This window comes from Lepidochelys kempii, chromosome 1, assembly GCF_965140285.1.
Source record: "Lepidochelys kempii isolate rLepKem1 chromosome 1, rLepKem1.hap1, whole genome shotgun sequence".
In the NCBI taxonomy this organism is placed as follows: domain Eukaryota; kingdom Metazoa; phylum Chordata; order Testudines; family Cheloniidae; genus Lepidochelys; species Lepidochelys kempii.
The window spans coordinates 21,129,627-21,273,805 of record NC_136380.1 but is presented as its reverse complement, the minus strand read 5'-3'; the positions used below and the strand labels follow the sequence as shown (position 1 = coordinate 21,273,805).

General features: G+C 44.5%; 2 protein-coding genes across 7 annotated transcripts; one reads left to right on the top strand and one right to left on the bottom strand.

Annotated features, from left to right (window-relative positions):
• Positions 1–69,716: 69,716 nt before the first annotated feature.
• CCDC90B (coiled-coil domain containing 90B) lies at positions 69,717–98,578 on the top strand. 6 transcript variants are annotated; one of them, XR_012157916.2, is made up of 10 exons: positions 69,875–70,010; positions 74,837–74,956; positions 77,534–77,640; positions 80,159–80,260; positions 85,115–85,156; positions 85,239–85,310; positions 85,396–85,449; positions 87,172–87,286; positions 88,663–88,810; positions 95,687–98,578. XR_012157916.2 is itself a non-coding variant. In XM_073335963.2 (10 exons), the coding sequence occupies exons 2-10, from the start codon at positions 71,135–71,137 to the stop codon at positions 88,716–88,718; spliced, it is 690 nt and encodes a 229-aa protein (XP_073192064.1). In that variant the 5' UTR covers positions 69,926–70,010; positions 71,075–71,134; the 3' UTR covers positions 88,719–93,349. The 6 variants fall into 6 exon arrangements, 5 of the variants coding, with proteins under 5 accessions (XP_073192054.2, XP_073192101.2, XP_073192090.2 ...); XM_073335963.2 differs by lacking the exon at positions 95,687–98,578 and adding an exon at positions 71,075–71,156 and having other exon boundaries at positions 69,926–70,010; positions 88,663–93,349; XM_073335953.2 differs by lacking the exon at positions 95,687–98,578 and having other exon boundaries at positions 69,717–70,010; positions 77,534–77,637; positions 88,663–93,349.
• A 1,315-nt stretch (positions 98,579–99,893) lies between these two features.
• On the bottom strand, positions 99,894–129,804 carry ANKRD42 (ankyrin repeat domain 42). Its single transcript, XM_073317121.2, has 12 exons — positions 129,716–129,804; positions 126,328–126,491; positions 124,407–124,514; positions 123,276–123,395; positions 122,418–122,553; positions 119,312–119,512; positions 118,180–118,305; positions 114,143–114,248; positions 113,220–113,389; positions 110,237–110,363; positions 104,378–104,540; positions 99,894–100,261 (listed from the first exon to the last, which is right to left on the bottom strand). The coding sequence occupies exons 1-12, from the start codon at positions 129,753–129,755 to the stop codon at positions 100,166–100,168; spliced, it is 1,557 nt and encodes a 518-aa protein (XP_073173222.1). The 5' UTR covers positions 129,756–129,804; the 3' UTR covers positions 99,894–100,165.
• Between the last annotated feature and the right edge of the window lie 14,375 nt (positions 129,805–144,179).

Sequence of the window (144,179 nt, the reverse complement as noted above, 5' to 3'; positions counted from 1 at the left end):
CCTAATCCCCTGCCTTGATCATTAGACCAATCTCCATCTCAAGCTAAGCACAACTTATTCTAAGCATTTTAATTTATTCATCTGGGTCAATGTAGTTTCCAATCAAACTTTGAGAGGAATATAAATATCCAATTTGTTTTAATATGTTTAACAAATAGCTTGTAGTTCGTCATCAACCTGCACTCTTTCAGAGAATGTAGGCTTCACTGGAGATATACAGTTATTTCTGTGAGGCACAAATGACCTTGAGTCGCCAGTTATGTTTATTGCAAGAATTTATTCTTTATTCTCTCCTATGCCTTATTATCCTTTAAGATTCAAATCAGGTGCCATCTACTTGATAAATACTTCATACTTCTCTATGCTCAACCCTTTTAATAATCTTCTTCAATCAGTCAGTCAATCAACCAGCATTTGTAAGGTGCTTTCTATATACACCACATATCAAAGTGCAGTACAATAAAAACATAAGCAAGAGACAAATCAGTGACAGATGAAATGAACCAGGGTAGCATTCTGCCATAATGAGGCACATACAAAATACAGAAACAATGCAAATTTGATTGAAAAGAAAGGGATCTGAAATATAATAAACGCATGAACAGAAGCATCAACAGCAGTATCACCCAGCAAACTCTTCTTGACCGAGCATTTTTAGTTATTGGGTAAAGTGAGGTTATCAAATGGCTCTGAAACATCTTGAAAATGTACAATAGTCTTACTGACCACCAGAAGCCTCACAGATAAGGAGAAGAACTTTAAAAATGTAGTCCACAGCTCCAGAGTCATCAATGTGTGCTAAAAAAAAAGATAGCCAAATTCTGTGCTAGCATTAATGACTGCTTCTTGGAGCAGCTAGTCCTGGATCCCACAAAGAAAGAGGCAATTCTTGATAGAGCATGGGATCTGGTCCAAGAGGTGAATATAGCTGAACCGCTAAGTAATAGTGACCATACTGTACTTAAATTTAACATCCTTATAGGGGAAGAATACCAAAGAAGCCCACCTCAGTAGCATTTAACTTCAAAAAGGGGAACTACAAAAAATGAAGTAGCTAGTTAAACAGAAATTAAAAGGAACACTCACAAGAGTGAAATTCCCACAAGCTGCATGGAAACTATTTAAAAGCACATAATAGAGCCTCCAAGTAAACCCCAAATTTAAAAAAAAACAAAACAGTAAGAGGACCAAAAAAAATGCCACTGTAGCTTAACAACAAAGTCCTACTGAGGAAAATAGAAAGGAACTTAAATTCTGGCAAGTCAAATGTAAAAGTATAATTAGGCCAAAAAATCAAGAATTTGAAGAGCACCTAGCAAAAGACAAAAAAATGAATTCTGTGCATTGGTCTTCACTGCAGAGGATGTGAGGGAGAGTCCCACCCCTGAGTCATTCTTTTTAGGTGACAAAACTGAGGAACTGTCACAGACTGAGGTGTCAGTAGAGGAGGTTTTGGAACAATTTAACAAATTAAATAATAAGAAGTCACCAGGACTAGATGGTATTCATCCAAGAGATCTGAAGGAACTCATATATGAAATTGCAGAACTACTGACTGTGGTATGTGACCTATCACTTATATCAGTATTTGTACCAGCTGCCTGGAGGATAGCTAATGTAAAACCAATTTTTTAAAAAGGCTCCAGAGGCAATCCTGGCAATTATAGACCAGTAAGCCTAACTTCAGCACCAGGCAAACTGGTTGAAACTATAGTAAAGAACAGAATTATTAGATGCACAGATGATCCTGATATGTTGTGGAACAGTCAACATAGATTTTGCACAGGGAAATCATGCCTCACCAATTTATTAGAATTCTTTGAGGGTGTCGACAAGCATGTGAACAAGGGTGATCCAGCTGATATAGTGTACTTGGATGTTCAGCCTTTGACAAGACAAACTAAAGGTTTTTAAGCAACGTAACCAATCATGGGATAAGAAGATAGGTCCTCTTATGGATCAGTAACTGGTTAAAAGTTAAGAAAAAAAGGTCCATTTTCACAATGGAAAGAGGTAAATAGGGAGGTCTCCCAGGGATCTACAATAGGATCAGTGTTTATATTTATATTTATAAATGGAAAAAGAGGTAAAGAGCAAGGTGGCAAAGCTTGCAGCTGATACAAAATTACTCAAGATAGTTAAGTCCAAAGCAGACTGCAAAGAGTTACAAGGGATCTCACAAAATTGGGTGACTGGGCAACAAAATGGCAGATGAAATTCAATGTTGATAAGTGTAAAGTAATGCACATTGGAAAACATAATCATACAAAATGATGGGGTCTAAATTAACTGTTACCACTCAAGAAAGAGAACGTGGAGTCGTTGTGGATAGTTCTCTGAAAACATCCACTCAATGTGCAGTAGCAGTAAAAAAAACGAACAGAATGTTAGAAGAGAAAATATCATAATGCCACTATATAAATACACAGCATGTCCACATCTTGACTACTTCATGCAGTTCCGGTTGCTCCATCTCAAAAAATATATATTAGAATTGGAAAAATTACAGGGAAGGGCAACAAAAATTATTAGGGGTATGAAACAACTTCCATATGAGGAGCGATTAAAAAGAATGGGACTTTTCAGATTAGAAAAGAAATGACTAAGGGGGACTATGATACAGGTCTTTAAAATCATGAATGTTATGGTGAAAGTGAATAAGGAAGTGTTATTTACCCCTTCACATAACACAAGAACCAGGGATCATCCAATGAAATTAATAGGCAGCAGGTTTAAAACAAACATACGGAAGTACTTCTTCACACACCACAAAGTCAATCTGTGGAACTCATTGCCAGGGGATGTTCTGAAGACCAAAAGTATAACTGACTTCAAAAAAGAATTACATAAGTTCACGGAGGATAGAGCCATCAATGGCTATTATTACAAGATGGTCAGGGACGCAACCCTGTGCTCTGGGTGTCCATAAACTTCTGACTGCCAGAAGTTAGGACTGGACAATGGGGGATGGGTCACTCAATAATTGCCTTGTTCTGTCAGAAGAAAGGATACTGGGCCAGATGAACCACTGGTCTGACCCAGAATGGCCATTCTTATGTTCTGATATTTAGCCCACTTTAAATGGTCACTTTTCTTTGCAGGTGAACTGCAAAGAAAAACAAAAATTGTTTCACCTTAGAGACTAACAAATTTATTTGAGCATAAGCTTTCATGAGCTACATGCATCCGATGAAGTGACACGTGATGTAGCTCATGACAGCTTATGCTCAAATAAATTTGTTCGTCTCTAACGTGCCACAAGTACTCCTTTTCTTTTTGTGAATACAGACTAACACAGCTGCTACTCTGAAACCTGTCAAAAATTGTTTGTGACCTTTCCTGCTCCATTAGGATGCATTAACATGGCCTCACCTTTCCTACATTTGGGGGAGTTTTTTGATTGTTTACATTTGTGACTATCTTGTCTTGACTTCTCTTTCTTATGGAAGACTTTGACATGGGAGTGGGATTATGATATCAGAAGAGGATAAAACCCAAGTTGCAGCTTTTTCACCTCTCCAAATGATGGGGGAGGGGACTCTAAATCCTACTCAGCTTCTCAAGGGTGAGAAACATCAGTGGAGACACCTAGCCCAACTCCCAGTGGGGAAATGTTGAAGAAACCAGACAATTCCTCTTCCAGGATGTTCAGGGCAAACAATCATAGAATCATAGAATATCAGGGTTGGAAGGGACCCCAAAAGGTCATCTAGTCCAACCCCCTGCTCGAAGCAGGACCAATTCCCAGTTAAATCATCCCAGCCAGGGCTTTGTCAAGCCTGACCTTAAAAACCTCTAAGGAAGGAGATTCTACCACCTCCCTAGGTAACGCATTCCAGTGTTTCACCACCCTCTTAGTGAAAAAGTTTTTCCTAATATCCAATCTAAACCTCCCCCACTGCAACTTGAGACCATTACTCCTCGTTCTGTCATCTGCTACCATTGAGAACAGTCTAGAGCCATCCTCTTTGGAACCCCCTTTCAGGTCGTTGAAAGCAGCTATCAAATCCCCCCTCATTCTTCTCTTCTGCAGGCTAAACAATCCCAGCTCCCTCAGCCTCTCCTCATAACTCATGTGTTCCAGTCCCCTAATCATTTTTGTTGCCCTTCGCTGGACTCTCTCCAATTTATCCACATCCTTCTTGAAGTGTGGGGCCCAAAACTGGACACAGTACTCCAGATGAGGCCTCACCAATGTCGAATAGAGGGGAACGATCACGTCCCTCGATCTGCTCGCTATGCCCCTACTTATACATCCCAAAATGCCATTGGCCTTCTTGGCAACAAGGGCACACTGCTGACTCATATCCCGCCTCTCGTCCACTGTCACCCCTAGGTCCTTTTCTGCAGAACTGCTGCCTAGCCATTCGGTCCCTAGTCTGTAGCTGTGCATTGGGTTCTTCCGTCGTAAGTGCAGGACCCTGCACTTATCCTTACTGAACCTCATCAGATTTCTTTTGGCCCAATCCTCCAATTTGTCTAGGTCCTTCTGTATCCTATCCCTCCCCTCCAGCGTATATACCACTCCTCCCAGTTTAGTATCATCCGCAAATTTGCTGAGAGTGCAATCCACACCATCCTCCAGATAATTTATGAAGATATTGAACAAAACCGGCCCCAGGACCGACCCTTGGGGCACTCCACTTGATACCGGCTGCCAACTAGACATGGAGCCATTGATCACTACCCGTTGAGCCCGACAATCTAGCCAGCTTTCTACCCACCTTATAGTGCATTCATCCAGCCCATACTTCCTTAACTTGCTGACAAGAATACTGTGGGAGACCGTGTCAAAAGCTTTGCTAAAGTCTAGAAACAATACATCCACTGCTTTCCCTTCATCCACAGAACCAGTAATCTCATCATAAAAGGCGATTAGATTAGTCAGGCATGACCTTCCCTTGGTGAATCCATGCTGGCTGTTCCTGATCACTTTCCTCTCATGCAAGTGCTTCAGGATTGATTCTTTGAGGACCTGCTCCATGATTTTTCCAGGGACTGAGGTGAGGCTGACTGGCCTGTAGTTCCCAGGATCCTCCTTCTTCCCTTTTTTAAAGATTTTTAAAGATTCAACTTATTGAAGAGTGCTTAGCGCTGGGCCTTGCAACAGGGTCAGTTCCTCTCACCCACAGTCAGGTCACACAGCCAAGTCTCTGTTCTTTCACTCACTCTTTTGCATGCTGGTGACATGTTTACAGTTTAGTTCAGTTTAGTTGGTGATTTTACTGCCTTGGTCCACTGGCCAAAGAAAAAGCCCTTTCCTTCCAGGTTACAAAAATCCCAGAGGGGCCCAAACAAATTCTTTCCACCAAGTTTTCCTGGGTTTATAGAACATCATGAACATTCATAAAGGGCTCCGTCTTTCCAGATCAGTAGGTTCTCAAAGTCTCTAAATCTTCCCCTGAGGCTCAGTTTCCCTATAGGTTCCTTTTCACCTGGTAAATCTCCTCTTACTCCAGAGAAGCTCCGTAAGCAGCTGCCATACAGGCATCTACAACCAAACCATGTACCCACCTTTCCAGGGCCTTTTATTGAGAGACAGATGAAGGCATATCTATACATTCTTGAATGTGAGAACACGGGGTCTGAACTTTTTTAGAACCAGACAACAGTCCAATGGAAAGATTCAAAGTGGAGCATAACATGGCTAGACTGGAAAGGGGAAATGGGAGAAATATGGAGGACAGAAAGGAGACTGCAGTTATCAAAGCCTGAGAAAAATAAAAGTATGTACTAGTGTCTTAGAAATTGAACAAAGTTTAGTTTAGAGATGTTCTCAAACATACTTTACTTTATTTTTATCATGTTGTAGGGTATCCTGAACACTTCAGAAGATCATGATCAATCTGACTGATTGGGTTAACCATCTGGGTGCTCTACAGATAATACTATCACTGAATAGGACCGACCTATTATCTCTGTAATGGCAAGTATCAGATAAATATTTCTTGTCAATCAGGAGATTTTGTTGTGGTGTTAAAGTAATGTCAGAGACTGTTTCGCCAGGTGTTCAACAATCACAACATCAGAGCACATACTAAACTGTTAGTTTACAAAGCGGTGGTAATCCCATCTCTCCTCTACAGCTATGAGATTTGGATGACCTATAAAAAACACCTGAAAAACCTGGAACGTCAGCACCAGCACTTTCTTCAGAAGATCCTCAGCATAAAGTGGGAGGATCGTTGCACTAATGTCAGTGTCCTCACAGAGGCCGACATCTTCAGTGTTGAGGCCCTGATTATCCAGCACCAGCTGAGGTGGATCAGGCACTGTGTGCACATGCCTGATGTACGCTTACCAAAATTGCTGTACGCCCAACTCACCAAAGGAGAAAGGAAACGAGGATGCCAAAAGAAACTCACCCTCAGGATAAACATCAAGAGATGTGGTATCAACACCACACCCAGGGAGACAACAGCCCAGGATAGGGATAACTGGTGAAGACTGTCAGAGAGGGAAAGTCCACTTTTGAGAAAAATCATCTTGCCCTGGTCACAGAAAAACACCAGAAAAGAAAGGAAAAACAACTGTTATGCAGCAATCGCAGCTCAACCCTGTCTTCCAACACGACCTGCAACATCTGCCTGTGGCTCAAGAATCAGACTCTTCAATCACCAAAGGACCCATGAAAAATAAAGCCTGTGAAAGAGATCATCCTCAACCTTAAGAGATTGATGACAACAACCAGTGCCAAATACAGAGGTAACATAACCTCTTTACTCCCACTTGATATTTCCCCTGTTTATACGTCCAAGGATCACATTATTCCTTTTAGCCACAACATTGCCCTGGGAGCTCATGTTCAGCTGATTATACATCATAACCCCAGAGTCTTTTTCAAAGTCACTGCTTCCCAGGATAGAGTCCCCCATCATGTAAGTATGGCTTATGTCCCTTGTTCCTAGATGAATGATTTTACATATGGCCATTGCTGATCTCTGTGTGTATATAAAGTCTGCTGCAGTTTCCACGGTATGCATCCGATGAAGTGAGCTGTAGCTCACGAAAGCTCATGCTCAAATACATTGGTTAGTCTCTAAGGTGCCACAAGTACTCCTTTTCTTTTTGCTAGGGATATAGATATTCAGCCCTCTCTGTAAAGGCCTGTACTCTAAGAATTTAGGTGTATTCTTATCACTTAGCTAGTTCTAGAGGTATAAAATGTAACCCTTCTGCCCGTCAGAGTTGGCAGCAACAAGGGCCGGGTTCAATATCTAGGGGTTCCATTCCAATAACACAATGCAAACCGGCTCGAGCCCCCACCCAGTGACCTGGGACAAATATATACCACCCCCGCTGGGCGCCTCCAAGAGGCAATACTTCCCCTCTCGCAAGCACAGAGTCTGAGTGTAGCAAAAGTCTTTTAATAACAGAGAGAAACAATGTGGCATTATGTTGGGGAAACACCACCAACCGGATTCATAACACAACCCATGAGCAAAAACAACCCCACCCCAGGCAAATTGGGGCATGCCCTTTTCCCTTTGGTTCTTGAGTCCAGCAACCCCAAAAGTCCAATGCCCCAAAAGTCTCTGTCCCTGGTCAGGGCAGCCCCAGAGTTCGAAAGTTTATCGGCGGAGCTTTACCTCCCAACCTGGGTGGAAATGGGACGGGGGTAAGAGGCACCTTACGTGATCTGAAGCTGACCGCCCCATAGCTCCATAGCGGCGCTCCGCTCCGCTCCGCCAGCCGCCCCACAAAACTCCTTCGCGCAGCTGCACTCCGCTCCACCAGCCGCCCCACGAACTCCTTCGCTCAGCTGCGCTCCGCTCCGCCAGCCGCCCCACGAACTCCTTCGCTCAGCTGCGCTCCGCTCCGCCAGCCGCCCCACGAACTCCTTCACTCAGCTCCACGGCCCACAAGCAGCTCCTGCCATCCACACACTGCTCCGCGTCGAACTGCTTCACCAGCCGTCCCGCAAACTGCTCCACAATATATCTTCAGGCTCCCCCACTACTTAACACAACACTCAGTGATTTCAGCTCTTAGGTGAATTCAGCTTATAGTAGGGGAGCCCCAGTGCTGGTGCACTGTCAGCCCAAAGTGAGCTCAGCAGCCTATAACTAGACTTCTAATGAAATCAAAATTAGCTCTGATATTCCACAGTGGAGAGAGGAGGAAGTGCAATCAGCATGTAAGGCCCTCACCAAGGGGCCCATGCCACCAAGTATTAATACTTGTCCCCAGCCTCTCTCCCTTCACACAGTTTTGGAACCCATGACCCTTGCCTAGCGAGTGCTACTTAGATGATGGTGAATCCCTCCATCGTAACAAAAGGCCACGTACAGTTCCAAGCACAGTTCCCATAATCAGGGTAATAACAATTTATTCTTCCTGCCCCAATAACAGAGACACTGGGGATCCCACAGCAGCCAAAGTGACCATTTGGGCAGCTATGGTCTCATTCTAGGCGGGGTGGGTGTGCCTATGCAAATGAGATCGGCCCCTGAAGTTCTTTTCCACAACTTGCCACACCTCACCACCAGATGTCAGGGTGGAGCTCATCCTGACACTGCTTACAAAAAGAAAGAATCAAAATCACTGTCTGCTGGTGTAAGGGCCTTCTCTTACTGTGACAGTCTGAGGCCCTGTTCTTAGGCTAAGGCCTTTGGTTAAACAGCAGAGGCAGCCATAAGCTGGGAAGCGACAGGTCACATCCTCACATTCCAAACTAGTCACATTGAAATAAGGTGCTATTGGGCTGTTAGGAATACAGTCCTGTCCTGATAATGCCTATCGCCTCCAGAGACAGGGAAGTGCCTAGAAAATGTACAAGGAAATTTAGTTTGATAGCATCCTAGTCTGGCAAGAACTCACTTATCAATAGCTGGGATGTGAAATCCTAATTTCTGTGTTTGTTCTATCACTGTAGTCCCTATTTCCCCATTGTTTGTCTGTATAATCTCTGTCTGGTTCTGTGATTGTTTCTGTCTGCTGTATAATTAATTTTCCTGGGTGTAAACTAATTAAGGTGGTGGGATATAATTGGTTAAATAATCATGTTACAATATGTGAGGATTGGTTAGTTAAATTTCAGTAAAATGATTGGTTAAGGTATAGCTAAGCAGAACTCAAGTTTTACTATATAGTCTGCAGTCAATCAGGAAGTAAGGGGGGGAATGGGAACAGGGAATGAGGGTGGGGAAATTGGAATCATGTTTTGCTAAGGGGGGGAATGGGAACAGGGCCACAGGTGTAAGGCTCTGTGGTGTCAGAGCTGGGAAGGGGGACACTAAGGAAGGAAACTGGAATCATGTTTGCTGGAAGTTCACCCCAATAAACATCACATTGTTTGCACCTTTGGACTTTGGGCATTGTTGCTCTCTGTTCATGAAAGAAGGACCAGGGAAGTAAGTGGGTGAAGGAATAAGCCCCCTAACAGCCATATTAAAACACATATTGTTTGCTGGCGCTTACCAAGGTGATCCAGATCTCTCTGTATCAGTATTATAATATTAGAAGCTGTTATTTACATTACAGTAACTCCTAGGGGTTCAGATACTACAGTGATGGGTGGCAACATAAAATCCTAAGATAAAGAGGCTCTAACTATGTGACTAGGGAGTCAGCATGGTGCTAGCTGCTGTACAAACACATAGTAAGGCAGTCTATGGCACAAAGAACTTACAATCTAAATAGACAAGACAATGGATGGGTGGAAGGAAGTATCATTATCCACATTTTTCAGTTGGGAGCTGAGGCGCAGAAATTGAGTGACTTGTCTAAAGTCACACAAGAAATCTGTGGGTAGATCTGGGAATTGAACCAAGAGTTCCTGTGCCCCCTTAACCACAAGACCACTCTTCCTTTCAATTGTGAGTAAACTCCCTAATCCTGGTAATGATTTTCTGAAGCACAATCTTGCAGCAACTGGCAACTATGGCAGATTATTATTTTTGGAGTCTGCTTCCGTAAGCATCCCGGTGGCCTTTACAAGTGGTGCCTATCATGTAGAACACACTAAGAGATATTGGGTTCTTTGTCTCTTGCCGTCTCTGAGTGGAAATAAGAAAAGGAAGTGCAGTAACCAAAGCATTCCTTTTATCTCAGGATTTTTTGTTTCACAGTGGTCTTGTTCATTTCACTAATCAATTTCTTCTTCTTCACACTCCAGCACAGAAGGAAATGAGGTAAGAGAGACAGAAGGAGAACTCTGAAAATAGTGAGTTCTTACTTCTCCTCACACTCTGAGGTTGTATGTGTTTTTATGCCCTACCTGTGTTTAACCAGCAGGTGCTCTCAGTCAGGAAAGAGCCTCAGAGAAGAACCAAAAGAAATTGAGAACCTCCTGTGTTCAGCCTTCCCCTCCCTCTGGGCTACAGGCTGCTGTGATGTATTCTTATTACAAGATTACTTTGAAGGAGGAGAGGGAAGCTTTGAGAATAAAGCCACCTGCAACTGAGCTATGGAGTCAATATCCCATACCTGCTGGGCTGTATGAGAAAATCAATGGGATCTGGTAGAACACTTAATCAACTTAGAAAAAAGAATATAGTTGCACCGTCCCCTCTTAGAGAAAAGGAAGGGTGGATCAAGATGAGTCATTCCCACCCTGCGTAGCAAAGAGCTGAGGTTGGGCAGACCAAGGGAGCGATATTACATTGGTAAGCAACTGGACATAATGTACATGTACATTGCCCACTAGTGGATGGCTTAAAGAATATAAAAGCTAAAATAGTGTGAGGCTCCCTGCCTGTATCAATAGCTGTGAGGTACCTCGCTACCACCTACCCTTACAGTGAGCAAGCTTTGTCTGTGCCTGCCAGGCTCCCCAACTCCACTGGCCATAGGCATCACTGGCCATAGGCACCTGAGCTTCACCGTTACTTTACAAATTAGCGATATGTACACGCCAATCTCAAGTCAACCACCCAGCTCCCTGGAGTGTCTAGCCCCTGATCCACTAGATACTTGCATTATTCACTGATCCGATGCTTCCAAAGAAACAGTGCCCCCCAGCTTACCAGTTCCACCTCCAATCACTGCTCTGCTTAGCACACAGCACTTAGATATGTTGATAGTGAAATCAAGTACAAGTTTGTTTAACAAAGCACAGAGATTCAAATGATAGCAAGTAGAAGTATTAGAAACAAATGGTTACATATAAACTAAAATCCGAACATGCATTCTAGAGTCTAGACTTAATTAACAAGACACTCACATGGCTGATAAAGTGTTGCTCACTCGTGCTTTACAGCCAGGCTGGCTGTGACCCTCTTTTCATGATACAACCACACCATCAGTTTAACTCCTCGGTGAAGGATCCTGTGTGTTTCTTTGCATTCCCTCATATAACAGACTAATCCTTTGATCTTTATCATAATCAGAACATCCCCCTGCTGCCTGTTATTTTCCTGTAGGTTTTCTCTCTTGCAGATTTTGCAATCTTTTGACTGGTATCTGGCTTAGTATGTAAATAGGCATTCACTGTAAGACATGCCATACACACATGGCCAGACAAAGGGATAAGCATCTTTTTCCTCCTGCCTGAAAGGAACAAGTCTGAAATATGTCACCTCCTGCTGACCAGCCTTAATTCCCAGATCTTAAGAACACAAATTTTTGTATAGATACATAATACCTTAAATATTATCCATACATACCTTTCACAATGATTATGACAACCAGTGGGTTGTTGGTTCTCAGTAGAGAGCTCACATGCCACCCTTCAATGAACTATTCTTCATGTATCTGACCCGGGGATCCTGGTAAAACCCTGTGCCCTCTGCCAACTGGCACTAAGAGGTCCCAGTATCACACTGTTGACAACTAAGGGGCAGTCTTCCTTTAAGTCAAGTAGTAGAAATTGTGTTGTATTTTGGAGCAAAAATGCTAGGTTCTGTCTCCTTTCCTGTGTGCTAACATGGGCAAATATGAACTAACTAATCCTCATCTTGCACCTTAGAGGATGGTAAGTATTACTTCACATTATGCTGTAAATGGGGGGTGTTTTAGACACAGAGAGGGTAAATGTCCTGCCTTAGGCCACAAAGTAAATCAGAATCAAGGGCCAAGATTAGCGCTTGAGAGTTCCTGATCCTGTGCTCATTCATTCAACTATGCTGGAGCTGATACGTGATACGTGATACTGACTGATACGTGATATGTGCACATGCAATCATGGACTGGAAGAATGGTCTTGTGGGTACAACACAGTAATAAGCATTGGGAAAAGTGGGTTCTCTTCCCAGTTTTGCCATGGACTTCCTGGGTGACCTTGGAACTCTCTGTGACTCTATTTTCAAAATAGGGATAATCTTGTGCCCAGATGCTTCCATAATGAATGCACCAGAAAAGCACTCCTAGTATTGAACCCTTCCTTACTCAGCAGGTGTGTTGAGGCTTAATGGAGTAACATCTACTTGGTAAGCAGTTTGGGAAACTTGGCTGGAAGGTGCTGTGTATATTTGTGTGAAGTGTTAAGATTAGTGCATGTACACTAGAGAGAGACCACTCGATGCTGCCGGCAGTGAATGAGAGCAGAAATGTTTAAACAAACAAACAAACAAACACAACAGTTTGCCCAAAGCTACAGACTGATATGAGGTCTGTGTTAGGAATTGCCTGTACCAAGAGTCCAGCAGGTGGGGCTGACTGTAAAACAGGCTGGATTACACGCCGGTACGCCACAGTAAGTGTAAACAATTCCCGGCCACAGGAAGGGATGTGTGGTCAGCAGAGAGATTGGCTTTTAATAAAATGTTAAGAAGGTAAAGAAATCCATCTATTTAACTAGATCTCCAAAATCAGAGACAGGGACTCTGAGTATTCTATCCTGCTCAGTATTGTGCTCAAATGGTAGAGAATATCAAAAAGCAAATTGATTTACTAGCTAGGAGATTAATGGGTGGAGGCCATGGATAATGGGCAGGGAGTTGATCAGACAAGGGGAAAAAACTGCATTACTGGAGGAATTCTCTCTGCTGCAGAAGAGAGTAAGAAAGACAGACCTTCAAGCTATTATTCCATCTGTTAAGTACATTTTCTCCCGTATCAAGATATGTGAAGGAGGTAGAGTTCAGCCATGGGCACATTCTGAGAGCTGCAGATCCATCATTAGGGGATGGATTTAAAAATCATCCCATAAGTTTACATAACTGAGGATGGAATTTAGGACAAACAGGAGTATGTAGAGTTTAATCTTAGGTTAATTATATTTATTCAATTAGGACCCAAAAGTGTGGTAGGTGCTTCATAGTTTTTACTCTTTAACTCTTACCTGTTTTTAAATTTCTACTCTTGACCTGTTTCTATTCCTGGTGGCTTTATTTATAACCATTTGGGTCTTTTTAACTCTTGGCTGTCTTTCTTTGTGTGTAGAGATATATTTGATATATATTTTTACAGAAGAAAACTCATTTACCTGCAAATATTATGACAGGATAATAAAAAGTACATTGCCACCCACTTACTGGTAAGGAATGCTACATTCAACACAGAATAATAATTTCCATTTATAGAGCCCACTGCATGGGAAAATCTCAAATGTTTTACAGACATTAATGAATTAAGCCTTGTACCTTTCCTGAAAAGTATGTAAGTCTTATCTCCATTTCAAAGATGGGGAAGTTAAGGCACAGGCAGGTTAAAATGACTGTATAAGGACATGCAATGAGTGGGCAGCAGAGCCAAGCAGAGAACATAGGAGTCTTGATTCCCCTGCTGTAGTAATTAGACATACTTCTTCACAGAATTATGTGTCTAGCAGACTTCTGTCATCTCTTCTGAAGAGAGTGTTACATAGTGAGTAAAGAAAGGGAAATGGTAGTCAAGGCTCCATCTGTAAAACAGGACTAATATTTACCTTCCATACACATGTATTGTGAAATTAGTTCATTAATGTTTGTTTTGAATTCCTCAGATGAAACCTTTATAAATGAGCAAACTAATGTTGTCATTTAAACAACAAAGGGATTTAACTGGCATTGTTGTGTCTGTAAATTGTATAAAGGATAGCAGAATCTATCACAAGCATGTGTCTGGATGTTTCTAGTTGCTAAGCTCCAGTGGTTTGTGACTCCTGTAATAAATAGACTGCGTGGCAGGGACAGGGAGACAGAAAAATCAAGGAGAAATACATTGGATTTTTCTTTTGTACTCATGTCTCTCTCAGGGGCTTAAAATCCAGTGCGGCTCCTACTGATGTCAATAGCAGTTTTGCCAATTTTCTCCAGTGGAAAGAGGACCCTTAAGAATGTGATCCTCTCCTTTGCAGTAGATGAAGATTGAAATTGACCAGGCTATTTCGCAAGAGAAGGGGGAAGTATCTGGATTTTTACTTTATTACTGGCGCGTTGAGATTAATGGAGGTGAATCTACTTCTGCGATTGGTGAACTTGACCTGTTTTACCTGGCAAGAGAGGTCTGAGAGCATGTGTCTCTGCTTTCTATGGTATTCAATTATTCAATAGATTGTCTTACAATATAGGTTAGGGAAATATTACCAGGGCTCCCTGGGTTTCAGAGTTCTAGTCAGGGCCGGCTCTACCATTTTTGCCGCCCCAAGCAGCACACCGAATTGCCGCCACCACAAGCGGCTGAAGAGATAGAAGCTGCCACCGATTTGCTGCCGCGGGTGGCTGAAGAGAGAGGCTGCCACTGAATTTCCGCCACCGCGGAAACGCCCTACCGGCACACGGACTGCCGCCCCTTGCAGACTGCCGCCCCAAGCACCTGCTTGGAACGCTGGTGTCTGGAGCCGGCCCTGGTTCTAGTTCCTCGTCGGCAAATCAAAACAGGAACCGACAGACTTTGGCTGAAATGTAAAGCATCATGTGTTAGGCAGTATGGGCCTAATTTAAAGTCTACATGGAACCAGAAACAGTGGGGGAGATTTTTAATGCCGTAAAGGGCAGTTAGGCACCCAACTCCCATTGACTTTCATGGCAATTGAAAAGTGCCTTTTGAAAATCTTCCCCAGTAAGTTGTTATACCTTCCCTCTCTGGAAGAACTCCTTTTTAGGTGCAGGGATTGGTTAGGCATCTTCTTCTGTTGGTCAGATATATGAATAAATTGAATGAACTAGAAGTAAACTCTAGAGTAAACCTGATGAATGCTTTTAATTGCTCGTTGATGACCCTTTGTGCTTCCCTGTTTGACACTGGCATATCCTGCTGCAGTTTTGCATTTCTGAGTTTCAGCAGAATCCAGATTTTCCTTTTCCCCCAATGGGGATAATATTTTGTTTTAAAAAGTCTCAGGCGGGGTGTTATCAATAGTCGGTAGGTTAACACTTCCATTCACCTCTCTGTGTTGTTCTCTGGAACTAGCCAGCTCATATGCAACCTCTTCTGCAGCCGTCTAGAAGGAGGCAGAGAGTGGGTGTGGCCAGAGCACACTGAACGCTGTGGAAGTATAACATTGTATAAGTATAACATTGTATAAGGGGACATGCTGGATACATTGTATATGAGAGGGCATGCCAAAACATGTTACAAAGTATCTGAGGGAGCACAGGTAGGGACAGTTAGCTTTTGAATGGAGAAGCAATTAAGATAGAGCCAGCACGTTTAACAAGCAGGCATCAGAATGGAAGGTGTGAAGGGCAATTAGTTAACTGGAAGCTGTTAAAGGAGATTGTTAAGGGTGGCAGGTAATTGAAGATACGTGACTGATCTCAGGGATCTCGAAGGGTGGTGACTAAAATCTTTTTCTTCTTTTGTCTGTAACTTCTCTGTAACTTGTTCTCCAGCAAGCTGTATAAATTAAGAGACACAAGCCCCACTCGGGGGGCTCACTTCTAAATGTATTAGCAGAGCAGCTTTGCTAATAAAACAGAGCGGTCTGATAAATTGTGAGTCTGAGTCAAACTTTGACAACTATAACTATTTATTCCCAGCTGGTGGATAGTTCCATTACCAGGTTTCAGAGTAGCAGCTGTGTTAGTCTGTATCCGCAAAAAGAACAGGAGTACTTGTGGCACCTTAGAGACTAACCAATTTATTAGAGCATAAGCTTTCGTGGGCTACAGCTAACTTCATCAGATGCATAGAATGGAACATATAGTAAGAAGAGATATATATACATACAGATAAGTTGGAAGTTGCCATACAAACTGTGAGAGGCTAATTAGTTAAGATGAGCTCATCAACCTCATCCTAGACCAATCCAAACAAGCAGTCCATTTTCTGGACACTACTGTGATAATAAGCGATGGTCACATAAACACAACCCTATACCGGAAACCTACTGACCGCTATACTTACCAACATGCCTCCAGCTTCCATCCAGGACACACCACACGATCCATTGTCTACAGCCAAGCTCTAAGATACAACCACATTTGCTCCAATCCCTCCAACAGAGACAAACACCTACAAGATCTCTATCAAGCATTCTTAAAACTACAATCAGAGGTGAAAGTAAGCCGGTACGTCCCGGTACGGCATACCGGCAAGAGCCACTGCACTGTACTGGGGCAGCCCAGCTTCCCCAGGGGGTGATTTAAAGGGCCTGGGGCTCCCAGCAGTGGCTGGAGCCCCAGGATCTTTAAATTGCCTCCAGAGCCCCACTGCTGGAGCCCTAGGGTAGCGGCTGCAGGGCTTCGGCAGCTATTTAAAGGGCCTGGGGCTCCCCTGCTTCTACCGCCCGGGCCCTTTAAATGCCACTGGAGCCCCGCTGCCACTACTCCAGGGCTCCGGCGGCTATGTAAAGGACTGGGGCGGTAGAAGCAGGGGAGCTGCGGGCCCTTTAAATAGCCCCCGGAGCCCTGGGATAGCGGGGGCTCCAGGGGCTATTTAAAGGGCCGGGGCTCCAGCTGCCTCTGCCACCCTGGTCCTTTAAATAGCCGCTGGAGCCCCGCCACTTCCCCAGGGCTCCGACGGCTATTTAAAGGGCCAGGGCAGTAGAAGAGGGGAGCCCCGGGCCCTTTAAATAGCCCCCAGAGCCCCGGGCTGCTGCTGCTACCTCGGTGGGGGGGACAATTACCTTACAGGATAGGCTGGGGCTGGCTCTGACCCCCCCTCAACCCCACCCCTTCCGCCCTAGGCCCCGGCCCTTCCGAGGGCCAGAGCTGGCCCCAGAGTACCGGTAAATCACTCGACTTACTTTCACCCCTGACTAAAATACCCACCTGCTGAAGGGAAAAAACATATTGACAGAGCCAGAAGAGTACCCAGAAGTCACCTACTACAGGACAGGCCCAACAAAGAAAATAACAGAACGCCACTAGCCGTCACCTTCAGCCCCCAACTAAAATCTCTCCAGCGCATCATCAAAGATTTACAACCTATCCTGAAAAATGATCCCTCACTCTCACAGATCTTAGGAGACAGACCAGTCCTCGCTTACAGACAGCCCCTCAACCTGAAGCAAATACTCTCCAGCAACCACACACCACACAACAAAAACACTAACGCAGGAACCTATCCTTGCAACAAAGCCCAATGCCAACTCTGTCCACATATTTATTCAAGTGACACCATCATAGGACCTAATCACATTAGCCATGCCATCAGGGGCTCGTTCACCTGCACATCTACCAATGTGATATATGCCATCATGTGCCAGCAGTGCCCCTCTGCCATGTACATTGGCCAACCCGGACAGTCTCTACACAAAAGAATAAATGGACACAAATCTGACATCAGGAATCCTAACATTCAAAAACCGGTAGGAGAACACTTCAACCTCTGTGGCCACTCAGTAAAAGATTTAAGGGTGGCAACTTTGCAACAGAAAAGCTTCAAAAACAGACTCCAGCGAGAAACTGCTGAGCTTGAATTAATATGCAAACTAGATCCCATTAACTTGGGTTTGAATAGAGACTGGGAGAGGCTGGGTCATTACACATATTGAATCTATTTCCCTAAGTTAAGTATCCTCACACCTTCTTGTCAACTGTCTAAATGAGCCATCTTAATTATCACTACAAAAGTTTTTTCTCTTGCTGATAATAGCTCATCTTAACTAATTAGTCTCTTACAGTTTGTATGGCAACTTCCAACTTATCTGTATGTATATTTATATATATCTTCTTACTTTTTGTTCCATTCTATGCATCCGATGAAGTGGGCTGTAGCCCACGAAAGCTTATGCTCTAATAAATTTGTTAGTTCCATTACCAACCAGCTGATGACAGGGGCCTGTTGGCACAGAATGCCCTCAGAATTGGGGAACTGTAGCAGTCTAATAGCCCCCTTCTCTGCTGCACTGAATCAGTCTCCAGGTCTTATGACTCAAAGAAAATCTTCAGATGTAAACCAAAGCAGTGCTACCTGCCTGACAATTGGAAACAATAGCATTGTGAAGTGTGAATTGTCCCTATTCCTTACTCATGTCAGTCAAATTACACATATGCTTAAGCATGTGCAAGATCAGGATCTTAGACTTAAACTGTTTGAAGCAGGGACTGTCTTCCTGTGTTTCTACAGCACCCTAGCACAATGGGGCTCCAGTCCTGATGGGGTCCCTTGGGTGCTACTGTCATACAAATAACTCTTCTGTATTGTGAGATTTGTATGATCAACATGTTACCACAATATATTGCTTTGTATTTCTATTCTCTATGCTTTGAATGCATTAGATTTGGGATAAGGCTTAAGAGTGCTTTAGGGACTTATTCTTGTTGTTCGTACAGTGAAATACAATTGCAGATTTCATGTAACTGTTTGACAGCACAGATTTAGTTTGAACAGTGATATGTTCAATTAATTTTTAAAGCAGCTACTCATAGAACTTGCCTGTAAACTAGCTGTTTAGCTTAGTAGGATAAATAGTGACAGGGTTGTTTTTTCCAATTAACCCAAGAGTATCATAACAATTATGTATGAATATTTGCTGTTGTATTCCATTTCCTCTGATGTTTGAACCATTTCTCTCTTTTTCATTTTGGATCCCTGCAGGTGACTCTCGCAAAGTCCTTCTGCACCAAATAATGAATTGAGGACTGGCCTGGGAGTCAGACCTGTGTTCTTTTCCAAGCTCCGCTATGGAGCTGCTGTGTGTTCTTAGGCAAGTCACTTCACCTCTCTATACGTCAATTTCTCCTCCCAGCCTTGTCTCTTTGGCTCCTAAGCTCTTTGGGGCAGAGACAGTCTCTCACCAGGCCCATGTAGAGTGCTGAATGCAACAGGCTGCCACTGTTGATTAGAAACTGTAGGTGCTACTGTAATGTAAATAAAACCTACAAAGACTGTCCCATGTATAATATTTGGTTCCCAATTTGCATAATGCAGTTTCTATTATAGTAACTCTCTTTGTATGCAGCTTAGCTGTTGAACATTACTATCCACTGATCATTTCAGAGTAAGAAACATTTTTTAAAAAAAATAAAGGAGTGAGGGAAAATTATGGAAAATGCAGCAAGGTGTCCTAATTAGCTGTAATGTCTTTCAGATGCCTGAGAAGTAACAAATGATGGAAAGAATATTGCTGGGTAAATTAGCAACTGCTCAATACAGCTCACACTATCCTACTCCAAGGGAGCTTACCTAACAGGGACACGCTCAGTGTAGAAAAAAATATAAAAGGGCTGATTTTTCTCTCACTCAGGTCAGTTTTACATTGATGTCCCTCCATTGACTTCATTGCAGTTACTCCGTATTTCTCTGGTACAAGTGAGATCAGAATCTAGCCCAGGGTTATGTAAATTATAAAGAGAATGTCACCTCATGAACCCAACACATTATTTTGAGTAGATTGCTAATGCACAGATAAAAGGGTAAAGGGAATGAGGCTACAGATGCTTATTAGCAGGTGCTGCCTCTCTTGCATTCACTGCCATTAGTACAGTAAATGTTACTGAAACTAAACATTGTGAAGGTTAAAATTTCTCTCTTTGAAAAATTATAACCATGACCAAAATCAGACTTTTACTGACTTTCACCTATCCTATGCTGCTAATAAAATAATAATGTGCTTGCATTATAGCAACTTTCAGGCCAAAAAATTCCTTAACTATTAGCTTTGGGGAAATATGCCACACACACTCCTGCAGTGCAGTCATCTCCATGGTATAGGGCAATTACCAGACAATAGGCTGAGCAAAAAAGCTAAAAAAAAAAAGGATATATTTTGGCCAAAGACATTTTGGCAAACTCCATACTCTTATGAAAACTGTCGTGCAATCTCTAAAGACCTTACAGAGCAGATAAGATCTCCATTTGTAAGGTCTTGTCCAAAAGTAAACTGCACATAACTCAGTTTAAGTACTTCAGAAAGCTGCAGAGCTCAGATTAGGGTTGCCAGTTGTCTGGTTTTCGACAGGAACACCCGGCCAAAAAGGGATCCTGGCAGCTCTGGTCAGCACTGCTGACAGGGCCATTGAATGTCTGGTTGATGGCGCCACGCAGTAGGACTGGCAGGCTCCTTGCTAGCCTCTGCACCGCGCAGCTCCCAGGAAGCAGCCAGCATGTCCTGTTCCTAGATTTAGGGGCAGTCAGGGGGCTCTGCGTGCTGCCCCTGCACCGTGCCCGCAGGTGCAGCTTCCATTGACCAGGGCAGGGCAGGGGACGAATTAGCATGACTCGTGAGCACTCAGCAGGTACTGTTCAGGAGTCGTGGTGTGCACCTTTCCTGCTGCTGCCAGCCCTCTTCTCCTCCTCACACTCCTGGGCTTAAACTGCAGCGCGTGCCCCTGCAGCGACCCACGGTCTGACGCCCCATCGCCAGCATCCAGGAGTTCGAGGTATGTATCCCCATCTCTGAGTGCTGGGAAATGGGGCTGCTGGAGGGGAGGGAGGAGAATGAGATCGCCCCTCTCGGAACCCTGTGGCCTGTTGGGACTCCTGCACTGCCTCCCCCGTAGGGCCCTGAGAAAGTGTATGAAAAAGTGTCTCTGTGTAGGCAAGTGTGTGCATGCAAGCATTGTATAAGTTTGTGTGCAAGTGTGTAAGGGAGGTGTGTGTAATGCCGCATGTGTGTATACCTATGTGAATAAAATTTGCAGCCTAACTCTTTGACTTTTATTCCTTTTGCTGGCTTGTGCACACAAAAATTGATGAAATAAAATATGTGTGTATTCATTTCATAACAAATTTTTAAAAGAGAAGGAAACTCTAAAAGAAATGTATTATTTCTTAAAAAGTGAATGTTGTTGACTAGTAATTGCAGAAGAGCCAATGTATCGTACATTTCTCCCCACGCTACATTATGATTTCATTAAGAGTTCATAATGAACTCTTTCCTGCAGACTCTCTCTTTTTATGTGTATGTCCAGCACCTACCACCCTGGAGCCCTGATCTTAGTTGGGGCCTCTAGGCACTAAACAACAATTGTAATAATAAATAATGCGGAAGTATATGTGTTAGTGCGTGCTAGATGTGTATACATGAATACACGTGTGTATCTGCATGTAGGTGTGGGAGTCAGTTTCTACAGATTTATTTATATAGGTATCTGGACAGGTGTGCATTTCTGTGGTTGTGCTCTATGGATATGTATTTGGGCTTCAGGAGTTGGCCTTTAATGGATCCATTGCAGCTATAATAATGTGTGGTCCTAATTCCACATATAAAATTACAATATAGGCATTTATGAAATAAAAATATATTTATTGGTCTATCATTTCCACAACTTACCACCATTGACAAATGTGAACTGTAGTCCACTTTCTCATCGATGGAACACAATTGGTGCACTAATGTTGCATTATGCAAAACATTTATCTGGATGATGTGACATGAACAGATCAGGTTTTATACTTGTCAAGAACAATTTTTGACAAGTCATTAAGAAAATAGAGTTAAGGGTGGAGCAGCTTCTTAGTTTCCCTTTTGGATTACCCATTATCCCCTGAGAAAGTAAAATAGATCCTCAGTTTCTGTTTTACAAGTTATACTCTTACTAGCTGTCGTACTCCCCTGCATTTGAAGCTTAAATTCACTTTGACCTATTCACCCTTTTATCATTCATTCATTTTGGAGAGCAACACCAGCATGTAGGAGTGTATGTATATGGCATTGATGAAACAAATACTGGAATACTGTATCAGTTTCTGGTGTCTACATTTTAAATAGGATGTTGAAAAATTGGAGGGTATAGAATAAAGCCACAAAGATAATTTGAGGACTAGAGAAAATGCTTTACCATGAGAGGCTAAAAGAGCTCAATATGTTTAGTTTATCAAAAAGAAGACTGAGAGGGGACCTGAGTACGGTGTAGAAGTATCTTCATGGGGCAATAATATCAGATACTATAGGGCTCCTTAATTTAGCAGAGAAAGGCATAACAAATGTCTGGAAGCTGAAGCCAGAAAAAAATTCAAATTAGAAATAAGGCACACATTTTTATCAGCGAGAGTGATTAACAATTGGAACAAATTACCATGGGAAGTGGGAAGTTTCAATTGCCACTCTCATTAAAACTGTTTTTGTTTTATATTGTTTGTATCTTCTTTACACTTCAGAAGAAGTTTAAAAAGTTTAAGTGTACAGTCGTGTTTAAAATCTCTCCCTGGTGAGGTGAAGGGTATCTGAATCACACATTCCATCTCCCACACTCAAACTGTTGCAGCTCCTGGCCTTCTCCTGGTGCCTGTTTGGGCCTTGCAGTGAAAATGAGTAAGTGAGCCAGGGTTGAGGAGAGCAAGCGACGGAGGGAGGGGGGATGGAGTGAGCAGGGGAAGGGGCGAAGAAGGGGTGGGGCAAGGGTGTTTGGCCTTCTGGAATTAGGAAGTTGGTAACCCGAGCTCAGATGATGCTGCCAGGATAGGCTCTAGATCAGTGTTTTTCAAAGTTTGGATTGCGACCCAGTACTGGGTCGTGGCATGTAGGGCACTGGGTCGCCTTGCTCAGCACCCAAAGACCCTAGTGGCTCTGGTCAGCACCACTGACCAGGACACTAAAAGTCCCATCAGCAGTGCTGCCCAGCTAAGTCAGGCTAGTGCCTACCTGTTCTGACATCGCGCTGTGCCCCAGAAGCAGCCAGCAGCGGGTCCGGCTTCTAGGCCGGGGGGCCACTGGGCTCTGTGCACTGCCCCCACCCCGAGCAGCTCCGCACTTTGGTTCCGAGCCAATGGGAGCTGGGGGGACAGCGCCTGTGCTTGAGGGCCATTCAGAGCCACTTCCGTGCCTCCGCCTAGGAGCCGAACCTGCTGCTGGACGCTTTTGGGGCGCAGCACGGGCCATGGTGTCAGGACAGGTGGGAAGCCTGCCTTAACCCCCGGCTGTGCCGCTGACTGGGAACCAGCAGCATCCCAACCCTGCAGCACAATCCCCTGCCCCAGCCCTGAGCCTCCCTCCTAACCTGGAACCCCTTCCTGCACACCAAACCCCTCATCCGTGGCCCCACCCCAGAACTTGCACCCCCAGCCCAAAGCCCAACCCCCTCCCACATCCCAACTCCCTGCCCCAGCCCTGAGGCCCCCCCAACCCAGAGTCCCTCCTGCACCCCATACCCCTCATCCCCTGCCCCAGCCCAGAGCCCTGATCCCCTCCCACACCCCAACCCCCTGCCCCAGCCCAGAGCCCCCTCCCACACCCTGAACCCTCATTCCCAGCCCCACCCTGCAGCCCTCACCCCAAGCTTCTGCCCCAGCCCTGAGTCCCTCTCACACTCCAAACCCCTCATCCCCAGCTCAGTTGGGTCACAGGCATCAACAATTTTCTTCAACTGGGTCCCCGGAAAAAAGTTTGAAAACCACTGCTCTCGGTTATCATTCATTTGGGAAGCATTGCAAAAGGGAAACATGGTGATGAATTTGGAGTAAATGAGCCAGATTGTAGCAGGTACTGATCTGTATTGGGAGCAGTCTGGGTGGTTCTGCCCCAGGAGGATCATTGGCAAGGATTGTGCACAATCAATCTTGGCGCCTCCCAGCACAGATCTAGGGAGTTTGGGGGGCACAGCCTGGCCTACCCAGACATGCCTACCTCTCTTCCCACAGACCACCTCAAGGGCATGCAGTGCAGGTGCTTTCTCTTTGAGTTTGAGGAATTGAAGTGTTCCCAGCCCTGGCCTAGAGGGTGAAGTGACATTTCTTGTGCCCACCTCAACTGCATGCAACTACCTGGGAAAATCTGGCTCAGAGTATTAAAAATCCTAAAACTGTATAGAAATGCATCAATCGGTGAGTCAGAACCAGGTGTTATGTGATATTTGTCATGCACCTTTGACCCCACATCTGCTCATTAATCATCTCCCCTGGGATTTGACAAACTTCTGAGCAGCTCCAGACAGCTGCCATTGATCTACTGCTATACTGGCCCAAAGAGGAGGACAGGCAGTAGTCAGTCCTGGGCCAGTGACAGATTTAAGGTTTGATATTACATGTCCCCACGAGCCTGGAAAAATTATATTCCTGGCACCGGAATGGGAGATTCCCAAGAGGGGAAGCAGCATTTCCGATCCTAAAACTGTGACATTATTCTGGATGGAAGATCTAATTTAGGTTTATTTTTTACAGGTTTCTAAAATGTGCTAGTTATAATTTCTTACAGTCGGACTCATGGCAGTTAAGGCACCTAGCTTTACAGGCAGAGCGATATGAGAAATCCGACCCATAAAACTCTTAGAAGCGTTCTATAACAGTTCTTCTGTTAAATGCATGGCATATACAGAATACAGGCTTGTATAGGAAAAAGGCTTTATTGGCATGTGTTTGGGGCACCCTGCATCTTTCCATCCTAGCTTCACCGCTCAAGTAATGCAACCATTCCTAAGAAGAGCCTGTACAACGGTTTTACCATGGACACTTTCATGCATTCTCTCTTTAGTAGGAATAATGGGGGTGATTCACCTCTCACTTACACTAGGGAGTAACTCCTCCGGCATCAGTGGAGTTACACAAGGGTAAAATTAGTTTGAGATGAGCAATGGGCCCCAAAAGTGCTTTTTTTCAGCTGAGGTTAACTGAAATTGCATGAGAAGGAGAATTCCAGTTCCCTGAAAATTTCACCCACAGAAAGGCTCTGGAACAGGGTATCAGGGTATACTCATTAGACCATGAAAGCAAATGAAGTGTTGCATGGAAGGTTGTTGCATAAGACAAACTTGCCGAGGGCTAACTGCAATTTATGGTTCTGATATTTGTAGACGCTCAAACCACTACACTATTTACTTGCATTGTTCATTTAAACAAGCACACACAGCAGGGTAGTTCCTGGATCCAAATTCAATATCTTTTTTTAAATGTATCTTGACTGATGAAGTATGAGCTGTCATAGACCAAGCATTGCCATCAAAGCTGGAAAATGTGTATTGGTTGACACATGAGCTGCCACAAAGAGCCTAAAAGGGAAAATAATTAAGTGTCACAACATGGCCTAACATTGAAATGTGATGTGTCTCTTTTTTATTGTCTCAGAAACAGAATAAGTCTGGAAGACGGCCTGAGTGGCAATGAAGTTAAATAGGGATAGACCTTCATGAGTGTAGAGGGAAAACAGCTGATGAATTTGATTCCCAAGAACAGGAAAGAAGTCTAAAAAAAATGCTTTTTAGTCACTTTGGCCCTCTCTAGGGGGTCTTCTCCAGGCACGGCTGTTGATCAAGAAGCAAGTCAAATTACCCTCTTGAAGGTGCAGCTGTACATACCCCCTTCGGCTGTGATCTTATCATAGCTCATAAGCTAAGCAAGGTCAGACCATAGTGCCTAGTCAGCAACTGGGTGGAAGATCAAAGGAAAGCCAGGGTTTCTTGGAAGCAGTGCTGATTAAGGAGTGGCTCTGTTTCCTCAGAGTTGGTAATGCCCCAGCACAGCGTTGGGGGGTGCTGTACTTTATGGAAATGCCTTGTGTAAAACTGCAGTCTTGATCCCCAGTTATTGAAGTGTTGGATCATATTAAAGAAGTTCTGTATTAAAATCACAAATGAGTTTGATTCCCCATAGTTTCAATTCCAGGGTATTACTAATGAAGAGGTCTCTTGGTTTTTGGTGCTGTTTCTCTCCCTCTATGTGTGAAACTTGCAAGCTGCTAATTGTGTTAGTACATTCTAAGACAGAGTCTGTTCTCAAAGCAATTCACAGCGAGAGAGACTCAGAGCAATACTCTAACAACAGAAACAGCACCCAGAGACTCCCCACCCTTTTGTTGTATTAACAATTGTGATTAAAATAGAGATAGAGGGTGTATGTGGATGGATGCTTGGTGTGGATAATAACTGAATGATCAGGGAGGTGCCAGCCTAAGAATCCAGTGTCCATCGGCTGAAGAAGGCGTCAAGTGGAAGTAACCAGAGGACCCCCGGAGGGCAGACTGGAATTCAGCCAACAGCCTCAAGAATGGGAGAACCAAAGAACAAGATAACATCTAGCAGCAGGGAGCTGTCAGGAATGTGCTATCTGCTGATTGATTCAGCAACAGCATGATGAAGCAATTCCCATAGAAATTCCTATAAAAATAGACTCTAAAAAGTGAGAACTTTGGGGTCTGATTCTGCAAACCAACTTCCAGGAGCATCAGATGAGCATCTGACAAAGCCTTGCTCCCTCCTCATGTCCAGGCCACCTGGCCAGTGGCTTGGCATGAGCAACTCTAAGGCTGGTAACTATGATAACTACCTTGCAGAACCTGTGTGTGTGTGTTTGTATGAATGAATGTGTTAATAAATATGAGATTGAATGGAATGTTATAGCTATAACTAACTGCTTACTATGATTCTTTCTGTATTCACAATAAATGTGGTATTTTGCCTTTTTCCCTTTAATAAGATCCTGCTGGTTTTTATTTTATTGGTATAACAGAAATTCCCATGGCATTCTCTGCCAGGACAGTTTACAGATTAGCCTCCTTCCAATATGGGTAGTTATACAGAGCCTATCTAAACCCAACCTTGCGCCTTAGTTAGATGGGGTGTCTGTCTCTGATTTCCCACCCTCTAATCTCCAGTGGCAGTCTTCCAACACCTCTCCCTCCTATTCATCACTGATTCGGTGAGCTTCAGTCCATGAAGTGCTCTGCTTTCTCCTTTCCTCCTTGACTTCACTCCACTTTCAACTCCAGAGCCTTCACCTTCAGCATTACACTTGACCCTTTTTTCCTCTCTCACACCACTCCATCTCTCCCTCTACCTCCAGCCTTGGCTTGCCTGCTGCATTCAGTGCCTCCATTCCTGCATCCATGCTACTGCGTGCTTCCTCCCTCCCAGAGCCACACTCATCACTCCCCACAAAACAGGTCTCTGTGATCCCTGCCTCCAGTACTGTCTTCTACCTCAAATTAATCTCAGGTTCCTGGACCCATATCATGTGCAGGCAGTCTGCCTCCGAACTCAATTGCATCTGTAGTGCAGGCATTATGGGGTGTCCCAAATGACAGAACAGAATGCCGGTCACCGTGCCCACCACGCCACCAGTGCCAGTCCATGGCTCAAGGGTGACCTTCCTCAGTTCACACCCACCCCTCACTCAAGGGAGTCTTAAACTCCACACAGGCTTTCATGAGTCCAGTGACAACAGCCCTCCTTAGGGTCTAGCTTATTAACTTAAAGTTTAAAACTAAACACACATGTCTTCCCTCCAGCTGGGCACAGCTCAAACGTCCTTGGCCTGACAAGAGCCCTTCCTGCCTGAGCAGGTCACTCCCAGGCCTTCCGCACTGGGGCAGGAAGTCTCAAGCTGCTCCCTGCAGGAAACTTTTTCAGTCTCCCTGACTTCCTGAGCATTCCCTCTGCGCTGTAGCTTCCTGCTGCTCTCTAGAGCACCCTCAGCTCCACCACACCCAGCAGTTTCTACTAATTAACCTCAGACCCCATCCTAGGTGCTGCAGGCCAGGCTAATTGGATGGGGCTGGCCAGCTCTAGGCCAGGCTACCCCATCACAATACCTCAGACTTCATTGCACTTGCACAGTTTAATTAGGAGATCAGCAGGTGAAGGAGCCTTGCTGTGGCTTAGCTCACAGACCCCTGTGAGACACAGAGATGCACCAAGGAGCACTGACGAGGGCCAGTGGAGAGAAGCAAAGAGAGGAAATTAGAAGGGTGGCTACACGTTGCGTAACAAATGCCAAGTGACGGTATGAATAGATGGCAGTGCAGGAAGCCCTATATCTGTGTTGGCCAAATTAAGCCATTTGGACAGGGCTTTTATGTGCATAACTTACTGCATAAAGAGACTGTCCATCTTGTACACAGACTGCTTGGCTACATTTGCCAGAACTGATTGGGGGTTACAGGTCAGGAGCCTTCCTGGTTCCCATCAAGCTGGTGCCACACGACTGCACGCATCACCGCTGAAACAGAAAAAGAGTGATGTGCTCCTTCATGTAAAGCTCCTTGCCTGGTGCTAGATGACAGCACATCTTTGATGTGCTCATCTTCTCTGACTCCTTGTTGATAGCTGAAGAATCATGATGTTGAAAACATCTTCGTAAATCTTATAGTCGGTTATTAGGCAACCCAAACCTGTGCCATGTTGGGCTGAATGTTTTCAGTCACACAGGCTAGCTGGAGGAAAGCTTACCTAAAGGCACTGAGTCAAATTCAACCGTGGCCTAAGTGGGTCCAACTCCATTGGAATCACACAAGGCCAGATTTTTGAAAGGTATTTGGATACACAAAGATGCAGATGTGTGTCTACTGGGATTTCCAGAAGCACCTAAGATGGAAGTAAGCAGGCTTTTCAAGAGCACCTATGTGCTGGTCTTCATTTTAAGGCACATAAATACCTTAAAAATCTGGCTGATATTTACCCCCCATTCATTCTACTCTTTCTTGTTTTTCATGTAACATTTTAAGATGGCAGATGCTATGTGGAATTTGTTCTTATGTTTTTGTTTTGTTTTGCCGACAGTCCAGCCTCAAACCCTATCAGAAGAGAACCTCTGGACAGAGTCCCTCAGGCCCGGTTGTTGAACTTGCATTCCTTGTATAGCCACAACCCACTGTCTATCAGCTCAGGGTGACCAACTTTCTGCAGGCTATATCATAACACAATTCATATGACCCTTCATAGATACAGAGTTATATTAACAAACTATTATCTGTTATACAATCAGAACACAAACTGCAAATAATGCAACACTTAGTATGGAAGAATGAGTAAGCAAATTATAACTTTTGAAAATAAACTTTGGCAAGAGCAGCTAGACTTTCTCTGATAGCAGGAAACTCTTTAGCTAGGTGGCTTACACCAGGAGCAGAAGGACTGCATTTCATGGCTCTGCATCTACAGTTGAGCAGCACTTTCTGAAGGGTGATTCCACAGTGAGATGTGCCTTTCACTGGGGTTCCCTCACAGCCTTCCTTCCTTCATTTTTAAAAAGAACATTAAAAGTCCTGGTGCACGCACTGTCCCAATACGAATGGACCAAACTGTCCACTGGAGTGACTTCAGATTCACATGTGTAACTGAGAAGAATTTGGGACCTTTGCTAGCACTCTCAGCAGGAAAGCCGAAGACTGAATGGGTGTGGAGAATATCATCTCACTCTGTAAAAACAGCCTCTTTAGCTCCAGGGGGTTAAGCTTGTACCATTGTTCATGCTGTACTTCTCCTGTAGCGGTGGCATTCAGAGAGATAGCACAAAGCCTATACATCTCTTATGTCCTCAAAATAATGTTTTAAATGCGTTGTGCTGTCCCGGGATGAATGGTCAGGCCTGTCACTCTGGCACCATTGACCAGCACTAAATTCACACACAAAGGGGCCGGATGGTGCTTGACATCCAGCGTTTTCCACTCAAGAGACTTTTTCAAGAAGAAAGTAAAGGCTCAGTACATCTTAACCGGTATGAATAGTCTGGCTCCAATGACGCTGTCAGCTGAGTAAGGACAGCAGGATTGGGTCCCCCTCCTGTCACCTTAAGAGAAGATTTGTAATTTTTCCATCTTTTTCCTGTTCATTGAAAAGCTGCCATTTTCATTTCTTCCAGCCTAGTGGCTTCTGCGTTTTCACTGCAGAAATGCTACAGGATGTAAAATAACAGCCCAGGGAGAGAAGCAGGAGGAATCGAGTCTGGATCGTAATTGAATGTTTCAGAAACAATTGCCACAACCTGCGTGTTCTCAAAGGAGGAATTTCTGCTTCATGCCATGGACTCACTCATGTTTCAGTAGCCGAGCGAGTTACCTGGGGTGAGGTCTAGAAATACGGGATCAAAATCCAGTTTAAAATTCCTTTTTATTAAATCTCTGAAATGAAGTTTCTACCAGTAATTCTTCTGCGAGTAAGTGAAAGTGGGGATCTCACCCTAGACATACATGTGCCTTGTACATGAGAATGGATTCTTTTGAATGGCAGCGCCCACTGAGGTTGTGCCCATGCCCCATGCCTCCTCATGCACCCATGTCAGGGCAGAAAGCATGGAGGAGCCATCATTCTCCCTCAGTTCCCTCTTACGGCTCATGGCCATGAGGCAGAACTCAGCAAATGTCCAACCTGCTACTTTAAAACTGTTTTTTCACAACTTTGTGTCTATCATCTTCACACTCCCTTCACACTGTGTGTTCCAACCATCACGCCTCCTTTGCAATCTCTTCATCGCAGCTTCACTTCTCACCTGCCCCTCCTACACTCTCCTCCCCTGCCCTGTCCTCCTCATCCCCTTCCTTTTCTTTCCGTTTAGCTGATACCCTCCCCAGTGAGCCCTCCCTCCCAAAATATAAACGGTGGAACTAACATGACATGGCTGCCTGTGTGCTGTACCTCTCCTCCCCCCATTGCCCAAAAATGTCCAATATTTTTGGATAGTGGGGAAGGACAATACTTTGTCCTTAGGAATGCCTTTTGTAGACTTTGATTTTTCCTGCACTGCTAAAACCACCAGGGACCCTGGGGTTGGTTGGGCATAGAAGTGATCAGAGCACTTTGGGAGTACCTGTATCTCTTCTCCAGTCATTTAGAAGTGGGAGAAAGAGTGGCCCGGGTTTGCCATAGTCCTTTGGCCAGTTCCAGGCTCCCTTCGTTAATAGAGAGGGTGATGCTAGCTGGCATCGTGGCACTCAACATGCCAAAAAGTTTGACTTCTCTTGTCTAAATGTAGTCTCAGTATCCAGGGTCTCTGCAATATGGGAAAGCTTAAAAAAGCTTTAAAGTCGTTGAACACTGGTGTGGGGGCCGGTGTCACTGCCTCATCTGGCAATAAGGACAACTCTTTGGGTGGAGATGGGAGTAAGGTTACTGTAGTCTCTCTGTTGTTTCTTGCTCATGCCTCCCATGTCTGCTTCTAGTGTGGACAACCTGGCTAATGATGCCACAGGGGAAAAGGTTCTCCTTTTCTTTCTGGACACATATGAGGAGGATCTGCTCCTGGACATGTGAGATGACAGTCCCCAATAAGGCCAATATGGCCAAAATAACATGCCACATGGGTACTGGCTTGGTTGGCACTGACCATCCCAGTGCAACTCATGCCCCATCTGGGACAGAGCTCTGACTAAGGGCTCCCCATGGACTAAGGGCTCCATCATGGATACTGGTACCAAAGTTAGTGCCAAGGCTCTTGTTCTTTGTGCTGTTCCTGATCTGATTGAGAACTCAGAGCTCCGTCCTTTAAGGAGTGAGGTATCATGTCTTCCTTCTGTGACTTTTCTTCCTGGTTTGAAGCCCTACTCGGGATTCGTCTGGATCTGTGATTGAACATCACCCTTATGTACAGGCACAGGTGCTGGCTTTACCGCCTGGAGTATCTGTGCTGGGCTAGCTTGGACAAATATCGGATCTGTCGGTGCCAAGGCTGTTGGTGCTGTGGTTTTCCGCGCTGAAGACTTTTCCAATGCTGACATGGTCAGTGTTGAAATCACCTGTGCTGGTTCTGCTGGTGCTCTGTTAGTCTTCTTTCCATTTCCCAATCCCAGGGTATGATGTGTACTTGAGGCAGTGCTGACTAGAGCTGGCTTATCCAGCCTCACTCTGGTAGAGAGACTGTCACCTCAGGGTCCAAAGTGACTGGCATGGACTGTTCTAGCAGGTATAGCTTGAACTGAGTGCCTCTGGTTTTGCAGGGCAAGGAAGAAAAGAGCTTGTACACAGAGCATGTCTGGGATGAGGGTCTTCCCTCCACTAGGAGAAGAGGGATTGGTTATGTCTGTCCTTGACAGGGATGAGCCTGTCCCAAGATGGGCAGGATTTGAAACCAGAGGCTTTGAAGTCTGCCATTATTATTTGTATGATAATAGCACCTATGCACCAGTCATGGACCAGGAACACACTGCACCAGGTGCTCTACAAATACAGAGAAAAAAGATATTCCCTGCCCCCAAAATTACATGGGAACACAGAGATGCCCCAGCAGAGGTAGAGAACTCATCCTACCGCTTTCAGAGTAACAGCCGTGTTAGTCTGTATTCGCAAAAAGAAAAGGAGGACTTGTGGCACCTTAGAGACTAACCAATTTATTTGAGCATAAGCTTTTGTAGCTATAGCTCACTTCATCGGATGCATACTATGGAAAGTGTAGAAGATCTTTTTATACACACAAAGCATGAAAAAATACCTCCCCCCACCCCACTCTCCTGCTGGTAATAGCTTATCTAAAGTGATCACTCTAAAGGAAGATGATGTCTGTCTATATCTGTACCAGTTTTTTCATGCAGTTGATAGATTTCCACTCCATACGGCTGAGGCTGACAGCCAGACTATCCATAAAGAAAGAAGCCCAGGTCCAACTCACATCATCACAGAACTGAGATTGTGGAAGGTGTTCAGCTGCACCTGTATTCCTCTCTTTCAGCCTTCCTGGTATCTCCAGGTTGAACAGGTCCCTGCTTTCACTGTGTTATTCCCAGAAAAAGACAGTCTGCCTAAGCACAATTCTTTTCACTTCTCCTCAGAGACTAATAACAGTGTATTTGCCTACAGTTATAAGTTACAACACAGTTCTTTCTAAACACGCATATTTTATTCTTAAGGTGAAAGCACTACAGAGAAAAATTATTAAAAACAATAAAGAACCTACATGCCTGCTAATAACCTTACCAACGATCACCCCCTCATTCCACCAAGGACTCTGGCAGGAGTATTTCTTTAGCCTCCACCAAGGGGTTTTCAAGTTCATCATACCCCTTTGCTCTGAACAAGAACAGCTCATGACTCTGTGAGTCACTCATTTAATGCTAAAGGAGCACTCAAGGAAGACACAGCCATTGCAAAGAAGCTCAACGAATTCTTTGCACCAGTCTTCACTGCAGAGCATGTGAAGGAGATTCCCACACTTGAGCTATCTTTTTTAGTGACAGATCATCCCCTGGTTCTTGTCACACAGACAGAAAGCAGAAGACCAGAAGTCTGAAGTGCAGACAATGTCATGTTTATTGAGGTTAGTTCTAAGCAAACATATTCATAGCTCTACATGCCAGCAGAGTCTGTTTCCCAGTGTTTCATTCCCAACTCTGACACCGCAGAGCATATACCCCATGTCCCCTTTCCCAGCTCTGACACCGCAGAACCTTGCCTGTGTCCCCGTTCCCCATTCCCATTTCCCTATTCCCCATTCCCCCCTCCTCCTCTTAGCAGGCCCAAATATACCTGCAGTGCATGCCCCTAGTCACACCACCTACAACTTATCATGTTCCATTTTGGAGGGTCATGAGTTGGGATCTTTGTCTCATGTCTTTTGTATCCCATGGGAGGGGTAAGGAGTGAGGCTGTGTTCTGGGCAAGGCCAGGCTTTTCTTTGGCTGTTAGTGCTTCTTATGCCTCCCCCCAAACCCCCTTGCCCCTCCTAACTGGTTTCTTGACCATGGCTTAAGAAAAGTTCTATCTCAGTCTGACAAACAAGCCTATATACTAACACTGTCCCAGATGGAGGTGTCAGTCGAGGAGGTTTTGGAATAAATTGATAAAATAAACAATAATTCCCCAGGACCAGATGGTATTCACCCAAGAGTTCTGAAAGAACACGAATATGAAATTACAGAACTACTAACTGTGGTATGTAACCTACCACTTAAAACAACCTCTGTACCAGGTGACTGGAGGATAGATAATGTAACTGATTTTTTTAAAAGGTTCCAGATGTGATCCTGACAATTACAGACCAGTAAGCCTAACTTCAGTACCAGGCAAATTGGTTCTAAGTTAGCTGTTATAGCTCAAGAAAGGGATCTTGGAGTCATTGTGGATAGTTCTCTGAAAACATCTTCTCAATGTGCAGCATTGGTCAAAAAAGTGACCAGAATGTTCGAAACCATTAGGAAAGGGATAGAAGATAAGACAGAAGATATCATAACACTACTATATAAGTCCATGGTTCACCCACACCTTGAATACTGTGTGCAGTTCTGGTCACCCCATCTCAGAAAAAGACATTAGAATTGGGAAAGGTACAGAAAGAGACAACAAAAATTATTGGGCTATGGAACAGCTTCCAAACGAAGAGAGAAGCTCTGGCCAACATAGAGCTGTCTACACTGGTGCTTGGGACTGTATAACTTTACGTTGTTCAGGGGTGTGGATTATTCACACCCCAGGAGTGAAATAAATTATACCAAAGTAATTTGTAATGTAGACATAGCTTTGGATTCCCTATGCTCCCAAGACTGCCAAGTGCATTCCAACCTGAATTGTAAACTGATGACACACAAAGGCCCTGATCCTGCAAACACATGTGCTTGACTTCAATGGGACTATGCACATGAATGTAAAGTTAAGCACATGTGTGTTTGCAGGTTGGAGCCAATCCAGATCCCCATGAAATCAACTGTTGTCTTTCCACTGACTTCAGAGTTGGACAAGACCCTGAAGGTACTGCTGTAGTGAAGTACTGCAACATCCCCAACTCCCTGTTTAGAAAGTTATAAAAATTAAAGTGAACCTATTGATTGTTCATCACAAAAAAAATTAGTTCTATTTACCATGAGTTCAGTATTTGATGTGACCAGGATCTCCTTGGCTGTTGGCCAGTCAAAATGTAATCATGCCCAAGTGAGTCATAGAACAACTTCTGCATATCTTGCAAACAAGCAAGCTATAAGGAATGTTTGTCAAAATAGCTAATATTCACAAAAAAATTAGTTAAATTCATAAGTACAAGTTTTCACAGTGGAAACATAATTCTGAGAGTTACATGCATCTGATCTGAGAACAAGCATACCACATGACCTACATGTCCAGTCAAACCAATTTGAAATCCAACAGTCTCAGTGAACTGTTTGAAAACAATTTACAGAGCAAAATCTATTCTCTAAAATTATGCAGCAAATGATTTTAACTAAGGTATAAATTTTGAGAAAATTGCAACCAATTGACAAATAAAAGTTGTAAAATCCATTGCGTAAATTACTCATTATGAATTGCTTGCCCAGCACCTGTGGCTACCCCAGTGATGGATAAAGCAGTTCTAGTGAATAAATATGGGCTCCTGCGCCATGAATAAAGCTCCTAGGCTCTATGATAGTACAAATAAATAATTTGTGAAGGACTTTGGGGGGGAATTGTAAGATATTTGTATCTTAAATTCTTTAAAAATGTCTTGAAAGCACAAGTTTCATACAAAGGACAGATCAGGGATGCCTCGAGACAGCTTTGGTTTTTATTACACTCTGATGTGCTATTAAACCTCATTAATGTAACTCTTCTTGTGCTGGCAGCAATGAGCGCGATACTGGTAAGAGCCCCTGAGGTCTGAGATACAGATGAGCAACATTGTTTTTCAGTGAGATCAGCTTCTTAAGCTAACAGCTCACAAAACAAAGTGAAGGAACTCTGCCAGCGACAGCCTGGAAGCCAGATTAGCAGAGAATGTGCTTGCAGCAATGACATAGTCCTTTCTGTACCTAAACCCCATGGTGGATGGGTGGAGGTCTATATGTACTGTTCAAGACATAACACATGCTGGGACACCAGATCTTTGTTTGTTTTAAATCATTTTAATTTTGTTTCCTTTAAAAATATGACAGAGCAAATTCCCAGGTAATGTAATCTTTTAAATATATCATTACAATGCAATGAATAATGCAAACTTTAAAAGAGAACCTACCTCAAAGTACAGTTCTGCTCTAAATAAATGACCCATGGCTTCCATGTCTGTTGCTGAATGATTCTATATTAAATTTGCCCACTTAGAAAAAAAATGTTTTACTTGTAAACTGCGAGCATTGCAACGTCAGACTGGGATCGGGAAGTCAAACTGTGTGGATTTCGTTTGTTTTTTTTCATTCATCCATCATCACCAGTAATAAAGATTCTGCAAATGGAACTTAGTTAACTCATCTGTTGATGATAAACAAGCCAGAATAGAATGCAGTTCACTTTCTTGTAGCTGGATGAATGCTGCAGTGCTAACAGGGGTTAAAACGTATGTGCTTCCTTCACTTATTTAAAACAGAGCACGGAGAGGGTTGAGTGTCTGGTTTTTACATAAATCACTTTTTTTATCACAGCTTCACTTTAAAGAACAATAAACAATGTTAATTATTGAATAAGCTGCTGTCTAAATAACTCTGCATTTTAAGAAAAAATGTGGATACATTATGTATGCCTGAGGAATACATAAACTAATTCCCTTCTTCTATTTAGCTAGAGCTTAGAGAGATTTTTCAAAGGCATAACTGGCAGTTAGGTGCCTCCCATTGATTCTCAATGGGAATTAGTACCTAACTGCCATTGGTGACTTTGGAACCTCTCCCTTAATCCTGTAAAACACCTTACCTCGCCTATTTTACAGCCACCTGGCTAGTTGGTGCTATTGGTCCTGTTTTAACTCCCATTTGTGAAAAGGAGTGCTTGATTCAGCATGAACCTAAGATAGGGTCAAAGAGGGGATGTGACCCTGTTTTTGTTGTATTTGCCTTGACCTTTAGAAGGTGCCTTTACCCAATAATGGACTTAGACTGCATCCACCAGAAGTTGGAGTCTCAGGGTTGAGTTAACGTAAGAATCACCTTGTAACTCCTGTAGATTCTTTCCGAAGCTGAGTGAGTTCTTTCAGGCCTTGGCGTCATCAAAACTTGTTCTGGATGACTCCAGTGCCCATGCTGGCCAACTGTCCTTGTAAAAACCATTCGTGTCCTCCATGAGATCCTCTTGGGTGGCTTCTGGCTCAGCTCATATCAGAGGGCACATGTTTGATTTTACCCATGGAATGAGAGTGTAATCCATATGTGTGAAAATAACATGTTTGTCAAGGTCAGATCATCCTTACCGCCACTCTGAACGAAGGCCTATCCTCACTGCGGTGGGTGTGGAGGACCTGGAACAGTCTGCCCTAGAAGACTCCTGAGCCCCACTGGGTTCCAGGCATCTCTGAGGATTTTCTTACTCTTCCATTGACTCACCGCTGATATTTGAGTGGAAAGTCGTGATGACTTGGCAGCCACAGACAATGGCAAGTGGGAATTTAGCTGATGTAGCGGGCTTGGAGCAGCTATAAAACCTTTCATCACTCACTCCCAGCAGATCTGTTCTGCACATTGGTCTGTGCACAAGTTATAGGATTTTACTCCAAAACCCCTATTGGGCTGGACCTTGGACGGCTGAGCTGGGCTCAACCAGCTCTGGGATGTGTGCATAAAGTTAGCTGTCAACTACCTTTACATGCACCCCCATCCTATGTCCAGCTGGCCAATGAACCATTCTCTGGCATAACTATAGCAGCCATATGGCTGCTCTAATTTACAGGGGCTGCCACAGCCCCAATTTAAAGGGCCATTCTGACAAATGGGATTATGGAGGCCAAGCCCCTTTTCTCCTGTACATGCCCTATTGCTGGGGAGAAGATGGTACAGAAGAAGCGATGATTGCCCTATGCAGTCTGAGGATTTCCCTACACAGGGAGAACGCTCAGGAGGCTGGATTTGACTGCTTTGTGTTACTGGAGTGTCCCAGAGCAGAGGCCAAAATCTGACCCACTGTCTTCAATAAGAATTTAGTGCAAAGAATGATTGCAGGGTCAGGACCAGTTTCCCTCAAGTTCTTGCACACCCAAAACTCCCATTGACTTCATTGGAAACTTTCAGCACACAGCCATGAAAGCTCAGACCCCATGCTAGTGGAAATGAGCTTGCTAGTGTTCCGTGATACCATTATTTACTGTGTTCGTGAAAATGCAAAAGACATTGTTAGTTTTCTTTCTGTGGCAAGATGCTCAATTCAGACTCCATTTCCGTGAATGTAAAATAATGGGCAATAACTTTCAATGAGTATCCTTACTGCAAAACTAAAGTCAGAACTATATTAGAATTAGCCTCAGTCCTCTCTTTTCTCAAACCTGAACATTTCTACACTATGGTAAAATTTTGTTCCCAATTGATCCGTTCTGATTTCTATATATTGATAGAATCAATTAGCAGAAACTTTCTTTTAAAATCATGGAAATATTTCTGTGTATAGAAGGTGTCACAGTTATTCTGCCAACCTTCCAACCACTCCTTTAATAAGTCAAATAGAGGAACTAACTTGATGCACTCCGTGCAAAACAAGCCACCTGATAATGAAGTGCACAGATGCTACGCTGATCTCTATAAGCGCACAGATAGGTGGATCCTTGTATTCCTCCCTCCCATCTCCCATGCCTGATGCTATTGTGCCAAGTCTTAGACAACTGAAGCCTTGGTCACGCAATTGGAACTGTGTGGGCAGGCCACTGCATGTGGACTAAGTCCCACTGATGGCAATGGGGGTCTATACAGGAGCAAGGGTCCACCCAGATCCAGTTGCAGAGCTCAGGCCCTTGATTGTAAGCTCCTTGTGGCAGAGCCAACAGCTCAGATCCTTGGCTAAATCAGTGTGGCACCACTGCAGTCAGTGAAAGATTGGGGGGAGGGATAGCTCAGTGGTTTGAGCATTGGCCTGCTAAACCCAGGGTTGGGAGTTCAATCCTTGAGGGGCCATTTAGGGATCTGGGGCAAAAATTGGGAATTGGTCCTGCTTTGAGCAGGGGGTTGGACTAGATGACCTCCTAAGGTCCCTTCCAACCCTGATATTCTATGATTCTATGATCCCAGCTGAGGAGCTGGCCCTGACCACATATCTATGGTGCTATGTACTATGTTCAATATAAGAGCCTAATTAATGCCCATTTATGCTACTCTGGCAGAATAGAGGGGGCAGAAGCAAACCCTAGAGAATGTGCCCTACACCAGGCCCTCCCTGGCAGGTGTGGAGCTGGTTTAAAGACTCTTTGCTAGCCCTGCCCCCAGTTCCTGGTGTTAGCAGGTAGATTGGGGGCATGGTTGGAGTGCACTGCCCTATGGTCATTCTGTGCTTCCCTGGGCCCACAGGAGTCAATGGGAAGCACAATATAAGTTAGAGCAGTCCCAAGCTCCCTCTAATTTACACCAGAATCATACAGGTCCCTGCATGACCCCAGAATATAAGAAGCAAAAGATGTCTTAAAGCCGTCTTTGCCCTCCACCTCCATCCCTACCCCACACCCAGGAGTAGAGTGATGGAGAATCATGCCCAACAGTGATAAATACTGTAATGTCTTGTACGTACACACACAGATTGCTTCTCTCCCTAACACTATATGTTGTTGTTTGTTTCAAAATGGCTTAATGAGTTGGCAATATCCATTTAAATTCCCCCCAAGCGAGAAAGTTAATTTGTGCAGCATCTGTAGCTTTCTTCCATGTGCATCTATATTAAGATATAAATTTAACAGTATTTACAAGTGTGTGTAGAAATACTAATAAGTACAGTATTTGCTGTTAAATTCATGCCTTAATACATATGCACCAGGGAACAAGTAATGGTTGTGTAAGCCAGAATGTGATGTTATGATTGCCAATTTTAATGTAAGAATTCCAGTTATGGTTCACTGAGCAACTGTAATTTGTCCCCTTTGTGCACATGTATTGACATTATTTTAATAGTACTGTACTTTTCAGTGTACATATACTGTTAAGTTTATGTCTTAATACATGCACAGGGGGACAAGTTACAGTTGCTGGGTGAATCATAACAAAACTTGCATTAGAATTCACAATATAACACTGTATTAACAGTGAACTTGGGGGGAGGTGTGACATATCAGGATACAATTCAGACCGTGGGGAGCTGTGTCACCCCTGCCTGCAGCCTTACAATGCTTTGTTGAAGTAGCTCCCACTTGGGCCGTTCACAAACAGCCTTTCACCATGCAAGCCACACCCTGAGTCCTTGTATGTAACTGCAGCCTGCCACTCACACTTGGGTTACACTCCGTTTCTCATCAGCCTGGGTTATACTGCAAGGGTGATCCCAACACACCCCCAGTCTCAGCTTTACCCCCAGAAATGTATGTCTTGTACTGCCTAGCCCACTCCTGGACAGTACAAAATATTTTAAGTCCATTATTTCTTAAAGGGACTAGTATGCCACTTTATTATCTCAGGTTTCAGAGTAGCAGCCGTGTTAGTCTGTATCCGCAAAAAGAACAGGAGTACTTGTGGCACCTTAGAGACTAACAAATTTATTAGAGCATAAGCTTTTGTGGGCTACAGCCCACTTCATCGGATGCATAGATAGATAGATAGATAGATAGATAGATAGATAGATAGATAGATAGATAGATAGATAGATAGATAGATAGATAGATAGATAGATAGATAGATAAGTTGGAAGTTACCATACAAACTGCGAGAGGCTAATTTGTTAAGATGAGCTATTATCAGCAAGAGAAAAAAACTTTTGTAGTGATAATCAAGATGGCCCATTTAGACAGTTGACAAGAAGGTGTGAAGATACTTAACTTAAGGAAATAGATTCAATATGTGTAATGACCCAGCCACTCCCAGTCTCTCTTCAAACCCAAGTTAATGGTATCTAGTTTGCATATTAATTCAAGCTCAGCAGTTTCTTGTTGGAGTCTGTTTTTGAAGCTTTTCTATAGGCCATTATCCTATGATCCCACTGAGGATTACCAAAAGAAACTACACCATCTGCTCAAGAAACATCCTGAAAAAGCACAGGAATAGATCTGTGCAGACACATGCCTAGAACCCCGACCAGGTGTATTCTATCTGCTACACAAGATCCATAAACCTGGGAATTCTGGACCCCCCATCATCTCAGGCATTGGCACCTGACAGCAGGATTGTCTGGCTATGTGGACTCTCTCCTCAGGCCCTATGCTACCAGCACTTCCAGCTATCTTCGAGACACGACTGACTTCCTGAGGAAACTACAATCCATCGGTGATCTTCCTGAAAACACCCTCCTGGCCACTATAGATGTAGAAGCCCTCTACACCAACATTCCACACAAAGATGGACTACAAGCCGTCAGGAACAGTATCCCCAATAATGTCACGGCAAACCTGGTGGCTGACCTTTGTGACTTTGTCCTCACCCACAACTATTTCACATTTGGGGACAATGTATACCTTCAAGTCAGCGGCACTGCTATGGGTACCTGCATGGCCCCACAGTATGCCAACATTTTTATGGCTGACTTAGAACAACACTTCCTTAGCTCTCGTCCCCTAACACCGCTACTCTACTTACGCTACATTGATGACATCTTCATCATCTGGACCCATGGAAAAGAAGCCCTTGAGGAATTCCACCAGGATTTCAACAATTTCCATCCCACCATCAACCTCAGCCTAGACCAATCCACACAAGCGGTCCATTTCTTGGACACTACTGTGCTAATAAGCGATGGTCACATAAACACAACCCTATACTGGGAACCTACTGAGCCCCTGTATAGCCCCCCCTTGCCCTGAGGACCTTCCCCTCTCCATGGCCCCAACCCGTTCCTCTTCTTCCCCCTAGGCCCCACCCCCTGACCAGACCAGAAGCTGGAGCTGGGCCATGGTAACAGCCAAACAGGGACCCTGGGCTGCTCTGTGGAGCCCCAGACCATCCACCTGCCCTGAGTGGGGGGCCAGGGGACCCAAAAGCAGCCCCCAGCCTGTGTTCCCACCCTCTGGGGCATGCTGCCCAGCGCAAAAGAAGGGCCTGGAGCCCCCACAGTGGCCCAAGCTCCCTGGGCAGCTCTTATCATGGCCTGTCTCCAGCTTCTGTCCTGGCCAGGGGGCAGGGCCTCAGGGAAGAGGAGGAGCAGTGGGCAGGACCACAGAGGAGGCAGAGCCTCAGGGGAAGAGGAGTAACGGCAGAGGAGGGGCAGAGCCTTGTGGCCCCCCATTTCTATTGAGGTTCTGGCGCTCCTGGGGCTTATGCTGTGGTTTTGCTCTTTAATATCTAGCCCTGCTCACAGCTTTGTTGTGCAGGAACACATTTTATATGAAGCAGCCTAGACAGTGTATGTTGTATCAGTGTCTCTCTACCCTCATTTCTCTCTCCGAAAAGGAAACAAACCCACACCTTGGACCAGATCTTTGGCCCACACAGCCCAACTGCAGGGCTCAGGTGCAAACATAATATAAAGCTTTCCTTTGCACTTCTACAATCCAGGCCCCCTGGCAAAATTTACAGCAGCTTGAAGGCTCCTCTGAATTACACCATCCAATGGCTCCACGAAACTGAAGTGGCACTCAGAGTATTTCTGGGAGGTAAGGAAGCCCCGACATGGTCCCTAGACTTCAGCCAAGCCCCCAATGCAGCAGGAAGGGATGTGGCATAACAAGTGTTAAACTGACTACGTCACCTACAATGGGGTGAGCCTCTCAAGGCCAGATGTGCTGGTTCTATAGTCAGGACCAGCCAGCATTGTGGTGAAAAACAGCTACATCCTGCTGAAGCATCAGCTTCATGAGTCCAAATCTTCCTGACTGCTCAGGAGCTGTGACAGGATCCAGAAACAAAGTCCCAGGGCCTGGTTCTCCCTTGCTGTGCACCTTTTGTGCAGCTATTTACACCCGTGCGAAATGAAAGTGGAAAAACTATCATCAGTGGGAGTGAGTTGGGAATTCTGATTTGGTAGAATTTTACGTCCGCTTAGCACTGGTGCAGGGCATTTTCTAATGCTGTCTATATGTCTCACTGGCTACACATGGAGAAGTTAGTTCAACTATTTTTGGACTGGCTTCCTCACTTATTGACTTGTGGGCATGCAAAATGCATTTGTTCCCAGATTATAGTGCTGGAAGAAAGATGTAGCACTTGGCCTTGCCGCACTGCATGATCTTAATTTTTTACATTTCAGGAGCTGAACATTGTCATGCCATAAATTATCTTGTCAGTTGTGATACTAACCACCACTGAGCTCATTCATTATGCATGGCCCCCCCCCTTTGGATTTAGCATGGAAAACCTGCAGATTGAATTGCAAAGTCTGTGGAAATGGGATGAATAGCACGCACAAGCACATCTTAATGGAAGTGCAACTAAACTGGCTGGTTTCCGACTGCTTAAGTTAGCTGGCCTAAAACTTCTGGCATTACAATATCTGCCTTAACGGCAGTAAGTGTAACGTAACAGAAAAGGAGGACTTGTGGCTAACAGATTTATTTTTCCACTGAATGCATCCGATGAAGTGAGCTGTAGCTCACGAAAGCTTATGCTCAAATAAATTGGTTAGTCTCTAAGGTGCCACAAGTCCTCCTGTTCCTTTTGCGGATACAGACTAACACGGCTGCTATTCTGAAACCTGTAGCATAACAGTATCTCAAGTAAGTGTAGTTCATTGCATTGCTTGTACATGTCATTGAGCTCTGTTACTATTCAAAGGGAAACTCCGTTTCTTTAGGCCTCAAATGTAGCTGCTTCTTTATTTTATTTTATTTTTGTTACATTTTTTAGTGTTTTACAAAACCTATTAGAAAATTTTTTCTTTTTTTTTCTTTTTTAATTTCATTGAAAACTTTACTTTTCCGAATTCTAAATTCCCTTTACAGTGTTGCAAACCCAGCATTTGGACTCCTGTAGCTTAGCTGCATATTCGAGTGAAGCCTCGTGATAATTTTCCACCCCTTCTAGTTATCCCCTGCTGCAGAAATCTCTTTGCTGAATGAACACCTTTTTTCTCCAATTCCAGATGTGGTGTGCTGAAGCCACCACTTTTTGATACTTTTTGATACCTTTGATACTTTTTGATGCCTTGTGCAACAGAACCCAGTGAATGGCTCATATGTTTCAATACCTCACTCAAGTTCTCTACAGAGAAAGTCATCTCTTCTAATCTCTCTGTAACTGAAACTAAATTCAGCAATTAAGAAAGCCCTTGTGTTAATCACAAACAAAGATGACAAATTTCACAGGTCAGTTGTGATGAAAATATAATTTCATAGGCTTTTCACAACTGACTAGAAAAGCCAGATGGACAATTTTGCTGATTATTCCTGGTAGAAGCGAGTGGGGAAGAACCAAATTGGATGCAAAGGGGAGCCCAGTCAATAGTGAGAACTGCCCCACTTTTGTTAGTTAGGTTATTACTTTTTTTTTCTATGAATTTTAGTGCTGGTGGAAGATACTGGCCTGACAGTTCTAGAGCCCCAAATCCTCTGCTTATCCTGAGAACAGGGACAGCAGCTGTGCTAAGGAGCTCCTTCACCAAGGAGCCCCAGACTTTACAGATGTAGAGGAGTGAGAAAGTACTTTATTTTCCACAGCAGAACAGTTCAGACTCGCTGCCTCACCCTGTTGTTCACCAAATATCTTTCCTCCCTTCATTCACCTTAGAATATCCATCAGCTGCAAAGCCTTTCAGTGCTGACCTCACCAGTGCCCAGGACACTGGGCCCAGTGGCCTCCCTCATACCCTCTCTTCATGCTGGGAACAGCAACAACTGCTAGGAAGACCTTGGATGGGGTGGACTTTGGAGAGCTCTTTGCCCAAAGTAGCCAGCACCAGCTGCAGCTAAGAGCTCAGGGGATATGTCAGGGCCTTCCAGCGCCTCTCACCCTCAAGCTCCAAAGGGAGCCTCCTCACATGGGGAGCAGCAGCTGAAGGGAGCTTGTACTGCATAGACTTTAGAAAGCCCTAGCCCCTCACATCTCCTTCCCTAAGCCAGCCTCCCTCTCTCTGTTGATTGCACTCCTCCTCTTCTTTCATTCCCCCTTCTACCTCCCGCCACTTCAGTTTGTGCCCACACCCTTTTCCCACTCCTCCTTTTACTCCCACAATCCCTTCCCTTCCTGCCATTCCTCTCCCCAACTTCAGCTCCAAGTGCCACCAACAAAATACACAGATTCATAAATTACATAATGTAGAAGGAACTTGTGCCAGTCAACAGCCCACCCCAACCCCAACCATTCTGCTTCTATGTTGCATTCCTTTCCTCCCGCCTGTAGCCTGTTTGGGGCAGGATCTGTGTCTTCCTCTGTGTTTGAACAGCACCCGTTGGGGCACTTCCACAAAGTGTGACATTAATTAATAATTATGATAAGCTGGGTGACAGATATAGCAATTTCCGGCAATATCCTGGACAAGCCTTATTGAATTAAGTTTATATATCACTGTGAGCCACGCATTTTATGTAATCCCGTGGGTGAGGGGACTACAGGCTTCAAAGCACTAAGAACAGTGGGTAGCGGTTAGGCAAATTCACTCAGGTTGTAACACCTCCAAAGAGGTACCACACCTGGAGAGAAGCTCACGTACACTGATTCAAACTGGATCCTCTAGGGACCAACAAAGAAAGGGCTTTTGGTTAAATAGCCTGAGTTAAAACTGACTCGGGGCCTTCTCTCAGATCTACCCAAATGCTAATGCTAATAAGCTTACCAGTGGCCTCTCAGATCCACCCAAACGGACGAAGGAGAGCACCATAATCCTTAGGGACCAGAGCCAGAGTTCTTGTGGAGATGGAAGGTGCGGGGGGTCAGCTGGTAAGCTTTTTTAGCATCCATATTGGTTCTTTTATTGTTTTTAATGTGTTTTCTCTGTAATCTGTTTACATTAAGAATAAATGTGCTTGCTTGGAATGAGCTGTGTGTGCAGTTACAACTGTCCACAGCCTCTGAGGAGAAAGCAAAGAACAGAATCAGGCCTGCTCAGGGAGTCTGGTCTGCTGGGAATTCACAGTGTAGTCAGGGAACTGTGCGGCCTGTAAATACCCAAGTCAGGAGGGAGAGAGACACAAATCTCCACCCAAGACAGGTGATAGCTGGAGAGCCAGAAGCCTAAGGGTGAGGCCCCTGCTGGACCATGGAGGGGTAATACAGGTGAATTTCCCTCCACTGTGACAATCTGCTTAGATACAGTGATGAAAACGTCACAAATACATGGGCCTGGAGACTTGAATGTCCTCTGGTGATAATTCAGTGGCGAGCCCATCCCTGGTGGTCATGCCATTTAAACCAGTGGAGTTGCATCAGGAAGGAATTGGCACTTTGTGTTTGAACTTTGTCTCATTTAGGGCCCTATCTTGCACCACTGAAGTCAATGGGAGTTTTGGATGGGGTCTCTATGCACTTCTGAAACAAATAATGAATGGTTCTGGATGAAAAGTGGCACATGTCACTCCCTTCCCTATTAGCAGACGTGCCACTTGTGCATAGACCCCATTGCATGCAAAACCAGAATGAAACTAACTGACAGCTTTTAATTCATTAAATAAGAGTTTATTGTTCTGTATTTAGCATTGTGTCAAACTAACTCCTTTCCTTTACCTGGTGGTTTTTTTTAAAGCTTTTATTCCCAGTTTTAGATCTCATTGTAAATTAACTGATCCCAGCTCGCATTTGATATTCATGACACAGATAAATGACAAATGTCTCCTAAAACAGGATCAGTAGAAACCTCTGTGAATCACATTAATCTGCAAGGGCTCTTTATTTCCCAGAGCAAATAAAAAATGGCAATTGTACGTGATCTGCAAATTGGAGAATGAAAACGCTGTTATCTTTAGAATAATATGCTAGCTGCCCCCACCAGTCAGGGTGAGGGACTTGCAGCAGCTTACTCACTTTGGACTTCTTTATTGCAGTGCCTGGATCCCAAAATGATCAGTACTGTAGAAAAACCTGAGGCATAGACAGGAGCAGAGGAATTGCCCTACTGGATCCGACCAGTGGGATCTCTACTCTGGTATGCTGTCTCCAACAGTGGACACTACATAACGCTTCAGAGGAAAGTTCAAGAAACCCTACAGAGGACAGCTATGGAGAAGAACAGAAGAAATTTCTTCCAAATTTAATATGTACCAAGACATTCCCCAGTACTCTAGTCTTGTGAGATCTGCCAGTGCACCAGGTAGCCAAGTCACTGACTAGTTCTCACAGTTACTATATACCCAACTATCTATGGTTCTTAGGATCCAGTCCTCTATCACTACAGCTTATGTCTCAGAACCATGACCCCCTCTCCTGGAGTGACCTTCTCGGTGTCTCAAGAGTGACTAGTCTCCTCTACCTCTGTTGGAAGGTGGCTTTTATCTAAGGAAGATTGTCCTCTGCCCTGCTCCCACCCCCATTCGAGCTGGGTTGCCTCCTATCAGCTTTCTTAAATATGAGGATTGGACCTACCAGTTCCCAGGTGGGCCTGCTCCACAGTGTCTGCTATATGCTGTTTCTGCTCCACCAGTTCAGCAACTCTGGCCTCAGGATGCTGCATTTGGGCTCTGAGGGCCATGAGTGGCTTGCACCAGGTACATACATACATACATACATGCATTAACTGACCACCCGCCAAGTAGTCGGAAAGCTTTAGATAGTAGCTCAGGGCTCCAAAGGTGAAGGCACCTCAGTGATGTGTAAGAGTACAGCTCTCTGTCCCACTCTGGTGGCTGGGACCACCTAGAGATTATGACTGCTATTTGCTGTGAGCTATCAAAGTTGGGTCTCTTAGCTCCAGGCAGGAGGAGGTCATGCTTTTGCATCCACAGGTCATAACCAGTCAGTTAAAACCCCCTCGCCAAAACTTAGCTTCTAACTGAAAGATATAACCCAGTAACATCATAAAAGCCCCAGTAAAACTACAGAGATGAAAGACTAGTAAAAGATTAATTAGGACTGGGAACTACCTAGTTTATGGCTGGAGTAGATACCTGGTGGAACCCCTGAGAGAGGGCAGTGAGAGCAGCCTCCCCTCCTGGCTCTGGAAGGAATTGCCCACCGAGTTTTGTACTCCGGTTTATTGATCTCCTACAAGAGGGGCATGAGTATTGACTTTCCTTTGCTCTGCTATTTTTTCATGTAACCCTTCTAAAACTTAAAACACTCTTGTTACAATCAAGCTTGGCTCTGCAGTGTAAATGCATTGTTCAAACATCAGCAAAACGTTTCTGCCACAGGCAGCTTAGGAAATGTTTTTATGGCATAGCAACTTAGAATTACCGCACAGGCAGGCTCCTGAGCTGAGCTGTTTAACCTACTCTTTACCTGCAAAGCTGGAACTAACATATCTGGCCTCCAGTTGCTATAAATTGAAACTGCTCTGGGTCCATTTGTCATGCACCATCTCCTACAGTGGATTTACTGCTGTGCCATACTCAGAGAGTAGCTGATTTTAGTTTATTTTAAGTTGGAAACACAGTTTGGAATGCATTTCCTGAGCAAGCCATGGGGAAACATAATTTATGAGCCAAGTTGGCCATGAAGGGTCAGTTATTTAAAAACAATGATCTGCCCATACTAAAAGAGACTGTGAAGTTTGGCTGTAGGGCCGCGTTAGGAAGCTCATCACATCTATTTAACTGCATTGCTCTTCTCTCTCATACAGCTGCCCTCTTGCTCCTATGATTAGATTTACGGTTGATCTGTCTGCAGACCAGGCTCTGGTTATTCCATCAGGTCCCTTGTTTATTTCAGATGTCTGGCTTTTTGGAAACATCAGTGATGGAGCCCTGATGTGTCTCTGAGTATTTGTATAAAAGCTCCCAGGAACCAGCTGGACACAACAGTGATTCTGGCTGGGGAAATGGAAGACATCCACAAAAATAACAGGACTAGGAAGAAAAAAAATAAGGGAAGGAGGAGGCTAAAATTGAATCAAATATCATGATCAGAGTCAGAGGGATAAAATCTCTCCTATCCCAAGCACATCTCCATGCCAGGAAAGGATAGGGTCACTGTCTCCAAAGAGTCAAAAGCGTTATAGGGCCTGTTGATATAAATATTATTGGATAACCTCACCCCGATGTACACACATGCAACTCCACTGAAGCAAATGGAGGAAGACTGGTCTTGCCTTTAAGGCACTGGTCTGGGATTCAGGAGATCTGGGTTCAGTTAACATCTTTGTCAATCTTCCCATTTGACCTTGGATAAATCAGTTAATCTTTCTGTGCCTCTGTTCCCCATCTGTAAAATGAAGATGATCAGACAGAGATGGAATGGGGCGGGAGAAGTATTGTCTGTTAGAATCACCAGGGCAGAAACTGTTTCTTACTTTGTGTTTGTACAGCACCTAGCACATTAGGGCCTGAATCTTGGTGTAATTTAAGTAATAACATCTGAATTTGGCCAGGGGTGTCTATTTGACTTTTTTTAAAAAGTTCCTGAAAATACTGCAAAACTAAATCTCATTGGTGAGTATATTTGAGGAAGCCATATGAATTGCTGTAAACAAAGCTTCTGTGTCTTCCAGAAGGCAGAACCTGGCTATAAAGCTCTTGTGTTGGACATGCAAGTGTCCTACTTTTTACTGTAAATATAGTTAAAATATAGGTCATTTTCTGCAAGGGATGCAGGTCCTCATTTACACACCGGGTGATCCTACCTCTGAGTAAAGAGTTCTACGGAAAAAAATATGAGACTATTGGAATATATTCAAGTGGCTCCAACCAGTTATTTATTGGAAGATGGAGATCACCCCAGGCTTGCAAAAAAGAGATGAAATTTTACCTGCCCATGTTCAGAATCTACTCACCAACCTTTTACCATAATGATGACGATGAGTCAGGAGACCTGAGTTCCATTCCTGGCTCTGCCATTGACCTGTGGTGTGACCTTTAACAAGTCACTACATTTCTCTGTGCCTCTGTTTCCCCACTCACTCTTTGTCTTGCCCATTTAGAATATAAACTCTTCAGGGCCAGGTCTGTCTCTAAATGTAGTGTCTATCACAGTAAGGATTCTGATTAAGGCTGGGGCTTCTAGGTGCTATGGTAATACAGATAAATAATAGTAGTGGGCTAGCTCTATATTAATACATTGGTTGTGCAGTTGTATTTATTGCCAAAGGACAAGATCAACAGCAACAAACAATGTGTCAGAATCATTTGAAGAAAGTATTGCCTTCTTTCCCCATCACAGGGGCTCCTATGCAGACTAAAAACAGATAAACAAAGGACAATGAGATTCTCTATATTCAAAGAATATCTCAGTCTCTTCTGGGGGAAGAAATAGGTTTGCCTGTAATTCTACAGGGATTTAAACCCAGTGACTTGTAAAGCCATCAGCTGTGATCTACTTTAGTGACTTCTGCAAACTTCACTCCGTCCTCTATTCTGAGTCATAGTCGTTCAGTTTAGACTTTTCAATATGAACAACCCAGCCTGCTTCCCAGAAGGATGCTTTAGGAGTGCAATCTTGTAATGCTGTTTGGTACTTTTAGTTAGTGTTCTTCACCCAAGCAAGGCTGGCTGTCAGGAGTAATTAAAAGTTAGAGATGGAAAAAAACCTATAAAATAATTTAATCCACCCCCTTATCAATGCCCAGCTTTTTCCTACAGTGTATTTTTTAATTCTCTGTCCTGAGGGAGCTTCCATGACTTTTCTTGTCAGGTTCTTTGAGTCTTCCAAGAAACTTCTTATTAAGACCTTACTTTAATTTTATCTCATTACTACTAGCACCATGAGTTATGCCCTCTCTATTCCTCTTTGCCGAAGTACTAGGACCAAGAGCTTCTTCAAAACAGGTAAACTTAAAGTCCCAACTTTGCGGGAATTTTACCATGGCTAGATGATGCATACTCTTGGGGTTGGTTTTCCCACAAATGCTGGTTTACCTATGTCAGCTAATGGGACTAATGAGGCTTAGCTATGTAGATTCCCTAGCACAGAGCATTTACAGTCGTGGTAAAGTCAAACAAAATTGCTTCTTTGGAAATTGCCTAGGTACGCCAGCAATTCCCAATGGACTTCTTAAGTTCCAAGATACAATTTTTGTCAAAAGCAAGGGGGTGAGGGTGGGGAGGGATCACAATATAAATAGTATTTCAGGATCCTTCTTTCTGAAGCCTTTGTTCAATACTCTGTATAAGATTTGTCTCTGGTCTGCTACAGAAGCACAAGTTGGCCTTGTACACGTACACATACACACACAACACCTGTGTTAAAAGAAAATTATTCAGGGTGCAAAGTCAAGCACTCAAAAGTTAGAAAGTGCCAGAATTAAGGTTGCCTGTGTCCAGCCCGAATGGCCCCTAGTCCCAATTTCCCTCCTCAGGGTCCTTGTCCAATCTCAGTATTGTCATCTCCACCTACCCCTAGCTCCTTGTCCCTGCCTTTTTGCCCAGCCAGTCCCAGATTTCCCCCTGCACCTCAGCTCTTCGTCAGATCTCTCTTCCTTCTCCCCTCACTTTCAATCTCCCACCCCATTCATTATTAGTCCCGATCTCCTTGGCCAACCAGTCCTAGTCTCCCTGTGGCTGTTCATCCAATCTCAGTCTCCCCCATCAACTGGATCCCAGTCCCCTTCCCTGTCCCCTGGCTCCCCATCTCTGCACCGGTTCCCAGCCTCTCCTACGCATCCCAACTCCCACTCCCAGTTCCCCTCTCCCCTTGCCAACCTCCCATCCCATTTTCCGCATACACACACCCCAACTTCCTTGTCCCAATCCCTTCCCATGCCTCCCTTTGCTCTCCACCCAGGTTCACCTCTTCTCCTGTCTTCATTGAATCAGGCAGCTTCCTACTGTCTGTGCCCAGCAGGGAAGTCACTGTTGTTCTGGGCTACTGCAGACCTCGCTGGCTCTGGGGACCTGAACTGAGAGATATTGCAGGGAAAGTCTTCCTCAGCCAGGGCGTGGAGCATGCCAACTTTTGCTGATGAAGTCTAAGAAGGGTCTCAACTGGGGTTCAAGGGGGTTCGCGAGCCCAGGGGGTTCGCGAGCCCTTTCAAGGGGGCCCCGGGGCCCTGCAGCTGAAGCTCTGATCCCCGGTGCCTCCTGCGGCCAGTGGTAAGTGAAAGTCTGTCTGTCCACCTGGGAGATATATTGTGAGATTTAACAAAATGAGGGCCAAATTTTCTGCTGGTATAAAATGGTCACAACTGGATTGATTTCAGTGGAGTTTTTTTCATTTACATCAACTGAGAATTTGACCCTAAACTGTAAAGCATTTTGAGATCCTCAGATTTTTCAACAAATAAATCAAATACTGCTTTGTTATACTAGTGAAAATCCACTGAAATCAGTGGAATTGCTCCCCATTTACCAGTGTGAATGAGAACAGAATTTGCCTCTCTCTCTCTCTGTGTATTTTTGTGATGAAATCAACTTCTGGGTTATAGCGATGTAGTTACCAGTTTAGTAAGATGTGAACTGAAGGTCAGTTTCAGGTTCCTTATTTTGGAATTTTACACCCTTGCATATTTAATTAACTTTTGTGTAAGATGACAGAAATGTTCCACGTAAATTTCTGTACCTGACACAGAGGAGAACAATGACCTCTTTTAGCTCTGTTATGCAACGACACATATGACTTGCTACTGTCATTGCTGAAAGACTGTGGCATCTTGCAACAGGCATTAGCGGATCTAGCCATCAAGGCATTGATGAGAAGACAAATCTCCTTACAAGCAAATGCTCCAGAGCGTAGTTAATAGCCCAGTGGGTTGCAGGACATACAACTGTGATGAGCATCTAGACCTGAGCAGCGGCTATAAAGATATGCCTCCCTGACATCTAACCACTCCATAGTGCAGTACCCCAGCATGTTGATGTCTGCTCCAAATTGGGTTTGAAACAAAGGCGTTACCTTTTTGAAGTTTGCCTTTTAAATTTTAAAGGACCTCAGTGGCATTTGCATGAACTCGTAAAGAAATACTTTCTCTGCATTTCCAAGCTCATAAATACTTGACCGGTATGAGAAGAGCTCTTAATCCTGTTATAATCTATTCAAGCAACGATCTGGGAAAATAATGGCATGCAAGCTGTTCCCATGATACACAGCACTGTAGTGTAGGTGGATGCTGTCTGCGCCTGCATTAAAATGCATCAGGGTTTATGTATTCCAGGAGAGTTTAGAAGCAGTGTGAGTGCAGCGCGTATTGAACTGAAGGCAAAGTATTTTGGACTTTATTAGCATTTACTAGTGACTTCTGGAGCCCTTGAAAACGACTTCCCCTGGAAACACTGGGAGCTGGGAACTATTTCCATGATGACTTGTAAACAAGGTCAGAGTGCGCTATATAACTGACTTTTATATGCTCATTTATGAAGTGATGCCAGATTCTCCTCTCGTCCTTGCTCCTTCGAGAGCCTGGCTAGGCAGGGGCTGCAATGTGCTGTGAAAGCCTGCCAAAAGTGCTAATGTCGGGATGCAGAGTGAGGGCAACGGCTGGTCACTGGGGAACAGATGGGGATTGATTCAGAGAGACAGGAAGGAGTACAGATGTGTAATTCTGCCAGAACATATGCCATCACATTGTGCAGCTCAAACAGGGAGTGTTCTTTTCACAACTAGTTTTCCTCCTCATAATTTTGTCACCTTCAACCAGACTGTGATGGGGTATACAAACCCCATGCTGGGCCTGGAGGAGTTAAAAGGCAATACTGGCCCAGGTAGGTCCGTCACTCTGGACCTGCCAAGCATGTTCTAACTGGAGGAGCAGGTTAAAAGGAGCTCAGAAGCCCAGGTAAAGGGTGGTGGACAGGCTGCAGGAAAGAAGAATCCTTCTCTGAGGCTAGGTCTATACTTCCTTTGGTATAACTGTGTTGCTCAGGGGTGTGAAAAATCCACACCCCTGAATGATGTAGTTATACCTAACCTAACCTTGCTGTGACCAGACAGCAAGTGTGAAAAAACAGGACAGTGGGTGGGGGTTAATAGGCGCCTACATATACACAAAGCCCCAAATATCAGGACTGTCCCTATAAAATCAGGACATCTGATCACCCTAATCTGACACTCCACCCCACCCTTGTAGATAGCACTATGTTGACGGGAGAACTTCTCCCACTGACATAGCTATCACCTCTCACGGAGGTGGAGTAACTAAGTCGACGGGAGAGAGTGTGTAGGTTAGACCTGCCCTGAGAAGCCAGACAGAAGGTTGAGCCTCAGAGGGGACCACAGAGGTGGATAAGGCCACAGGCAGAGCCTTCTCCAACCACCACCCACTTTGAGAACCAGCAGGTCCTGCAAGGCCCTGCTCATTTGGACTCTTTTTTTGTGTTGAGAGGCTGACTGGACTATAGGCATTGCTTAATTTGTACCAGGGCTTGCCAGAGCTGAGCCATGGCACCTCTAAGGTTGGCGGTTCATAGCTCTGGCACCTCTGGAGTTGCTGCATCAGTTATGAAAGTTAAAAAATTGCTTGAGCCCTGGCACCTCTTTCATTACAAATTAAGCACTGACTATAGGGGCCACGCCCCAGACTGAAGGAACCCATTGGTGAAGAAAACTTGGATTTACTACAGGAAGAACCCTGCCAGTATTGCTTCCCACAGGGCCATGGACTAGGGCCTAGTAGAGACAGAGGGCCCGGGTCCCCTTACCACACCCCCTTAAGGACTGACAGCCAGATGCTGGTGGAAAGCCAAAGATTCTCAGCTTAAACTCAGGAACATATTTCACTACCTCCCTAACAGAGGGCAAGGGGCTGGAAGTTGGGTGCACTAAGCAGTAGGCTGCCCTGCCTTCTGAGCCGCCTATCATATCAACTCTGGAGTATCTCTTCAGCTGATGCAAATCAGCTTAGCTTCATTGACTACAGTGACTCCATTGTCTTCAATGGACCTACGATTATTTACACCCCCTGAAGCTCTGACAGTATAGATTATATAACACCATTGTGTTTTACCTTCTTTCTAATCCTGCCTGTGATCGGGTATTATTTCAGTGTCATAACCCGTCGTGTTCTAGTGAACATGAGTGGCTCATGGTGTCACTGCATGGAGTGGAATGATGCAAAAATAGATGCATCCGGTTTGCTCCCAGCTGGGGCCTCAGCTAATGTAATTATTGATACAACGAAAGGCGGAGTTAGGGCTTTTCAAACTAATATGATTTTCATGAATAGCAAACAGTGCCCCCTCATAGTCTGACCAGCCATAGCCCATTGATAGCTCGCCACTCAGATTAAGTCTGAAAGGAATAGCACTAATCTGAGCCAAGGTGCAGCACGTCTAGCTCGTGCTGTTAGGTTGGGGATGTTTGAGGACCAGTCTTTCCTACCCCTAGGTTACACCCCAGTATACTCGCTGTGTGGTCCATGGCTGCATGTTTGATTTTATTTGTTTAAAATATTCTTGTCTAGCCAAGGTGTGGCCTGTGATATATGTTAGAAAGAAGAAAACTCTCCAAAAGGCTGCTTTAAATGGGTGCCTTTCTTTTCAGAACATGGACGGTATTTATCTTTCCACTAGAATTTTTCTTTCTCTCCCTTTGTCCCCACCCCCACTCCAACCTCTGCTCTTTGTTTCACATTGTCCTCTTATCAGAGCCTTAGAGTTGAACTTCCAACCCACAATGGTTCAACTGGATGAAATATCTATCTGCCCATCCTTATGTGATACCCAGTAAAGGGTTAAGCAGCTCTCAGGAGTTGCTAGGTAACAATGACCTGGGTTTGTGGTATGTTCAGTGAATGACCGTGTTCCAATAATGTAATTCTGCTGTCTAATGTTTTGCTAGCTGTGTGTTGTCACTCAGTGACAACTCAGGTGGAGTTCTATGGGTAGGTGAGAAAGGACTCTGGTACCTCCCAAGGCTGCTTGGAGATGCTCCAGTTTGGGATGACATAGGGCTTCCCTTGAAGAAGTTTCATTGCCCTAAAGTAATTTCTGGCTGCCAGAATAGCACTTGGGAAACCACTGCAGCTGGACACCATATTTTGCACTTGCAAAAGATGTCCAAGTACGCATGCACCTTCACTGAGTGCACAGTTACAGCATTGGTACACAGAGACTGTTATTTTGCACACACAAATGGGTCACTGGGTGCATGATCCTACCCACTGATGCCTTAACCTTGGCTATTTATGGTCACAAATGCAGTAGTTATGTGTGTGTAATACAACATCTTTGGATAGGCCACTGGTAATGGAGATCAGACACAGGACTTCTGGATCTAAAGGCATAAACATCTATTGCCTAAACTAAATAAACCTAAGCTGTATTATCTCAAAGTTAGTAGTGGAATCATCAACTTCTATGTGTGGCTCAGCCACTAGTCGGAGACAGAGCATCACACAGAGTCATGGGTCCCATCCCATCTACTGGAGCATAGAAGTACAAAGCATCCATACTGGTATTACAAATGTCCCATGACATAGCCAGAGGCATTGCATTACGTGTGCAAATGGGGGTGCACATTTTTGGTACATGGACATCCTCTTTTTTGAGAACATCCTCTTAGAAGAACTACTGCTAGTAAAGAGGAGAGAGCAGAGATTTTAATGCATTGTAACAGGGCACAGGTGGGCCACTCTATCTTCAGCCACTTCTGCGCCACAAACCAGCCAGAGACCTCTGCTTTGGTGCAATCACCCCTGCTCTTTATTTACAGTACAAATTCCCACCACCTTGTAGCTACAGACAGCTTCAGGCTCACAGTCTCAGGGACTGCTAGCTTCTGTAGCCAGCAATAGAGCATGGCCTCTAAGGAGGAGCATGTCTCCTCTCTTTCCTCTCTCCCTGGCTTCCTTCCTGGCAGCCTTTATGCAGCTCCTGGCTAACGAGGCTGGCAGTTGTTCCCTGTTTGCCACTTAGGCCTGGGCTTACTCAGCCAGCTCCAATTCCCCTTTCCTGACTGGAGCTGGCATGACAGAGGTCTGGCTCAGGGTTTCCTAGCCAGCACCCTGTCACACCCATGTATTGGGCAACTTTCACAAAACATCAAAGGGCCAGACAACAAAGCCAAAGTCCAAAACTTTAGAGGGAGAGTTTAAAAGCACCTAAGGAGTTTGGGAGCATAAATGCCACAAAGTCAATGACCCTTGTGTTCCTAAGGCATTATTAAAACATTTTCCCCTTTAACATCAAAGGACCAATCGACCAAGACTAATGTTTGCAAAGCTAAGTACTTCAAGTTAGGCACCTAAATCCACATTTACACACTGAAGCAAGTGTCTGCACTGGGAGAGGCAGCTGCTCAGTGTGAAGGATGTGGGGCTGACCTGTGATGATTTACGAATACTGCATGTGACAGGATTACTGGGATAGTCCCCACACATGTTTATGGTATGCTCGTTTGGATTAGTTTAATGGCAAGACTGTGAGGAAACTAGGAGGAAGGCAAGACAATGGCTCCAGATAAACAACCTCGTTGTAAGCACAGTGGAGATGGTCTCTCAGCTAAAGTGCGGTTCAGCTGGAGCGTTATCTCCTGGTTACAGGGGCGTGCACAAGGGGGATAAGCAGGGGCACGGGCCCCCAGTAATTGGTAGGGCACAGAACTCCTCCGGCCCCGGGGCTGCTGCGGGGGGCACAGAGCTCCTCCGACCCCGGGACTGCGGCGGGGGGCACAGAGCTCCTCCGGCCCCGGGGCTGCGGCGGGGGGCACAGAGCTCCTCCGGCCCCGGGGCTGCTGCGGGGGGCACAGAGCTCCTCCGGGCCCAGGGCTGCTGCCGGGGGGGCACAGAGCTCCTCCGGGCCCGGGGCTGCGGCAGGGGGCACAGAGCTCCTCCGGCCCCGGGGCTGCGGCGGGGGGCACAGAGCTCCTCCGGCCCCGGGGCTGCTGCGGGGGGCACAGAGCTCCTCCGGGCCCGGGGCTGCTGCGGGGGGCACAGAGCTCCTCCGGGCCCGGGGCTGCTGCGGGGGGCACAGAGCTCCTCCGGGCCCGGGGCCGCTGCGGGGGGCACAGAGCTCCTCCGGGCCCGGGGCCGCTGCGGGGGGCACAGAGCTCCTCCGGGCCCGGGGCCGCTGCGGGGGGCACAGAGCTCCTCCGGGCCCGGGGCCGCTGCGGGGGGCACAGAGCTCCTCCGGGCCCGGGGCCGCTGCGGGGGGCACAGAGCTCCTCCGGGCCCGGGGCCGCTGCGGGGGGCACAGAGCTCCTCCAGCCCCGGGGCCGCTGCGGGGGACACAACGCTCCTCCGGCCCCGGGCTGCTGCGGGGGGCACAGAGCTCCTCCAGGCCCGGGGCTGCTGCGGGGGGCACAGAGCTCCTCCGGCCCCGGGGCTGCTGCCGGGGGCACAGAGCTCCTCCGGCCCCGGGGCTGCTGCAGGGGGCACAGAGCTCCTCCGGGCCCGGGGCTGCGGCAGGGGGCACAGAGCTCCTCCGGGCCCGGGGCTGCGGCGGGGGGCACAGAGCTCCTCCGGGCCCGGGGCTGCGGCGGGGGGCACAGAGCTCCTCCGGGCCCGGGGCTGCGGCGGGGGGCACAGAGCTCCTCCGGGCCCGGGGCTGCGGCGGGGGGCACAGAGCCCCTCCGGGCCCGGGGCTGCGGCGGGGGGCACAGAGCTCCTCCGGGCCCGGGGGCTGCGGCGGGGGGCACAGAGCTCCTCCGGGCCCGGGGCTGCGGCGCGGGGCACAGAGCTCCTCCGGCCCGGGGGCTGCTGCGGGGGGCACAGAGCTCCTCCGGGCCCGGGGCTGCGGCGGGGGGCACAGAGCTCCTCCGGCCCCAGGGCTGCGGTGGGGGACACAGAGCTCCTCCGGCCCCGGGGCTGCTGCGGGGGGCACAGATCCTGGCCCTCCAAAATCGGTCACATTCCTGCACACACCCCTGCCTGGTTAAAGCACCCAATGACAAACCAGGAGATCTGGGTTCAGGGCCTACTTTGTCCACCGATTTACTGTGTGGTCTTAGCCAACTTCCTAACCTCTCTGCACCTCTGTTTTTCCATCTGTAAAATGGGGAACACAATGCTTCCTAACCTCACAGGAGTGTTGAGAGGGCTGTTTGATAAGTGTCTCTAAAGCTCTTGGATATCTACATATAGAGCATAGGAGTATAAAGCATCCATACTGGTATTACTTAGGGTCTAGAAAACAAACAACTATTAGGCCTTGAATTGTGTCCTGCAGCCGGGGTAGTGCACAAAGAAACCTCTTGGAGCTTGGGAAACGAATGAAAATTTATAGATTACATTTCTAGAAGATTTTAAAAAGTCAACCACTCAATAACTTCCACCAGATCCTGACATCTTGGAGATTCTTATTGCCTGAATTAGTCCAAGCAACAATTTCTCTCTGCAGGTGATGAAATATAGACACATTACTTGTGGTTATTTTAAAGTTATGTCATGGAGGCCTAGAGCATATGGATAGGTGCCCTCTTCAATGTTTGCATAAATCTAAATACATAAAAAAGAAAGTGATGGAGAGCGGCTCATACACCGCATGTGCTTGGCAGCGTCTGCCTGTAGGCTGCTGCCCTCCTATGGCAAGTCACAATGGCATCCTCTTCATTCTCAGCCAGCATCTCTGGAAGGAGCACACTGCGTTTCTGAGATGATGAGCCAAGGTTTGGCTGCGATACCTGCTGTTAAAATGATAGCCTCTAAAACTCAACGTGCTAGTTCACTATGTGAAGATAAAAACAACGGTTCCTTCGAAAATCAGCACCCTGAGGCATGAATCATCTCTGTTCTGCGAGGGAGCATTTCTTTCGCGCAAAGGGACTGTGCACAACTGAAAGAGCGATTGTCATTCTCAGGTTGCGTGTGCCGTTGTTATTGTTGAACGGTAACTTCTCCGGGCTATACAGTTGGCTCCAGTGCTCCTCCTCTCCCTAATGACAGAGGGTTTTTTCAAGAGCTTGTATCTTGGCAACATAGGATTGTTGACTTGGAAGCTCACTGTTTAAAATAAGGCTACATTCATTTCAGCAACTCTGCTGAATCTTGCATCTGTTACCATGGTAGGACTGGGAAGCTAACCCTTAGGGCAAGTACCATGTGCTTGCTTCTATTATCAGCATTTTTCCTGTGTGCTCCTTTACTGCCTGCCATTCTGAAGTCTCTGGCAGTATCCCTCCACTCCTCTCTCCCCAGAACTATCTTCATGCCCTGGAGAGGCACGCTGCGACTCCACGCATATGTAACCCTTCTGCCCATCGGAGTTGGCAGCAACAAGGGCCGGGTTCAATATCTAGGGGATCCATTCCAATAACACAACGCAAAACCGGCTGGAGCCCCCACCCAGTGACTTGGGACAAATATCTACCACCCCTGCTGGGCGCCTCCAAGAGGCAATACTTCCCCTCTCGCAAGCACAGAGTCTGAGTGTGGCAAAAAGCCTTTTAATAACAGAGAGAAACAATGTGGCATTATGTTGGGGAAACACCACCAACGGGATTCGTAACACAACCCATGAGCAAAAACCCACCCCAAGCAAATTGGGTCGTGTCCTTTCCCTTTGGTTCTTGAGTCCAGCAACCCCAAATCACCCAAAGTCCCAAAAGTCCAATGACCCAAAAGTCTCTATCCCTAGTCAGGGCAGCCCCAGAGTTCGAAAGTTTATCTGCAGAGTTTTTACTCCCAACCTGGGTGGAGATCGGAGGAGGGGGGAAGAGAGGTAAGGGGCACCTTACATGATCTGAAGCTGACTGCCCCACAGCTCCGTAGGGCTCCACTCCATTCTGCTCTGCTCCACGTCTCACAAGCAGCTCCCGCCGTCCTATGACCTGCTCCACCAGCCTGCCCACTAGGCACTCCAGCCATCCCACAAACTGCTCCACAATATACCTTCAGGCTCCCCCACTACTTAACACAACGCTCAGTGATTTCAGCTCTTAGTCAGTTCAGCTCTTTGGTGAAGTCAGCTTGTAGGATGGAAGCCTCAGTGCTGGTGCACTATTAGCCCAAAGTGAGCTCAGCAGCCTGTGACTAGACTCCTAATGGAATCAAAATTAGCTCTGATATTCCACAGTGGAGAGAGGAGGAAGTGCAATTAGCATGTAAGGCCCTCACCCAGGAGCCCATGCCATCAAGTATTAATACTTGTCCCCAGCCTCTCTCCATTCACAGAGTTTTGGAACCCATGACCCTTGCCTAGCGAGTGCTACTTACTTGACGGTGAGTCCCTCCATCATAACAAAAGGCCACGTACAGTTCCAAGCACAGTTCCCATAATCAGGGTAATAACAATTTATTCTTCCTGCCCCAATAACAGAGACACTGGGGATCCCACAGCAGCCAAAGTGACCATTTGGGCAGCTATGGCCTCATTCTAGGCGGGGTGGGTGTGCCTATGCAAATGAGATCAGCCCCTGAAGTTTTTTTCCACAACTTGCCACACCTCACCACCAGATGTCAGGGTGGAGCTCATCCTGACTCTGCTTACACATAAGTAGCTCTTGGTATGAGGATGCAAAGCAGGACCATGGTACTGAAAGTTAGTCTCGTAGTCCTTCCATGATAGGGTGACCAGACAGGAAGTGGGAAAAATCAGGACAGGGGGTGGGGGGTAATAGGAGCCTATATAAGAAAAAGACCCCAAAATTGGGACTGTCCCTATAAAATCAGGACATCCGGTCACCCTATTTCACGATCATAATTCCTTCTTTCGCTGAATGGAGATCAGTGTTTCAGCAAGGACAGATTCAGGTTGGCATTATAAGTGCCCTTTGGAGTGACTGGGAATAAAGATTTTTCAATTTTAAAAGGCCTTCAGTCCCCTTCCCCTGCAAAGACAGTAATGGCCAAGATTCTCAAACTTGACTAGTGATTTTGGATTGCTTGAATTTTTAGGTGCCCAACTTGAGACATCTTCACAGGGCCTGACATTCAGGCCAGAGCTGAACTTCCACTTTCGGAAAATCAGGCCCCTTTAAAACATCTCAAGTTGGGCACCTAAAAATTCAAGCAATCCAAAATCGCAAGTCACTTTTGAAAATTGTGACCTTTGTTGTTAGTCAATAGCTTATGCTGACATCGCTCTTTTCATTCAGAAAGAGCTCACAGCCCTTCACGTCCAACGCCGTATACATGCAGCACCATTCCTGTGTGGGAGGTGGTAATATGGCGACCAAACGCTCCAGTCATTCGGGTGTCTATCCTAGGACCTGATCCTGAAACCCTTGCTGAGGCAAGTAAACTTTGCTTAACTTAATCATCTTATTGACTTCTCGCATGGTTAAGAATTATTTATGTGAATAAGGGTGTCACAGGGTGACTGGCCCCAGTAAATGAAGTCATCCAGCACCCGGTGCCAGAACAGGTGCTCTCATTTGGCCAATTCAGAGGCAGGGACAGCACCTGGGCGCTACAAAAGATCAGTGAAGGGAGGCTTGGTGAGTCAGAGCAGGTTGGTTCAGTCAGGAAGGGCAGGTGAGAGCTGCCAGAGACCAGGGGGACTGAAGGAATCTTGGAGGGAGGCAGAAAGTGGGTCCTGGGGGAAGACTCAAGGTAGGAGAACAACAAGAGGAATATGTTGGCTAGTATCCCCAAGCCAGAGAGGGCTTGAGGGCTGAAGGCCAGGAAGCAGCAGAGGGCACTGCCTGCTGGCTCTAAGCTGAAGAGTTGGACCCGAGGGCTGAAGGCTAGGGAGCAGAGGAGGGCCTTACCAGCTGACATCTCCAGAACTGGACCCAGAGGAACCATGAGAAGGCCAGGGGGAGTGAGGGATGCTCCCCTGACAAGGATGCTCCCAGCAAAGAGACTGTGGGGGTTCCTGAAGGAAAAAGTGGAGTTGCACCGCAGAAGTAAGGTAGCTGTCATGGGACAAGGACAGGAGAGGATTGACAAGGAGGCTGGGCATGGTCACAGGTGCTAGTGTGTGGTATATGGAGCATCAACAGGGGACATGTCTTGAGTTTTAATGGCTGCACTGGGGTGAGAAATGAACATCATGTTTGGGACTTTTGTTGTAGGCTATTTGAACTATGCTGCTTATAATAAACCAGCCTCAAAGAGGGGTACTATTAAGACAAGAAAGCCTGAAGTGAAGTTATTGGGTCACCTGAGAGGGAAAACTGAGGCAGGCATGCCTGTCATGCTACAGCCTGCCACAGGAGGGTGCTCCAGGTGGGGCTACTTTATGACAAAGGGTTTCAAGATGACACCTGTAGTCTGTAGGTGCAGTGGGACAGGAACCAAATTTTCCAACTTGGATTGCTAAAGTCAGCCACCTAAATCAACAGAAACACTCTGAAAAAACGTGGCATGATTTTCAAAGATATTGACACCTGCAATTTCAAACTGAAGCCAGTGGAAGCTGGAAGCACTTGTGGCCTCTGAAAAACAGGTTGGAACAGTTCAGGGCAACTGTGCCTATATTCTCCCTCTGTGGTCACTTGAGGGCACCCACCCGAGGTTCCTGGCTCCTCAGCTATCACCTCTCTTAGGCAGGTTTCAGAGTAACAGCCATGTTAGTCTGTATTCGCAAAAAGAAAAGGATGCAATGGCCCAACTTGATGATCACTTTAGATAAGCTATTACCAGCAGGACAGTGGGGTGGGAGGAGGTATTGTTTCATGATCTCTGTGTGTATATAATGTCTGCTGCAGTTTCCACGGTATGCATCCGATGAAGTGAGCTGTAGCTCACGAAAGCTCATGCTCAAATAAATTGGTTAGTCTCTAAGGTGCCACAAGTACTCCTTTTCTTTTTGTGGAAAATGTAGAAGATCTTTTTATATACACACAAAGCATGAAAAAATACCTCCTCCCACCCCACTCTCCTGCTGGTAATAGCTTATCTAAAGTGATCACTCTCCTTACAATGTGTATGATAATCAAGGTGGGCCATTTCCAGCACAAATCCAGGGTTTAACAAGAACGTCTGGGGGGGGGAAAGGGGCGGTAGGAAAAAACAAGGGGAAATAGGTTACCTTGCATAATGACTTAGCCACTCCCAGTCTCTATTCAAGCCTAAGTTAATTGTATCAAATTTGCAAACGAATTCCTATTCAACAGTTTCTAGCTGGAGTCTGGATCTGAAGTTTTTTTGTTGTAATATCACAACTTTCATGTCTGTAATCGCGTGACCAGAGAGATTGAAGTGTTCTCCGACTGGTTTATGAATGTTATAATTCTTGACATCTGATTTGTGTCAATTTATTCTTTTACTTAGAGACTGTCTAGTTTGACCAATGTACATGGCAGAGGGGCATTGCTGGCACATGATGACATATATCACAGTAAAGAATCTCTTTTGGTAGATGTGCAGGTGAACGAGCCTCTGATAGTGTGGCTGATGTGATTAGGCCCTATGATGGTGTCCCCTGAATAGATATGTGGGCACAGCTGGCAACAGGCTTTGTTGCAAGGATAGGTTCCTGGGTTAGTGGTTCTGTTGTGTGGTATGTGGTTGGTGGTGAGTATTTGCTTCAGGTTGGGGGGCTGTCTGTAGGCAAGGACTGGCCTGTCTCCCAAGATTTGTGAGAGTGTTGGGTCATCCTTCAGGATAGGTTGTAGATCCTTAATAATGCGTTGGAGGGGTTTTAGTTGGGGGCTGAAGGTGATGGCTAGTGGCGTTCTGTTATTTTCTTTGTTAGGCCTGTCCTGTAGTAGGTGACTTCTGGGAACTCTTCTGGCTCTATCAATCTGTTTCTTCACTTCCGCAGGTGGGTATTGTAGTTGTAAGAATGCTTGATAGAGATCTTGTAGGTGTTTGCCTCTGTCTGAGGGGTTGGAGCAAATGCGGTTGTATCGCAGAGCTTGGCTGTAGACGATGGATTGTGTGGTGTGGTCAGGGTGAAAGCTGGAGGCATGTAGGTAGGAGTAGCGGTCAGTAGGTTTCCGGTATAGGGTGGTGTTTATGTGACCATCGTTTATTAGCACTGTAGTGTCCAGGAAGTGGATCTCTTATGTGGACTGGTCCAGGCTGAGGTTGATGGTGGGATGGAAATTGTTGAAATCATGGTGGAATTCCTCAAGGGCTTCTTTTCCATGGGTCCAGATGATGAAGATGTCATCAATATAGCGCAAGTAGAAGCATTCAGTAGAAAATACACTTTCTCAAATAAATTTGTTAGTCTCTAAGACGCCACAAATACTCCTTTTCTTTTTGCGAATACAGACCTACACGGCTGCTACTCTGAAGTTAGAAAGTGTCGCCCTGTGTCATTTATCTGTCTGAGAAGCTCACTGCACAGCTGGGGCCGTAATAATAAACCACCTGCTTATCAAGGCGCCTAGCCTGCATTATGGAGCAATTTTAGGGAAATGACTGGCTTTGGACAAAGCAACTAGATCTACTAATGCTAACAGCTGATCTCTTTATCTGTACATGGGATACAGCATGGTCACCACTGTGGCCACAGAAAAGGATTGATTTTTAGCCCTCCTTAGAGAGCAAAGCTTTCAATTGCTATAAAGACCTTTAATGAGGGGAAGTAATGAGGTATCTGTGCAGAAGGGAACAATGTGCTGGGCTGTTCAAAGTGAGAGGGAACTGTTCTAACCTGTATCTGTTGACTCAGCGGGTACAGAAGTGAAGGAGATTTGGTTAGCACCTGTTGCTCTATTGTACAACTCAGTCAGGCAGCCTGCTCAGAGATGACAGTGGCATTCTGGGCAGGATCTGTAGAGTAAAAACTGGCTTTCCCTTTTATTATCTCTCTAAGAGGCTGTCTAAATTGTCAGGCACCTACAGGAATGAGTCTCCATGGTATTCAAACTGACACTGGTGACTGCATCTCAGTCTTGTCAGATGACAAGTCATCACATACAAACAGGCTGCTCTATCTATAGGCAAGCCAGGCACTGAGGGTGGCAGATTTCCAGGCACCTGCCTGGGGCAGCAGATTTGGCCCTGCCATCCCTCGTCCTGGTTGCAATGTCACTTGTTCAGACTTGCCCCTGCTACCCACCCCGCTCCCCATCATGATGAAAGGGTGGCTGGACCAAATTTGAGTGGTGTGAGGGACGGCACACTGAAGTGTTGCCTAGGGTGGCAGATTGTGTTGAGCAGCCTCTGCATACAAAGCAGGGCTAAATCTGTAAAATGTAGAGTTTAGTAGTATGGGAACACCTAGAGGCCCCATTCTGCTAGGCACAGTACAGATACATAGTAAGAGAACAGTTCCTCCCCAAAGAGCTTACAGTCTAAACAGCGAGACAGACAAAGAGTGGGAGAAAAGAAGCATAGATCATTTTATAGATGGGAAGCTGAGGCACAGAGAAGATTTGGCCAAAGTCACGTAAGGGGTCTGTAGCAAATTGGGGAATTGAACCCAGATCTCCTGAGGTGCAGTCCAGTGCCTTCAACACAAGATCATAAGCCACAAAATTCAAATCCAGATCCAAGTTCTGAAAGCTCCAAAATGCAAGTGTGCTAGGACCCAGGGTTTTGATTTCATCCATTATAACGATTGGAGCCGGATCTGGGTTTGCTTATCAAACATCAGGGGATGTTTCGATACAGTATTTGGATTTGAGTCCATCGCTAGTAAAATTAGAACGCTGCCTTTTTTCCCACGGTCTGTCTGGTAGGTATGTGTGAGGCTGAAACATTGATTAATATTCAGCCCTGATGTAGGTGGGTATAATTCCACTGACATCAAAAGAGTTTTATCGTCCATTTGCTGCAGAGCTGAATTTGACCTCTTAACTCTTTTCTATTTGCTGTGCATCTCAGTGAGTCCGAACAGGCACATCGGTGCTCCCAGCCAGATTGTTCCATCACCATTCTGATGAGCTTCCATAGGGTACGCCATGGTTGCACACATGCTCAGGAGAGATCCAAATCCAGTTCAAAGGCTACATGGCAGTGCTGGATACTACAATGCGGCAGCAAACTGATACCCAGAATGTTTTCCAGTTCATGGCTCTTTCATAGCAATGCTGATATCTGAGCTCATGGAACAAACTCACTGAGGTGGGAGAATATGTGAATATTCTTTTCCATGTGTTTAATACTAAGCGAGGACCATATGAGGCTTTCCTCACTTTTCCTCACAATTGATATTGTTTATACTGATTTCTTAACCATTGTTACCTGATGATATTTTACACAGACTGTAAAGTCATGTAGCATCAGCATAAAACAGGAGTAACTCCACTGATTTAAATGCATTTACTCCAGATTTGTTCTATTGTAACTGTCAAGGTTCCTCCCCCACTCTGAACTCTAGGGTACAGATGTGGGGACCTGCATGAAAAACCTCCTAAGCTTATCTTTACCAGCTTAGGTCAAAACTTCCCCAAGGTACAAAATATTCCACCCGTTGTCCTTGGACTGGCCGCTACCACCACCAAACTAATACTGGTTACTGGGGAAGAGCTGTTTGGACGCGTCCTTCCCCCCAAAATACTTCCCAAAACCTTGCACCCCACTTCCTGGACAAGGTTTGGTAAAAAGCCTCACCAATTTGCCTAGGTGACTACAGACCCAGACCCTTGGATCTTAAGAACAATGAACAATCCTCCCAACACTTGCACCCCCCTTTTCCTGGGAAATGTTGGATAAAAAGCCTCACCAATTTGCATAGGTGACCACAGACCCAAACCCTTGGATCTGAGAACAATGAAAAAGCATTCAGTTTTCTTACAAGAAGACTTTTAATAAAAATAGAAGTAAATAGAAATAAAGAAATCCCCCCTGTAAAATCAGGATGGTAGATATCTTACAGGGTAATTAGATTCAAAAACATAGAGAACCCCTCTAGGCAAAACCTTAAGTTACAAAAAAGATACACAGACAGAAATAGTTATTCTATTCAGCACAATTCTTTTCTCAGCCATTTAAAGAAATCATAATCTAACACGTACCTAGCTAGATTACTTACTAAAAGTTCTAAGACTCCATTCCTGGTCTATACCCGGCAGAAACCAGTATATAGACAGCCAGACAGACCCTTTGTTTCTCTCCCTCCTCCCAGCTTTTGAAAGTATCTTGTCTCCTCATTGGTCATTTTGGTCAGGTGCCAGCGAGGTTACCTTTAGCTTCTTAACCCTTTACAGGTGAGAGGAGCTTTCCTCTGGCCAGGAGGGATTTCAAAGGGGTTTACCCTTCCCTTTATATTTATGACAGTAACTGAGATCAAAATCCAGCTGCTTGGGTATATGAAAACCTTAGCCAAGCTAAAAGAGATTCTTTACTGTGATATATGTCATCATGTGCCAGCAATGCCCCTCTGCCATGTACATTGGCCAAACTGGACAGTCTCTACGTAAAAGAATAAATGGACACAAATCAGACGTCAAGAATTATAACATTCAAAAACCAGTCGGAGAACACTTCAATCTCTTTGGTCACTCGATTACAGACCTACAAGTGGCAATTCTTCAACAAAAAATCTTCAAAAACGGACTTCAACGAGAGACTGGTGAATTGGAATTAATTTGCAAACTGGATACAATTAACTTAGGCTTGAATAAAGACTGGGAGTGGATGTGTCATTACACAAAGTAAAACTATTTCGCCTTGTTTATTTCCCCCCCTACATTCTTGTCAACTGCTGGAAATGGCCCACCTTGATTATCACTACAAAATGTCACTGTCCGTCCCCGTCCCCCGCGCTCTCCTGCTGGTAATAGCTCACCTTACCTGATCACTCTTGTTACAGTCTGTATGGTAATACCCATTGTTTCATGTTCTCTGTGTATATAAATCTCCCCACTTTATTTTCCACTGCATGCATCTGATGAAGTGAGCTGTAGCTCACGAAAGCTTATGCTCGGATACATTTGTTAGTCTCTAAGGTGCCACAAGTCTCTTTTACTGGGTCAGAAGCAGACAGCATGTTGACAATCGTCATGGCTTCTAAGTGATCAGGGAAGAGACTAACTCCAGGAATGGAGAGCATATGAGCAGACAAAGTGTAAACACTCCTTTTTTTTAAATACTTCTAATATTCATTGTTGCTGTAACTTAATGTGCTAAAATGGGGCAGCTCCATGACTGGTGGAGACAGAGAGAGTTATGTGCATTCATTAAAGGGGCAAAGATTTCATCTCCTCACACCACAATTTGCGTGACTGAAAGCTGAGAAACAGCTACAGATTTCATGCAAAGTAGCAATGTGTGTCTGGTTTCAGAGTAGCAGCCGTGTTAGTCTGTATTCGCAAAAAGAAAAGGAGTACTTGTGGCACCTTAGAGACTAACCACCTGGCAGGAACAGAAGTGATGCTATAGCAGGGACTGTTGGAGAGTAGACGGGCAATGCTGAGAAACTGAACGAGTTAATGAAATGATAGTTGCTTGAAGTTAAATAATTCACCCACTAGATGTCTCTATCTGCTGTACAGCATTCCAGACACAGTGTGGCTCCTGAAGGTAAACAAAGCCAGATCACACTGGAATTTAGCAAAAAGAAAAGGAGTACTTGTGGCACCTTAGAGACTAACTAATTTATTTGAGCATGAGCTTTCGTGAGCTACAGCTCACTTCATCATGCTCAAATAAATTGGTTAGTCTCTAAGGTGCCACAAGTACTCCTTTTCTTTTTGCGAATACAGACTAACACAGCTGTTACTCTGAAACTGGAATTTAGGGGGACCAGATGTCCCGATTTTATAGGGACAGTCCTGATTATTGGGTCTTTTTCTTATACAGGTTCCTATTACCCCGCACCCTCCGCCCTGATTTTTCACATTTGCTGTCTGGTCACCCTACTGGAACTAGAGCAGTGTGGATGCCTGTTCCTTAAGTGTCTGTAGAGTTATCATGTTTAAGATGATCTGTGATTCCATACATCACAGCAGTTTGTAAATAAGAGATGAGCCTCTCATGTGATCTGTAGGAAGACCTCTAGGAGACCACAGGAAATTTGATTCCCTCTCTGCAAAGCCATCCCCATATAAGTATCCAGGTAGGTACCAAGTACTGAGCTCTGTTTGACTCCATTTAAAATTCTTATCTGCTCCAGAACTAGGTGTCTGGGAAACCATGTAAGGATTCACAATGGAGGTAGCCCCATAACTGAACAATTAAATGTGTGCAAGTGGCTGTGCATCTACCGGTGCATGAGTGCATCTGTGTGGGTATTGCCCCTTTGCACAAGTGTATGCATGTGTGGGTGTGCATGAGTGAAAGTGTGCTCGTGCGGCTGTGTGCACGCGAGGGGGTGTGCATACTGGTGGAGGCGTGCGGGGACGTGTGCGTGCGAGGGAGTGAGTGTGCAGACGTGCGGGTGTGTGCACGCGAGGGGGGGGATTACGAGTGGAAGTCTGTGCCCGGGTGACCGCACCAGGGCGCCGCGCCCAGGCCGCAGGCGGCGTCTCCGAGGTGCCGGGCGGCCCCGCCAGACTACAATTCCCAGAGCGCCCTGGGGCGCCCGCCGGGGGGGCGGGGCGCTGTCCGTGGCTCTGCGGCTCGCGGGCCCCGCGCGGCGGAGGAGGCGGATGAGGGGCGGCGGCGGCGGCGGGCTGGGCCGGAGGCTCCTGGCCACGGGGGGCGGCTGGGGCGCCGCGCTGCCGGTCCCCAGGAGAGGTGAGAGGCGCCCCCGCGGGGGGGGGATGAGTTTCCCCGGTGGGCACTGGCCGGTGTGAGCCCCCCCCCCCGCCCCACTCTGGCCGGTGTGAGCCCCCCCCGCCCCCGGTCAGTACCCAGCGGGGAGAGCTCGTAGCCCCCTTCCCCCCCCCCCCGGGTGCCACAGGCATGAGTGCGGGTCGCCCTGTCAGCAAGTGCGGGGGCCTGGCCTCATTGTGTATCTCCGTGCCGAGGGGCTCCCCCATCACGGACCAGGGCCCCAGCAGGGTGCTAGGCGCTGTACAAAAGAACAAAATCGCAGCCCCCGCCCCAGAGAGCTTGCAGTCCAAGCCTAAGGCAAGAGACAATGGGCGAGTATGGTGGGGGAGGCCTTGTCTACACGGCCACTTTACAGCGCTGAAACATTCTCGCTCAGGGGTGTGAAAACACACACACACACACACACCCCCGAGCGATGTGGGTTTCAGCGCTATAAAATGGCCGTGTAGACCGTGCACCGGGGTAGCTATTCCTCTCCTAGGGGTGGTTTTTTTGCAGCCAGGTGAAAGCATTGCCGTGGCAGCGCTTTAAGGTTGGTAGTGAAGACATACTCTGAAATAATACTGGGCATGATTGGCAGCAGTCCCTGCTCACTCTGTGTCAAACTGCAGTCTAGGTGTTTTGTGTTGGTTTTTTGGTGGCATCACAGCAAAGAAGGGATTTGAAGGAGGACAGTGAGGTGGATTTGCAGATTTTTATGGGAATTTCCTTGTAGGCATGAGGAGCAGTGAGAGTGAAAGCAGGAAAGTGCTCATTTGAAAATATAAGTGGTTGACTGAGAAGACTGGGCTTACTGGCAGAGCAGAGGTGGGAGTCGAGCTCAGTAGTGTATGAGAATCGATAAGTAGCATGTGGGGTGATGTGCAAGCACGTTGGAGGACAGGGTTAGAATTCAGAATTATTTTGACAAACTGGGAAATTGGTCTGAATTCCACAAGATGAAATTCCATAAAGATAAGTGCAAAGTACTACACTTAAGAAGGACAAATCAGCTACAAAACGGATTATAACTGTCTAATTGGTAGTACCGCTAAAAAGGATCTGTGAGTTGTAGTGAAAAATCACAAACTGAATGTGCACCAGCAATGTCATGCAGCTGCAAAAAAGGTCAGTATTCTGGGCCATATTAACTGGAATGTTGTTTGTAAGACTCTTGCTATTTGGCACTGGTAAGGTCCCAGCTGGAGTACTCTGTCCAGTTTTGGATGCCACACTTTAAGAAAGATTTCAAATATGTTAACAGATTTCAAATATGTTAGAGACTGTTATAAAGAGGATGATGATCAATTATTTTGTATACCCATACAGGCAGGACAAGAAGTAATGGGCTTGATCTGCAGCAAGAGAGATTCAGGTTAGATGTTAGGAAAAAAAACTTTTCAACTATGAGGATAATTAAGCTCTGGAATAGGCTCCTAAGGGAGGCTCTAGAATTCCCATGAAAGGCCTTTAAAGTGAAAGTAAATTGCTTACATTTGAAATGTTAGAGAAGGGGGAGCCAGTGGAGGGAGGCAAAGAGAGGGGTGAAGTACTCAGTGTGATGAGCTAGGAAGATGATCTTTATAGGAACATTTTGAATGGCTATAAGCAGGGCAAGAATGTCAAGGCCAGCAAAGAGGATGTGAAATGAGAGCCTGGACGAGCTTTTTAGCTGTGTGGGTGGATAGGAAAGGCTGTATCTTGGAGCTGTTGTGCAGAAAGAATTAGCAAGATTTCGGTGGAGCCAGGACCTAAAGAGTGGGGGCTTGTGCAGGGGTCCTGTGGAAAAAATAGTATACCATCACATAAATAAAGACTATCAGAATGCACACAGGCAACCTTAATTCTGACATTTCCTAACTTTTGAGTGCTTGACTTTGCAACCTTAACATTCTCTTAATGGTTTGGAGTTTTTTTGCATGTAATATAATATGTTCAGTCCTGGTCAAGAAAAAAAGCACTGCAAGACCAGAGGGGACTGACTGAGTGAGGTAGGTCTGTATAATTAATAGGCTGACCCCAAGTCCTGTGATGCCCGCAACTGGGGCTGATCCCGAGCCCCATGCTGCCTGGGGCTGACCCCGAGCCCTGTGCCACCCCCTGACCTTGGGGGCTGACCCCCACCCCCGAGTGCCTCACTGCCCACAGTGGGGTCTCCCCCTCCCAACCCCATGCCGCCTAGGGCTGACCCCCACCCCCAGACCTGTGCTGCCCAAAACTGGGGCTGATCCTCCCTCTCCCCCGACCTGAGCTCTGTGCTTACCCCTGCTGAGGCTGATCTCCCTTCCCCCCAGCTCCCTGCCTCCCCGGCTGAGGCTGATTTCCCCCAACCCTGGGCTGCCCAGGGGTCAGCTCTGAAGCCAACACTGTCCGCCAGCAGCAAATTTCTCCACTTTCCTGCTGGCGGGCAGTGCTGCCTTCAGAGCTGCTCCCTGGGCAGCAGCTGCCACTATGCTCTGCCTTGCAGCTGGGACAAATGCCCAGTTTTGGTGAAGAAGTAGGGACGGCCGGGACAGAGCTGAAAAAGGAGACTGTCCTGGCCAAAATAGGATATATCGGCTCCCTAGCCAGCCCAGGCCCTGTTGTTCCTGGTTGGCCCCTTGGTCCCAGAGGACCAACCCCCCTGCATCGTGCCCCATTGCCCCTAGCTGGCCGCTCTCTCTGGGGTACCCCATAGAAAACATGGGCCTGGTGGGCTCAGCCTCCCTGCACTAGCCTCTCCTCTCTGGCAGTATGGTAAGTCCCTGAGGTAAAATCCACCCTCCCTTGCGAACAAGGGCTCACTCAGCTGAAGGGAACCCACCTAGCTCAGTAAAAGGAGGCGAGCCTGGCGAGCCCAGTACCAGAAACCACCCATCCAGAAGCAGCAGTAAGATACCTTCCTCACCCTTCTCCTGCACAAGTTACTGCTTGCTCCTCCCCATTGTTGCCCCCTGTCCTCCAGGCCCTCCTCCTGCACAAGTCATCGCTTACTTCCCCCCTCCTCTGTCCGCCCCGAACACTGAATGCTTGTCTGAGTGATGGGCAGAACAAGAAGTAGGCCTGAGTGGACTTGTAGGCTCTAAAGTTTTTACATTGTTTTATTGTTAAGTACAGTTATTCTTTTTTACGTAGTTCTACATTTATAAGTCAACTTTTATGATAAAGAGATTGCACTACAGTACTTCAATGAGGTGAATTGAAGGTTTTTTTACCGTGCAAATGTTTGTAATAAAAAATAAAGTGAGCACTGTACACTTTATATTCTGTGTTGTAATTCAAATCAATATATTTGAAAATGTAGAAGACTTCCAAATATTTAAATAAATGGTATTCTATTATTGTTTAACAGCACGATTGGTCGTGATTAATTTTTTTAATTGCTTGACAGCACTAGTTAGAAGTGAATACTTTATAGCATTGGACAGCTGGGAATTATTAAACTTAAATATTGTATATTGCCACATAAGCAATTTACATGCATTTCTTAAATAGAACTGTACCTTTTCTCTATCCCAATCATCTTAAATTTAATATAGGCTTTGTATAGATTAGGAAGTGAGGTCAGGATTAATTAACCACAACTAGTTCCCTAGTGTAGATGCAGATTAACATTGACTTTGATTTAGCTGGAGGAGGTTGGCCCTATGTGTTAACAAATGCTGATCTGACCTCTATTTCTTTTCCTAATCAAAGCCATGACAAGACTAGGACAACAGTTTAGTGAAGGGAGAGAGTTAGTGGTAGGAAGGAAGGATTTGTACAAGAAATGGGTTTTCAGCAGGGATTTAGATGTGAAAGACAGGTTTTGCTGGATAGCAATTAGGAGACTATTTGAAACAGGTTGGAGAAGGAGATGCACAGAGGAGTGAAAGCTTCTAGGAAATTGGAGATGCAGGCATGGGTAAATCACAAGAACTGTTAAAACTTCAAATCACAGTTCTTTATATCCTCTGGGATGTCATCTTTCATGCAGTAAAATCAATTATCTCTAACTCAACAAATCTGTGATATGTTAGGTGTTAAAATCATGTGTCAAAGTCTGTTGCCTAATTGGTTAGTTGGTAAACCAGTAAATTCTTCCCAAGCACTGGCACTGCATAATTATTGGTGATTTATTTACATAGCACTACTGTTTTGTGTGTCACTAGCAGATGCAGTCCCTTTGCTGATAGGGTGCTGGGGAAGAAGTTGATGTGAAGAATGCAGCTGGTGGGTGTGTAGTTTTCTGACAGGGCCAGCTGAATGATGCTAATTGTGCAACCCATTTCTTGTTGGCTACATTAGAACAGTTACACTTTTAAAAGTAGAAACATAATTTAAATGCCTTCCTTTAATAGTTAATACATTACCGATAATCATCAAAAAGAACAGGAGTACTTGTGGCACCTTAGAGACTAACCAATTTATTTGAGCATAAGCTTTCGTGAGCTACAGCTCACTTCATCGGATAATCATCAAATTATTCAATCACAGTGTTTTGATCTTTGGTATACCCGGAGGCTTGGATACCTGAATTTGGGATTGTTGTTTGGGGTCCTAGTGGTGGAGCAAACCTTTGTAAAGACAATGAGGACAATTATGAGATTTAGAACATTTAGGGGAAGGAGAAAATGCTGGCTAGACTGACTACTTCCCTCTGCTTTATAATCAAGCCATTGAAGGAGGACCAACACTCTTTGTTGTACACATATTCGTGCACTGGGGTCCTCCTTTCCACTATGAAAGATTATGCAGCAAAAACTCTTTAATGTTATTGCATTCCATGATAAAATTAACAAGGAAGTGAATGAGTAAACAACTTCTTAATGGCTTCTTGCCATTTTCAGGTTTTGCTGCCACAGCCCCTGTGAAGTCGTATGACATGAGAAGAGTTGAAATAACCCCACTGGAACAGAGAAAGCTAACCTTTGATACCCATGCATTGGTACGAGAGCTGGAAGTGCATGGTGAGCAATACCTATTAAGTAACTCAAGTGAAATCAAACTGCTACTTTCCCAAAAGTATTAAGGGGTTCCTATTTCTCATGCATGTCTGTTACTAGCTGCTACAGTGTAAATGGAAGCGTTGCATGTAGATTGTTGTCTATACAGCCATAAAAATAAACTGAGTAAGGTAACATTTACTTACCTTGTAGGTTTGTGGAAGCTTATATGTAGTGCCTTCCGTCAGAGAAACTTAATGCACTCTGTAAGTGTAAAGTATCACTAAAATATAAAGAATAACTGTGATGGTCGTATTAAAATCACCTTTTAAAATATACATTCCTTCTTCCAGTTCCTAATAAGCCCTTAATTTATTGAAATTGAAATTTTAAAAAAATCTAATTGGCTTTTCCCCCACTTGCTTTTTGTGTACATTTTTTTCATTTCACTCAGCTTGGACAATGTAGAAACACTGTATAAAAAAAAACAAACCATATCCAGTTCTCATACGCTAATATGATAGTGCAGTGTTGGGGATTCAAACACTTCAGAGGAATGCTTAAATCCAGGTTGTATTGGAATTTTTTAAAAAGAAAATGTCATAGAAACACTTTGATTTTACGTTTTGTTAAATTTTGCATACGTCAGGTTAGGCCCCAAATTTAGGTTATGTAAAAACAATGTTTCTTTAAAAGGTTTGATTTAAAATGACAGAGGTGGGAGACTAAATATATTGTAGCATTCTATCCTTCACTTGCCTTTTTATACATTAGTATCATATCTCATATAGCCCTCCACTGGGCTCAAAAGTGATTCATCTTGCATATCACCTGTGCTGCATTGCTTGGGTGCAGTCTAAGATTTACCTGAACACTTAACTTTACATTTTCTTTCTCAAGTTCGTTTGTCCCATCTTTGATATGGTCTTGCCTTAGATAAAAAAAACTCAGATATTACAGTGATCAAGCTCTAAACATAGAGGTTATAGGCATTAGAGGAGGGAAGAGACCTATTGAGTCCAATCTCCTTCCAGTGTAAAATATTTACAGTACAAATAGATATTATGACATTCTCCGAACTTCCATGCAGCTTGGGTGTGGATTGGGCTGGTAATTAGAAAAATGAGCTAGTTTTTTTTAAAAAATAATTGAGACTCCAGGGAAGCTAAAGCTTTAGAATCAGACCAAACTACACATAAAGTGTTAGCACTGGTAAGTAAAAGTCCTAACGGCCAAATTTTGGCCTGGTGTAAACAGGTGCAGTGCTCTTGAAGTCAACAATGTTTCACATGCTTATGCCCAGTCTGAATTTGCCTCAAAGGATGTGGAGCAATTTCAGTCTATGTAGGATTCCCTTATTAATTTCATTCTTTTTTTTTCCCCTAGGATGCACACTCTGTAGCAAAGGATAAACCTGGTTTATTAAATAGTATTTGTGAGTGTCATAAATATACAGGGAAGGGTAACCACTTTTCTGTATACAGTGCTATACAATCCCTCCTGGCCAGAGGCAAAACCCTCTCACCTGTAAAGGGTTAAGAAGCTAAAATAACCTCGCTGGCACCTGACCCAAAATGACCAATGAGGGGACAAGATACTTTCAAATCTGGAGGGGGGGAACAAAGGGTTTGTCTGTCTGTGTGATGCTTTTGCTGGGAACAGATCAGGAATGCAGCCTTACAACTGCTGTTAAGTTCGTAAGTAATCTAGCTAGAAATGCATTCATTTCCTTTTGTTTAATGGCTGGTAAAATAAGCTGTGCTGGATGGAATGTATATTCCTATTTTTATGTCTTTTTGTAACTTAAGGTTTTGCCTAGAGGGATTCTCTATGTTTTGAATCCGATTACCCTGTAAGGTATTTACCATCCTGATTTTACAGAGGTGATTCTTTTACCTTTTCTTTAATTAAAATTCTTCTTTTAAGAACCTGATTGATTTTTCATTGTTCTTAAGATCCAAGGGTTTGGTCTGTGTTCACCTGTACAAATTGGTGAGGATTCTTATCAAGCCTTCCCCAGGAAAGGGAGTGTAGGGCTTGGAGGGGATATTTTGGGGGAAGACGTCTCCAAGTGGGCTCTTTCCCTGTTCTTTGTTTAAAACGTTTGGTGGTGGTAGCATATGGTTCACGGACAAGGCAAAGTTTGTACCTTGGGGAAGTTTTTAACCTAAAGTGGTAAGAATAAGCTTAGGGGGTCTTTCATGTAGGTCCCACATCTGTACCCTAGAGTTCAGAGTGGGGAAGGAACCTTGACAGTGAGAAAATACTGTACATTAGGAAAAACTAAATAGCCCGTGGCAGTTGAACAGGTTGCAGATTATGCTCCTGTTGCATGCGGCACCTGCAGAAGGTCATTGGTTTTTGTAATTCAAAATATAATGGATGCACTTCAGATTCAAAGCTGAAAAAGTTCAGAATTTTGAAAAGTTGGTGATCTTAAAAGTTTTGGTAGCTTGGTGGTTAAATCCATGTCACTGGCAGTGTGACTTGTAACTTACCTTTGCACTTGCATACTGAACTTTATGCTTGTGTAACTTTTGCTTGCCTCTCCGTACAATTTTTGATTTCATCTTAACCTGTCATCCTTCAACTGTCTTCCAGGTTTTGGTAAAGAACAAGCAGAGACCATTGTATCAGCATTAACAACTTTGTCAAATCTCAGCCTAGACACAGTCTACAAGGATATGGTGACCCAAGCTCAGCAGGTGGTAAATCAGTGATTTATTGTTTCCTTGTCATTTTATATGTCCATGAAGCATCATATACACAAATGGTGCTTTATAACATATAGTAGTTTATATTTTTATCTTTTAAAATATAAGAGAACTAGTATAGTGGATACTTTACTGAGGCAAATTGTCCTAAAATCCTAGCTGAGTTTAAATTAGAGAGGAATAAGTGATATCTTGCATTTACTATAACACCTTTCATCCCATAGAAACCAAAAGTTCTTTCCAAAAGTAAGAATGATCTACAAATGCTATGCAGGGATTGCTTCATCTGCTACTGAAAGGCAGCCTGTGGGGTGAGATAGCAACTGTTTAACAACGCACAGCAACACTGCACAACAGTTTAGGACAGGAAGTGAATTTCAAGGAAGATTATTCTGATTGTTAATCATGAAATGGATGCTTTAGGTAGAGGAAAGTAGCCTGTGTCTTTTATTTAACAATAGCATAGGTATACGGTATTGGCCTTGGTTGGTTTTTTGTTGATAAATTAAAAACCACCAAAACTGGTTCATGATGATCTTGACTCTTTCTGCATATTTGGCTCATGGAACTGGTCCTGTTATACAGTTCAAACATACACTGATGCTTCATGCAAAGAATCCTATTGATTGTCTTATTTAACTTGTAGGTTCAAGCTAGTTCTTGTAAAATTATGTGATTGTAGTAAGCCAGTAAAATAATTTGGTATGTCTGGGTGTACGGGGGAGGATAATTAATTTCATCATCACAAATGTGTGAAATTAAAAGGATCTAAGAATTTTACTCTTTGCGAAGTAGACAACTGGACCAGTGTAACTAGACTCCGATACAAAATAATAGTTTAAATAATTAATCAAGAAGACACTAGACTGAGAATTATATACCACTTACGTTCAGTGAGAATATGCAATTAAGCACAAATAGCACAAATTACTTCTCCATTATTAAGCCATGGAGTTGTATAGCCAACCGATTTTTTTCCCTTAGTTATTTTTTTAATTTTTGAGAACTTTTACCATGAATAACTGAATTATGGGAGTAGAGGAGAACCCAAGAACTTGTTTTTTTCCTGTTTTTTTTTTTTTTATCTTTTCCTTTAATATGGAAACCCTACTGGCTTTGAGACCCTGCTGTGTCTAAAGAAGTATAAATGTACATTGCCTAGATCCCAAAGGTAGCTTCCTTTTAATAACGTGGGGTAGCTTAGTGAATGTTATATTCAGACTCAGAAATTTTTTAATTCGGTGTGTGGAGATAATAGATCCAAACATAAGCACAGCCAACGTACTGTAAGGAATTGTAGGAAATTAATACAATGTGTGTTCAACAAAGTAGGGATCAGACCCGATGGAGGTTGTTCATACCTCTGAAATGTTCGGCACTCTGAACAAAACATTACGGCTATTCTTTCACATGTTTACAACTGAACATTGACTTAATACAGCTTTGAAATTTACTATGCAGAAGAAAAATTTTGCTTTCCCTTAATTTTTTTTAGTAGTTTACATTTAACACAGTACTGTATTTGCGTTTTTTGGGGTTTTTTTGGTGGGGTCTCTGCTGATGCCTAATTGCGTACTTCCAGTTCCAAATGAGGTGTGTGGTTGACTGGTCAGTTTGTAACTCTGGTGTTCGTAACTCTGAGGTTCTTCTGTAATTTTGAATTGGAACTGAGGAGTACTAACTCTCTTGAATCCTGAATTGGGGCTGGGCATTTTCCTTCTCACTAAGCCCAATAGCCTCAAAAGCAGGCTCCCACGTAATTCCATGTCACTAATATTTAAAGGAACAGTACAATGAAACTGTCTAGGACCTGTAAGTACTACAAGATCCTGAGGTCAGGTAGGTTTTTTTGTTCATTTCAAATCCAAGGGTTCGTATTATTTTTTAAAATTCTAAGTTGAAGTGAATTTAGAGCTTGTGCAAGTGGCAGCTTGACAGTGCTGGAAACTGAACTCTGTCCACACAATAGGTAAGTCAGTGAGATTTCCTACAACGCCTTGCCAATGTGCCTCATCACATTGGGGTGAGAGAGTAGTTTGGTATCCATAACCATTCAGTCCTTGGCCTCTCCACCAACCCTTATAGCAAGGAGGACTCATTAGTGCTAAATATGATTATGTCCACTAGGAACTGGACTGAGACCGTTAGCTTATTTCATATGGGCATCAAAAGTAAGTGGTGACTGAAGGTTCAACCAGGGAATTCTGATCTATTTTATTGACCAACTTTGTGGGCCAAATACCTGTGGCTTTTCTACCTTAGTTTTAGAATTGTTTTATAAAACAGCAAAAGTAAAGGTTCTGAATCCCTCGAACAAACTCCAGCTTTTCATTGTCTGTTACTATGTGACGTTTTTTTTTATGCCTGACAGTCACCAGTTAATGATTTCATGCACAACAAGACTTTGCTTTCTGTGACCTAAGCAAGTCTCTTTCTTCCTGTTGCAATGCAATGCTTGAAAAGGTCTTAGCATTTCTTAGCAGTTCTGAGTGATTACTATATTATTTCCTAGGAAATAACTCTGCAGCAGATAATGGCGCATTTAGACTCTATTCGGAAAGATATGGTCATCCTAGAGAAAAGTGAATTTGCAAACCTGAGAGCAGAGAATGAGGTACTACTGAATCTTTCTAACTGAACAGATAAATTGCAAAATATGTTGAAGTATTCTTTTTGGAACCAACTGTTTAGATACAAGCAATCACTGATACTTTCACCAGTGCTGAAAGCTTAGTTTTCTTGTTCTTTAAAAATTAACAATCTGTCTGTGACTCTTTCTGCCTTGTAAGTGGCATGTTTGGTGTTCATATAAACATAAATTTGGGATACAGATTCATACAATTTCCCCAGAAGAAAAAAACCCATATTTAAATCCTTGAATGGTCTAATGTACTTTTAAGGCCTATTACCATTATTTAATGCTGGAAAAGTGTATAGTTCTTTGAGACACAGAATTCAACAAAACTTTATGACATAGGGTATGTCTACACCATGAAATTAGGTCGATTTTATAGAAGTCGCTTTTTAGAAATCAGTTTTAGACAGTCGATTGTGTATGTCCCCACTAAGCGCATTAAGTCGGCGGAGTGTGTCCTCAATACCGTGGCTAGCATCAACTTACAGAGCGGTGCACTGTGGGTAGCTGTCTCAGAGTTCCCGCAGTCTCCGCTGCCCATTGGAATTCTGGGTTAAGCTCCCAATGCCTGATGTGGCAAAAATATTATCACAGGTGGTTTTGGGTACATGTCATCAGTCGCCCCTCCCTCTGTGAAAGCAACGGCAGACAATTGTTTCACGCCTTTTTTCCTGGGATACCCGTGCAGATGCCATACCACGGCAAGCATGGAGCCCGCTCAGCTCACCACTGCTGTTATGAGCATTGTAAACACCTCGCGCATTATTCTGGAATATGTGCAGAACCGGGCTAAGAGACGCCAGCATGAGGACGATTGTGAAGAGGACATGGACACAGATGTTCCTGAAAGCATGGGCTGTGGCAGTTGGGACATCATGGTGGCAGTGGGGCTGGTTGATACAGTGGAATGCCAATTCTGGGCCCAGCAAACAAGCACAGACTGGTGGGACCGCATAGTGTTGCAAGTAGAATGATTCACAGTGGCTGCGAAACTTTCGCATGCGTATAGCCACTTTCCTTGAACTTTGAGTTGCTTTCCCCTGCCCTAAAGCGCCGGAATACCAAGATGAGAGCTGCCCTGACAGTTGAGAAGCGAGTGACCATAGCCCTGTGGAAGCCTGCAATGCCAGATTGCTACCAGTCAGTCGGGAATCAATTTGGAGTGGGCAAGTCTACTGTGGGGACTGCTGTGATCCAAGTAGCCAATGCAATCACTGATGTTCTGCTATCAAGGGTAGTGACTCTGGGAAACGTGCAGGTCATACTGGATGGCTTTGCTGCAATGGGGTTCCCTAACTGTGGTGTGGCAATAGACGGAACGCATATCCCTATTTTGGCACCGGACCACCTTGCCAACCAGTACGTAAACAGCAAGGGGTACTTCTCAAGGTGCTGCAAGCACTGGTGGATCACAAGGGACGTTTCACTGGCATCAACGTGGGATGGCCGGGAAAGGTGCATGACGCTCGCATCTTTAGGAACTCCAGGCTGTTTGAGCAGTTGCAAGAAGGGACTTACTTCCCAGACCAGAAAATTACCGTTGGGGATGTTGAAATGCCAATAGTTATCCTTGGGGACCCAGCCTACCCCTTGCTCCCATGGCTCATGAAGCCATACACAGGCAGCCGGGACAGTAGTAAGGAGCAGTTCAACTATAGGCTGAGCAAGTGCAGAATGGTGGTAGAATGTGCCTTTGGACGTTTAAAAGCTCACTGGTGCTGTTTGCTGACTAGGTTAGACCTCAGCGCAACCAACATTCCCATTGTTATTGCTGCTTGCTGTGTGCTCCATAATATCAGAGAGTAAGGGGGAGATGTTTATGGCGGGATGGGAGGTTGAGGCAAATTGCCAGGTGGCTGATTTTGAGCAGAGAAGAATTTGAGCATTTTGAGAAGAGCACAGCAGGGCGCGCTGCACATCAGAGAGGCTTTGAAAACCAGTTTCATTGCTGGCCAGGCTACGGTGTGACAGTTGTGTGTGTTTCTCCTTGATGCAAACCCGCCCCCTTTGTTGATTTTAATTCCCAGTAAGCCAACCACCCTCCCCCCCTTCAATCACAGCTGGCAAAGGAAATAAAGTAACTGTTGTTTTGAAACCATGTATTCTTTCTTTATTAATAAAAAAAAAAAAGTGAGATAACTGACAAGGTAGCCCGGGTGGGGTGGGGTGAGGAAGGAGGGAAGGATAAGGCCACATTGCTTATTGTAGCCATGCTACAAATCAAAACTGTTTGAATGACAGCCTTCTGTTGCTTGGGCCATCCTCTGGAGTGGAGTGGCTAGGTGCCCGGAGCCTCCCTCCCTGCGTTCTTGGGTGTCTGGGTGAGGAGGATATGGAACTTGGGGAGGAGGGCAGGCAGTTATACAATGGATGCAGCGGGGGTCTGTGCTCCTGTTGGCTTTCCTGCAGTTCCAACAGACGCTTCATCAAATTCGTTTGCTCCCCCATTAGCCTCAGCATTGCCTCCTGCCTCTGCTCTTCGCGCTCACTTAATGCTTTCCTGGCCTCTGCCACTGAATGTCTCCATGCATTAAGCTGTGCCGTATCAGTGCGGGAGGACTGCACAAGCTCGGAAAACATGTCATTGCGAGTGCATTTTTTTCGCCTTCTGATCTGCGATAACCTCAGGGATGGAGATGATAGCGGGAGCATAGGAACATTTGCACCTGGGGGGAGATAAAAAGGGAGAGTAAAATTTAAGATGATACATTTCTGAGAACAAAAGGGAGACTCTTTCACAGTGGATCAAGTAATTCACAGCAGACAGCACATGTGCTTTAGGTACGAGGTCGCATTTTGCCTTTTATATTGAGTGCCTGCTGGTGTGGTTACACATCACACACGGCTGGGCAACAGAATTCGGTTTCCAGGCAGCCATGGCAAGCCTTTTGGTATGCGGGGTTGGCTTCTTACGCCTTCATAACATATGGGAATGGTTTCAAACTGCAGCGCCATCCTTTCCCATAGCAAGCAATGCAGTTGGGTTTCACATTTAAAAGGAGGGGCTGCAGTTTTCGGGTGGATGTGCAGCACACACCTCTCCCCACCCCACCGCATAGCTATTCTCTGGGATGATCCCTTTAGCCAAGCGCAAACAACCCAGCATGAACGGGGGTCCTTTTACTGTTCCCTTACAAAAATTCCCCTATTTCAATCAGGTGACCATGAATGACATCACTCTCCTGAGGCTAACACAGAAAGATAAAGACAGAATGTTGCTTGAATGCGACCAAAACCCAGGACCATTTGCTGCCATGCTTTGTGCTGCAATGATTCCAAACTATTTGCTACTGGCTTGGCGTGGTAAAGTGTCCTACAGTGGAGGACGAAATAAGGCAGCCCTCCCCAGAAACCTTCTGCAAAGGCTTTCAGAGTTCCTCCAGGAGAGCTTCATGGAGATGTCCCTTGAGAATTCCTGCTCCATCCCCAGACACGTTAACAGACTTTTCCAGTAGCTGTACTGGCTGTGAATGCATCCCAATTCTTCAGGGCAAATCAAACATTAAACACTATTGCTTTTAAACCCTGTGCTGTAGTTACAAATGTGCACTCACCAGAGCTTCCTCCTCCGGCTTCAGGATCGGGGATCCTGCCTTGGGAGGGTAATGGCTCCAGGGCGATGAAAAGCTCCTTGCTGCCAGGGAGAACGGATTCACCGCTTGCCTGCTGCGCATTCTCCTCCTCCTCTTCCTCATCCACAAAATCCTCCTCCCTGTTGCGTGAGACTCTTCCCCCCCCCCCTTGCAGGTGTCCACAGACAGTTGTGGGGTAGTGGTAGGGTCCCCCCTAGAATGCCATGCAGCTGATCATAAAAGCGGCATGTATGGGCCTCTGCCCCAGAGCAACCGTTTGCCTCCTTTGTCTTTTGGGAGGCTTGCCTGAGCTCCTTAACTTTCACATGGTACTGCTGCGTGTCCCTGTTGTAGCCTCTCTCCACCATGCCCTCTGCAATTTTGGCATATATATTAGCATTTCTTCTTTTTGATCGGAGTTCGGTCTGCACAGATTCTTCTTCCCCATACAGCAGTCAGATCCAGTGTCTCCCTTTCGGTCCATGCTGGAGCTCGTTTGCAATTCTGGGGGAACTGCATGGTCATCTGTGCGGCTGAGCTTGCCACATTGACCAAACAGGAAATGAAATTCAAAATTTCCCAGGGCTTTTCCTGTGTACTTTGCTAGTGCATCGGAGTTCAAAGTGCTGTCCAGAGCAGTCACATTGGAGCACTCTGGGATAGCTCCCAGAGGCCAATACCATCAAATTGCATCTGCACTACCCCAAATTCGACCCAGCAAGGTCGATTTTAGCACTACTCCTCTTGCTGGGGAGGAGTACAGAAGTCAATTTTAAGAGCCCTTTAGGTCGATGGAATGGGGTTGGTTGTGTAGATGCATTCATTTTTAAATCGACCTAACCTCATAGTGTAGACCAGGGTTTAGATATTTTTACTTCACTTTCCTTTTCCTGAGAGTATTTTGTATATTCATGGATGTGTTTCCACTATTCTTAGGATATATGAGCCAACATTCAGAATGACAAGATGCTTAGGTGCACTATCCATAGACATTGATCCACCCACTTGGTTTTAACCAAATTTTAAATAGCTCTAGATACCAGACGTAATTGATATTAGAAGTTTGACTACTATTAACATGTCTAATCTGGGACAGACAGGTCCATCCACGAAAAGATTTATTCCTGAAATACCATAATTTTCAGTGATCCACTTCAGTCAGTGTAACAAATATGTGATGGCAATGGTCTGACTATCCAGCTAAAATGGTTAGTCACTTACGACTTCTGTAAAATGGTCTTTTTTTTTCCTTTGTACCTAGAAAATGAAAATTGAGTTGGATCAAGTTAAACAGCAGCTAATGGTAGGTAAACAGCAAGTACCTATAGAGTCTAATATTCAGGAAAGTGTGTAATTAGTTTATTTTATCTTTGTTTCTTTTGAAGAATGAAACTAGTAAAATCAGAGCTGATAATAAGCTGGACATAAATCTGGAAAGGAGCAGAGTGACAGATATGGTAAGCTGTTTTTAAAAGATGTCTCTATCAATTGTTTGCCATATTCCATTACTGAGATTGTAATTTCTCCCTTCTTAATCTGTAGTTCACAGATCAGGAAAAGAATCTGATGGAAGCAACTACAGAGTTTCATAAAAAAGTGAGTTAGCACTGTTCTGTAATAATAATTGACAATTTTATATTATGGACTCAGTCCTGCCTTCATGGACCCAAAATTCTGACTGGAGTTAGCAGGATTTTGAGTGTACAAGAAATGGAAGATACCACATGACTTAAACCTGTGTTTCTTAAGCACGCATTAAAATACTCATATACACATGTACAAGTATGAATATCACGAACTGGATCATGTTCTAATGCATCTAATCTGCTTCCTTTGAAATAACTGTTTGCATAAAACTTTAAAACATTATGCATGACTTTTTAATGCTGGTGGTTGTGCTCTTGTATTTTAGCTGTATTCTGTATTAACATTTCTAGCACAAATAACTCTATACAGTTTATATTTATTTTAATGAAGACTTGTACTCTCAAAGAACATCAGGAACCTAGGTCCTTTACGCTTGGTCAGAATTTTCAAACCTGCTCTCTATGATGTTCTGTCCGTGGCGTCCCTCCTTCTCACTCTTCATGCTTCAGTCACTCACACGGTTGCACCTCCCATCGCTACACCGGTGGCTCACGGGTCTGCCTCTCCACTCCTGACCTGTCTCCCTTCACCCAATCCTTCATCTTTAGCCTGTTTTTATAGTTGTTTCCCAGGTGTCTGATCATCAAACTTCACACAGCCAAAACTGCTCCTGACCTTTCCTCTCAAACCCTCCCCATTCTCTAAGTTCTCTATAACTGCTGACAACACTAGCCTTCTCCATATCACTCAGGTCTTTGACTCCTCACTCTTTTGCCTTGCACATCAGTACTATCTAACTTCCCACTTCTTCCATAATATTTCTAATGGAATTTGTGGGTACTTGGCACTTCAGAGAAAATAAGGCCACTTTAATTAGGTGCTTAAACATGGTCAGCATTGCAGTTAAACTGATACAGAACTTACTGTACCATGTTTCCATGGTAAAATATATGGAAATTAATTAATTTAACTCTCTAGACAAAATAATTGGCTGTTATTTCCCTTCCTGCCATGTTGTATATGTTTTGTAGCCAGTAACTGCTCTTGGAAGGTCTTAAATATGCTGTTTGAGTGATGAAACAGGTCTCTCTCCTTAATGAAGGTTAGAAGAGGTGTAATGTGCTAAATCAAGGTCACTGCTAGGTAGACAGTATAACATAAAATATAAACCCTCAAGCTTCTGGACATAGCCAATTGCAAACTGACTGGGGTTAGAAAGAAATTTCCCCTTTTGGACAGATTATTTCTTAACTGTCAGCTGTAGAGTTTCTTGTACCTTTCTCTGAAGAATCTGTTACTGGCCATTGTCGGGGCAGGACGCAGACAAAATGGAACATGGGTCTGAATTCATAAGGCAGTTCATGGAAGGGGAGGGGAATATTTTTTTAAAAGTTAATCAAAATATACATCCATGTTGAATGCTCCCCATAGACAGATTAGTTGGGGCATTTGACACACATCATGTTGAACTCAATTTTAGCTTTTTCTTTGCTATTCCCCTTTGAAAACCACTCTTCAGTTGCATTACATACTGCTCTGCTCATCTTGTAAGCTCACTTATAGGCTACACATCTTAATTCAACAAGGGTTTTGAGATTTTTCATTTTAATAGATGTTTTCTCTTTACGTAGAATAGCTGACAGCATTGCCGTCTGTTTTGTTTTGTTTTTTTAAGTTGAGGGAGCAGGAGATGAGACCCATACATATGCCATGTCTTGTAATGTATTTCAGGATTCAAATACCAACAGTGCTATTGCAGAAATCAGTAATAAAATTGATACACAAATAGCCTCCTTAAAAACTCTCATGGAATCAAATAAACTGGAGACAATACGTTATTTGGCAGGTATGTTGGTGGGGAGGGGCATTAATACTGTAGTGTGTTTCAGAAATGTAAAATTTGATTCAAAGTGCAGATTTTAGGAAGCTCAGTTCTTGGAAAGCTCCTTTGGTAGCCTGGTCATAGTTCCTGAGTTCTTTCACATTAAAACATGAGCAGCAAACAAAATGAGCATGTGTATATACATAATTATGAAAATAAGACCGTAGATGTATCTCGCAAGAGGACAAATTAAAGATATGGTCTCTAGGCCGAAAAGTTTAGTCTCAAGTTGGGTGTGGCAAGGGATCAAGTAAATGATGGGAAATATTGAAGCAAAAGGAGGTCAAGAGGTCATTTGTTCTGCTAGTGAACATCTCTTGTTTAGCTTTTATCATAATTTATAAAAGGATTATTTGACATAAGACCATGGGTAGGCAGAAAACTTGAGAGGGACTTCGGTGGGATCACGATTGGGCCCAAAATTGGGATAGAAGGACATGAGTACAGGATATAAAAACTGCTTCCCATGACATTCATCCTTGCTGCAGTCAGCAAGCCCCTGCTGCAGAGATGCCCCAGTGAAAACCATCCTGGGCCCCCTCAGCCACCAAAGAATTGTTCTGGGGCTTAAAGCTAGTCTATAGGGAGTGAAGTGGTATATTCACATATCAATATGGTCTGATGTGGTGGTAGTTTGAGTTGGCTTGCTCAAAAAAGTCTTAAAAGCTTATGACTTCTGTTGCATGCACTTACTGATCTGTAGGGAGATCTCGACCTTGATCAATGTACCTTAACTACAAGTAGCAGTAAACTTCCCAGTCAAGTTTTCAAAGAAACATGCTTTCAAATTTGGTAATTTATGTAAGCTTTAAAGAAAACAAATTGAGCTCAGATGAGATTCATTTCCCAGTCTGCCTGTAGACAGTAAAAATTACACAGAATTGGAGGTGGGTGAAAGGGAAGTAACCAAACAATTGTGGAATTGAGAAAGCAAGTCCAACAATAAGAACTGAACATGGTTAACCCCCTCTTAACCTTTGCTAAACTGCTGGTTCAATAAGTATAGAAGGACAGTTGTTGAGATTTCACACACTCTGCTCTTAGCTACCCCGACATTGTACCAGTTATGTGTATTGTCAACTGAGTTCTCTCTTAGTTGAAACATCTTTTTGATTTGTGTACTGAAAACGTGTCATAACTGCCCCAACCCTTAAAATAGTTTCTGTACAGAAAGGTTTGAAACTTAGAGAGAAGCACTTTTTTAAAATAAAATCTGTTTTAGATTGTCTCGTATCATCTAGAGTTCTATACATCCTTCTGTCTGTGGCAAAAATGAATTCCTTGCATGTAACACAAGGCGATATTGAGTGTTATATTAATTATTTCCTTTCTTTTTATAGCTTCTGTTTTCACTTGCCTAGCAATAGCACTGGGATTTTATAGGTTTTGGAAATAGACCCAGTGGAACTACTGCACTACAGATAGAGGAAGAAAAGGCCACCGACATCATGGAACATCTGTTTGGTCATACTGTGTTCGCTACTGCGGGTATTCGTAGTGCCTTTGTTCTTGTATTGATAATGTGTACTAAAAAATATCCTCTGTAATAATAAAGGTCAAAATAGTTAGGGGCAATAATAGGAACCTTTCCTTAACTTCTAATTGATTCTTCAGTGGCCCTTTTTTCAAAAACCTCATACAGAAGAAACATTGAATCTGTGTTTATATAAAATCAGAATGTTTTTTGGCATAAGAATCAAAGAACATGTCCTATGATTGATTTTGGAAAGGTTCTGTTCTCATGAACATTTATCCCACTCTCACGTCCCCGCCAAAGGAAAGTGTTTACCATCTGATGTGACCAAAGGCAAGGAGCTATCCTACTCTGAGACTTCTGTGCATCTTAAACTACTGGAGCTGCAAGTTTACGTTCCATCCCGATTCTCCTCTCCCCTGCCGGGTGAGATGTGTCCCCCACCTTTATAAAATTGTTAAAATAAAGCCTTTTCAAAAGGATCCCTTTCCCAGCATAAAGCTGAGTCTTATAGATTAAAAATAACTAAAATGCTCACCCCTTCTTTGACAGTTTCCTCCACCCATACAGCCAAACGATTTTTTAACTCCCTTGTCTGAGGGGAAATGTCACATTTGGCAATGTGTGTGTATAACTCCCTGAGCAAGACAAAGGTTGGCTTTTGACTCCTTTCTGTTGCTGGAGATACAGAACTCGCCTATATGGTCCATATCCTTTACCTGAAAGCAGAATCTGGCTTGAAATGTGGAAATCTTACATTTCTTTCATGAAACTGCTGATGCTCCTGCCTCCAGATCCCTCTAGAAAGCGGGTGAGCACCATAGTCCTTGGGAAATAAATTGGTCCCACTGACTGTTCTAAACCAAACTTAAATCTTGATCTCTTTACCTTCTGCCAATGGCTGATAAATTTCAACATTAAGACATGACAGGATGGGAAGATATTTTTGCAACGTTTAAGCAACCAATCGTATTTTAGTTAAGTCCTTGTCGCAGGAGATTATTTTTCACCACAAGTGTAATTAAGTAACAGTGTTATACCAATAAAATAAAAACCAGCAGGATCTTATTAAAGGGAAAAAGGCAGAATACCACATTTATTGTGAATACAGAAAGAATCCTAGTAAGCAGTTAGTTATAGCTATAACATCACACACACACACACATACGTACATACGTTCTGCAAGGTTGTTATCATAGTTACCAGCCTTAGAGTTGCTCATGCAAGTCACTTGCTCATGCAAGTCACTGGCCAGGTGGCCTGGACATGAAGAGGGAGCAGGGCCTTGTCAGATACTCATCTGATGCTCCTGGAAGTTGGTTTGCAGAATCAGACCCCAAAGTTCTCACTTTTTAGAGTCTATTTTTATAGGAATTTCTTCCTATGCCAGTCTCTGGGAATTGCTTCATCATGCTGTTGCTGAAGCAATTCCCAGATAGCACATTCCTGACGGCTCCAAGATGTTATCTTGTTCTTTGGTTCTCCCATTCTTGAGGCTGTTGGGTGGATTCCAGTCTGCCCTCCGGGGGGTCCTCTGGTTATTTCCACTTGACGCCTTTTTCAGCCGATGGACACTGGATTCTTAGGCTGGCACCTCCCTGATCATTCAGTTATTATCCACACCAAGCATCCATCCACATACATCCTCTATCTCTATTTTAATCACAATTGTTAATACAGCAAAAGGGCGGGGAGTCTCTGGGTGCTGTTTCTGTTGTTAGAGTATTGCTTTGAGTCTCTCTCTCTGTGTGAATTGCTTTGAGAACAGACTCTATCTTAGAATGTACTAACACAATTAGCAGCTTGCAAGTTTCACACATAGAGGGAGAGAAACAGCACCAAAACCCAAGAGACCTCTTCATTAGTAATACCCTGGAATTGAAACTATGGGGAATCAAACTCATTTGTGATTTTTAATACAGAACTTCTTTAATATGATCCAACATAATCCCCCTTTTGACACTAAGATTTATAATCGTCAGTGTCACTTTCTATGTAGCCTATTCAAGAGAAAGTACTGTGAGGCAATTTGAGTTTGTGATTCCAATTCATGCCACATACATGATCCTAGTGATGTATCTTTACTATAAGGTTCTGGGGCAACAGGCAAGGTGAGGCACACCCATATTTGAGGAGTCCATTCAGTACAACCTCTAGTGTCCAATAGCTTCCCTCCCTCCCCAGCCCACTGGCTCAAGGTCCAGGGTAGCCAGAAGGATCCCATGTGTAATATGGGGAGTGGGTTAACCTTCAATACCTTTGCCTCCAGGGATTGTTGGTGTGCAATTTTGACAACAGTTTCTCCCATTAACAAGTCTGGTTTACAATACTGGAAACATATTGCATCCATTCATATTGATAAGTGTCAAACAATGATCTCTTTTTTAACAAATGCATCAAACCCTTAATATTTCCCAATATGACCCAGAACATTTTGTGTTCCAAAGTAGCTAGTGCAAGTATCTGCATTTCAGTGCATCCCATAGCTATGGCTGTGTAGTTTCCTATTTCTAATATTTTTTTTTCTTGTGGATAAGCCATGTGGTAGTATTAAGCCATTACTAAAGATTCCATCGGCCTTTTAGGTTACGCAGACCAATTTGGACCAAGTCTACATTGGCATGTACTTGTTTTTGTATCAGGCTGTCCTGTAGCTGGGAGAGAAAGCTTAATTTATTTTTAAGTTCCTGCAGGTCTTCAGTATTTTTTTTTTAAACACACAACAGTGCTAGCAACAAGACAAAACATAGAACCCAGAACACAATTTCTATTGTGACAGTAGATTCATGGTATTGGGTTGCTTTTCAGCTGGCATCAGCTTTTCCTGATTTTCTGAAAGACAAAAAGAACATGTTTCTACCCCTTTTGGGGTGGCAGATTATTGCTTAAAATATTTCTTTTACAAATACCCTTGCTGATTGCAGGCAAAACAGAGGAATTGCCCCCACATTTTCCTGTTTTTGTTCTATAGGCAGGCCAGGTTTCAATGGCTTTTATCTTTTAAGGGTTATGGGGAAATTATCCCACTGTTTAGTCATTAAATCCCTGAGTTTTCCTTCTTATACAGCAGACCAAGTTTATAATGTTTTTCCTGCTGTGTTAAGCTTTAAGTTTTATTTACAGGTAATAACTGAGAAGCATCATTACCATACGACCTTAAAGGATTTTTCCAAAAATCATACACACTATACGTTGTTACAGAGATACTTATTATCATTAAATTTATTAAAATTATCTTGTTATCCCATGCCTTTTATTTAGACAATTTGTTTGCTGACCAGGTATGTCCTTTATCTGCAGCTCCTTTGTGCTGCTAGTTCTTTCCTTCCTTTATCATTTAGGTAATTTGCATTTTCACAGAAACTTCCTGCTTTTGGATTTAGAGCCATCAGCAGCTCAGAGAGTCTATCTTAAAAGGGACACAATCAGCTTTCACCAGAGTTTTGATTACTTTTAACTTCTGCTTCCAAAACACACAGCAATCTGAAAAAGACAACCCAACCTATTGTGGCTCCCTTTGGAGCCCTAATAGCATTTTAATTAAGTAGCATGGTATGTTTGCATTTCTTTTGCCCCTTCTATAATATACCCTGCACATGTTCTTGGGCAAATGCACATTCCTTCCATAGTTTAACTTCTATAACATTATCCAGATCCATTTTTACATAAGGTGTCACTATTTCTTTTTTTGCTTACAGAGTTTTCATGTACCTTTATCAAAGTGACAGTCTGATTACTCAGAGCCATTTTAAGACTAAGTGTTTCTAACATTGCTTCTTTTTGTTTTGTGCACCTCACCCCTGCTGTTGCTTCAGAGAGGCACTGTCTTTTTTTTATTTATTTTTTTTACTACAACTCTCATCTGCTATTTTGTTACAAAAACAAACAAACAAAAAACAAACAAACAAAAAGAATCCAAAATTTTTTCTTTTTTATATTCTCCTGATTTTGACTGCCCTGCTGCAGCCACAACTTAAAAACATTTTAAATTTTGTAAAACATTGAGTTACCTTTTAAGGGTTAAATGCCAAATCCCAAAGCCAAACAACACTAATTACCTGTGTCTAGTAAAAAGGTCTGTCAGTTTTGCAACTTTGAATTAAAGAGTCAAATGGATTTTTAGTGGCATTATTTAAAACAAAAACAAAACTAACTGGTCCTTAGAACTTTACATATTTACACACACACAGACAGATACATACACATTTTCTTTTCCTTAACATCCCTTCCACACTGCTCTGTTTTTTACATCTTACATTCCCTTTATACATTTGAGGCAGTTAAGTTCCAATAGAACCCTCTTATGTTCTTTTAGCAAATTTGACTAAATTGTCCAGTCAAATGATTTTAAGTTTATTTTTGCCTGGTTAATTTACAGACATTCCTTTGGAAAAGGGCCCATTTTTCTTTCAGAATGGCTGCAAAGAAACCAAGAATGCTCTTTCTCTAACACTTTTCCTTTTTAACATTTTCGGTTAAAAGTTGTTTGGGTGAAATACAAAGTTTAACTGCTTAATTCCCTCCAGCCTCTGCAGAGTTAACTTTTTTTTTTTTTTTACTCTCTTTTCTCTTTGTAATTATGCCTGGGGGGGCCGTACATAGGACCTTCTCCCCCTTTACCTGCCTCCCTCCAGCCTCTGCAGAGTTAACTTTTTCACTCTTTTTGTATTCCTGGAGTGCCTCTTTCACTATTTTCAGCTGGCTTTGGGTATTTGTAGCCAGCACCTTCCAATTGTCTGCTCCCTTTTCCGTTTGTGCCTTTTCCTCTTTACATGAAGACAAGCGGAGGGAAGAATCCTTACATGCCTCCCACAACAACCAAATTGCTGCTGCATCTCTTTTGGCAGCACTAGAAGGTTTGTATATGAGGGTATACTGAGCCAATCTATCCTCTAGGTCCGAAATAGTGCAGACATCAGCTAGGGCTTGTTTAGTCCAAGGACTGTGCCCAAATTTTTGAAGGATTTGTTTAAAAGGTGTAATTTCTTTAACAAAAGGTGAGGTTGGAGTTCCTTCTGATTCCATTGCTCCCTCTGGTACTGGCTCACCCTGTTTTCTTTTAAACATCTTAACATGGATATTTCAATCTCTTTGTCACTGCTGGTATTACTTAGCAAGTGACACAGCCTAGATTCTGAAATCATAGCTTAATCTATGTGTTTTTCCCCTGCTACCTTCCCAGAGGCCAGCAGGTCCAGTTAACCTATTTCTCCCTGCTACCTTCTCGGAGGCCAGCAGGTCCGGTTAACCTGTTCTTCCCTGCTACCTTCTCAGAGGCCAGCAGGTCCCCTGCTACCTTCCCGGAGGCCAGCAAGTCTAGTTTAATCTGTTTTCCCTGCTACCTTCTCGGAGGCCAGCAGGTCCCCTGCTACCTTCTCGGAGGCCAGCAGGTCTGGTGTAATCTGTTTTTCCTGCTACCTTCTCAGAGGCCAGTAGGTCCCCTGCTACCTTCTCAGAGGCCAGCAGGTCTGGTTAACCTAATAGAAATGCCTAGCTCACTAGAGCTGGCGGTGTGCACACCAATATTTACAATAACTGAGGTTTTTTACCAATATTCCCCCTTTCGCATTTCTCCACCAAAATGTTATACCAATAAAATAAAAACCAGCAGGAACTTATTAAAGGGAAAAAGGCAAAATACCACATTTATTGTGAATACAGAAAGAATCCTAGTAAGCAGTTAGTTATAGCTATAACATTCCATTCAATCTCATATTCATTCACACACACACACACACACACACGTGTACGTTCTGCAAGGTTGTTACCATAGTTACCAGCCTTAGAGTTGCTCATGCCAAGCCGGTGGCCTGGACATGAGGAGGGAGCAGGGCCTTGTCAGATGCTCATCTGATGCTCCTGGAAGTTGGTTTGCAGAATCAGACCCCAAAGTTCTCACTTTTTAGAGTCTATTTTTATAGGAATTTCTTCCTATGCCAGTCTATGGGAATTGCTTCATCATGCTGTTGCTGAATCAATCAGCAGATAGCACATTCCTGACGGCTCCAAGATGTTATCTTGTTCTTTGGTTCTCCCATTCTTGAGGCTGTTGGGTGGATTCCAGTCTGCCCTCCGGGGGGTCCTCTGGTTATTTCCACTTGATGCCTTCTTCAACCAATGGACACTGGATTCTTAGGCTGGCACCTCCCTGATCATTCAGTTATTATCCACACCAAGCATCCATCCACATACATCCTCTATCTCTATTTTAATCACAATTGTTAATACAGAAAAGGGCGGGGAGTCTCTGGGTGCTGTTTCTGTTGTTAGAGTATTGCTTTGAGTCTCTCTCTCTGTGAATTGCTTTGAGAACAGACTCTGTCTTAGAATGTACTAACGCAATTAGCAGCTTGCAAGTTTCACGCATAGAGGGAGAGAAACAGTACCAAAAACCAAGAGACCTCTTCATTAGTAATACCCTGGAATTGAAACTATGGGGAATCAAACTCATTTGTGATTTTAATACAGAACGTCTTTAATATGATCCAACAACAGTGCCAATGCTTAGTTCCATTCTTTACAGGTAACTATGTTCCTATTGAGTAAATATTAACTCTGCGTAGTCTCTGTACAGGGGGGAGAGGTTTTGTATACAGTACTGTATAGAGGCATTTTCAGGTGACTCTGGTTTACTGTTTACAAATTGAATTTGCTAGTGTCCTGTGAATTTTATATTCTGTGTATGAAATTATGTATTTAAACACTCCCTTGTAGCATAATAAAATTAAGTTACATTGCTGTCCAAGAACATGGAGTACAATTTACCAATTTGTAAAACTGAGATAACATCTTACAGTAAGAATAGTTATTCTCCTAAGAGCTGAGGCTACTCTATTTGTATACATTTCTGTGGTGACCTAGAATCCTATTTTCGATGTCTCCAACTCAAGGAATATTTCCAACACAACTCTGAACAACATACTAACCCATAGAGACCTTCGTACCAAGACTACAAAAAGAAGGATTCTGGGTGGATTCCTCCTGAAGGTCGAAACAACAGACTGGACTTCTGCATAGAGTGTTTCCGCCAATGTGCACGGGCTGAAATTGTGGAAAAGCAGCATCCCTTGCCCCATAACCTCAGCCGTGCAGAACACAGTGCCATCCACAGCTTCAGAAACAACTCTGACATCATAATCAAAAAGGCTGACAAAGGAGGTGCTGTCGTCATCATGAATAGGTCTACCAATGTGATATATGCCATCATGTGCCAGCAATGCCCCTCTGCCTACATTGGCCAAACTGGACAGTCTCTACATAAAAGAATAAATAGACACAAATCAGATGTCAAGAATTATAACATTCAAAAACCAGTCGGAGAACACTTCAATCTCTTTGGTCACTCGATTACAGACCGAAAAGTCGCAATTCTTCAACAAAAAAACTTCAAAAACAGACTCTGACAGACTGCTGAATTGGAATTAATTTGCAAACTGGATACAATTAACTTAGGCTTGAATAGAGACTGGGAGTGGATGGGTCATTACACAAAGTAAAACTATATTTCCCCATGTTTATTCCCCGCCCCCCTCTCCCCCACCTCCCCACTGTTCCTCAGATGTTCTTGTCAACTGCTGGAAATGGCCCACCTTGATTATCACTACAAAAGGTTCCCCCGCCCCCGCTCTCCTGCTGGTAATAGCTCACCTTACCTGATCACTCTCCTTACAGTGTGTATGGTAACACCCATTTATATATGTGTATATAAATCTCCCCACTGTATTTTCCACTGAATGCATCCGATGAAGTGAGCTGTAGCTCACAAAAGCTTATGCTCAAATAAATTGGTTACTCTCTAAGGTGCCACAAGTCCTCCTTTTCATAGAATCATAGAATATCAGGGTTAGAAGGGACCTCAGGAGGTCATCTAGTCCAACCCCCTGCTCAAAGCAGGACCAATCCCCAATTAAATTTTCTTTTTGCGGTTACAGACTAACACGGCTGCTACTCTGAAACCTGTACTCTATTTATGTATTTTCCTTGTATGTGCTCTGTACCTAGAGAATTAATTATTTTTTCATCCCTTTGTATGATAGATTTAGGTGTGTTACAAGTAAAGGTTTTAGAGAATCACTTGAGCCTATTCTAAACACCATATTTATAGTTAAGGGTCTACTTAAATCACAGAACAATCACACATTTTTTGCAGGTTGGTCATGGCATAAATAGCAAATTCGCAGATGTTTATGCGGTGACCAACCTACAGCGGATTTCTCCACAGCGTTTCTCAAACTGGGGGCCCCAACCCAAAAGAGGGTTGCAGGCCTGTTGCAGGGCGCTTATGGTACTGTCACCCTTACTCCAGCAGCCGTGCCGCCTGAAGCTGGGCGGCAGGAGAGTGGCAGCTACTGGCTGGGTGCCCAGTTCTGAAGGCAGCTCCCCCACCACCAGCAGCAGAGAAATAAGGGTGACATGGCATTGCCGGCCTTACTTCTGTGCTGCTGCTCCTGGTGGCGGCACTGCCTTCAGAGCTGGGTGCCCGGCCAGCAGCCACTGCTCTCCACTCTCCCTTCAGACTGGGCAGCCAGAGACCAGATTTTCATGGTACATGACTTGATTTTCATGGCCGTGAATTTGGTAGACCCCTATTTATTCATCTTCCAGTGTACCTCAACCATTTCCGTTTGCAGCATCCACTTCTAACTGATCCACAAAGGGCTCTTTGCAGTGATGAATACTACACAAATATTTGACACCAAAAATGACTGGTAATCACATCTGCAGTTCTCTTCCACAGATCATGATTCATTTGCTCTCAATAGGTAGAACCCAGGAGTTGCATTTCCCCCTGTCATTACCTGCTCCTCAGTAATGGCTAATCAGTTTTAAGATTTGGTATCTGCCAAACTGACATACTGTAAGGAAGGATAGTTACATGTCTGAATTGGGCATAAAGGAATCTGAATTTAAGGCATCTGGAAGAAAGGGCAAGTTACTCCAAGTTAGATTCTCCTCTGAAATTGACCTATAATCTTTATTACCCAAAGAATCCTCAAAATAGAGGAATCATCACCTCCTGTTCCTTAAATATCCCTCCCCATTACGTGACTGTTTCTCACGTGAAAGGCAACACTTTTATTCTTTGTTCCCCCTTCGTAATCATTTTAGTCTTCCCTAATTGCATGGAATTGAGTAAATTTCTACTGTGGATGTATGTGTTTTGTTGAATGGAATGTGTCTCATTGCATGTGCAGCAGGCTCATTAAAACCAATGTAAGTTCTGAGAACAGCTTGATGGTAGGCTTAGGCTTAATGGCTGCAGGGGTAAATTGGGATCTAGGGAGCATTAGTTGTTCGGAATTTTCTGTCTGATTATTGTATGTTTTCAGTCATAGAACTTTTTATTTTATTCACCAGCTTCCCTCAGCTTTCAGAGTTGTGTTTTCTTGGCTTCTTTCTTTCTTGATTCTGCAGTATTTTTGTATATGGAGGGCTTGAGTTAAATTTAAAAGGTCTTTCTCCACTGCTCATCCTACTTTTGCAAAATAAATGGCCATTCCAGCAAAGTGTTGACATCAATGTGAGTCATTGGGCAGCTAGTCGTATGCTTGGAGCCTATGTTTTATGTTGCATCTTCCTGACCTGCTGCTGCTATGTGCTACAAGGGCCTCTCCCCAAAACTTCCCCTTAGCCTGTGATGAACCTTGCATCCAGGGCAAGTATATCCTCGGCCATTAGGCACTGGGAGCCCATACGTTTGTTTTCCCATTCAAACAAAGCTGATTTCTCCTAACTAACCATGGGAGGAGGCAACACCGCTATATTAAATGCATTTGCTGGAAGTTTGTGTGTGTGTGGTTTCTTTATATTTGTTCCTGAAAACTATTCTAAGTATATTGGTAATAGTGTCCAGTTTTTGGGTTCTTATACTAAGTTTGGGTTAGGGGGCTGTAGGTTGTAGAGTTGTGGGAGGACTGCAGAAAATATTTTGGAAAATACCTGCCCTTTGATGTAATATGATGTGTTCAAAGGGCAAAAGATTTTTCTCTCTGAAGGTATTTTGATGACCCCTGAGGAAAAATACCGTCAGCCTGGGGTGATGAGTCAGAAAAGGGAACTCCCTCAAATGCAGAGAAATCACCCTAACCTTCCCTTCAGTTTGATCGCAGGATTTTCACAAGAGATTGAGAGGAAAAACCTCTGAGCATATCCCTGCTACATTTAATTCATTTGTAGTGTGAAATCTGAGCTTATATTTAATACCTCTGTACAGATCAGCCAAAAGTCAGGATTGTTCTATAAACGTTTTAATTTATTCAGAAGTATAACTACTTTATGTGATGCTTTGGATTATAAAGTATTGCAAATGCCGCACAGTCACGACCAAGGGCCAAATTCTTCTACTTCTTGTTGGTTTCAATGTTTTTTACACAACTGTAATTTGGTCCTGAGTGTGTCTCAGGGGTCTGGATAGTAAAACTCAACTCCTTTGTCCCCTTTAACTGAAAACGTATTCCTTAAGCATGAAATCAGCGTAAGGGAGTTTGCTGTTAAGTGATGACCACGTGAGGAGTTGGCACAGCCGGATTATTTACACAAGCAGGTATTTGTAGGGTGTATATACGGTCATTATATAGTTGCCCCATAAGTTGCCCTGTCTCTTTTCCTTCTGTCATTTGAATTACTTTTTCATATAAGTGACATATGAAAGATGTCAATGTCCATGTCTTAGTGAAAGACATGGAAGAATTTGGATAAACAAGAATACTTGGTCTGGAGGTTCAGTTAGAGCAAGTCTCTGCAGAAGTACTTAACGCATTTATCTCTTCTGAGTATATGATGAAAACCACTTATTATGGATAAAATTTTCAAAAGCTCCTAATTTTCATTGAAAGTCCAGGGGCCTTAGGAGCCTAGCTCACTTCTGAAAAATTAAGTGCTCTTGAAAATTTTACCCTATATGATTTGCTAATTAGTCACTACCCTGTGCCAGTATAAAAAGGAAAAAAAAAAATCACCATTGCAGAAAACAGTGTCTCTTTCCTCAATAAGATTTATCTTTAAGCAAAGAAACTGGTACATAGCTAGTTAAAACCACAAAGATCGGAAACCATACGTGATGTACAGCATTAAGCTGTAAATATACTATATGCACACTTCTGTAGTACCTTGAGGGTTGTCTTCTACAAGTGTCAAGGTAGTGCTATTACATAACATTTCCACTCCCTCCTGTGAAATATCAAAATGTGACTTACACAGATACCTCTCTGAAAGTTAACCCTTGTTTGGCATGAGTTTAGCTCATGGCAATATTGTCTGATGTGGCCCTGTCCTGTCACTCTTAGCGTTGCATTTCCTGTGTGAACACCCTTCTCTAACTCTGTCAGTCTGACAAGATGGATACAAAACAGCAACTCTCAATTCGCACCTCAGTATCGTCTTACAAACACTCCGCCGGGGCTGCCTGGTGGCTTTTTCTTCATTTTCTTTTTCTCTTTGCCTAAATTAGAGGCAGCCTCGCCTTCCTAAAAAGAGAATATAAAAGCCATTAAACTTCAGTCACTCACCTACACCTGCTTCCTTAGCAAGGGAGGATTTTAAACCACATAAACTCCTTTGAACAGTCACAAAATGCTGTCTTACAGGATAAGATATATAGTAATAGCCAGGATCATGGCTTATTCTAACACTCAGTTATTGAGCCTGTAGTTTGGAAAACAAGCCACTGGAATGACCGTTTTCTTATATCTCACTTTTCTTTCCTTCTTCCCCTCCAGCCACCCTTACCACCCCTGCCAGCAATGTCTTCACCCCTAACTAGCTGATCTGATCTGCCTGCCCCCCCACTATTTGCCTAAGGTGAGGCATGAAGCAGATGGAGGTGCCACCTCCCTATTAGACAACACTCCCTTTCTGGGATAGATACATCTACAGCTCACAGATGTTCAGCTTCATGCTCCTGTCATTTGTTTTAAGAGAGGGGTGAAGACTTGAAAAAGTGTAGTGGTGCAAACTGAACAGAACTTTTATTTCAGCTGTGGTGTGGTTCAGTGCTGGCTGCAGGGCACCAAGAAGCTTGCAGAGTATTCTGTAAGTGCCACAGATATAACACTTTTTTCTGAACAGTCATTAATACGTTGGTGTTTGTTGTTAACAACCAAGTCTCAATTTCAAACCCAAGCTTGTTCTTTTCATTAGATGCACTTAAAATACTGTAGACATTTGGGAACTTTCTGAAAAATTACCTGCTTTCTTTTTTTTTTGTGCATCTTTTAAGTGAGAAGGTCAATTGCTGAGTGGGGACAACAGGGAGGTTTGTGTGGCACTCAGAGATTGCATTAACTCTGCGTATCCCAGAGACTGAAAGAGAACTGGGGCCTTAAGCAGTCTCTATTAAACCAGCGCAAGCACCCAATCCCTCAATGTTAGTGGAGCCGGAAATACCCCTGAAAGTTGAGTCAGGTGTATATCAAAAGGAAATAATAGCAAGAATATCGATTTCACAGGTAGCATTGTGACATTTTGATTCATGAGGCTATGGATAATACAAAGAATACAAATGTGGTACTTTAGTCAAGGTACAGCATGCCGACATTTACGGGGTCGGACAAGATGCTAGCAATGCTGCCCTGGTTTACTGCAGTACTTGGGATTGTCTCCATTGCCATCTACATTGGTTTTAATTCTGAAACCAAGCAGGAGGAGATGGGAAATTCCAAAGATGAAAGCTCAATCGCTCACCTCTGATGTGGGTTAGAGGTGGCAGAGTCCTCTTGTGGAGCATAGCAGTGTGAAACCAGAAAGGACCCCTCTGCCTGATGCAGAGGTGGATTTGAAAATGAATCTGCCTCAGTGAAAGAAGTTTCCGCTCCCCTGTCTGAGAAGCTATTGAAGTGGCTACCACTGTTAAACTGCAGCCCAATTGTGCCCTTTCAGAGAACTGATATAAGGGAGTAAAATATACCCCTCATGTAGCTGTACTGAGTGAAATGGACTGATGCAGCTGCTAGAGTAGCCCCAGGTTTTCCAAAACTCCCTGGTGAGCTGATGTCCTAGCCAATGCCCCGGGGTTGGGTCATGGAAGCAGAAAGTGATGGCTTTTCAGCAGCACTGGGGGGAGGGGGCAGCAGGCAAGGAGAGGAGCTTAGATGGGATGCAAAGGTCAGGGGCAGTTGTGTGGGAGCAGCCATGGGTGAGGGAGAGAAGGGGGGAAGCAGCCATGAAGCAGGAGACGGGGGGAGGGCGTGAGGGGAGTAGAAGCACTCATAAAGAGAGTAGTGTTGAGAGAAGCTAGTTGAATAGATGTGGGATTAGCTATGAGATAGAAAGCCTGGGGGTTAGTGAGAAATGGGACAGTTATGATTGCAGGTTATGCAGTTGGCTGAATGCAGTTATGAATGGGGCCTGTGGCATCGTGAGATTGAAGGAGACAGAGATTAGGGTTGGGCACAGACATGGAGCAATTTTATAGCCCTCAGTGGCTATGACATGAGTGGCATTTCCACATAAAACCCACTCCTTTTTAATTGCCCAGTCTTGCTGCCAGTCTCACCAGAGGCCATAGACAGAGACCCATGGAGACTGAGCTAACGTCTCACCACAAGAAACAGTGGGCAGCTCCAAGTTAGGGCTGAGGCTGGGACAGAGCACTGTGGGAAAGTTTCTGCTGCTGCAGTCTGTGCAATAGCTGCCTTGTGGGTAAATGAAGAACTCTGTCTCTGATGCTGTTAATCAGGCACCAGCATGAAATTGCGTATTGACGCTTGACAAAGATTGGGGTGCTGGTGAGTTGAGACCACTAGCTATCATGCGGAGAAAAACTGTCTCATTGTTTCCGTGTGATTCCCCCATCTGTCTGTATCCCCCTGTTGTTGTCTCTTTCTTATAGATAGATTATAGGCTCTTTGGGGCAGGGACTGTCTTTTGTTCTGTGTCTGTGCAGCGCCTAGCACCATGGGGTCCTGATCCATGCCTCAGAATCCTAGGTGCTATAATATACCAATAATATTATAGAAGTGAAAGCTCATGGTCAAATAAATTGGTTAGTCTCTAAGGTGCCAAGTACTCCTTTTCTTTTTGCGAATACAGACTAACACGGCTGCTACTCTGACACCAATGAATTAAATGTGATTTACAGAAAATAACTGAATATTCCTAACTGCAATTGTGATGTAATATTAGCCTCTGGCCAGCAGATGGCAGTGGAAGATTTAAACTAGGGGTTCATTTATATATGTGGAACTCTGCTGGCAAGTTTCAGGCAAGGATATGTGCACACAAAACAGTAGTGAAGCTACAGAGGGGTAGTACTTAGCCCTTCGGTCCCTGGGGATGAGAGTACTTTATTCCTCCTTAGCAGGCAAACAGGAGAGGTGGCAGCTGGGAATGTGGCTGTAGTCTATTTAGTTTACCCTATTCCTGACCCTTCAGTTCTCATTGCTTTGCAGAATGTTGTATTGAAAATGCATAACTCCTCTATAATGACAGGTTTTAGAGTAACAGCCGTGTTAGTCTGTATTCGCAAAAAGAAAAGGAGTACTTGTGGCACCTTAGAGACTAACCAATTTATTTGAGCATAAGCTTTTGTGAGCTACAGCTCACTTCATCGGATGCATACTGTGGAAAGTTTAGAAGATCTTTTTATATACACACAAAGCATGAAAAAATATCTCCTCCCACCCCACTCTCCTATTACCAGCAGGAGAGTTGGGTGAGGGGAGGTATTTTTTCATGCTTTGTGTGTATAAAAAGATCTTCTACACTTTCCACAGTATGCATCCGATGAAGTGAGCTGTAGCTCACGAAAGCTTATGCTCAGATAAATTGGTTAGTCTCTAAGGTGCCACAAGTACTCCTTTTCTTTTTGCGAACTCCTCTATAGTTGGTGGGAGGAAGCTGGAGCTTTAAGCTGCCTGAATGGGGAGTGCTGGGGCTTTGGCTACCTGAGAAGACAGATTTGGGATTATGCAGTAAACACATTATCTTTGTTTTTCTGTTACACTAACCACTACTGAAATAGTTAATGTTGAAATTTAAATTGCCACCACTGGCTTCAGAGTTAAGACATTGAAGCAGTTCACACCTGACTTAGCTGGTGTGGCAGGCTGTCTATGTGCTCCAGAATACAAAACCACAAAGATTTATAACTCTGTTTTTGTGGGAAAGGTTTTCTTTGCCTGCAGGGCTAGAAACTATGGGGGAAAGGGGGCAGAAAGCAAGGACTGTGGACAAGAGTTCTGTCGCAAGGGGTGGATTCTGTGCTATATGCCAGGGCTCCTACATAATTGTCTGTTGTTGTTGGGGACGAGGGGAGTTGGCTTTTTTCCCCGCATTTTCTGAAGCAGCCTGTGGGGCAATTATCATGTACCAGAGTTCAATGTTGTTCATATCTAGGGGGTTGGGTCCAGGCCTATGGCCAATACTAACATCAAGGAAGTCAGCTGTGCACTTGTCCGGCTACAAGTGGTGGCTGTAAGGAAGAGCAATCCTTTCTGTCTGAGCATCCTCTTTGCTCTTCGGAGATGCTGACCCAGGTGGACACAACAGATGCTGCTGGTGTCTTTGCAGCAACGGAGCTATATGTTGCTAATGAACCTTATACCTTTTCATGTTGTTTTTCACACGTTCCCCAAAGCAGTCACCTGAGGGCAGACACTCATCCCTGAGATGGTGGGTGTGAGCTGCAGTTTCTCCAGACACTCTTTAAGGTGGCTTGTCTCTGCTCGGTATTCATCTAGCTGACGCTCCAGCTTCTCTCGACGGACTCGCTCGTATTCCAGCTGGGCCTCCAGTTCTCTAACCATCCTGCCAAACGCAAAAATCAGGCAAGCCAACTCTGATGAAATGCTGTTAACCATGTCAGCTCCTGTCTCTGTTACTCTGTGGTGGCCCAAAAGGAGGGTCCAGGCACTATCCTGATGCTACAAGGCAAGATAGCTTATGGAGGCCTGGGGGTGATACACCTGGAACTGCCCTTCCTGCTGCTCCAGAAAGGAGTACTGGGTCCCCAGCACCTGCTGCTAACACTAGCATAAGTACAGGAAGGCCATATTCCAAACTTTGGTGGCCTTTTATCAGCTAAGATGATTATTTAAGCACTAATAGTGTGTTCTGTGTTGTAAAAGAGTTTAATGGAGACATGCTCCCTGCTCCAATGAGTGTGAAATCTCTTTGGGACTATGGAGGAAAAACTACACAATTAGCCAGTGCATGACCTCGCACCCTGGAGAACTCTAAATTGGAATCCTGCTCAGCTACTGCACTAGGTGGGGAGAAGAGAGAGAAGCTCTTTGCTGCTGTAACAAGCCCGGTCTACATAGATGTAAGCAGGGTCTGAATGAACTCTTCCCTGACATCTAGTGATGAGCTGTGGGGAGAAGACTTGAGGAACGGACCGTATTTACGTAAACACACCTATTCCAACTAGGAATGCAGCCGATGGAGCTGCTTTGCCAAAGTGATCAATTTTAACTGGTGATGAGTTACAAATCACTTTACATAAGATCGGCCATACTGGGTCAGACCAGCGGTCCATCTAGCCCAGTTTCCTGTCTTCTGACGGTGGCCAATTCCAGGTGCTTCTGAGGGTATGAACAGAACAGGTAGTCATCAAGTGATCCATCCCCTGTTCCAATTCCCAGCTTCTGGCAAACAGAGACTAGGGACATTTCAGAGCATGGTTTTGCATCTCTACCCATCCTGGCTAATAGCCATTGATGGACCTATCCTCTAGGAACTTATCTAGGTTGGCTGGTTTGTTGGTTTTTTGAATCCTGTTATAGTCTTGGCCTTCACAACAGCCTCTGGCAAAGAGTTCCACAGGTTGACTGTGCATTGTGTGAAAAAATACTTCCTTTTGTTTGTTTTAAACCTCCTGCCTCTTAATTTCATTTGGTGACCCCTGGTTCTTGTGTTATGAGATGGAGTAAATAACACTTCCTTATTTACTTTCTCCACACCAGTCATGATTTTATAGACCTGTATCATATCCCCCCTTAGTTGTCTCTTTTGCAAGCTAAGAAGTCCCAGTCTTATTAATCTCTCAGATGAAAGCTATTCCATACCCCTAATCATTTTTGTTGCCCTTTCCTGAACCTTTTCCAATTCCAATATATCTTTTTTGAGGTGGGATGACCACATCTGCACGCAGTATTCAAGATGTGAGCGTACCATGGATTTACATAGAGGCAATACGATATTGCCTCTGTTAAAGCATTGACGTATTGAAACCAGGAGTAATGAAATGTTGTTATTCTTATTGTACGAGTAAAGGGCATCAGAACTGTACTTAACCTGCCCCTGATTGAGGGGGTCACCCTAAATTGAACCTCACTCGTTAAGCAGGGGGTAGGGATAAACCCCAGTGAAGTGGAGAGAGAGTAGGGAGAGGTGTTTCTACCTGGCGGTGTTGGCTCTGCCTCAGGAGTTTTAGACACCAGTTGACCCTCCTCTCATCTCTCCACTGTTTAAAGACAGAACTGATTAGACTCAGTTGAGAACCTTGTTTTGTTCTGTAATCACTGGAGCTGAAATCACTTAGGCTATGTCTATGCTAGAGAGCCTACAGCATCACAGCTGTGCTGATGCAGGTGCACCGCTGTCAGATCTCTCCTGTAGCTGCTCTGTGCCAACGAGAAAGAGCTCTCCTGTTGACATAATAAAACCACCCCCATGGTAGCTACGTCAGCAGGAGAAGCTCTCCTACCAACACAGCGCTGTGTATAGTACCACTTATGCTGGCGAAACTTATGTTGCTCAAGGGATGTTTTTTCCACACCCTTGAGCGACATAAGTTTTGCCAATACAAGTGATAGTCTAGACATAGCCTTAGATCTGGTGTGGGACAATGGTGTGGTGAAAGAGACTGGACAGCCTGCTCTAGCAGTGAGATTCCCCGCTACCTGCTGACATCATGGAGAGCTGGGTTAAGTGGTGGAACTTCAGAACGTGAAGAGGCAGAAGAACAGCGGCCAGCAGAGGCAGAGATTGACAGTGGGGTCAGAGAGCAGCCAACAGCAGCCAGCAATGACAGCAGAGTGAACCGCGGCGATGTCAGCACAGAGACATCGCTCCATATCTTCCCCTCACCCCATCTCGGGATGGGAGGTGAACTCACATGAACACACCCCTGAACTCTGGATCTTTGCTGACCAAGGACAGCAACTGTGAGTGGGGTGCAGTGGAGGGAGAGGACAGTGGCATGTTAGAGGAACATTTGGATGTCAGACTTTCACACCACAAGGTGAGAGACTGAAGCAAAGGACACTGCCCAACGTAGTCTGGGGTGGGTGTTTGCCCATGGTCCTGGGGTTTTGAATCGTGGCTGTGGGGTTTTCTCAAAGTAATGCTGGGTTCCTTTTCCCTTTTTATTAAAAATTTTCTTTGCGATACACAGACTCAGTGCTTGTGAGAGGGGAAGTACTGACGCTTAGAGGCAGCTGGGGGTTCTGGTTGGTTTTCCAGATTGCTGGGTGGGGGCTCAAGCCGGTTCTATTTTCTGTTGTTAGGAGAAATGCCTTGGCATTGAACCTGGCCCTTGTTGCTATCAACACCACCTGACAGAAGGGTTACATACGTAAAGACTAAATCACGTTCATGGGTGATAAGTCACTCAGAACCATCGGCTGTCATCACAGGCCCGAGCAGAAGGACAATAACCCTTCGTTGGCAGCAGACTAGTACTAAAGTTTATACTCAACATAGACCAACCACTAGAGGGCAACATCATCCCACACACTGGAGCAGACCTGACAGCCTGTAAAGCAGTGTTACCCAAACAGTAGGTTGCAGGAAGGGTCTAGGTCAGGAGTGGCCAAACTTCCTGACCCTCGGAGCTGCATACAACAAATCTTCAGAAGTTCGAGAGCTGGGGTGTGCCTGCCGGGGTTTGGGACCTCAGCCCCGCAGCAGCTGAAGTACCAAGCCCCAGCACGTGCACCCCATGGGGCAGAAGCCCGAGCCCCACCTCTCCACTCAGCAGAAGCCCCTACCCCACCACCCCACTGCAAGGCAAAGGTCCCAAGCTCCCCCCGCCCCCCAGGTCTGGTAGGTGGAGAATTGGGGGTGCATGGGGTGGCTCTGTGAGCCACACTTTAACAGTAAAAGAGCCACAGTTTGGCCACCCCTGGTCTAGGTGTTGCTCTCCCCGTGTGCTCTCATTTTGCGTGGGGAGTGGGACTGGGCAGCAGGAGCGTGGAGGAAGTGCCTCCAAGGCACGCACAGGCAGGGATAGGCTGTTGACTGTCCTATCATTGGCTTTGGCCACTTCCTCTGCACAGCTGCCCGCATCCCACTGCTCTCACTTCCCCTGAGCAGCAACAGCAGGGAGGAAGCGAGTGGATAGTCAGCAGCCTGGTAGCAATCACAGCCCAGCTGCAGGGAGAGGGGGACTGCAGAAACAGGTGGGCCTGGGGGAAGTCGAGCAGAGGCCTTGGAGGCTAGGCTGTGGTGGGAGAGAAACGGGTAATGATGGGTCCCCAAAAGGGACAAAATGCCGTTGATGGGTTGTCTTAGTAAAAAGTTTGGGAGCCTTAGAAGTACCTGCCAGGCTACATGCTCAGCTCCTGGCCACAACTAACAGGACAAGAAAAATAACTGCAGAACCAAAAGGTTCATACAAAATGGTGAAGGTTCTTCCAAACAGGTTCCTTAAACAATGGGCGCTCAGGTGGCAGACCTTGCATGGCAGTAGATGGTTCCCTTAAACTGTTTCCAAGTCTAAAGCTAAATCCCAAATGAAGGAAGAGATTCAAAGATGAACCAAAATGTGCATGTGGTTTACTATGGGTGAAGCTGCAGCAAGAGCTACTAAGCAATCCCTTTTTCAGTTTAGACATTCACATTTCATATCCTGTCATTCTTACTGTGACCAGCTGTCTAATGTCAAACTGAAACATCCGGTCTGAGTCTGTTCTCCCTCACGCAACCATGAATCAACACAATCACACTGGTGTACGTTAGAAACACACAGGCTCTGTAAATTTAAACAGGGAAGAAATATAGTAAGTATTATCCCCATTTTACAGAAGAAAGCACTGAGAGTTTGCCTGCCTGTCAGGTATGCTGAGCATCCACAGTTCCCACTGAAATCAAGTGAAGTGCAGATACTCAGCATGTCTGAAAATCAGGCCATAAGTGACTTGCTCTGCCACTATGATATTTGGGGCTGGGAACTTGGGGCAGGTATCCTGATGCCAAGTGCCTTGCTGACAAGTGTTGAACAGAAGGAGCCAGATTGTTGCCAAGTCTATATGCTGACAAGGGGGAACTATGTCCTGAAATATGTCCTGAGTGGCTCCTTTGCTTGTCTATTTCACCCCAACTATTTATAAAACAAAACATTTTAAAATGTGCGAGTGGGCACTGAAAAGCCATTGGAGTGAATTTAGAAAAGCCAGGAATTAACAGCCCTCGAGAATAAAGGTCACTGGCCATGGAGGCAATAGCAAGGGCAAGCTTTCACCGCACTGCTCGGCCAGCATGTCTTGAAATATCCATGGAGGAATCCTTTGTATGGAGACAGTATAGTCTCCATATGCCCATTCAGTCCTTGGTTACTCTGCAGATATTGTCAGTAAAGGAGCCAATCAGTGCCAGTTGTAATGGCGGCTTTTGTGATGTGGATGCAACTGGACTGAAAATACAAATTCATTTTTCACAAGCCAAACAAGATAGTCATGCCTTTTCGCTCACTACCAATCTGGGATGGATGGATTTGAACACTGACTTAGAGCTGAAAGGGACCCTGTTAGCAGTCCGTTGAGTCATATCCTTTAAAGTTTTAAGTTAATACTTTTAATCCCACTGGTGACATCTTTTGCTCCCCCCAAAGCAACAGAGTCTCTGCCAGCCCTGCTGTCCATCTGCTATCCCGCTGTAAGTCAGTTCTTTCCCAAACACGCACCTTTTATCAGTGACTAACAAGAGGCATTGGTTCGGGGATGCCAACAGACTGTAACAGAGAGAGAGAGAGTGGGACAGTGGATCTGCAGCGATTCAGGCCCAGATTTTAAAGGTATTTAGGTACTGCTTTTCACCTGGGACATAGGATCCTAAGTGCCCACATCACTTTTGACAATGACACTGAGTGGAGCCATACGTAACTACCTTTAAGACTCTGGGCCTTGGACAACGGTAAGTAGCCAGGTGTCCAGGAGGAAGTTGAAATAACCTACAAAAAGTGACACCGCCATTTAATATTCCAAAATCATAGCAAGACAATATTGCACTTCCTTTAAACCATTTAACGGAACACTTCTGTATAGTAATGAGACACCGGGGAATCAGGTAAACATTATGGAAGTGGCTAGAAGCCCAAGTATGCCTTTGCTGAGGTTTTTTAGACCTAGTAGCCATCTAAGTTCTTAACCATAGGTTCTGCATTTGAAACATAATAAATAAATACAATATTAAGTAACACTAATACATTGCATTCATCTAGCTCCTTGCATCCATGGATCCCCACAGATTTTACAAACATTACAGAGTTAATTGAATCTTACTTTTCAGCCTCCCTTTCTTCTTTCTTCTTCTTCCTCTCCTCTACAGTTATTCCTCCCAGCTGTTTGTAGTTGCTGTAGGCAATTTCTAGAAGTTGCCGAAGTTTTTCAATCTTTTGGTAGGCTCTGACTGCAAGACAGACAGCTAACTGGGTAGCAGACTGGGTAGCTAACATGAGGATGTGCGTGAAGAAGCTGGGTTTTCTGAAGGTTGGGAGATGTTTTTTCGCAGTGGGCTCTATTAGACTGTGGAACAATCTCCCAAAGAAAGTAGCAGAATCACCATTACTGAATAGATTTAAAACTACATCAGACACATCACTCAAAAAAATACTGTAAGGAACAATCCTGTGCTGGCTTTCCAGAGATGGACTAGATTGACCTAAATTATCTTCTGTTCTAACTTAAGAACATAAGAATGGCCATACTGGGTCAGACCAGAGGTCCATCCAGCCCAGTATCCTGTCAGCCGACAGTGGCCAATGCCAGGTGCCCCAGAGGGAGTGAACCTAACAGGTAATGATCTAGTGATCTCTCTCCTGCCATCCATCTCCACCCTCTGACAAACAGAGGCTAGGGACACCATTCCTTACCCATCCTGGCTAATAGCCATTAATGGACTTAACCTCCATGAATTTATCCAATTCTCTTTTAAACCCTGTTATAGTCCTAGCCTTCACAACCTCCTCAGGCAAGGAGTTCCACAGGTTGACTGTGCACTGTGTGAAGAAGAACTTCCTTTTATTTGTTTTAAACCTGCTGCCCATTAATTTCATTTGGTGGCCCCTAGTTCTTATATTATGGGAACAAAAGTAAATAACTTTTCCTTATTCACTTTCTCCACATCACTCATGATTTTATATACCTCTATCATATCCCCCCCCTTAGTCTCCTCCTTTCCGAGCCGAAAAGTCCTAGCCTCTTTAATCTCTCCTCATATGGGACTCATTCCAAACCCCTAATCATTTTAGTTGCCCTTTTCTGAACCTTTTCTAATGCCAGTATATCTTTTTTGAGATGAGGGGACCACATCTGTACACAATATTCAAGATGTGGGCCTACCATGGATATATATAAGGGCAATAAGATATTCTCCACCTTATTCTCTATCCCTTTTTTAATGATTCCTAACATCCCATTTGCTTTTTCGACTGCCACTGCACACTGCATGGACGTCTTCAGAGAACTATCAATGACGACTCCAAGATCTTTCTCCTGATTAGTTGCAGCTAAATTAGCCCCCATCATATTGTATATATAGTTGGGGTTATTTTTTTCCAGTGTGCATTACTTTACATTTATCCACATTAAATTTCATTTGCCATTTTGTTGCCCAATCACTTAGTTTTGGGAGATCTTTTTGAAGTTCCTCACAGTCTGCTTTGTTCTCAACTATCTTGAGCAGTTTAGTATCAGCTGCAAACTTTGCCACCTCACTGTTTATCCCTGTCTACAGATCATTTATGAATAAGTTGAATAGGATTGGTCCTAGGACTGACCCTTGGGGAACACCACTAGTTACCCCTCTCCATTCTGAAAATGTACCATTTATTCCTACCCTTTGCTCCCTGTCTTTTAACCAGTTCTCAGTCCATGAAAGGATCTTCCCTCTTATCCCATGACAACTTAATTTAAGTAAGAGCCTTTGGTGAGGGACCTTGTCAAAGGCTTTCTGGAAATCTAAGTACACTATGTCCACTGGATCTCCCTTGTCCACATGTTTGTTGACCCCCTCAAGGAACTCTAATAGATTAGTAAGACATGATTTCCCTTTACATAAACCATGTTGACTTTTGCCCAACAATTTATGTTCTTCTATGTGTCTGACAATTTTATTCTTTACTATTGTTTCAACTAATTTGCCCGGTACTGACGTTAGACTTACCGATCTGTAATTGCCAGGATCACCTCTAGAGACCTTTTTAAATATTGGCGCTACATTAACTATCTTCCAGTCACTGGGTACAGAAGCTGATTTAAAGGACAGGTTACAAACCATAGTTAATAGTTCCGCAATTTCACGTTTGAATTCTTTCAGAACTCTTGGGTGAATGCCATCTGGTCCCAGTGTCTTGTTATTGTTAAGTTTCTCAATTAATTCCAAAACGTCCTCAAGTGACACTTCAATTTGTGACAATTCCTCAGATTTGTCACCTACAAAAGACAGCTCAGGTTTGGGAATCTCCCTAACATCCTCAGCTGTGAAGACTGAAGCAAAGAATTCTTTTAGTTTCTCCACAATGACTTTATCATCTTTAAGTGCTCCTTCTGTACCTCAATCGTCCAGGGGCCCCACTGGTTATTTAGCAGGCTTCCTGCTTCTGATGTACTTAAAAAACATTTTGTTATTACCTTCTGAGGTTTTGGCTATCTGTTCTTCAAACTCCTTTTTGGCTTTTCTTATTACATTTTTACATGTAATTTGGCAGTGTTTATGCTCCTTTCTATTTACCTCACTAGGATTTGACTTCCACTTTTTAAAAAGATGCCTTTTTATCTCTCACTGTTAAGCCATGGTTGCTCTTTTTTAGCTCTTTTACTGTGTTTTTTAATGTGGGGTATACATTTAAGTTGAGCCTCTATTATGGTGTCTTTGAAAAGTGTCCACGCAGCTTGCAGGGATTTCACTCTAGTCACTGTACCTTTTAATTTCTAACCTCCTCATTTTTGCATAGTTCCCCGTTCTGAAATTAAATGCCACAGTGTTGGACTGCTGAGGTGTTCTTCCCACCACAGGAATGTTAAATGTTATCATATTATGGTCACTATTTCCAAGCGGTCCTGTTATAGTTACCTCTTGGACCAGATCCTTCCATGATTAAAATATTTTTCTTGATTTCCACAATTTATTTTAAAGCTCATTGGTACTGACAAAAGATTCTGCAGCAGTAGGGAGAAACTCTGCAACTAAAAGTATTTTGTTCTAGGATTCTCATTCCTTCCCACCTATTCAAGAGAAGAATCAGTAAAGAGAGAGAGAACTTACTGCGGGCGTCTCTTTTTTTTGCTTCATCTGGAATGAAATCTTCCGTGGTGTCTGTGCTCCCTTCCACACCATGTCTGTCGAAAAACCTTTCATCATTGTCATCTATTTCTTCATCAGAATCGTCTCCCATTGCCCGTCTCAAAAGCTCCGCAGCTGCCAACTGGGCGAATCTGCACAACACAGTCAATAGTTCATAGCCAGTGAAAAACACACGCACCTCTGAAAAAGCAGCCCAAGATCCACTGCTGATTAGAACACACGCACTTGAATATATGTCAAATAGCAGCAGCTCCCGTGCATTCTTCACACTCCCATTTACTTCAGTGGTAGTTGATGTGGGACTTTAAGGTACACAGGGGAGCCTATACCTCTAGCGCACAAGCTGCAGCCAGCTAAAATGGGTTTTGCACCATTTTGATGAGGCTACACTTCTGCCTCAGTAATATCCGGTGGCAGTTAATTGCACAGTTTAATAAGTTGTGCAAAAATGTATTTCCTTTTAGTTATTTTAGATTTATTTTGCCTTTTATTTGAATCAAATAAGCACCTGTATTATATTTAAAGGTAAACAGGAGTGGCCAGCTGGTCTTCTGCAGTGTTCATTATTTTGTATACCTCTATCATGTCTCCTCTCAATCTTCTCTTTTCTAAACTAAACAGGTCTCACCTCGCCTTATACAGAATTTGACCCATCTCTAGTTACAATATAAATACCCTCAATAAAACCCTTTGCAACACCAATAGAGCCAAAAGGCTGTTAACCCAAAGTTGAAATTCATGGGCTTGATTCTGCTCTCACCTACACCAATGTATATCAGGAGTAACATTACCTGAACTCAACAGAGTTACAGTCGTATAAAAGCAGTGAGTGCAGAATCAGCCCCTATACAAATAAATTATAGCTCAGAGATCTGAACTGCTACCTTTTGGCTACGTCTTTTGGAGTCTCTCCAGCTTCATTCGTAATGTCACAATCAGCTCCTATATCAATCAACCATTGCAAGCAGCTTATGTGTCCTTGTCCAGCAGCTAAGGAAAAAGAATATGTACTAAAGTCAATTATACACACTTTTATTCAAAAATGCCTTTTCCCTAACATGACTTGACACCCTCTAAAGTATGTATAGTTTATACATGTCACTAGCAACCTATGATGGAAATATTAGTTTATAATGGGCCAAATGCTACCCCGGAGTATAAGCCTGTTTTTATTTTCATTTCCTCTTTTATGTAAAGTAAATGTTATTGGCTGATCCTCAGTTCTGTAAGTGGTGCAACGGTACTGAAGTCAGGAGAAAGTTCTGGCCCCATAGCTATCAGCCTGGAGTTTGATCTTAGGATGACTCCAGAAGGTACACTACCTAAGCTCATCCACTACAGGCTGGTCAGTTTGGTCCTTATTATCTGGTGTCCCCAAGTATGTTCTCAGCTGTGTGAAGTATTATGGCTTCTGTAACACTGGGCATCCATTAAAGGTTCCATACAGTATCCTAAGGATGAGTGTTGAATGGACAAGAGCTTTGATTGCCTGGGAGAGAATTCTGTTACTGGCTCATGGCTCTTGCAATGCAGCATAATATGAAGCTGCAGATCTACCATATGTTCTAAAACTATGGTGCGGTATTTTATGCTACTTACGGGTTCCTTATTTATCTACTATGCCTCCTGGTTATGATTAGGCCCAGATCCTCAAAGGCATTTAGGTGCCTAACTCCCATTAATTTCAATAAGTTAGGCACCTAAATTGTTTTCAGGATCTGGGCAAATGCTTTTCTCAAATGTCAATACAACCTCTGAGAAAGCACCAAATGATAGCTGCCACGTGCATGTTTATTTTATCTGGGTGGCAGGCTTTTGGAGAGAGAGTGTGAAATGTCAAGCAGTTCCATTCTTTTTGGTCCTCCCCAACCATAGCTTTGTATCCCTACAATATTTCTCTCTTTTCACAGTTTTTCTAGCCATCAATGTCATGGGATACCATCTGTTTGCTCCTTATACTGGCTTTCCTTCACCCATCTAGAGCTGGTACAAACACTTGACCTGAAATGTTAACACCATTTACAACTTTCTCTTGCTCCTGTTTATGAAGTAACACGTTGGCATCAGGGTGCGGGGAGGAGAGCTTTGCTTGGTTCCCTTTGAGAACTACAGCATTGACAGTTATCAAAGGGAAAATCCATCTCTTTTAGCTTCCCACATAGCATATGATGTCAGAAGTAGGGCATCTGACTCATAATTAACAGTGCTGCAAAAGGGATGGATCTGAATCAAGCAAGTGGTAATTTTTTAGTATATATTAGAAGAAAAACATTTGCCTTAGGGATAGCATCAATCTGAGGAGTTACAAACAAACATTGTAGGACTGGAGAATTATTCCTGGAAAAGATTAAATATGTTTTTAAAAGAAAGTGACAGATTTTATGATTGATATAGAACAATTTACAATAATATAATCCTAGGGGACACAGAAAGGAAAACACAAACAGAGTAGGACCCTGATTCAGCAAACCACTTAAACACTTGTTTATCTTTAAGCACATGAATAGTCTCATTGGAAGTCAACAGACCAAGTGCTTTGTTGAATCAGGGTCTGCAAGGGAAAATGTGTAATGGAAGTTTGTTTGTGTAGACTGTACTGGTTGGGGTGTCTGTCTCTTTTAGAGCCAGAACCCACTCTGTGCCTCCCTCTAGCTCCACAAGTATATAGGCAGCTCCTCCTAGACAGCTATGACCTAAGCACAGGGTTCCGTTTTGGCCAGGACAGTCCCTTTTTTAAGCCCTGTCCCAGCTACCCTGACTTTTTTGGCAAAAGTGGGCATTTTCCCCGTTTGCTCCTGCCAACTTGCAGCAAATGGGACAAATGCCCACTTTTGCCAAAAAAGTGGTGTGTGGAGAAAAATGTCAGGGCGGGGGGAGTGGTGATGCCAGCCCCGCACATTGGGAGAGGCAGGGCTCGAGTGGGGGGCAGGTAGGGCTTGAGTGAGCAGCGACGCCAGCCCCGCGTGGGCACGGAGGACCGGGCTCCAGCAAACAGCGTGGGCCAGCCCTGCACAGGGGAGGGATGAGCTTTAAAGGCAAACTGCAAAAAATAGCTCACACCTTCTGCATCACTCTGCTGCAAAGCAATGTGTTAGATAGCCCTGTACATACAGCATCATAGTCCTCCACAGTGTACTACCGTATGTCTATCATGTGGTTTTGTACATTGCACATCACCATAGTGTTCAAGTGCTTAGAAAGTAAAGATGCAGTTCACAGTACAGTACAGTTCCATAGCTACATACACAATATTTCTAAAAGTTACATCTAAACAGATTAGAGCTGTTGAATTTTTTAAAAATTTTAAATTTTTTTTGGACTTCAACTTGATTATTCTCATTTTTTAGCAATTCCCACCTATGCATGCATGCACCACCAAAAATGGATATAACTTACTGTGGGAGAATGTACCCCTATATTCACACCCTACACACTACTGTAATAATCTTTGTACAACGTATGCCTTATGAGGTATCATTTGAAAACTCATAATTTGCTGCTCATTATTGTCCTGATAAAATGTGTATGTCCACATTGTATGTGAAGTTATAAGATTCCACTATATGGTGTTAACAAGTTCCATACTGAGGTTGGCAAATAGGTCTGTCTCAAACAAAGGAATGTGTGCTCTGTTTAATTTGCATTGAAGCGGCAAACAGAGTCCTGAAGCCAGAAGGGAAACAAAGGAAGCTCAAACAGGTGAGGAAAAAGCAGCAGGGAACATCCTTTCCCATAGACTTTTTGTCTCCTGGTACTCAGCTGGAAATGTTTTTTAAGAGGGGGACAGAAACTATAAAAAGGAGGGACAAATATCTCAAGGACCCCAACTCTCTCTCCCTGCATGTCTCATTGACAGCACCTGAAGCGACAAAGGAAGCATTCACTGGATACAGGGAGAAGGGGTCCTAACCTAAGAAATTTGGTCAGTGAGACTGATGAAAGCATGTGGTGAGAAAACAGTGCTTTGAATTTAACATAGTTTGTTAATTTAGGCATCAGCATTTTAACTTTGTTTCTTGTAATCATTTCTGACTTTCATGCCTCATTACTTGTACTCACTTAAAATTTCTCTCTTTGTAGTTAATACATTTGTTCTGTTGTTTCATCTAATCCAGTGTGTTTAAATTGAAGTTTTTGGGAAACTCCGTTTGGAGTGGCAAGTTGTATATATATTAAAGAAATAACAGACTTTATATAAACTTGTATTGCCCAGGAGAGGGTGGAAATTTCCTGGGTGGAAATCAAAACTGGGAGCGTGTTGGGGTCACCCTGCAATATAACCCAGGCTGGTGAAAGCCATATGTGGCTGGCAGGCCACAGTTACACACGAACACTCAGGTGTGGCTTGCATGCTGGAAGGCTTTGTGAGCAGCTCATGTGGGAACTTCTTCATCCAGGCGTTGTAAGGCACCCCAGGTTGCAGGGCAAGGGTGGCACAGCTGCTCATATAGTTTAGATTGTACCCAGATATATCACACTTACATCCAGCTGTTTGCAACCTGGGATGCAGATTCTGGACTAGGCTTAACAGGCTGCTGACTGAAATGGCCAGAGTGGCTGCCACAATGCAGAAATTTGGCTTACTTCAATCTTTACAAGGTGACTGAAGGGCAGTGATGAAGATGGTCAAATATGGTGGGGAAATGCATGATTAGGAAATTGGAGAGTGCACTGCACCATCTTGCTACCCTTGGTGATGCAGCAGTAACAATCTAGACTTCAACTTGTGATGCATACAAAGGATGACAACCACCAAATATGTATTTTTGTCTGCATAATCTCTGCTGGCTGCCCTTTGGAGCTCTTGGGAAAATGAGATGCTGTAGTTCATGAGCTTACCTGATGAGCAGCCACTTAAATAAGTAAGTGAAAAGTCAATAACAAACAGTAATGAGCTGCAACACAGTTCCTAATTACTGACCTTTGTGCATGAGAGTGGATCCCTTATCATCCCGCTCATTAATATTGATGATTCCACTTTCCGCTAATCTTCTAAGTGTCACCAAGTCCCCTTTGAAGGCAGCAACATGACCTGGAAATGCTAAATCTGAAAAATGGAACAGACATGAATCCAAGTAAATGCCGGTAACTCCAATAAGTAGGCAAACAAGCTATTTTTTCACCTCACCTTTCATAGTTTCTCTCTCTAAATAATAATTTAAACATGGAAATGTCATACTTGTTAGTGAGGTTAATGCACCCTTAATTGGTTGAAACACGGCTGCAGAACATAGCATTATCATCACAGGCTTCATTAAGCATGTCTTGGCTACTGGCTACAGGCATCTTATATAATTTTACAGAGAGGAGATTCACTTCATATTTCTGTAGTAATAAATATACCTTTGGTTGAAAGTTAATGGACTAATAATGCTGGGAACTGAAGCTGTCTCCTTATTTTCAAGTCAATGGTCCTAGGTAGGATATACAATGTATTAATTTTTCTTGGTGGAAAAATTATCCATTGAGGCACTTTGATTTTTCTTGTTAGTTGATATGATTAATACTAAGAAAAGACTAATAGATATGGAATGAGTGCTTGAAAAATCGAGCAAGTCTTCCCTTCAGAATAATCATAATGGGCAAGCTTCTGCTATCCTTTCTCTTGAATAATACTTACTTATCAAGTAGTCCTATTGATTTCAGTGGGACTATTGCCAGAGTAAGGTATAACTCAAAATGAATAAGGGAACCAAAATCTTGTCCTAAATATGTAACTGCCTGGAAATTTGTGGACATTGGAATATGTGTCAGATTGTAAAAGGAATATGAACAGCTTTGTATAACTAAAGCAAAAGGACTGCATAGTATAGTGTTGCTGTTTTGTTTTCATTATGAGAAAATCGGAGACATGACACACATGTAAATAAAGTTAACAACTATCGGAAGCTTCAGCTGTTTCTCACACTGCTTATACACAGTTCCACTTGAAAGTTAGAATCACCTGCTGCCCAGGTCATTTGTATCCCTCATTTCTACAGAGTTATTGTTGCATTGTGGCATTTTCTGTTTTACAAGCTAGTATCTCAGAAGCTTTTCAGGCACCTACTCACTTTCCTGTTCTTCTGGATGATCTCTCTCATGTTCCACGCTGTCGATGTACTGTACAATATTATCCTTATAGAATCTCTGTGCCAAGTCCTTTGGGGTCTCCCCATGGTCATTCCTGGCTTTCAAGGTGTGAGACACACTGGCCATTTTACTAACCAAGAACTTAAAACAATGCAGGTGGCCCTCCATTGCTGCCAGATGAGCTATTGCACAAAGGAAGAACATGGCAATATTAAACCTGAGCACAGCCACCTGCCAAATGAAGAGCTACTTAGCTAAATTGTTGTTACTGTTCAGCCCACTGTTAGAGTCTGATTTAGACTATTGATCAGATGTCAGATAACCAAGGGTTATTCAGGTTTTATTAGGCAAAGACAAAACAGCACAATACATAAATGTGAGGATTAATATCTCACCAGTCCAGAAAGCAGCTTCTCAGCAGCTTCAAACCTGCTCCAAAGTGTGAGCTTAATTCACCTTATTTATATTTGACATACATAGTGCAGTTATTTACAACAAGCAGAAGATTAATCTAATTTCATATCTTTTTTTTAAATACAAAATCATAAATTCCCCTATAATTTCATTTCTATACAGAATTCCTCTTCCTTTTCTGTCCTGGATTGTTGTATAGTATTGCTGTGTACAGCAGCTGCTACATTCTACCCCAAAGGTGGCTCCTTTGTAATGGTGGGTTACATGTTACCTTGCTGATGTTACAGGGTACTGTACGGCTTAAATATTTAATGTTTATAAAGAGCGCTGGCAGCCATAATGAAATGAGCTATGGAAGTGCAAAAAATATGCTCATTGCATTATAAACTGTCATGTTTTCCATTCCCATCAGTGGGAAAGGGGAAGGAGGAACTGAATGTCAAATAAAAACTTACTAGTTACCTAATGTCACTGCATGAAAACATTCTGTATAATATGGTTGATATGCTACTGACAGAAAGATGGAATATTTCACTGTAAAGTCCATTATTGTAAAGAAAAATGGTTTCTCTTCAATTAAGAATTCTATTACCCTTGTAATAGCTAAAACATTATATCCAGTTCAAGCACCACTAATGTATTTCATATAAGTAAATTCTTGCCATGTGTAAACTAAAGGAACTATCTAACAAACTATGCACAGCCTTCCACTCCATGCAAATTCTATGAGGCTCTGCAGTAAAAAAGCCTGCTGCATAAGGCCAGAATTCAAGGGGTGAAATCATGGCTCCGTTGAAGTCAATGAGAATTTTGCCATTGGCTTCAGTGGAGTCAGGATTTCACCCAAGCAGATGCAGAGTTTCCCAGGAAGAGGTGAATTCAAAGGAGCCATTATATTGTAGGTAGGGCTGGTAGCACTGCCGATTCCCTATTATCAAGGTGGCCCGATACTTCTTATTATAAGATCCTGTTTTCAGTTGCTTATAACTTTGCCAAACTTTAACCATTTAGGCTGAAATTTTGCATGCCAGGCATCTGCCTCAGGCTGACTTTTTGTTGTTGTCATTTAATTTCAGCCAAATTATGTTGTTTTGCCCATTTAAAAAAGTCTGTTAAGGTTTTCTTTGAAAAGGTCTATAACTCGCACACTTTGGAGCAGGGATTTGAAATTAGGCAGGCCCGTGGCCTTTGTGTCAGGGATATGCCTTTTGCCATCCTTACCTTGTTCTAGCCCCTTCTCCCCCCCCCCGAATTTGGCCAAGTTATAAGCCTTTAAAAAAATCGCAATTTGCACATGCTCAGTAGAGACTTCTTAGATTTTAGAAGCTAAATTCCCTGAAGATTCTGTCCGTACTGGGCATGCTCCAATCCAGGACTGAGCAGGACTTTCCCTGCATCTGCTGCAGGTCATGCTGATTCTGGGTCCAGATACGTGAACTGAGAACTGAAAGACTGTTTCTCCTGTGGTCTCAGTGACTCCCCATCATTGGGCCAAGGCAATATACAGGAAGAAGCTGCCTGATTCAATGCAGAGGGGACAAGAACCAGATGTGGAGAAAGGCAGGAGGAGTAGACTGGGACAAGGAGCCTGGGAGGGGAGACAAAGATTGGCTGGGCCAAGAGACTGGGAAAAGGAGCTGGCAGGGGATGACACTGATATTTGATGAGAAGCCTGGGGAGGGAGACTGGGGCTAGGAGCAAGGAGCCAGTGGGAATGTGTGTGGAGTAGTGAGTGGAGGTTTGGGTGGAGAGAGAGACAGATCAGGGGAAGACCAGGTGATGGAAGACTGGGACCAGCTGGACAAGGGGACTGGACATTGTGGGGAGACTGGGACAGGTATTCTGGAGGAGTGAGACTAGGGGCTTTTTTAGACAAATAGTGCGTGACAAGATGGAGCGTAAATCTACCTCACACTTGCCTGCCATGCACTAACTGTCCATGTGGACCCTGCCACCATGCACTAAAAGTTCCTAGTGCACTTTGATCTACTTCTGTTTCAAAGCAGAGTAGCTCATAGTGCACTCAGGAATTTTTAGTGCGCAGCAGCAGAGTCCATATGGGAAGTTAGTATGCAACATGCTAGTGCGATGCAGATTTACACCCCAGCATGCTGTGCATTAAATGTTCATCTGGACAAGTCCTAGGACCTGCTGGGCAAGGAGACTGGGACTAGGATGAGACAACTGAGAAATGGAGACTGAAACTTTGTATGTGATGAGAATGGGACTTGGATGAAGAGGCAGGGATGGGGAAGAGACAGAATTAGGACAAAATCAGATGATCCAGAATCTGATCTCAGTCAAATGTAAATCTGAAATAACTCCAAATAAAACACTGGAGTACTCCAGACTTATTCCAGTGCCACCAAGTTCAGAATATGGCCCAATAGTTGCAACTTGGGATACAGGAATGAGAAAGTGCCATAGAATGTATCTGATGAAACTCATCACTGATTGCCATAAAAAGAAGTCAGCATTAGCTAACAGTTACCATGCATCAGCGTTATGGATAACATAAATTCCCCCAATTCTTGGAAGATAACTGTGGCAACTTTGTGAAATCTGTTAGCAAATATTGCCCGTGTATATGACTTGTCATTTGCTAAATATTCACATAACAGAGCAACTAAAAGCCAAAAGTTAGAGCTGTAGACTTCTTTTTCCCCAAGGTACCTGGAAGATTTCCATTGTTATCCACGTCATTTATAGTAGCTCCCCATCTAATAAGAAGCTGCAAACAACCCAAGCGGCCATGAAAAGCAGCATAATGAACTGGTTTCCAGTCATTCTTATCTGAAACATTTGCATCCTAGAATGAAAGCAGCAGGTTCATTTATTTAGTTCCTATATGTTTCATTGGAAACAACATGTACATCAGAGATTACATTTGTAAACAGAAATCAGGAATTTATAGTAGGTAACCAAATCAGTTATAAAAACCTATATTACTTTTAAGTTACTTTAAATAAAGATGCTATGAACAAATGATTCCCATTTATAGGCATATAGATACATACTTTCCCCTACGTTTTTTGGTTTTATTTAAAAAATTAAAACACATACACACACATTATATATATAACATTTTTGACATACTCTGGCCATGTTGCTGCTCACTATATGTTAGATATAAATTTGCTTTTTAAAGCTAAAAAATATTATGATTGAAAAAGATCATGATAATAAAAGCTTCTGATCTCTATTTAACTAAGTCACTATCAGCTAATGAAATGTTCTACTTTTCCAAAGTATTCATTCTCTCTAAATTCTTGGATCATTTTCCTTATGTGCCTCATAATAAATAACTAACATTAATTTAAACTAGTATGCTCTCACCAATAGCACACACACAATAACTAAATTACAGGTCAAATCCTACAGTCCTAAGTCCCATCAAATCAATGGACGTTTTTGTTTGCAACAGTATACCATGATTTGGCCCTCCTGTAGGGAGTTGTAATGGTATAATGCAAGTGTACCATTTCTCAAAAAAAGAAAAAAAAATCCCCGCAGAAGATAAAATTTCCTCACCATTCCACTCCGGAGTATGGTTTGTAAAGTGTATGATTGTCCATGGGCTGCAGCTAGGTGTGATGGAGTGCATCCTCGGTCATCTTGAGCTGTTAAGTTTACTCCATTCATTACAAGGGCCTAAATAAATACAAAGCAGAAATTCAGTTTACAAAATTAAATAGCAAATGTCGCCTGGGAGGATTACTTTATACTGTCAGCAGGGTAACTTCTGGGTGAAGTAGGAAGGAGTATTAAATAAGTACATGGATGTTGTCTTCTCTCATAGCAATGAATGCAGTATATTGTGCTGTCCCATCTCTCTGTCTTATATCCATCTGTTGTCTCTTGCCTTACACATAGATCATAAGCTCTTCGGGGTAGAGACCATCTTTGCATTCTGGGTTTGTACAGCAGCTAATATAATGGGGTCCTGGTCCCTGACTGGGGCTTCTAGGCACTGTCACTGTACAAACAATAAAGAACATAATAATAATGTATAGGTAGATCTATCTTGTGTATTATTTATAATCAGAAATGTTTCTAATTCTGAAAATATCTAGCTGAAGTTTCCAAAGCTATCTAAGGTAGGGGTTCTCAACTTTTTTCTTTCTGAGGTCCCCCCAACATGCTATAAAAACGCCATGGCCCAACTATGGCACAACAACTGGTTTTCTGCATATAAAAGCCAGGGCCTGCATTAGGGGGTAGCAAGCAGGGCAATTTGCCTGGGGCCCTATGCCACAGCAGCCCCCATGAAGCTAAGCTGCTCAGGCATTGGCTTCAGTCCCAGGTGGTGGGGCTCAAGGCCTCAGGCTTCAGCCCCATGCGGCGGGGCTTTAGCTTTCTGACCTGGGCCCCAGCGAGTCTAATGCTGGCCCTGTTTGGCGGACGCCCTGAAACCTGCTCACGGCCCCCCCAGGATGCCCCGGACCCCTGGTTGAGAACCACTGATCTAAGGGATACAGATGTCCAGTTGGCATCTAAATATCCTATGCAGCTTTGAAAACCCCACCATGGTGTACAGTATGAATCTTGTTACCACTTCTTTTCAGAACCCTGGAGTAAATCCTCAGCTGGTGTGAACTGTCACAGTTCCACAACGAGTGAGGATCGGCCCTATTTACTTTTGATGTCAATATTTACACTTACCTGCATACAAGTATCATGACCTCTGATAGCAGCGAGGTGAGCTGCTGTCCAGTCTCTTATAGCTAAAGCTGTTATATCAGCCCCATGCCAGAGCAGCCAGTGAAGACACTACCAATCAAAACAAAGACAAAGACATTCATTTGTTTTAAATATAGGTTATTATCATGGATCCAGTATACAGTTCTAATAGGGAATTCACTGCAAATTATCAGTTGATATTATGTTTCAAAGCATTATCGGAATTCTCCATTATTACAATAAATCACAACAGAGCACGCATTAGTAAGTTGTTGCTGCATTAGAAAGCTACAGCTTCATTCCTTCATCCATCCAAGAAATGTACCAATCGCGTACTAAAGCGGACCCAAGCATGCCTTACTGATCTTACAGTATGGCTTATGTAATTTTACATTTCAATTTTAAAAGATTTAAGATGTAACCTATAGGGCTATTTGTGTAATGTTTCTTTCCACTATGAAAGTGAAAGGATACATTTAAAAATTCGAGAAATGGGCACAAACATACCTCTCTACAATTCTGATTATGTTTATTGCAAACAAAGAAAAATATCAACCTTTTGCCTTCCTACATTTTTCTGTTTAAACTCCTGGACTTGTGGTACCCTTTCTCTCCTACCATCTTCCCATGACCAAGCCTCACTTTCAGAGGTATTATTTTGTGCTCTAATGGTCACTTCCAGCAACTCTAGGTGCCCTCCAGAGCATGAAATAAAACTTTATTTGTTAGGTGTACAACATTTTCTCCAGCAGCAGTTTAAGCCAGGCTCCATCACTGGTTCCTCTATTGTCTCTCTAACTGGGGCATTGGAGAAGGTTGGCTAGATGAGACTCAACCCAAACAAGACCACGACTTGACTTACAGGGTGGGGGAATCATTGGAAAAATGGCAGAAACTATAGAAACAGCCCAGACTGATGGGATATGAGCACAGTTTGTTTCTAAAGACCAAAAACCTGGGGGTCTTGTTAGCTCCCTGGTGGTTTCTGGACACGTGGAAAGCAGCAATGTATTTCTTATTACTTGCATTTAGCAAGCAGTTTCCTTTGGTATATGGATCTTACCAGAGTTACACATGCATTTGTCGCTTCAAGGTTAGATTGCTACGGTGCATTCCACATGAGGTTACAACATGACACAGCTGCTAGTTCAGAATGTGGTAGCCCAGTTTTTAATCTCTGGAAGCTCATAACACTTGTGCAGCGGTTGTCAACTGATTTACGGGTAAATAGTCACGGTGTTGATTTTGATCTGTAAAACTCTAAATGGTTACAGTCCTGTCAAGTCCTTCTTCAGTCACCTGATGTACTCAAACTAAGATTCCATTGGTATAAGAGGGAACTGGGCTGGTGGCACACTTCTCAGTTGAAATCAATGGCTCTTAAATTCGCTTTTCATCTAGTTGGCCAGAGCCCAGATTTGGTTACTTTTAGGATTTTCTGTAAATGTTACATATTTCCCTGGGCTTTCCCTGAAGTGAAGGGGAGGAGGACGGAACAGGTTGCTTGAGGGATGGAGGAAGGCATGAGTCTGTAAGGAAGACTATAAATGGAGCCTATGTTAGGACTGGGAAAGTCTCCTCTGGGTTTTTCTGTAATGTACTATGAAATCCTGTGACGCTGAATACATATAACATGCCTAGGGCATGGAAAAGGCACAATAAGTCTAGAAAACTGAAAAATAATATATTAATTTTTGCATCATATTTAAAGTGTATATGCATCATAAGTTCCTGCTTTACTAGTGCTGAATGGATTTACTAAGCAATAAATAGACAAAGAGATTATTGATTCAGCCAGATCAGCATGAGCTTGCAAGCCTGTGTTCAGTCTCTCCTATCCTGAGAAGGAAAGCATTGATCCATAAGAACCTTGTTGTGTCCTAGATCTAAAAAAATGTTTTACCTCCAGGCTTCCAGAGTGCGCTGCACAGTGCAAAGGTGTAAATTTATGGACTAAATCCACCTCATTAATACTGGCTCCGCTTTTTACCATTGATGCAAGTTGTTCTACATCACCGGCTTTCACTGCCTCATGTAGGTTAGCATAATTTGGCTTCTTCTTGACAGCTGTTGAAGAATAACAAAGGGTCATTAACCACTTGGATGACATTGTGGGGACATGAAACATGGAATGAATCAGCAGATGATGACATGGAAATGTTTATTAGTTTTGAAGATGCTCATCAGCAATATAATGAACCTGATCTTTACTCTGACAAAACTCCCCATCCCTAGTAGCCAATATAAACTTTTTCAGAATGAGGGCTGTAGGACTGGATGCTATGTCTGTGAGAACCTTTATCACACGGTCAAACCTACTGAAACATCAAGTTATCATTTAGCATATTTTGATACCAGAATGACAACTACTGTAGAGAGTGATTCTTTGTCCAGTAAAAACGCTTAGCTCTTACATAGTGTTTGTCATTAGCAGCTCTCCAAGCACATTGCAAAGGAGGTAAGCATCATTATCCCAATTTTACAGAAGCTGAGACACAGAGAGACAAGCCCAAGGTCACCCAGCAGGGGAGCCAGGAATAGATCCCAGTCCAGTGCACAATCCATTAGGCTACACTTACTCTATTAATCATCCTGTGTTGCTTGGTATTACTAATAGCTATGGCATTTCTACGGTAGCCATCAGCTTGTTATTATGGCCTGCAATCCTGCTCCCATTGACGTCTGTGACAAGAACATAAGAACGACCATACTGGGTCATACCAAAGGTCCAACTAGCCCAGTATCCTGTCTTCCGACAGTGGCCAGTGCCAGGTGCTTCATAGGAAATGAACCGAACAGGTAATCATCAAGTGACCCATCCCCTGTTGCCCATTCCCAACTTCTGGCAAACAGTCTCAATGACTTTGGTGATGCAGGATCAGGCTGTAAATTTACAGACAGTATCATCCAGAGAATCTGGCACTGGAGTGGGAATCAGGTGACATCAGTTCTCTTCTGGGCTTTTCCACAAACTAGTTGTGTGACCTTGGGCAAGTCACTTAGGGCCAAAATTTGCAAACCTAAATAAATGGCTTGGTATGAGCCCATGTATGGTTCTAGACAGTTAACTTCAGACAGCTAAGTTTAAAAGTAACCCAAAATGGCTAATAAGATGTCAGCAAAGAACCACCTTCCACAGCAGTGGTATCAGAGTGCACTATTGTGTTATTTCATTAGGTTTGCCAAGGTGATGAGGATCCTCACAGATACAGGATCCAATGCTACAGATCATACAAGTTTCAGAATGTGGGGCTTAACCTATTTGTGCCTCAATTTCTCCCTGTGCAAAGTAGGAATAATAATGGTTACTCAACACTGTAGAACAATTTTAGATGCTAAAGCATATACATGCTAAGTATTATTAGGAAATCACCACACGATTTATGTAAAAAGTGCATGAATGTCCCTAACAAGTGTTCTCTCTCTATCTCCACATATTATTGCTATTTATTTATTTGTATTGCAATGGCACTGAGAAGCCTCAGTTGTGAACCCAGAGCTCCACTGTGTTAGGTGCTGTATAAGCACAGAACAAAGAGATGGTCCAGGCCTCAACAATCTTGGGGGCTTACTTTTGGCTGGTGGTTTTGGGGGTTTTTTTGTTTTCTTTTGGAGAGGAGTTATTTGTTTTTGTTTGTTTATTTTCAGAAACAGTGTCAGCAGTATCATTAGGACAGTAACCCAACAGCCCTCAGTGGAACTATACTGATTTACATCAGCTGAGAATCTGACCTACTGTATTCAATGAGAAGAACATGTGGGCATTTTGACAATGTTAATGCAATGAGTTTGGGTTAAATAATCTTTTCCATAACACAAACACACAGAAGGGCTGGCAAACATGGTGAATTTTGACTTGTGCCATGTCCTTGGAAACACCTAATTGGTAAAGAGGGAGAAGTTTGCACTCCCCATTTTCTATTGAATGGACAGTGGCCCCCTAAAACTGCAGATATACTGAGATCTGCAACCTGAAAGGGTAAAGGTAATCCAGATGCCCAATACCTCTGTACTACTTCCCAGCTAACCTCCCAATTTGTCACATTGTATTGAACTTTTTATTGAAACTATTATCAAAGTGGTTATAGAGATTGTTCATTAACAGAAAGCCCAGTTTTCAGCAAACAAAAACATCAATAACCAATTTGGTGAAAATTTCAATACCATTTTTGAGGTAAAAAAATCTGGAAAAAATTTCAAAATATGAACAATAGTTTCATTCTGAACCCCGTGAAGGAGAAACAACGTTGAGACTTTGATTTTTTGTTGTTGTTAATTAGTAAAATAAATATGAATCAGCTACACACTGAACCTCTAAGGGGGTATTTCACAGTGCACACAGAAGGAAAGATGTTATGATAATAGCAATCATAACCTCTCTGTCTGAGCCACTTGCAGACTTTAATCAGGAACCTCAGTGAGCCTCATTTATTAGTGAGTCATCAATGGTACAGCCAGGAATAAAACCCAGGTGTCCTGACGCCCCAGGGCCATGCTTAACCATCTTTTTAACAGGTTTCAGAGTAACAGCCGTGTTAGTCTGTATTCGCAAAAAGAAAAGGAGTACTTGTGGCACCTTAGAGACTAACCAATTTATTAAAGCATAAGCTTTCGTGAGCTACAGCTCACTTCATCAGATGCATATCGTGGAAACTGCAGCAGACTTTATATATACACAGAGAATATGAACCAATACCTCCTCCCACCCCACTGTCCTGTTTATATATACACAGAGAATATGAACCAATACCTCCTCTATATATACACAGAGAATATGAACCAATACCTCCTCCCACCCCACTGTCCTGTTTATATATACACAGAGAATATGAACCAATACCTCCTCTATATATACACAGAGAATATGAACCAGTATGAACAGGACAGTGCGGTGGGAGGAGGTATTGGTTCATATTCTCTGTGTATATATAAAGTCTGCTGCAGTTTCCACGATATGCATCTGATGAAGTGAGCTGTAGCTCACGAAAGCTTATGCTCTAATAAATTGGTTAGTCTCTAAGGTGCCACAAGTACTCCTCATCTTTTTAACAGTTTGTCAAGCAGGATAAACGCAATGCAGTCACATCCCTGTGCTGTGACATGCCATTACCCGATGCTGGAGTAGGGCTTCCAGTCTACACAGATCAGGGTGGGGAGGAAGGAGCATTCAGAATAAGCTGCATGCCTCCCCCCTGCATGCCTCCCCGCAAAGTCATGAACCCTGTGGCTCCAGCCCTTGAGGAAGCAGCTTCATAGGTGCTGGGAAGGGGCAGGAGCTGAGCCAGGCTCACCAGCTGGAGTGGCAGAAGCAGCAGCCGCGTTCGTAGGCATGTTGGTCACTCAGCCAGGAGGGAGCCTTCCTCACTCACATCCTCCTCCTCTCTGTGCCTGCCCTGGCGGCTGCTGCAGAGGGGTTGCTATAGAAACAGTGTACACTTCCTGTGCTGATCACTTCCTCCCCTTGGCTGGGTGTCCCTGCAGCATGGCTGGGGAGGGGGGGGCTAGGGCCAATGTCACACGGGAAAGGGAAATGTCGGGCTGGGCTGGGCATGGCTGGGAGAGGAGGGTAGTGGTGTGGGGCAGGTCTAAGGTCTGTCAGTGTGGGAGGAAGACAGTGTCTTCTGGGGGGGTATTAGGAATCTGTGAGCGGGAGAAGAGGGCAGTGTCAGGGTGTCTCTGAGGGGTGTAGGTACCAGGGGTCTGTGAGCGGGGGAGGAGGGCAGTGTCAGGGTGTCTGTGAGGGGTGTAGGTACCAGGGGTCTGTGAGCGGGGGAGGAGGGCAGTGTCAGGGTGTCTCTGAGGGGTGTAGGTACCAGGGGTCTGTGAGCGGGGGAGGAGGGCAGTGTCAGGGTGTCTGTGAGGGGTGTAGGTACCAGGGGGTTGTGAGCGGGGGAGGAGGGCAATGTCAGGGGGTGTGTGAGGGGTGTAGGTACCAGAGGTCTGTGAGCGGGGGAGGAGGGCAATGTCAGGGGGTGTGTGAGGGGTGTAGGTACCAGGGGTCTGTGAGCGGGGGAGGAGGGCAGTGTCAGGGTGTCTCTGAGGGGTGTAGGTACCAGGGGTCTGTGAGCGGGAGAGGAGGGCAGTGTCAGGGTGTCTGTGAGGGGTGTAGGTACCAGAGGGTTGTGAGGGACGGAGTAGGGCAGTGTCAGGGTGTTTGTGAGGGCTGTAGGTACCAGGGGTCTGTGAGTGAGGGATGAAGGCAGTGTCAGGGGGTGTGTGAGGGGTGTAGGTACCAGGGGGTTGTGAGCGGGGGAGGAGGGCAATGTCAGGGGGTGTGTGAGGGGTGTAGGTACCAGAGGTCTGTGAGCGGGGGAGGAGGGCAGTGTCAGGTTGTCTGTGAGGGGTGTAGGTACCAGTGGGTTGTGAGGGACGGAGTAGGGCAGTGTCAGGGTGTTTGTGAGGGTTGTAGGTACCAGGGGTCTGTGAGTGGGGGATGAAGGCAGTGTCAGGGGGTGTGTGAGGGGTGTAGGTACCAGGGGTCTGTGAGCAGGGGAGGAGGGCAGTGTCAGGGGGTGTTGAGGGGTGTTGGTACCAGGGGGTTGTGAGCGGGGGAGGAGGGCAGTGTCAGGGTGTGTTGAGGGGTGTTGGTACCAGGGGTCTGTGAGCAGGGGAGGAGGGCAGTGTCAGGGGGTGTTGAGGGGTGTAGGTACCAGGGGGTTGTGAGCGGGGGAGGAGGGCAGTGTCAGGGTGTGTAGAGGGGTGTTGGTACCAGGGGTCTGTGAGCGGGGGAGGAGGGCAGTGTCAGGGTGTCTGTGAGGGGTGTAGGTACCAGGGGTCTGTGAGCGGGAGAGGAGGGCAGTGTCAGGGTGTCTGTGAGGGGTGTAGGTACCAGGGGGTTGTGAGGGATGGAGTAGGGCAGTGTCAGGGTGTTTGTGAGGCTGTAGGTACCAGGGGTCTGTGAGTGGGGGATGAAGGCAGTGTCTGGGTGTCTAGATCTCAGGGGGGGATCTGTGAGTGTGGGGAGGAGAGCAGTGTCAGGGTGTCTGGGGTGTCTAGATCTCAGGTCTGTGACTTGGGAAGGAACACAGTTTTATGGTGTCTGTGGGGAGTCTGTAAGTGGGGAGAAGGGCATTGTCAGTGTGTCTATGATGGGTGTAAATATCAGGGGTCTCTGTGAGTGGGAATAGAGGGTAGTGTCTGGGGGGGTCTAGGTATTGGGTCTGTGGGAGAAGTAGGGCAGTGTCAGGGTGTCTGTGAAGGGTGTAGGTCTTAGAGGTCTAGGAGTGGGGGAGGAGGGAAGTGTCAGTTGTGTGTGTAACAGGTGTCTTTGAGTGGGGGGGGGTCGTAACTGTGGGGATGGATGTGGGTCTCTCTAAAGAGACATATCAGGTGTGTCTCAGGGAAAAGGTGGTTGGAGGTCTCTTTAAAGGTGACCTGTTTGATAAAAAGAAAAGGAGTACTTGTGGCACCTTAGAGACTAACCAATTTATTTGAGCATAAGCTTTCGTGAGTTACAGCTCACTTCATTGGATGCATCCATGCCTGTCTGGCATGATGTGAGCTGTAGCTCACGAAAGCTTATGCTCAAATAAATTGCTTAGTCTCTAAGGTGCCACAAGTCCTCCTTTTCTTTTTGCGAATACAGACTAACACCGCTGCTACTCTGAAACCTGTTTGTCTGATGGATCTCTGTAAAGTGAGTGAGGTGTATGTAAGTGGATGACTAGGGAAGCAATATGGCATGGGATCTCTGTAGGGAAGTCCCTATGTGGAGAGATGTTTGTGTGTGTGCGTGTGTGTCTCCCATTTTGAGTAGAGCGGGCTGTGTAATAGAATGCTAAACTATATTATACTGTTGAACCACTGGGTGGTGCTGTGTGTAACAAACCTTATTTAAACTAAGCTCAGCTCTGGTGAGTATTTTGCTCTGAAAGAAGCTCTGTGACCCTCCCATGTCTGGTACAGGAGCATGACATAGTGTCAGGTTGGTTCCTGTGCAGAGTTCCTCAGAGAGGTGCATGTAAATGAGATCAGTTTATTTCACTCTGACAAATATAAAACTTTTAAATCTGTTATGGAATGTCCAGCCAGCCACTCCCAGTCCCTATACAAGCCCAAATTAATGGTGTTAAATTTGCAAATGAATTTTAGTTCTGCAGTTTCTCTTTGAAGTCTGTTTTTGAAGTTTTTTTGTTGATGGATGGCTACTTTTAAATCTGTTATAGAATGTCCAGGGAGATTGAAGTGTTCTCCTACTGGTTTTTGTATGTTACTATTCCTGATGTCTGATTTGTGTCCATTTAGTTATTGTCCTGGTTTGGCCAATTTACATGGACAGTGCTGCTATGGCAACCTAGTCAAAGTGATGAGGATGGCTAAGATAACCTAGTGATGAGGATGGCTTCTGGGTCATCTTCAGTCCTCTTCTTTGTGAGTTTTATTTGAATGCTTGGAGCTGGAGCAGTGTTTGAAGGTCTTGCTGCAGGATTTGCATTTGACTCTTGAAGTTGTAAGAGGGTCACTATTTGTTGGACAAGGCATTGTTGCTGTTCTTATTGCTGCACTGCCAACTCCTGAATGAGTTGCTGCTGTTGTTGTATCTCCTGTTGTTGCTCCTAGGTGGCCATTTTTTGAAACACCTGGTACTGTTGTTGCTGCAGTTGGGCTACCTGGTGTTGTTGGCTGTCCAATAGACACTTCAATAATTTAACCTTACCTCTTTTTAGGTCTCACAGCAGGTCTAGGATGTTGCCTGCTTTCTCTGCCAAACTATGATGGGGGCTGGGCTTATGTGTAGTGCCACCTAGTAGTTACATCACTGGGTATCAACTCTCCCCATCTCTGGCCTTCCTCGCCAGCAATCATTCCAGTGCTTTGGTGGTTCAGCTTTTGGTAGGTAACGACTTGACCCACAGGGCCACTTCACCAATTGAAGTATGCCCACTTCTGGGTTAATGAAATGTATACAGTCCAACATCCCCACAAAAGAAAGGGTCTTCAACCCACATGTCGCCTATGAGTGCCACACCCTTCACTCAGGGTTTACAACGTCTCTATCCTCTCCTCCTGTCTAAGGGAGAGAAAAGAGGTTTATCCACTCAGATCACCTTTCAGGTTCGAGTCAGAGTCATCAACATTTCTAAAGGGTCTGGGCCACTGCTCAAGATCAGAACCTCAGTGGATCTTTCTCACAGTGAAAGCACTCTTGGGTTTTGGCTGTGATGTCAAAGATGTCTAAAATGGCCACCTTGACTGATGCATAGTCAGGCCTGGCCATGGCACCAAGACCATGATATGGGGCTTTTGCCAGCCCCATCAGGGAGGGTGCTAACAGTGTGGAACCAAACATTTTAGCACCCAGGACAAGCAAGCATATTTGCTCCCCAACTAGAGCCTTGCCTGGGACTATTTATTTAATCCCACCATGCCACCCCATTGGACCGTAATGGAATTAAAAGAATAGTCTTCCCACCCCACAAATCATAGAATCATAGAATATCAGGGTTGGAAGGGACCTCAGGAGCTCATCTAGTCCAACCCCCTGCTCAAAGCAGGACCAATCCCCAATTAAATCATCCCAGCCAGGGCTTTGTCAAGCCTGACCTTAAAAACTTCTAAGGAAGGAGATTCTACCACCTCCCTAGGTAATGCATTCCAGTGTTTCACCACCCTCCTAGTAAAGAAGTTTTTCCTAATATCCAACCTAAACCTCCCGCACTGCAACTTGAGACCATTACTCCTTGTCCTGTCCTCTTCTACCACTGAGAATAGTCTAGAACCATCCTCTCTGGAACCACCTCTCAGGTAGTTGAAAGCAGCTATCAAATCCCCTCTCATTCTTCTCTTCTGCAGACTAAACAATCCCAGTTCCCTCAGCCTCTCCTCATAAGTCATGTGTTCCAGACCCCTAATCATTTTTGTTGCCCTTCGCTGGACTCTCTCCAATTTATCCACATCCTTCTTGTAGTGCGGGGCCCAAAACTGACACAGTACTCCAGATGAGGCCTCACCAATGTCGAATAGAGGGGGACGATCACGTCCCTCGATCTGCTCGCTATGCCCCTACTTATACATCCCAAAATGCCATTGGCCTTCTTGGCAACAAGGGCACACTGCTGACTCATATCCAGCTTCTCGTCCACTGTCACCCCTAGGTCCTTTTCCGCAGAACTGCTGCCTAGCCATTCGGTCCCTAGTCTGTAGCTGTGCATTGGGTTCTTCCGTCCTAAGTGCAGGACCATGCACTTATCCTTATTGAACCTCATCAGATTTCTTTTGGCCCAATCCTCCAATTTGTCTAGGTCCCTCTGTATCCTATTCCTGCCCTCCAGCGTATCAACCACTCCTCCCAGTTTAGTATCATCCGCAAATTTGCTGAGAGTGCAATCCACACCATCCTCCAGATCATTTATGAAGATATTGAACAAAACCAGCCCCAGGACCGACCCCTCGGGCACTCCACTTGACACCGGCTGCCAACTAGACATGGAGCCATTGATCACTACCCGTTGAGCCCGACAATCTAGCCAACTTTCTACCCACCTTATAGTGCATTCATCCAGCCCATACTTCTTTAACTTGCTGACAAGAATACTGTGGGAGACTGTGTCAAAAGCTTTGCTAAAGTCAAGAAACAATACATCCACTGCTTTCCCTTCATCCACAGAACCAGTAATCTCATCATAGAAGGCGATTAGATTAGTCCGGCATGACCTTCCCTTGGTGAATCCATGCTGACTGTTCCTGATCACTTTCCTCTCATGTAAGTGCTTCAGGATTGATTCCTTGAGGACCTGCTCCATGATTTTTCCGGGGACTGAGGTGAGGCTGACTGGCCTGTATTTCCCAGGATCCTCCTTCTTCCATTTTTTAAAGATTGGCACTACATTAGCCTTTTTCCAGTCATCTGGGACTTCCCCCGTTCGCCACGAGTTTTCAGAGATAATGGCCAATGGCTCTGCAATCACAGCCACCAATTCCTTTAGCACTCTCAGATGCAACTTGTCCGGCCCCATGGACTTGTGCACATCCAGCTTTTCTAAATAGTCCCTAACCACCTCTTTCTCCACAGAGGGCTGGCCATCTACTCCCCATGTTGTGATGCCCAGCACAGCAGTCTGGGAGCTGTCCTTGTTAGTGAAGACAGAGGCAAAAAAAGCATTGAGCACATTAGCTTTTTCCACATCCTCTGTCACTAGGTTGCCTCCCTCATTCAGTAAGGGGCCCACACTTTCCTTGGCTTTCTTCTTGTTGCCAACATACCTGAAGAAACCCTTCTTGTTACTCTTGACATCTCTTGCTAGCTGCAGCTCCAGGTGCGATTTGGCCCTCCTGATTTCATTCCTACATGCCCGAGCAATATTTTTATACTCTTCCCTGGTCATATGTCCAACCTTCCACTTCTTGTGAGCTTCTTTTTTATATTTAAGATCCGCTAGGATTTCACCGTTAAGCCAAGCTGGTCGCCTGCCATATTTACTATTCTTTCGACTCATCGGGATGGTTTGTCCCTGTAACCTCAACAGGGATTCCTTGAAATACAGCCAGCTCTCCTGGACTCCTTTCCCCTTCATGTTAGTCCCCCAGGGGATCCTACCCATCCATTCCCTGAGGGAGTCGAAGTCTGCTTTCCTGAAGTCCAGGGTCCGTATCCTGCTGCTTACCTTTCTTCCCTGTGTTAGGATCCTGAACTCAACCAACTCATGGTCACTGCCTCCCAGATTCCCGTCCACTTTTGCTTCCCCCACTAATTCTTCCCTGTTTGTGAGCAGCAGGTCAAGAAAAGCTCCCCCCCCCAGTTGGCTCCTCTAGCACTTGCACCAGGAAATTGTCTCCTATGCTTTCCAAAAATTTCCTGGATTGTCTATGCACCGCTGTATTGCTCTCCCAGCAGATATCCGGAAGATTAAAGTCACCCATGAGAACCAGGGCATGCGATCTAGCAGCTTCTGCGAGTTGCCGGAAGAAAGCCTCATCCACCTCATCCCCCTGGTCCGGTGGTCTATAGCAGACTCCCACCACTACATCACTCTTATTGCTCACACTTCTAAACTTAATCCAGAGATACTCAGGTTTTTCTGCAGTTTCGTACCGGAGCTCTGAGCAGTCATACTGCTCCCTTACATACAGGGCTACTCCCCCACCTTTTCTGCCCTGCCTGTCCTTCCTGAACAGTTTATAACCATCCATGACAGTACTCCAGTCATGTGAGTTATCCCACCAAGTCTCTGTTATTCCAATCACGTCATAATTCCTTGACATCACCAGGACCTCCAGTTCTCCCTGCTTGTTTCCAAGGCTTTGTGCATTCGTATATAAGCACTTGAGATAACCTGCTGATCGCCCCTCATTCTCAGTATGAGGCAGGAGCCCTCCCCTCCCAGACGTTCCTGCCTGTGCTTCCACCCAGTATCCCGCTTTCCCACTTACCTCAGGGCTTTGGTCTCCTTCCCCCGGTGAACCTAGTTTAAAGCCCTCCTCACTAGGTTAGCCAACCTGCTTGCGAAGATGCTCTTCCCTCTCTTCGTAAGATGGACAAATGACATAAACGTCCCAGCCAGCAGCTGCTGCTCTCCAGCCACCTAGCTCTGAAGACAGCACCACTGCCAGCAACAGCACAGAAGTAAGGGTGGGCCATGCCACCCTTACTTGTGCGGTGCCTTCAGAGCTGGATGACTGGAGAGTGGTGACAGCTGGATGGCTGCTCAGCTCTGAAGGCAGAGCCACCGCCACCAGCAACATGGAAGTAAGAGTGGCATAGTATATATTGCCACCTTTACTTCCATGCTGCTGCTCATGGCAGAACTGCCTTCCATGCTGGGTGGCCAGATAGTGGTGGCCGCTGCCAGGTCACCCAGCTCTGAAGACAGCGCTGCCATTGGTAACAGCGCAGACATAAGGGTGTCAGGGTATGATATTACTCCCATTACTTCTGTGCTCAGAAGTAAAGGTGGCATGCTATGGTATTGCCATCTTTACTTCCGGGCTGCTGCAGATGGCAGAGTTGCCTTAGAGCTGGTGGCCAGATCGCGGTGGCCATTGGCTGGCCACCCAGCTCTGAAGGTAGCATCACCAGCAGCAGCAGCACAGAAGTAAGGGTGGCAGGGTATGGTATTGCCAGCCTTACTTCCACACTGCAGCTCGTCACTGGGTCAGCGGGGATCCTACCAAAACATGCTGACTTAGCTTTTGGTTCTATAACCATTTCCATGTATAGTCCCTCTGGTCTACTTCCGATACAGCAGTCCGGGAGTTTCCGGGGACTCTGGGTTCCTCGGCCTGTGCAGCTCTCAGCAGCTCCGTCCTCTCTTGGGCATCTTCAGGTAGCCAGGTATCTGCCTGGATCTCAGCAGGCCTGGCTTCTGCAATCGGGCTTCTGCAGCTCCTGGGCTGGAGTCAACGATGTGTGTCCACCCCCCTTGATGTTCAGCCCTGACTGAGCTGAGCTGCTCCCTTTTATACTAGTGCTCCAACTGGAGCATGCGCAGCAGGGGTGAGAGGGCATGGCTTCCTCAGCCCACAGTGAGGGGTTAACCCTTCCCTGTTCAGTGTGGGGAGAGTACACCCCATCACAGAGGGTGACTATTTGTTGCATGAGGCATTGTTGCTGTTCTTATTGCTGCTCTGCCAATTCCTGAATGAGCTGCTGCTGTAATATCTCCTGTTGTTGCTCCTGGTTGGCCATTTGTTGGAGCAGCTGGTACTGTTGTTGCTGCAATTGGGCTGCAGGTTACTGTTGACTATCTAACAGCCACTTCAATACTTTTACCATATCTAGCCTTTTTCTCTTTTTTAGGCCTATCAGCAGGTCTGGGATGTTGCCTGCTTTCTTTGCCAACTGTGATGAGGGCCGGGTTTATGTGTGGTACCACCTAGTAGGTACATCACTGGGTATCAACTGTCCTGTCTCTGGCCTCCCTTGCTAGCCATCACTCCAGTGGCAGTCCACCTTTTGATAGGCAGTGACTTGACCCACAGGGCCACTTCACGAATTGAAGTTCACCCCCTTCTGAGTTAAGAGTCCAGTACAGTGTATACAGTCCAACATCCCCACCAAAGAGTCTTCAACCCACATGTTGCCTGTGAGTGGCACACCGTAGACTCAGGGCTTACAACATCTCTATCCTCACTTCCTCTCCAAAGGAGGGGAAAGGGTTTTATCCCCCCTCCACGAAAAAGGGTGGTTCATAGGGGAGCCCAGGCCCTCCCTCTCCAATCGGCATATGGTCAAATGCCTCATCAGTGATCCTCCAGAAGTTAGAGCCCAGGGCTCCCTAGTCTTAGGGAAGGGCTAGTCCCTTCTCTCAGGCCTGGGGTAGCTGCTGCTTGCAGAATCTTTCTTGTAGCCAGGACTTCTGCTGCATCCTTATTCAGGAGTTCTCAAGGTAAAGCCTCTCGTTCTCTGCTGTCTCGCTCCCTTCTGAGTTGTCTGGCTCCCTTCTAAACTCCTTGTAAAGAGGGACCTTGGAAAGCCAGTTGACCCAGTGGTTGCAATATTTGGCTTCCTGCTTGACCTCCTGTTTCTGTGTACAATCAGTCTTTAAGGCAGGTAGCAGTAGGGGGACCCGGGCCCTTGCACTCCAGCATGTCCCAGCCCAGGGCCCTGTGTAAATTAACCCCGGAATAGGGGACCTTCCAAGGGGAAGTCTACATTTGCTGCCCTGGGCTACTTCCTGCTGTTGCTCCTTCGGTTTGGGGCATGGCCCCTATAGTCCAAGTACCTGTGGTGGCTTGTCTCTAGAATGATCCCTCATAGACCCTGTGCAGCATCCTGCTGAGGTTCCAGGTTCCTCCAGGTGGGGCAACACCCACCAGGTCTCTGCGCTTCTGTCACCCAGGTTCCTCTAAGGATGGGTGCTCCTAAGTCTCTTTCTCCATGTCCTTTGACCTGGAAGACAGTGCTGGGTTCCTGGTGGATGCCTTGGCTGGCAGGCTAGCTCCTCTCTCTTCACCAGTCAGCCCCAAACTGAGTCAGGTTCTCTTTTTTTCTCTCCCCTCCAGGCCTGGCATTAGCTGCAGGTATCACAGAGGGGGCTAGCTGGGCCCAAAGGCTCTCCTTAACCCCTTCTGTGCTAACGGGTGGTTTCTCTGCTTCACCACACTCCTCGTCCAGCTAGAGGAGGTTCTGTAGTTCAATGGGGTGAGATCACAGCGGCCCAGGACTGCTATCTAACCCTCCTGGCCCAGTGTGGGGTTTATACACCCCATCATAGGCGTCCTAAGAGGCACAGCCCTTGCAGCGCCTCAGGCATCTGGCAAAAGGAATGGATGGTGTGGAGTTGGCACATTACCTTGTCCGTGACATCTTCCTGCTGCAAGAGAACAAGAACCTGTCAGAGACTTGGATGCCCTTAGGAATCAGGAGGGATTAATGGCAATAGAAACCAGCAGCATTTCCACCCATCATCTGCCCGGGTCTCCGGGGCAGGTATACTCTCCTGACTGCTGGGATGGACTCTTGCCTTTCTCTCTAGTGACCTCCAGTGCTAAACAACCTCCCCGCATCCCCTCATTGTAGGGTGAGCGTCAGCTTCCATTTCCTCAGCCTCCCTCTGATAGGTGTTCCATCTCCAAACCCACCTGGGGACTCAGCTCATGTTATCAGAATCTCTCCTCCACCATCCACTCAGCCAAGTCATGGCAGGGATGGGGCTCTAGCAGCGTGGGTGGGAGGGTTTCTGGCAGCAGTAATATGGGATGGGGGAGGCTGAGCTCTTTCCCCAAGTGACCCTCAGTGACTAATGGTGAAGCTGCAGGTTGGCAGCCCTAGTGAATGAGGCTGATCAACAGTCCCTGTGGATGGAATCATCCAATTCTCCCCAGAGCAGGTCCAGCCTGGGCAACAGCAAAGCAATTTCCCCCAGCTCACATGCCTCACCCCTGCCCGGTCAGTTTGCCATGGCCAAGGTAATGTACCAGCTCTGCACCATCCTGGCCCCCCAAAGCTGCCAGTGATAGGGGCAACTCTAAATGGCGTATCTGGTGACATGGACACTAGGCCACTGGGAACTGGGCTGAGGCCCTATGGGGCAGGAAAGGCTCATAGACATCTCTAGGGGATTCTCTTGCCCATACCATGAGCAATGGCAGCTTCTCCTGGTGGTGTAACTCTTGTAATTAAATAGACTTGCTAAAGAGCTGGTTCTGAACTGCTCAGGGACAAGCTGTCTCCATCCTGCTTGTGGAGGTGAATTCATCTCCCATCCCAATGGCACCAGCTCCGACTCTCATTCCCCGCCAAGCTTGTTGCTGCCCAGCCACTGAATGGCATTAGGATGGGAATGATTTTCCATAGCCTAAAGGTGAAAGGCAGTGGGTCCCACCCCCAAACTCCTGAGCCTAACCCAGCTGCTTACCTCATCACCCATCAGCTGATCGGCTTCCCCCAGAATGGAGTAGGCTAGGACCAGCCCAGCCTGGCTGATCTGGAGCAGTGGGTTGCAGATGGCCAGAGTTGCTGTTTTGAGGAATGATCTTCTCTGTACCTCCGAGAAGATATTTCCGAAGACCTGAAACCAACAGAACATGAGTCTTTAGATGACTGCCCAGAGCCAGGCTCCAAATCCTGGGCTGGAATGGTATTTCTGTCTGGTGACTCAGTTGCAGGCATTGACGGATCAAAAGCCTAGTGGCTCTTTCTGGAGGGGGAATCACAGCAGGGGCCATGATGTGCTGGGAATGTATCTGTGTGGGTGAGCAGGCATGCTCTGGAATGCAGCTCTCAGTGACAATGGGGCCCCTCGACTGCATCCAACAGAGAAACTTCCTGAAAGTAGTTGCTTGAGGCATGGGACTTTTGGAGCTGACAGACCAAAGGTCTAGTCCCCTCCCCTTAATGATTTCTCTAGTAACTGGGTCTGGCGACTGAAGCGCACGGGTTTGTTCCAAGGAGAATCTAAACTGCAGCATGACAAAGACAATGTGACCTCACCACAAAGACAATAGTTCCCTGGTGGGGGTGGGTGGGTGTTCTGCTTCCTGACTTATGATGGCAAACCCCATCCATTTTCTGGGATTCCAACAAGGATCTGGTCAGGCAATAGCTTGGTGTATCCTGCCCACTCACCAACCCAGTGGCTCCCCTCTCAGAAACTCATGTGTCAGCCAGGGAGACAGGGACAGGAACTGGATTCCCAAAGACACAATCTTGCAGTAACTCACTCAGGATTCTTTTCATGCGACGTAGCAATGGATCCATGGAACACATGAAACCACTACCATTAGCAATGCTCCAACCCAGGACCTTTAATGCCATCCTCTTCCACTGGGCTGAACAAGGAAGTCTATGAGCTAAAAATAAGTAGCAGGATCTTGTCCAGTCTCCAGTATGCAGCCACTGCAGGGACACCCAGCCATCTAGCTATCATTATCTTAACAACAGACAGACAGACAGACAAAGGGAAAGTTTTTCCCAATTTTAAAAAGTTCTAGCCCTCCCATTGGCTCTTTTGGTCAGGTGCCCACTCCCTTCCTTTTATCTATGGGCTTTTTTAACCCTTTACAGGTAAAGCAAGTAGAGAACAGCTACTAACAGGGATTTTGTAGCTAACTGGCTGTCCATAAAAGGAAACTTCTCCCTCCTCCCCCCCCCCCCCCGCCCACTTCTTTTATCACATAGCCATTAATATCAAAGGCAGTTTTTGATCCCAATCTTTTCCTTGCTGATTTACCACTTTTCTTAGGGCAGTTTTTATTGTCCTGTTCGTTCTTTCTACCTGCCTGGAGCTTTGAGGATGGCCAGCTATATGTAGCCTCTGTTTAACACTGAAAGCTTGACACAATCCCTTTGTAATTTCTCCTATAAAATGAAGTCCCTGATCAGAAACTATTTCTATAGGGATCCCCCGTCTTATAATAACTTGATCCACTAGAACCCTAGCTGTAGTTAATGCTGTATTATTTTTCGAAGGGATTGCTTGAACCCATTTAGTGAAAGGATCAATTATCACAAGGCAATATTGATTTTCTCTTGCAGTTTTTGCAAGTGGTGTAATAAAATTGATTTGTACCTTGCCCATGGGCCTTCTGTTCTCTCATGGAATGGTCCTTTTACTACTTTGGTATCTGCATTATTAGATAAACAGGGTAAACAATTGTTCACATATTGCTCTACATCCGCCCTCATACTTGGCTACCAACCTGCCATTTGCAGTTTATCAAGGGTTTTATCTATTCCCATATGCCCATTATTATGTACTAAGGAGATTATTTCATTGGGACTACCCATACAGACATATTATCTGTTTTAGTAGTTAATACTAATCCTGTTTCATGCTGCCAAATTTTCCATCCTTGGTGTTTCCTCTTTTGACACCAATTTTTGTATCTCAGAATCTTTCCTTTGTAAGGCTACTAGATTAGTTTGTTCTATCTTTTCTCATTCTATTTTTGTTATAGGTGCTAACTGGAACTTTGGTTTCCATATCGTCCCTTCATTGGCATCCTTCTTAGTTTGTTCATCTGCCTTCCTATTCCACTGAGCCCCTTCAACATTCTTCTTGTGGGCCTTTACTTTTCCCATTAACACAGGTTGTGTTCTTTCTTGTGTCAGTTCCCATAAATAAATTTCAATTTTTCAGCATGACTTATAGGTTTACCATCTGCTGATTTCATACCCCTCTTTTGCCATTGAGGCGTCTAACCTATTATAGCTCTTAATACCCAGTCTGTGAAAATAGCCACAGTCACATCTATTGGTGTATTCTCCAGTGCCCTTATTACTGCTACAATTTCAGCAGCTTGTGCCAAGCGTGGTAAACGTTGTCCTTCAGAAACCTTCTCATCTGATATCCTTACGGCCGCATAGCCCATATATGCCTTGCCTCTCTCATAAAAACTAGACCAATCCACAAACCAAGTAACTTTTACGGTATCTATGACCACACTTGAGATTGCTCCACTTTGGAACATGGCAGGTCCCTCAGGAGGAGTTTCTGGCAAAGGACACTCATGCTGTTCTCCTTCTATCAGAAGATCATAAGGAATAGGAGATAAACTTGGAATCTTTTCTGTGGCTATATTCTTATTTAACAAGGCTAATGTCCATTTTGCTAATCTGGGACTGGAAATATGCCCATCATTAATTTTCCCTGTCAGCACATATTTCACAGGTGAATGGGATGTTTTCAAAAGCATTGGGGATAGTCTTATCGATATTCACAGTGTTGTAAAGCCCAAACTAATGCCAATACCTCCTTCTTAAAAGGAGTAAATCCTTGTTCTTCTCCATCTAAGATTTTAGATGCATATGCCACCAGTCGAAGGCCTGTACCATGGTCTTGGCTTAAAATAGCACTTATTCCAGTATTTGTAGTAGCCAATTGCAATACAAAAGGCTGTCCTACTTTTGGATATGCTAAAGCTGGGGCTTGTGCTAATGCCCTTTTAAGATGAGTAAATGCTTCCTGTTGTTCTAAACCCCTTTTCCATTTGTGACCTTTTCTTAACAATTGATACAACGGACTGGCCTTTTCTGCATAGTTTTCTATAAACTCCCTCAAGAAATTAGTCATCCCTAAGAATGACCTTTAAATTGATATATCTGTTTGAGCTGGTAATTTTTGCAAAAATTCTACCCTTTGCCTATCTGGTGTCCGCCCTTCTTGTCCCAACGTTATTCCTAGATAATTAACTTGTTGCTGACATATCTGAGCTTTCTCTGGACTAACCTTGAACCCCGTTTCTTTTATTTTTTGTAATATTTGACCTAGTATTTCCAAATTCTCCTCTTTTGTTTTTGTGCTAATAATGATATCATCTACATATATATGATATGATATTATCCTTATTAGGCATTTTATCCCATATTTTCTTTAC

Bases quoted from the DNA above. Each gene is read 5' to 3' on its own strand.
- CCDC90B (XM_073336000.2), top strand. From the start codon at position 69,923: ATGAGGGGCGGCGGCGGCGGCGGGCTGGGCCGGAGGCTCCTGGCCACG. The intron at 74,957-77,533 runs GTGAGCAATACC...ACTGTCTTCCAG, and splicing joins ACGAGAGCTGGAAGTGCATG to GTTTTGGTAAAGAACAAGCA. The intron at 77,641-80,158 runs GTAAATCAGTGA...ATTATTTCCTAG, and splicing joins TGACCCAAGCTCAGCAGGTG to GAAATAACTCTGCAGCAGAT.
- ANKRD42 (XM_073317121.2), bottom strand. From the start codon at position 129,755: ATGCCTACGAACGCGGCTGCTGCTTCTGCCACTCCAGCTG. The intron at 119,513-122,417 runs GTACCTTGGGGA...TTTGTGCAATAG, and splicing joins TAACAATGGAAATCTTCCAG to CTCATCTGGCAGCAATGGAG. The intron at 110,364-113,219 runs GTAAGTTCTCTC...TCTGTCTTGCAG, and splicing joins AAAAAAAAGAGACGCCCGCA to TCAGAGCCTACCAAAAGATT.